The sequence below is a fragment of the Amphiura filiformis genome, chromosome 15 (genome assembly GCF_039555335.1).
Source record: "Amphiura filiformis chromosome 15, Afil_fr2py, whole genome shotgun sequence".
In the NCBI taxonomy this organism is placed as follows: Eukaryota; Metazoa; Echinodermata; class Ophiuroidea; order Amphilepidida; family Amphiuridae; genus Amphiura; species Amphiura filiformis.
Genome location: NC_092642.1, coordinates 57,995,512 through 58,139,690, shown reverse-complemented (window position 1 = coordinate 58,139,690; position 144,179 = coordinate 57,995,512). Strand labels below are relative to the sequence as shown.

The 144,179-nt window shown below is 36.6% G+C and overlaps 2 protein-coding genes across 2 annotated transcripts; one reads left to right on the top strand and one right to left on the bottom strand.

The window, feature by feature from the left end:
* The first annotated feature begins 28,590 nt into the window (after positions 1 to 28,590).
* LOC140171063 (leucine-rich repeat serine/threonine-protein kinase 1-like) lies at positions 28,591 to 66,226 on the top strand. The gene is given in 24 exon segments (XM_072194238.1): positions 28,591 to 28,780; positions 32,985 to 33,109; positions 33,653 to 33,891; positions 34,717 to 34,865; positions 35,245 to 35,411; positions 36,478 to 36,674; positions 37,303 to 37,518; positions 41,926 to 42,145; positions 46,536 to 46,668; positions 48,602 to 48,825; positions 49,806 to 49,881; positions 50,020 to 50,207; positions 50,692 to 50,812; positions 51,446 to 51,575; positions 54,015 to 54,194; positions 55,231 to 55,457; positions 57,011 to 57,258; positions 57,444 to 57,593; positions 58,288 to 58,569; positions 59,258 to 59,482; positions 60,095 to 60,110; positions 60,113 to 60,426; positions 60,511 to 60,688; positions 65,394 to 66,226. Coding segments are annotated over 24 exon segments (4,953 nt in total). The 3' UTR covers positions 66,152 to 66,226.
* Positions 66,227 to 67,354: 1,128 nt separating this feature from the next.
* LOC140171881 (endosomal/lysosomal proton channel TMEM175-like) lies at positions 67,355 to 142,642 on the bottom strand. The gene is made up of 22 exons (XM_072195223.1): positions 141,623 to 142,642; positions 106,339 to 106,383; positions 105,714 to 105,808; positions 105,074 to 105,125; positions 101,029 to 101,064; positions 99,674 to 99,757; positions 91,613 to 91,681; positions 90,554 to 90,646; positions 85,252 to 85,330; positions 84,883 to 84,969; positions 83,790 to 83,844; positions 82,165 to 82,277; positions 81,499 to 81,533; positions 80,534 to 80,578; positions 79,008 to 79,070; positions 76,859 to 76,903; positions 76,352 to 76,455; positions 74,734 to 74,814; positions 72,592 to 72,652; positions 71,598 to 71,660; positions 70,813 to 70,915; positions 67,355 to 69,610 (listed from the first exon to the last, which is right to left on the bottom strand). The coding sequence occupies exons 1-22, from the start codon at positions 142,058 to 142,060 to the stop codon at positions 69,549 to 69,551; spliced, it is 1,908 nt and encodes a 635-aa protein (XP_072051324.1). The 5' UTR covers positions 142,061 to 142,642; the 3' UTR covers positions 67,355 to 69,548.
* Positions 142,643 to 144,179: the final 1,537 nt, after the last annotated feature.

The window sequence follows — 144,179 nt, the reverse complement described above, 5'->3', positions numbered from 1 at the left end:
TAATATGGATCAAAAGTTTGGTATCAAATTAAAGCTTATCACGTGTAGAATATTATTCTTTTAACAGAATATATTGGTGACCATCTACTTTTTTTGCTATTTGGCCGCAAAGAAAAAAGGTGCAAATTTAACCCTAAAAATCACTCAATTTTTGAAACCGGACGTTGTTCAAATTCGCGCCAAAACTTCACCTCCGAAATAAAATATTGGGATTTTTTCAGATTCTTTCATGCAGACACTTGTCGGAAGCAAATGAGCTGAAAACGAGCGAATTTTGACAATATCTATAGAAAATAAAGCCGCAACAAGCTGAAATAAGCGGTGGACTATTTTAACCGAATTTCACTGGTACATAAATCGTGGAGTGATTTGGTGGTGCGCCCTCTAGAGGCCAAAATCCAAAATGGCCGCCACCACCATTTTGAAAATTTAAGTTTTGAACCAGAGCACCTATAATCATGCACAAAGACACTTTTCGGATATGTCGAGTACAAGGATTCCGATTCTGACATTAGTTTGACATTACGGCATCATTTTCACCCAGAAATCCAAGATGGTGGCGGGCACCATCTTGAAAAATTTAGTTTTGAACAAGAGGACCTTAAATCGTGTACAAAGACACTTTTTGGATAAGTCGACCACAAGGATTTCAAATTTGAAATTACTTTGACATTACGAACTCATATTTACCCAGAAATCCAAGATGGTGGCCGCCGGCGCCATCTTGAAAAAAAAAAATAAGTTTTGAATTAGATTACCTAAAAGCGTGTACAAAGACACTTTTTCCGGTAAGTCGACCCCAAGAAATCCGAATCTGACATTAATTTGACGTTACAAAATATTTTTTGCCCTGAAATCCAAGATGCGGTAGAGCGTAAATGTGATTTTTGAATGAAAGCAGAAGCATAAATGTGTCATTTCCGCCTTATCTGGGGTTCATGTCCCTTATATGGGGCTTAAACTGCCTTATCTTGGGTTTACATCCCTTATCTAGGGATAAGGCGCCTTACCTGTGGTTTAGACGGCCTTATCCTGGGTTTACGTTCTTTACCTGTGGCTAAGATGCCTTAACCTTAGCATATCGCAGTCTAAACCCAGATAAGGCATCTAAACCCCAGATAATGCGCCGTAACCCCAGATAAGGGACGTAGACCGTCGATAAAGCAGTCCAACCCCCAAATAAGGCGCTTTAACCCTAAATGAGGAACATAAACCTAAGATAAGGCATCTAAACCCCACATAAGGTGCCAACCTCTAGATACGGGTCGTTAACCCCAGATAAGGGTCGTAAACCTCAGATAAGACATCTAAACCCAAGATAAGGCGCCTTAACCCCAGATAAGAGACGTAAACTCAGATATGACAGTTTAAACCCCGATAAGGCGCCGTAACCCCAGATCAGTGGACGTACACCTCAGATAAACCAGTCCCAACCCCAAATAAGGCGCCTTAACCATAAATAAGGAACATAAACCTAATATAAGAGAAGTAAACCCCAGACGGCGCCTTATCTGGGGTTTAGACTGCCATATCTGAGTTTACGTCTCTTATCTGGGGTTAAGGCGCCTTATCTTGGGTTTAGATGCCTTATCTGAGGTTTACGACCCTTATCTGGGGTTAACAACCCTTATCTAGAGTTAAGGCACCTTATATGGGGTTTAGATGCCTTTTCTGGGGTTTATGTTCCTTATTTAGGGTTAAGGCGCCTTATTTGGGGTTTAGACTGCTTTATCTGGGGTCTACGTCGCTTATCTGGGGTTACGGCGCATTATCTGGGGTTTATATGCCTTATCTGGGTTTAGACTGCGATATGCTAAGGTTAAGGCATCTTAGCCACAGGTAAGGAACGTAAACCCAGGATAAGGCCGTCTAAACCACAGATAAGGCGCCTTATCCCTAGATAAGGGATGTAAACCCAAGATAAGGCAGTTGAAACCCCATATAAGAGACATGAACCCCAGATAAGGCGGAAATGACACACTTATGCTTCTGCTCTCATTCAAAAATCACATTTACGCTCTACCAAATGGTGGCCATCTTGGATTTCAGGGCAAAAATTATTTTGTAACGTCAAATTAATGTCAGATTCGGATTTCTTGGGGTCGACTTACCGGAAAAAGTGTCTTTGTACACGATTTTAGGTAATCTGGTTCAAAACTTATTTTTTTCAAGATGGCGCCGGCGGCCACCATCTTGGATTTCTGGGTAAATATGAGTTCGTAATGTCAAATTTGAAATCCTTGTGGTCGACTTATCCAAAAAAGTGTCTTTGTACACGATTTAAGGTCCTCTTGTTCAAAATAAATTTTTCAAGATGGTGCCGGCCACCATCTTGGATTTCTGGGTGAAAATGATGCCGTAATGTCAAACTAATGTCAGAATCGGAATCCTTGTACTCGACATATCCGAAAAAGTGTCTTTGTGCATGATTATAGGTGCTCTGGTCAAAACTTAAATTTTCAAAATGGTGGTGGCGGCCATTTTGATTTTGGCCTCTAGCGAAAAATGCCGGGATTTTCGCGAGGGACATGGTGGCTATTTTTTTCTAAATGGTCCATAGAAGTCGAATCAATCGTCAAACCTTACTAGCCAGAGAGTGGTCACCAAAGTGAACTTTTTCCCTAACTAATACCCAGAGATGTTTAACTGGTGTTCTTGGAAGCTGGATTTGAACCATGATTCTGATATCACGCCCACATCAATACTTTGCTGTTCAAAGATGATTTTTGCTTCATCAAATTTGTTCATCAATAATTGTGTATTGCTGAGAAAAACTCAACTTCAGCCACACTAATGACCAGGAAATTCCTCCACAAAGTAAGACTGGTCGGGTCAAAAAACTCCTGTGTAAAAAGGTTAATAAAAACGCCCTTTCTCCCCAGTCAGTCGTTGACATTAGTGAACCAAGTGTGTACTTTCATCAAGCTGTTAAAAGTCAATTAAAGGGATTAAAAATGGAAACCTACCCTTCTAAATCATGAAATAACTCTTTTCTGATTAAAATTTTAAACAACAAAATGTTAACTTGACATTAGTGAGCCAGGTGTGTACTTTCACCATGCTCTATCTAAGTGAAAACCTACCCTTCTAAATAACCCTAAGCAATTTATTTTATGATTAAAATTTACAGAGACTGTAATTTTATGAAAGTGTAGGCACCTATGTACAATGTATGCAACTTTTTGTAAACAAGAAACCGATAACTTGACATTTAATAGTGAATTACATGTGTACTTACATTGAGCTGTGGTTAGGTTCAAAAATAACAACAATAATTGAGCCATTTGGATAACACCTTTATTATTTGAAATATTCTTAATCATGTTAAGCGTGTGACCAATCGTGAAAAATATTCATAGATATAACAACAAGTTGTTATTACGCGAACATTTGGACAAATTGTAGATGGTAATATTAAATTGAGTTCATTTTAAAGCTTAAATTTTAGAATACAAGTTTTGGTGTACCCCAAGGTTAAATTCGAGGACCCCTATTATTTATATTAGAAATAAACGATTATATGTTCCAATTTATTCTCTCTGCTATTTACACAACAATATTTTATACTTTGATAAGAATATCTTCTTTTTTTTAAATTTAAATACGTAAAGACAAAAAAGAGGTATTAATTTCCTTGCAACTCTGTATAGGCCTTCATTGTGGCAGTACAGTGTGCATTAAATGGGATTGGTTCAAAGTTCTTCTCTGTTGGAATCTTTGATATAAAATCCTCGACTTCCAAGTTTCAAAATGGACTCGGGCAGCGGGGCACTCAACTCTGACCGAGTCTGGACTTGAGCCGGACTCGAGTCCGGACTCGTGTCTTATCTTTGTTGTACTCGGACTTGGATCAGAATCGGCACCCTCGGGGACATGGACTCGAGTCCGGTCTCGGATACAAAAAGACTCGGCTCGGCTCGGACACTGATGACCTGGAATCGGGTACGAGTCTTCCTAATTATGACCCTAAAGGTTTACATTGAAGAGAAAAACGAAAGATATAATTTTACTGCGCACAAAAAGTATTCGAACACTTAAAACAAAATCTTAAAGATACTAACTCTAATCTGCCAAATGACTTTGTCAATACAAGCAGCATTTTGGTCTGCGTATTTTGATACCTCATTTGAAACGATACGATTTTATTTCCCCAAGTTATACCGAATTGAATGGAAAAGAGAGCATTTCAAAAGTGACAAATTTGTGCTATAGTTCCTCATTCAGGGTGGTTCCTACTGGCTATTCTACCGTGCTCATAAGTGACATAATCAACACTCGGCTCGCTGTGCTCATAATTAGCGTGTTTTGCGAGAAAAGTCCAAGTATATATTATCCAATTGAAAATAATGCTCTCTTTTTTCTGTTCTTTTTATTCAAATTAGTATTAACTTGGCGAAATAAAGTCACATCGTGTCGAAGTAGGTATCGAAACATGTAGAACAAAATTCTCCATCTGTTGACTAATTAATTTGATAAATTAGACTAGGCGTCTTTAAGACATTGTTTTTCTTGTTCGGATGCTTTTGGTGCGCAGTATAGACGAATCCAAGTAGCCAAGTCATGGTCAGGATTTGGTCGGACATCTTTGGGTAGCCGCTAGCACCAACCTGGTGTTTTGAGCGTCCAATTGTGCAAATAAAAGCCGCCTAACACCTAGAAAAGATGCAAGGACGAGGAAGGTTAATAGAATAATAGCTAATAATATATATAATGGAGATAATCCCGTCGCATCTATTCATATACATAGTCCTTTTGTTCGCAAGTACATCAATGCATAGATACCGCGTATAGTTAATCCGATTATTATGTCACTTCAACAACGAATAGACCATGCTGTGTGTTTTGTCGAAGGGAACTGTATTGTGTTATTCTTTTGTCTACCTGTGTTTTCGCGGAAGGTGTAAAACGGGTGATGGAATGCAGTTTAAAATTTCCGCCAAGGCCGAATCATTTCACATTTTGAGTGCATTGTAGCCGACGGCTACCCAACTAAAGGCTGCTAGTCAGGTGTAGGAATGCGTGTATTTGGATTCGTCTGTATTTAGGCATTTAACAAATTCTGATTGCGTCACATGCATTTTGGTGCGCAGTATATTTAGGCATTTAACAAAGTCTGATTGCGTCACATGCATTTTTAATTCTGTGGGTATTTTACATAATATTATGCATACAGCTGTAGGTGGGCGCGGTGCACTGGATATAAAGCATCAGCACGACGTTCCTCTGGACTGATAAGTGATAGGACCAACTTGAACACTTCTACAAAGAAGAAGGCCACCGCCAAAAAAAAATCGAAAATAATGGCTACTGTTAACTTCACTGGTAAATGGATGGAAGATCATGCAGATAATAAAGAAGCAATGCTGAAGAAATTAGGAATGACTGCAGAAAAGGCAGCCGGAATGGCGGCTTTCAAAATGGGTATTGATATCGTGCACGAAGGTGACAATTTGACCATGAAAATGTTGACGCCAGACGGTAAAGAAATGTGTGTTAATAAGTTCAGTATTGGAGTACCAATGACACCAATTGTGCCTGCTGGTGAGCTTCCTATGGGGGAAATGGTGATGTCTTATGTAGAAGGAGGAAAGGTTCTTCGCGCCAAGGCCACGGGAGACAAGGATTACCTTGATGATACATATTTGGAGCCTAATGGAGACCTAAAGGTGGTGCAAAAGGCTGGAGATGTGACATGCACCATATTTTATAAGAAAATGTAGACCGTCACATTGTCACTATTGGCCTATAAATTGACTTGAAACCTCATAAGTGTCCTCAAGCTGTTTTCTATGTACGTGTACATATCCCGGGTACATATCGGAAGATTGAAGATTTCTCTAAATCATATTCGTTGTTCTTCTGTTGAACGCCCAAAAATGTAACTTTTAAAGTATAACCATTTAGATGCTGAACATGCTGATGATCAAACAACTCGAATCAACCGTTAAAGTACGAATTCCGACAGAACGTTCCAGATTCATGTATAAAATACTGACGGATTACGTTGTATCGGGATCCGACCATGACATTTATACGGCGTTGTACGTACTTTGTACGTCGAAACAACGTCATAAATTTGCGTACTAACGACGTCCGTAGATGACGTTGTATCTGGGTCAGTTCAAGACTTTAAAGCCACGTTTTAACCACGTGCTTCATACGTCGAGACAACGTGATTATGACATTATATTAACATCCGGCAACAATGATGCTCAATCCCAAAAAGAGGAGAGCGTATACAAATTTAAAGTTTAGAACTTCAGGAATAGAAGTCGTTACTTTGAGTTTCACGCTAAAGGCGATCGTCAGACGATACGATGGAGACATTTTGGCTGAACAACCATCTCCTTGAAATGGAAGAATTTACATTTCATGGTGTCAACATCCAAACTATTCCATGTCGTTTCAGATACGTATTTGTGTAACGTTTTCTGAACGTATTATTCAAACGTTGTCACCAGGTCTGGTCAAACATTGTTTCAATCAATGTCGAAACAGCGTCATTACAACATCATAATGACGTTATATCAACGTCCAAAAATCAACGTCGAAAATAACGTTGTCACAACACGAATACGAGTTCACAGATTTACGTGTTTACAACGCAAATGACAACCTAATTCCAACGTCAGCGAACGTCGTGAAAACATAGCGTGTTAGCATGGATGTTGGTTGCTTGTACCGACACAATTACCCGCTCAATAGCTCTGATTTCAAGTAAGTTCAAACCCTACTTTTGCTGACCAAAGAGCTGACTAGAACTTCGGATAACTTTTCATGATATTCATTCTTCAATGTTTCATAAACCATCAGTATACGGAAACATCATGTACATTTTTCAGCAAGCACTTATATTTATATCAAGGTCTCGGTGCACCCGTGCAACACAGCGTCATCTCCATTCTTCAGGAAAATGTAATTTTAGTACAAAAAGTTCAACAAATAATAGACATCCAGTGACAGTGAAGACTTCTGTCCATTTCTTACCCCCAATAAAGCCACGGACCATTGAAATAATATACGAAGGCCTTGGGGCATGTTGGAGGAGAATTCTTTGAACGCAGAGTTTCCCATGATCAAAATAGAGATGCGGTAGAGCAGAGTTGCACTGAGCCCTTGACATTAGGCGGAGGCGCCGTATTTAGCGTTAGGTTTGGATATTTAATTATTTTCTTTATTTTCCACCAGCTTATGCGGCAATCAACTTGCGAATTAAAATATTAGAAACTTGATTTATATAATCTTATTTATTTGGATATAAATAATCTTTAAAATTCTACTGAATTTTATTGAACTTTGGGTCTAGGAAATTACGATTAAAAACGGTCTGCATGATAAGATAAGATAAGTTGCATTCAATAAATTTAACAGTCACAAAATGTATATTTTTGTCATTATATTACTTTAAGACCAATTTGTTTATTGTTTCCCTCATACGGTAAACGTTTGTGCAGGTTGTCATTCCTGCGTATAATAAATATTAAATTGGAATCATAAAATTAAAACTTTTATCTGAGAGGCTGTGGTATCGCAATATCCTACTCCATATTCCAGAAAAATACAGCACTTTTTTTTGTTTTTGTTTTGTATTTGTTTTTTGATTCAAAAAATATTATCCTGATTTGCCAAATGAAACGGAGCTAAATCTTAATCTTTTATTTAGTTCTTACTGGCAATGAAAGCTAAATTGTAATATTTGGTCAATTTTTGAAAATAAGGGCCAAAACATGCATTTTTAGGGTGTTTTTCGTATGCTGTGACAATCAAGCCCAAAGACTTGTAAAAAGGCTAATTTCACGTTATGCATTAACTTTTGGAAAACATAGTTTCTAATATTTTTATAACCATTATTATCAAAAAAAACTCACTCTTAGCCTATCAAGATTTTGAATGTTTAGACTTGTGCCAAGTCTTAGAATTTTGTGACTACACTTGTAAGAAAACATGCAATTTTTTTTTTTTTTGCATGTTTCAGGCCCATGTACCCCTCAAATTGCCCATCACTGTTTATCAACAAAGGCGAGGGACTCGTCTATCGATATGCTCGAATGAGCCGCTACACTGTTCAATGGCTTTCCTGTACTATATGAAATGTGGCGGGCGATTTAAAATGCACGGTGCCCTAAGGCCTCGTATCCATAGGCTGTTCCCTTGTGGCGTGTGCCCTTGTTCCGTGTTTACTTTTTCCCATGTGACCTGCCACACAGACAACGAACCGTAGGCTCCATGTAGCGGCCACTAAGCAAAACAAAGGTTCGTTGTCTGTGTGGCAGGTCACATGGGAAAAAGTAAACACGGAACAAGGGCACACGCCACAAACGTGAACCAGAACAAATAAAAACATTTGGGGATCATTTGAGTCACGCGGTAATAATAAATAATAAATATAAATAAATAAATAAATTTCGGAATTTATATTATATATAACATATTAAAAGTTGAAGATATGTATGCACTGGAATTAGGTACATTCATGTACAGGCACTCTATAAATGAGCTGCCCTGTTCATTTGATAATTATTTTACCAAACGTTCTGACATACATAACTACAAGACACGATATGTAAATGACCTAAATCTAACCAAAAATAAGAAAGTCTTTTCTGATCATGCCATACGTACAAGAGGTCCCATTCTTTGGAATTCTTTAGATAAACATCTGAAAGCTTCAAAATCTGTTAAACATTTCCGCAATCAATTCAAAACAAAACTGATCTCTATATATAGTTAATATTTTCCGTGAGCACCCCCCCCTTCCCTTGTCTTTTGGTTATGTTATGTGATGTTGATTTATTTTGTTAATTTCATTTGATTTCAGGGAAAGGCTAACTTTCAGACCTTTTTGGTCTTCCAGCCTTTTCCTCCATATGTACCGTGTTTATAAATCATTTTTTATGTAATGTCTTTGATTTTTATGGAAATAAAATATGAATGAATGAATGAAAAAATGAATGAAAAAAAGGGAACAGCCAATGGATACGAGGCCTTAGCAGACTACGATGCGTACGCACACTGCAGGGCAACGAACAATGGAAATTGCCATAATGCGCGCGCATACTGCCGGGCAATGATGTCACATGCCAAGTGGTTTCAGCCGCACTAATGCCCAGGAAATTCCTCCACCAAGTATAGACTGGTCGCGTCAAAAATTACTGTGCCAAAAGGTTCAGTTTATGGTAATCACATTCATTTAAAACAAATCATGCCGATATTGCCTTGCAACGCCCTTTCTCTCCAATCAGTCGTTGACCAATCAGTTGTTGAACCAAGTGTGTACTTTAACCAAGCTAAAAGTCAATTAAAGGGGTTTAAATGAAAACCTACCCTTCTAAATAACTCTTTTCTGATTAAAATGTTAAACAATAAAATGTTAACTTGACATTAGTGGCAGGTGTGTACTTTCACCATGCTGTATCTAAGTAAAAATAATGACAAGTCAATTAATGGGATTTACATTTTAAATGAAAACCTACCCTTCTTTTTCTGATTAAAATTTTACAGAGATTGTAATTTTATGGAAGTGTAGACACCTACGTGCATTTTAGGCGACTTTACTGAGCTGTGGCTAGGTTCAAAATTAACAACAAGAATCGAGCCGTTTGGATAACACCTTTATTATTTGAAATATTCTTAATCGTGAAAAATATTCATAGAAACAACAACAAGTTGTTATTACGCAAACCTTCGGACAAATTGTAAATGCTAATATTAAATTGAGTTCATTTTAAAGCTTAAATTTTAGAATACAAGTGTGGTGTACCCATGGTTAAATTCGAGAACCCTATTTTTATATTATATATAAACAATAATAAATATCTCTGAATCAAATATCTGCTAATTATACAACAATATTATATCCTTTGATAAGAATATCATTAGTACTGTGTTTTAAAGTAAGAAATGGAATTACATCGTGAACCAGAACAAATAAAAACATTTGGGGATCATTTGAGTCACGCGGTAATAATAAATAATAAATATAAATAAATAAATAAATTTCGGAATTTATATAGCGCTTTTTCCAGAGGATTCAAAGCGCTGTAATTTCGCTGCGTGGTGAATCATCACAATCAGATCGCATCAACTCACACCACTCTTCGCCATACATACATTCTCCCAGCCACATTTCCCTAACATAATATGAAATTTAAAAGAAAGAAGTAAATTTAATTAGGCAGAGGCGGGGCTCGAACCCACGCTGCTCTGCGCCGCTATAACGTATACCATATGACCAGCGCCTTAGACCGCTCGACCACGAAGGACTTGATAGTGTCATCGTGAAAATTTAAACATATAATATTAATAAATCGCAACTTCATTACTACATCATATTTTGGAATTTTATCTGCTTAAAACATTAATGTGTATTATAATAAAGCTACCATTATTTATATTGTTGAATTCTCAAGCGCATATAGACAATTAATACGAGGGTCCTATGAATAGGCCTACATACACAATACATAAAATCGATTTTGATATCGGCCACGTGCTCTGCTGTGCATGTGGTTTCCCGCAGTGGCGGAAGTTGTATTACGAAGAGCATCCGAACTCCATTTTGAAGCAAATGCTTTTGACAAGGCATTGGATTGTTCCAGTTTGCATCCTAAATCCACATTAGACCCCTAATTTTATTTACGAAATCAAAAGATTAGATTATCATAACAACAAAACGGTAATCTTTTGTCGGGTCTAATGTGAAAATTACATTAAAAAAATACAGTTTTTACAAAATTAATTTTCACTTAATTCCAAAAAAAAAATGGCGTATATAAGATTGAAATAAATTCTCTACCTTCTATACTAGATCAATTGTGACGCAAGTTGTTATCAAAAATTGTTGTGATAGATGTACAGTTAATATTCATATATTCCATTACCTATCTGATGGTACAGTTTTTACACAGAAAATATTTATTTGAAAAACCTGCCACTCGGCTTTTTCCGGAAAGGTCACAGGGTCGCCGTGACCTGTGCAATAATTACAATTAAAATTTTTCTTATTCTAACAGCAAGCGTTTCTAAAATGCAGTATGGCGAAATGTGGTGTAGCATCAACTAGGCTAGTTGCAGCCGAACCCGGCACAAACCTATCCTATATTGGACTTGAAGGAGTCAAGTGGGTAGACTCTATTATAAGTGCTAGGCAGGATTATTCGGGGGTTTATTCAAATTGGGAGTGGTTTCCAGGACAAACGTAGACTCTTCTTTTTTTTTTTCTGTATGTGTAAAATAAAAAGGTCCATTAAAAAGAACCCAATTCATTCGCACAAATGCTAATTGAGTAAAATGCATCATTTTCCCTTTGTGCCTGCAAAGCCCCCCTCCCAGATTTTTACAGGATGCTACGCGGAAGCAAACGAAGACAGCTGGTAAAAATATAATCATCATTTCATGTTGGCATGGTTGGTGGATCGCTATAGGCTGAAGAAATTCAAGAAAGTGAAGACAATAATATTGGTAATATTGACAATAAAGTGTCATGTTGAAAGTATTATTGGTCTGAGTATAGTTGAATAAGCTATAACACGTTGGATAACTATGCCAAATTGTTTAAGGGGTTCTGCAGCGTATTTTGCAAAATGACCTTATTCTCTTATACTGGTTTTATTCGTGCAGCATACATGGAGTCGTAAAATACCATGGCTTTATCTATCAAGGGCAGTAGATCATCATCAATTTCATCTCGTGTTGGTGGATCGCTAGGCGGAAAGAAATGAGTACGGCTAAACGCTGTATCATAAAAATCCTCCTTCTTCTAGTTTATTCGCTTGCTCCAAGATGTTGGCTACCTTCCACGTATCAACCACTCCAGCCCCTGCTTCCCATTTCAGAAGATCTTCCGAGTATGGAATACCAACAACTTTACAATATTGGGAAAGAACAGATCCGGGATCTCTTTGGAGGTCGTCTGCGTCTTTGGTGGGTTCAAGTAGGGCGGGGTCTCCTGGAATTGGAAGGAATCATCTTGAAGAAGTTTAACCAATACCTTCTTGGATGACGAGAATGTCTTTCTCGGATCACGAATTAAAAACGTATGGCGGTATCCTTCCGGTATCAAAGTATAGCGCTCTCTCAAGGCAAACGCGAAGTCCTTACAGAAGACAACCTGCCTTCCTGGATAATCTGCTTCCAGCATTGTCTTCACTGAGTCATAGGTCGAGAGACTTACGTCATATCCATTAGAAGGCGTTGTTGAAGCGTTGGCCACCATGGCGTCAAATATGGCTTGGATCTTTGAGCCATCGTCTCGGATTCTTTCTGGCCCACCAAAATTAGCCGCGTTAAAAGGTTCATTTATGATCTGGATACCGTCAACGAAACTGAGACATTTTGTAAAGACTGTGGAGAGACTACGACCTACAGTCCACAGGAGTACCCTGTTGGTTGCTGGGTTTGAGTCAGACATCGTATCAAGTTCTGCATTAGTATAAAATACATTATAGTTATTTTATATAAAATGTTCACAAAGTCGATATCGCATGAGCTTGACCATGAGTTAAGGTCAGGGCCTCCTGCTCGGGGGGGCAAAGCGACACCGCCTTGCGATAGCACAACAATGGGGGAGAGAGAAAGACAGGGTAAAAACTCAGTGTTCAATTGAATCCCGTTAGCAGTATGCTTCGATTATATTTATAAATACGTTTTTATAAATACGTGCATCTTGTAAACAGCAAGTCTAATAATACGCGTGCGATTCATCCTCCCCTGTATCTCGCGCGAGACTTAAAAATAACTTCTCTGACCGAAGACATGGCCGGCCGGGAAATTCATACGGCTTGAAGAACAATTATTCCTCTTTTTTATGGAAAATTTAATTTAATGCTTGGATTTTCGTAAAACGTGCGCAGAAGTTGTATCTTAATTACGACTACGAGCTGCGTGAATTACAGGAATCAAGATTATCACATTTGAAAACAAGGGTTGCTTGATTGCTGTCTACTGCCACTTTTGGTACAAAACAGCGATTTAAAACGTGTTCATTTTCGTGCATGTTTTCAACTTTTTGTGCAAGCTAACAGATTCATTATAGAAAATAAAGGTAAGATTTTGGTCTTATCGTGTACAGCTCCTTTTCCTCTAGGGACTGTTTTTTCATTTTTTTAAATTTCCGTCCAAAAACAAAAATATACACCAGTATTGCCTAAATTAGGCTGAAACTGTCAAATTTCAACCATTTTTATCGAATATTTCTAAAAGATGGTCAAAATTCAAAAAAATAAAAAAACGGATCGTAGATTTTCATACCTAGTTTTTGAAAATCAATAAGAAAAACTTTTTTACTGAAACAATAATTAGTTATGGTGTACATGAATTTTTGGGTCAAAATCACGCTTTTTGATGATTTTCTACAAAAGTAACCATTTTTACATAAATCTGACGTCACCGTTGGATTTGTCAGGTCATTTCCATTCTAAATACGTATACTTTAAATATACTTTAGTTCAACAATTTAGAAGTTACAAGACCAAAACGTTTTTCATAATTCTATGGTTCAGACCAACCTTTTAATAGTTAACAACGAAGGGGTGAAATCACAATTGTGACACTTTTACGAGGGAAAAAGGCTGTACATTGTAAATCAATGATAGCATTAAATACTGTTTTCTTTGTCATTCAAGACATTAAAAGACAAACAAATATTGCACACTTCGTTGTAAAATTAAAGTCATGTCAACGAAATATTGCATATCGTATACGTTTGAAATTTTACTGAACAATTGTTAATACATAAACATTTGTAATTCTACAAATGTATTTGGATATAACATTTTATTAAATTTTCTAAAAAGTGGCACAAAAGGGTTTTCATACATTATTATTAGTAGTAGTATACAGTGTGCTGGTCTATCAGTAATGTATGTTTGCTTAACTAGCCCCCCCCCCCCCTTAAATAATGGCCATTATTCAAAAAGGGCTATTATATTAGAAATCTGTAAAATGCATTGGAACCCAGCAAACACAAAAACGTTTTAAAAACGTTTTAAATAAGTTATATTTTGGCTTTTGGTTTAGGTAAAAACGTTTTAATAACATTAAAATGTCGGGTTATATAAAGGCCATGATAACGTTTTAAAACGTTTTGTATGAAAACACATTACAACAATATTTTTTAATGTTTTCAAAAAATGTTATTGTAAACTATTTTTACATACATTTTGCCAAATATTGTGTCAATACTTAAATAACATTATGTTAAAATGTTTGAACCCAGCAAACACAGAAATGTTCTTAAAATGTTTTTTGCAAAACCTTTTAATAACATTTAAATGTCGGGTTATAAAAGGTCATGAAAACGTTTTTAAAACGTTATTGAAAATATTTTGGGCAAACATTGTTCGCAAAATATTTTTCAACCCCAAAATAATATTCTGTTTAGAATGTTTTGTATCATGTTTTCAAGAATGTTTTTGGAATGTTATTAAAACGTTTTTATACCCTTTATATAACCCGACATTTAAATGTTTTCTGTAAAACATTTTTGTTTGCTGAGCAGTAGATTATAAAAAAACGTTTTATACTCTTAATATAAACTTTATATAACCCGACATTTAAACGTTTTCTGACAACCTTTTATAACCTTTTGCGAATGATGTGGAAAACGTTTTGTGTTTGCTGGGAAGCAGAATTTATTTCTGCGCATTTTGACACCTCATTTGATACGATAGCCCAGAAACCAACAAAACACCGACCAATTTAATGTAGTGAGATCCAGATTTGAAAGTTGAACTTACATACAATTTTTTACAATACAAAAACACTCAGATATCATTACACAGATTTCCTTCCATTACACCGAATACAAAATTAATACAATTTACTGCAACTTTCAAATCTTGGGTTACATACATTGATTGAAATGTACGCTGTGACGTCAATATTAAGTCCATTGCTGCAAATGAGGTGTCAAAATGTGCAGAAATAAATTCTGCTTCCAACGCATTTTACAGATATGTAATACAATCACCCGTTTTTTTAATAATGGTCATTATTTAAGGGGGGTTAGTTACTTTTTTTGAGATGATTACATCACACATTATATAACCAAACGCGTGTCATTTTACTTGAAAGGACGTCACAACCAACTCAACATGCTCAACGACGAACTCATGCATATGCAAACGAAGCCAATCCCTATACAAAAATGACAGTACGCATGCGTAGCTCATTTCTATCACAGCAAAGAGCCCAGTGTGTTGCTAAAAATAAAAAATGCAGACTCTTTTCAAATAGATGATATTAAACCAACGCATAGACAACCAAAATTCTAGAAAAGTCAATCTTCATATTATAATAAAGCTACCAATAAACATGAAATACAAATTAGTATAGAAACATTTATAGCCTACTTCTTCAGTGCCAATTCTGCATTAACGCCGCACTGTGCCATAAACGTATTTGTAAATATAGTCGAAGCTTACTGGTTAGGATGTTCATATAAATAGGACTTATTGGGCCCTACTCTACTGGGCACAATGATGGGTGCATGTAACAGCACCCATCAGAGATGAGCAATATCGGCACCCAGAGGATGATTTAAGCACTTCCCAGCAATCCACTGGGGTCAACTTGCGGTTAGCAGCTGTGTGAGTGAACATGACACCACTTCCCGGGACCACTGCATAAACGTGTATGGTTAAATTTGAATTTGGACTGATATATTTACAACAAAAACACATTCAAAATGTCGGTCGATTTCACATTTTATGTTATCTACAGAAGAAGTGAATTATCCTTCATGCATACATCACTTTAGATCTGAAATCGGCTAAGACACACGGGCAATTCTAAAACAACATCTTTTGCACAGACTTCAATGGGATTTGAGAAGTTAAGTGGCAGTTGAAACTCGCGTGATAACACTTTTACAGTGCATGATGGGGCTTCCTTAAATCATCCTCTGATCGGCACCAGCGGCGCCGGTCTATATTACTGGGGGCAGGGGGAAGCTGCACCCGATTCAAAATACCGCTTAGAAAATTTACAATTATTTTTCTGAATTACCCCATTTTGGCCCATTTTAGCGATAAAATTTCCTCGCACATAACTTCTATGCAAAGGTGTATACCGATTCATCAGACGGCCATGTTGTGTGTGTAATAAAATACTTTTTCGGAGAACAATGATCTAATCAATTTATGCCTTTTTGTCTTTTGCCTCATATTATATTGGCCTCATTTACCTATGACTAAAATATCACTCATTTTGGAAATATAACTTAATGAAAATTTTACCTGCTTTAGGCCTACGACGCACAGAAACTTGTAGCAATCAATGTTCCTTTTCCTCGCTTGGCTGCCAATGTCATACACTATCCTGACTATAATTATAAGCCTGCAGAATACATACGTAGGCCTATAGCATGTTTTGAATGTTATTTCCGCTCCAAAGAATACCACATAACCCGGGCACATGACACCCATGAAACAGTACAAACTAGAGCTACTGTAGCTCAAGAGCCACCAATGTAGGTGATGGCTTCCGATTTTGATGACGTGCATGCAGTGTTCGAAATATGCCTCAAAAAGTTACAGGCCAGCCGGTCTTGACCTTAAAAAGTTACCGGCCAGCCGAGCCGGTAGCTAGATGCCAGTCAGAAAAGTTACCGGCCAGGCCAAAAAGTTACAGGCCAATGGCCGGCTGACCGGCCCTATTTCGAACGCTGCGTGCATGAGACTTGACCCCAACCATTAAAAGCAATTATGTGTCTGTCATGATCTGTATGGTTATAGTTGGGTTTTTAAGCCCAAATGGGGAGATTTTAACATTTGACCCATATATGATCTTCGACCTCAGATGACCTCATTTCCATTTTTATGTTCCACTCATATCAAGGATTATCTTCACAAAGTATAAGCCCATTCGGGCAAGCTTCAAAACTTGACCTCGGTATGACCTTCGACCTCGGTTGACCACAGATTGATTTTTCATGTTTCCCCTCATATCTCGGATGATGTGCACCAAATTTAAGACCGGTCAAAGTTTGAGGTTTGACCCCTATGACATTTGATCTTAGATGACCCCGGAATTAATTATGTATTAATTACCATGAATACAGCTAATCTGGCAAAGTGGTTTTGGTAGTCTTAGTGTTGTTTGGTTACATTATTGCTACTGACCCTTGTGTGACCTTTGATCCCAAGCTGGGCACAACTTATATTAAGCTTTGGCCAGTGGTTCTTCTGACCAAAGTTTGGTTGCCATAGTAAGTAATTTAGAGTAGGAATAGCATTTTAAAGATTTCCACAAAATCACCCTATTTACCCCTATATGTGTACAATTGATATTAAGCTTGGGCTAGTGGTTCTTCTGACCAAGTGTGGTGCACATATAGCATGTAGGTTAGAGTAGGAGTAGCAATTTAAAGTTTTTCACAAAATGGCCCCTAAGCCCTTCATGACCTTTGACCCTTATCCGTGTACAATTATTAAACTTGGGTCAGTGCTTCTTGTGCCCAAGTTTGATATAAAATTGGATCGATTGATCTAGCTATGAGTTTTAAATATCTAAAATTAATAGCGAGACCAATATTGGGCATAAAGCATCCAATGTTATCATTATTATGTTTTAAAGATCCAATATTGTTACACACTTGAATTCAACAAAACATAATAATGGTCGAAATCGTTACAAGCGTGTGGCACTAGTAGCATTTTAAAAGTGGGTTTGACGCAAGAATCGGATGAAGAAGAATCAGAAGATTCGAGGGCTTCACAATATAAAGTCTGCACAAAAAGTAACTCAGCTGTTATAAATACGCCTATAGATTCAGAACTAATAATTGTTTTCACAATATTTCAACATAGCGAGAAGGATGATTTATTTACACGTATTTTGATACCCCATTCGTCAAATGTCGTTCAATATTAACAACACAGTAGTGCTTTTAAAGAAAAATACCCGAATTTAAAAGTTGCAATTTACAGCGATCAATGGTTATAATGCCAGCACTGTAAACACGTAAAGCCCGCCATTAATATCTTCGCGCTTGTACTTCAAATCAATACAAATAACTGCAACTTTTAAATTGGGGTATTTTTCTTTCAAAACACTGCTGTATTGTCAATATTGAACAAAATTGGACAAATGGGGTATCAAAATGCGCCCATCATCCATCTTTTTATGTTGAAATATTGTGAAAACAATTATTAGTTCTGAATCTATAGGCGTATTTATAACAGCTGAGTTTATTTTTGTGCAGACTTTATATGCCTAGGTGGTGCATTGCGCCACCTACATAAAGAGAGCTACATGAATTACGTCACGGTAAATGAAGCTGGTGACCTGTACTACCCACACCACTCCACGCCATACATAAATTCTGCCAGTCACATTTCCCCAATATGAAATTTTTTTAAAGTAAAATTTTAATTTTACTTCATTAAAGTTTGGCGGAGGCGGGGTTCGAACTCACGGCGGCGGACTGCTTTGGACACACCATACTGCAGTTACTGTCCGTTTTCCTATACACAATACACAGTGCTCTCACCATTGACGTGTGACCTCAACAAATGATGCATGTATGTTGGGAGAATGGACACTTGCCTAGTTAACATCACTGTGTGAAAAATAACCAGCCAATATTTTATTTATTCTCCAAAACTTCTAGCAAATATATTTCTCTAACATGACCTAAAATTACAGCTAGGTTAGATGTTCAGAAATGGTCGCACTTTTGTAAAATATGAGTGAGGGCAAGGCATAGCTAGCCAACTCCCCGTGTTAATTGAATGGAGATTTGACCGAAAATATTGGTATCGGACCGCTCACTTCTAAAGGATGCCACAAAAAACGGTAAAAGCTACATTTAAATTATTCTAAATAGGTTCTAGAAAATAAAGTTTTGTAACATGTCCTAAATTTTTAGCTAATTTAGATGTTTGGAGAGGGTCGCACTTTTGTGTTTTAGGAAGGATATGTAAACGACAGATAACACCAAAAATATGAAGAAATTATTTCCAAACTGTGTTAAGTCAACAATCATTATGTTGCTCATTTTGAAGAATGCTGGTTAACAAAAAGCAGGTCTTTGTGTCATTTCGTGAACAATGGTACACATACCATTGTTTCCTTTCGTTTCCTTTATAATCGGTTACCCAACTGAAGCTGTAATACCAGCTTTATTGCGATGTCGCACATTGATAACAGACACTTGTACACAACCAGAGAAGATCTGATTTAATCAGTTGAGCTGCTTCAATGAGTGTTATCTTGGTTTAATAGCTTTTAATGGGGTTTAAGTCCTGCAAAGGTCGAGATGAATTCTACTGTAGACATGACTGCATCATGCTATGAACCCAGCGCCTTAGACCATTCGGCCACTTGTCTTGTTGGAATTCATTTGAAACTTATTTGAAGATATAATCGCAACTTCAACATAGGCCTACCACGTGACAAGCAAAGGCAGAAAACGTACCATATTTTGGAATTTTATTTGCCTAAAAACATTTATGTGTATTATTAGCGCTCAATTATTGTTAACTGCGTGTTTTATACAAAAAAATCCAACGATAAACATGATAACTGGGCATCTATATGGACAATACATTATATCGATTTTGACACGTGCTTGTGTCTCAGTACATTTCCATGGTCAGTAAAATACTACAGAGGAAAACCTATCATTTTCTTGTATAGGCCTACACGTTCGATGTTTTGATCAAGTATGTGAATATTCGACATTAGACCCAAAATGTTTTTCAGGAAATAAAAGATTAGATTACCATAAAAACGAAACAGTAATCTTTGGTTGGGTCTAATGTAATATTCACATAGGATTTTCAACGTTTTTTCTATCCTTATTCTTGCTCAATTAAAAAAATATTTTGGCGTATATAAAATTGAAATAAAATTCTCTGCTTCTTAAACGACATCAAATGTGCCACAATTGGGTATCACGAATCGTTATATATGATGTGCAGTTAATATTCATATTTTCTTTTATACAGAGGATGCTTCAGTTTTGACAGGAAAAATATTTTCTTGAAAACCCTCTCACTCGGTTATTTTAAAAGGTAACCACGCTTCCCTAGAATGTGCAATAGATTAGCATTAAAATTTTTCTTATTCTAACAGCAAGCGTTTCTAGAATGTATTATGGCGAAATGTGGTAAAACCCCGTCTAGAAGCACGTATCGAAGAAACGCCCTCAATAAAGTTTGTTGCTTTTTGTAGTTGGAGTTTGAGCAACTATAATTATACTGGCACCACCGTGTACTGGCAATAGGTGGCTATAATATATTCCATCTATGTATATTATTAATAACGAATGTTTCATATGTCAGGATCATATAGCTCAATTGATAGAGCGTCAGACTTTGGCAGTAAAGAGACCACGGTCTGGGAACTGGTTCCGTTTTATGCTCGTCGCGTTTTAATTAAACTTTTTGACATGTTCTTTTTATCTATCTTCAAATCTACTTTTCTTCTTTTAGGATTTCATTTTAGGTTTTTTTTAATTAATTAATTAATTATTTTTTATTATTTACTCTTTTTTTATTGTTTTTTTTAAAAGAAATTTTGTGGTTTTAAAGAAACTAGTAAAAGCATTTATTCCAAACAATATCGAAACCCACGGTTTGAGCAGCCATAGGCCGTTAGGGGTATATTATTGGGAGCAGGATGTACCCAAATTGGTGTTTTATGAACATTGACATTCTTTTGTGGCGAGTGACATGGTCTTTCAATTCGCGCCGAGTGTTCTTGACAGGCTTGACTATTCTTGAGTGGTCATGAAAGAATTCAAAAGATAACCTCTGCCCCAACAATCCCAAACTATTGTCTGAAATTGCTCCTGTCCATAAGGAAACGCGGAATATTGAATGAAAGACTTGTGATGAAATTTTAAAAAAATAAAATTGTTTTGTTGCCACAATTGCAGTCTTTTCAATAAAAAATAAAATAAATGAGGAATAATAATTATTCCATGTTTGAATCTATTATCCCATCATGAATAGAATGTCTTCAAAAACTTCAATCATTTCATCTTACAAAGGCAACTATTTAGCTCATTCAACTTTGTTTCGCTTTCACCTGTTTTATCACGGACGTTGGCAGAAAAGTCCCACTTCTTTTGTATAGAGTTTGTGCGTGAAATTATTGATTGGCTCAAAAAAAAGATTTGAACCGGTGTCCTTCACCGTTTATTTTTTAAATCAACCTATTGATCATAGTGCATTCGTTATGATTGTGAGACGAACTGTCGCGGTAGACTGATTGCAATCATGCTTTTGCTGAATGCATTTGAGTAGTCCGCCATATTTACGGTGTGATTTACGTCATATGCACAACCTCTATTCACTGAAGTAGGCCCTAGTGATGTAACACTAACAGGATTAATTACCATAACAATGGGCATACACAATTTTTGTTCCACTTGAACCCATACTGCTATGCACAGTTTATCCCTTACATAACCTATGTCTTGAAATTCAATATACGCTGGCGAAGTTATGTAATAATCGGATTTACTACCATAGCAAATTGAAAACAATTTTCGAATAATTATATCGCAAGAAAAAAAAAAAGACAAAGAAAACAAAGAAAAGAAACAATAGAAGAAAAACAATTACTAAAAAATTAAACAAATATGAAAAGAGAGAACACGAAAAGAGTCTTAATAGAAGAATGTAAGAAAATATAAATACAACACCAAAATATAAATGAAAAGTTCGAAAAAAATTTGGTTTATAAAGTTCATGTGACCGTGATGAGGCTCGAACTCACCATCTTTCGATCTATATTCTAAAGCACTCGTGTACCAAAGTCCTATGCCTTACCAAGTGAGCTATGCTCGTGAGATGCGAAATAACGATAAAATAATACATTGTATACCTGCTTGTGTCGGTAATTGATTTGCTCTAATTCCATAATGGTATGATATTGTGGAGGGCGTCAGCATGAATTTGGCTATCATCACAGTCGCTTATAGTGCTTGTAGACGGGTTTATACGGTATTTCTTTACATGGTTTGTTTTCATGAACATTGAACTACGAAATAGACACTATAACCAGTAAAACCCATAATAAACACTGATAAGATTATACAATAAAATTACTAACTAACAGGTATGACGCAAAAGAAACTTGTCTTTCGCTAATCATTTTATTGTATTTACTTCAACTGATTTAGTCAAATTGTGGATATGACAGTATACATGCAGTATAGTCACAATACCGTAAAACCCCGTCTACAAGCATATATAGTGTTTTTTATCAAAGCTTAATTAATTCGAAGCAAGCGTTAATATACCAATACAATTGATCGGTCTTAAAATAATACTTGTTAGTATATGCTTGGATCCGTAATTTATTTGCTCAAACTCCATAATGGCGACTGGATTAATGTAGCTTTCATCAGAAGCACACTAGTAGACGGGGTTTTAAGGTATCTGATACACTAAACAAGACCTGTAGTACAGCTGCTAAGCTCCCAAATTTTCCATGTTGAAGTACAAGGTTCAATGCAATGGTGATTTAAAGATGTGGTGCCATTTTGGATTTGACCCCTGGTGACCGCTAGAGGTCACGAAAGGTCATACATGGGTAAAAAATTTAAATGCTATAAGCTGAGTGAGAGACATATCACGTTACCCTTCAGATCACAAGGAAAACAGTGTATAGTTTGTACTATCTACGACTTATCGTTAAGGTGTTATCGCACAAAAACCACATATTTTAGGTAAAATGTTACTTTTTGGTTGTACATGGGTGAAAATTTCAACTTGATCAAATTTTGAAGAAAAAATAAAATAGTGGTAGATTATTCGTGTGGCTGTCACGAATCAGAAAAAGAAAAGTTTTGCCTACGTACTATGTTTGCCTACTGCGAGTAAAGTAAACAGTTTAGAAGGTAAGTTCTATACCATCTATACCATCTCTTGATTCTTATGTCGAGACGAGCAATTTGACGCCATTTTTGCTCAAAAGAAATTTAAAAATAAAATAAAAATTTAATTAATTTAATTTTTTTTTAAAGATTAATATTTCCATGCCTTTATCAAACGCAAAGTTATTGTAAATTTCTTAATGTTATTGCGAATATTCACAATATCGCAATAATTATTGCGAATATTCACAATATTTCATTCATGTATACATTACATCCGTACTATATGGCAAACATGAATAGGTCTTTCTTTCTGACTACTCTGTGCCTGTCTTTTGGTTCTGCATATTTGTTTGTCGTTCTGTCTGTTCGTCTCCGTCTCTTTCTCTCTCCCTCTCTTTCTCCCCCTCGCTCCCTCTCTCTAGCCCTCTCTTTCTCTCCCTGTGTTTCTTTCTTTCTCTCTCTCTCTCTCTCTCTCTCTTTCTCTCCCTGTCTTTCTTTCTTTCTCATTTTTCCTCCCCTCTTTTCCTCCATCTCTCCCACCCTCCTCTGTACCACTACTTTTCGTATAAATATATATATATATATATATATAATAGTAGAATAACAGCTATATTTTAATCACTGTTTCAAGTATTTTCTAGGGAGAATCCATTTTAATGTTTGTGTGTTAGTCAACAGACCTGGCAAAAAAAAAATTACACCGTTTTGCCACACCCTACATTACATACATTCGGAGTAGGTCTGTCTGGCATTATTGATTAATTAATACCAGTACGGTTAATTGTAAGGTTTAATAATTACATTAATTACATACTGAACCAGTAGTATCAATAATGCTTCGAATCACAACACCTTTAATACAATAACACACGTGCTACTCACAGCTGTTAATTGTATGAAGATATTTCCTTTGTTTTCCATGGTTTAATATTGATCAGTATTGATCCATCATAAAAATGAACGGTATAGTGCCAATTTGAAAAACTGAAGCGTAAAATGTATGATATTAAACCACAGATGCATCATTTACGATTGCGACATTCAATAAGCAACATCAGACTAGCTGTAGGGCCTATTTTATCTGAAGAAGATCATCAAAAATGGCCTCTGTTAAATTCACTGGCAAATGGGTAGAAGATCACAGTGACAATAAAGAAGCAATGCTGAAGAAAATGGGAATTCCTGAAGAAAAAGTAACCGAAATGGCAGCTTTCAAAATGGGTCTGGAAATAATCCACGAAGGCGAGAACTTTACGATGAAAATGTTGACGCCAGACGGTACAGAAATGTGTGTTAATAAATTTACCATTGGTGTACCATTTACGCCCAATGTACCGCCCGGTGCCGGTGAGAATCAGATGGGAGAATTAGTATGTTCCTATGCAGATGAGGGGAAAATTCTTCGTACCAAGTCCACTACGGTAAAGGATTTTATCGATGATACCTCGCTGAAGGCGAATGGCGATATGAAGGTGATGCAGAAATCTGGAGATGTCACGTGTACCACAATGTGGAAGAAAATGTAGACTGAAAATTATCCTGTAAATTTGAAAACTCTCAACTTTCAGCCATGGTCTCTCAGCACTGTTACAGGTGAATCAGGGTTTCTTCAGTTCTTCAGGCTGCTCATGCATGTGTCATTGTCCGTATAATTATTAAAATCTTGAAATCTCAGTCTTTATACCAGACTATAAACAATTTATTTTGTAACAATCTTAACTCTCTTCACGGGATGTCGACTGCAGACGACAAGTTTCAAAAAAAAATTTAAAAAGTCAAAAATGTCAGAAATGTGAATTTTCATGACCATATTTGGAATCAGCATGAAAAATACATTAAAATGAGTACAAACAAGCCTACTATTGGTTCAGTGGTTCTTAAGATAGCTTTTGATATTTTGAGAAAATACCTGAAAACTTGGACTTTTTATATGTTGAAGCCTATGGCTAGCATGTAGAGCATTAAAGTAATTCAACTTGAATGACTGACGATTCATGAGAATATGATAAATGTAATAACATTTTATCAACAACAGTGCGAGTATTGACATCGATTCGTTCTATATGGGAATCCTTGTTACATGAAATTTGGTGGATCGCTTGGTGTTGACATTTTGTGACTCAAAACTCGGAAATATAAAATAAATGTTTTATATTCTTTGGTAACAATAATTGCAAAAACTGTTTGATTTGATATTACGCCCGATGATATAAACTACAACTTTTGCGACTGTGCACGGATTCAAAACGTGTGGTAGCCAAAATAATACTTATAATGGCAACGTTAACTAGGCGGGGGTAGACTGTTTATTTATATGGATCTTTGTGGTGCATGCTACGAACGGAGTCCACTTTCCGATTCTGCATATGTTAATAATATATATATACATAAATCCCGATTTGTATCAACTTGTGTACAATTAATCCACAGCTGATCTTTTCAGTGATGATACTCCCTCTGCCGTCAATGAACTAGACTTCATCGGCTTGGCTTAATCAAAAATACTAAAAATTAATTTTAGTATCTTTGGCTTAATTAATTGATGAATTTATTCATATTTTTACGACGGACGGTGCAGTGCACCACCAAATGAGAGACAAAAATAGAATAATAAATGATGGCGCTATAAACATTTCCCCGGTGACCACTCTGCGCAGGCGGCGGATGACATGATCGAGCCGGCAACTCGTGAAACCGCCCGGCCGTATGGCATTTTCCATATACTCGGTTAGTTTTGTGGGGTTCATTATCGAACCCCAACGGTTTTAGCTTGTATTTATATTATTTATCAACATAGGCCTATTTGTTTGTGATATTTCAAGCGTTTTAAAATTTCAAAATAATCCCATTCAATTACACGGTTGACGATGAAAATTTACTGAATTTAGGGAATGCATGTCATACACCACCTGACTCTGCGGGTCCCCGGGCGAGAACCACGGTCCGCGAAACCGCAGTGAAAAGTCACTTCACTCCGGTTTCGCGGTCCGGGTTTCGCGACTCTCGGACCAGAGCGGTCACAGGAATGGTTAGAGTAAAGATACTCAATACATGTATTGAGTATCTTTGGTTACAGTTTTGTTTCTCAATCGGAGAGGAAGCCGCGTTGTAAGACGAATTTTGTAAAGGCAAATTAAATAAAAGAAAAAGAAATCATGTTAGGGAGGCAGTCTAGTACAAATGAAGCAAAGTCGGAAATGAAACCTGGTGATAAGCTATCAAGCAGCCATTTCCAAGAATATTGCACAATATGATTTATAAATAAATATCGTATCCGGAAACAAGTGACCTTCGTGGAAGAACAAACAAACAACTAAATTTTCTATTAAGTTCCTGCATTAGATAACTTAGTGATTGTCTGACCATGTTGACGGTCTCTGGTATGTATCATTTAGATTTCATTGACAGAGAGCATCATAGTTTGCCTGTAAGTTATACGAATACAAGAAATTATAGGCCGGGACGTGAAAACAACATGCGCAGATCAATCAAATTAGGTTACTGGACCGTGCGCCCACTGCGCATCGCAAGCGTTACACTTTGCGCCGAGTACGTGCTTGGAATGTTTTGTTTTTGAGCTGCAAGGAAATTTGCTAAAAATAACACAAGTCCGCTCTCTCCTATAGCGCTACGTTCATCCTTTTGATATTAAGGCAAATTTTAGATCGAGTGTTGATTCCAAAGTGAGAAAAATATGTGTAAAAAAATCAATATCATATTATTTTTTTTCATTATTTTAATATTATGATATTGAAATAAAGTTGCTTGATCTATCAATATTTTGATTTCAATAATGATTGATCATAATTTCTTTATTCTTTTGTGGTGTTATAATGATAAAAAGAACTGTTTATGTATTGTATAATAATGCGTATTCAATTTTCAGAATTAACTAATTGACGAGATCAAAGTGCACATCCTTATCTTTACTTGATGAACGGGTGACTATCTGGAAAGGCAAGGCGATAATATCTACTTCAGAGTTCGCAGTTCAACACTAAAACAAACTTGAATAACTGATATAGGGAAATTTGTGTTCTTGGAGTATGATAATTGGATTAGTAGTGTCTGTAGAGCTCCGGGGGTACACCCTTACGGTTGTTATTGGGTATGGTAAATTGAACAAAATAAAAGCTAGCTCTAAATGTGATTTTATTGTGTATGTTTTTTTTATTTATTTGTTTGTTTGTTTTCTTATTTTACAAAATAGATATTGACTGCTGCCTTTTTTTACTCGAGATGCAACTAGTGTGGAATCAAAATAAGCTCCTATGATTTCATGCAACAACTTATGAATTAGCAACTAAATAATATCGGTGATCTCATCAAGTAAATGATACATTGGGTTTTATGACAGGCCCATTGCTTTTTTACTTTACCCCAATAGTTCAATAGCATATATAAGGCCGTGTAAAATTAATATTTTGGTTCTCGTCCCTCCTCCTCAATTTCTGGGATTTGTCAGATTTTTTTTTTTTTTTTTAGATTTTTCAATTTTTTAGACTTTGGAATGATTTATGAAATCTTCATACATATAAATAAGTTTATTAGAGAACAAGCATCACTTCCAAGTCTTTTTGTGGTACTCTAGGGGTTTATCCTCAGAATCTCACATTTGAAAAAAAAAGGGCCTCATCGTTTCCTCGAGCACTGTTGGAGAAGACCGAAAACTACTGACAATGCTAATTTTACATTGGAAAAAAAAAAAAAAAAAAACACCTCCCTCCCTCATCAATTCATGAAAATCCTCTGGACGAGAACCAAAACATTAATTTTATACGGCCTAAGCTTAACACGGCGCTGACGGTCATGTCCAATATTACATATTCTTGCCTCAAAACACTGCTCGATGTAGGCTCTCTGAGTATACAATTTATGAAATAAAGGTAATGTTTCTCATTTGATTTTTGTTTCATAATCTCTCAGACTCAGAGCCCCTTTACTAAAGAGGCTACCCAAAATAATCAAAAGTGTCACCCCCGGTTATCTTGCACGCAATGGTAAGGACAAAGGTTGACAATATTTTGATATACCATTGGTATATCTAATATCGTTTGAACATACATCTAATTTGCTTGTCCAAAAATATTGATCATTTAATATGCTGCGATGAACCAAGTTCGAAACTGTCACGGATACCAACATTTGATTTGACGTGAACGTAAGTTTAATTAATTAGGCCTATTATTATACGCAAGAGGACTGTGGTACCAGCTAACTTTCTATATTTTGTTGGCATCGTTAATTCCTTTATTTTTAGCTGCAGTCAGTATCGTAGTGTCATAGGGCACGTGCCCCCCCAATCGATCTGAAATTTTTAAACACCCTGACGTGGGGGGTTTTCGAATATTTTTAATGGGGATGTGCCACACAGACCTTCGGATGCCGACTTTCTCAATAATCCTACCTACTTTTTGCTGTTCTTGCAACCCATCAGTATACCAATTGTTTTCAAAAAGACCCAAAAAGCAACCAAATTTGCCCAAATTGGATATTTCTAATGGCACTTTTGCCGAAATCCCGTATAAAACTATGCCGAGTAACTGCTTTTTCCTTTTTTTTTGTATTGTGCTTCAAAACAATTAAAGAAATAATGTCACCATTTATTACAAAACAATAGTTTTGATATATTAACGATATCTTCCTTACGGAACGTTAATTTAGCTATATGTTACCTCATCGGTCAATGTCGACCATTCTTGGCTTCTACGTTTTCAATTTCGTTTTACTTATTCAGCCGGCAATGGACAAACCAAACAATGAACCCAAATAGCACCCAGAAAAATAACGCCCAGAAAATTTTGAAAAGCGAGTTGATATCGCATTGCTTTGAGGGCAATGAAGAGGGGAGTAAAGATGCACTACAACGACTTGAAAACCTACTGAAGAGGAAAGCCAAACCTGGTGACTTTACCCCGCAGCAAGACCCAACCATTGCGGCATGTTTAGGTAAGAATTAGCAGTGCAAATTTTTGACAGTAGAATGTAATAGCTACCTTATGTAAAACACCTGTTGTTTGTACCAAGACATATCATTTACATGTAGTGGGTGTTCTCCATTTTGTTATTGATCAAAAGTAAATACATTAATGGCAGCTATTAATTAATGGTAAATTATGCCTTACATCAAATCCACTTGATTACTCACGTTTTTAGACGTTTCATCTTCCTACAGAAGACTTCATCAGTAATGTGATGAACTAGCAACACTCCTACTCTCATTTCCAGAGGGTGTAGTTCTTTGTAATAGCTGGTCATATACATGATTGAGTGAGTATGTCCCTTCATCGCGGTTGATAACGTTGCCCCCCCGGTTTCTGATCCACATTGCTTATTTAATCCATCTGGTTTGCTTACATGAATCTTTGTCGATTACTTTGGCTCCATCCCAATCAATGACATGGTTTTGTTGTGAAACATGGTCTGTGATGGCGGACTTGTTAATTTCATCGACCGACTCCTTTCGAACAGCGCGTGTGAATTTCCTCTCCGTTTTCTTTTCAGATTCTTTTAAATGTTCTTTCAGTCTTACCCCGAAAGGTCTGCCGGTTTCCCCAATGTACGACTTCTTGCAACTTTTACATGGTATTTCATAAACACAATCGCAAGTTTTGGTGGCTTCTATTTTGTCTTTGGTTTTGTTTTGTTTCAGCGTATTGTGTGGTCTCATCGTTGTCTGGATGTTATGCTTTTTAAACACACGTTGCAGTCTTTCAGACACACCTTGGACATAGGGTATCACTACCATGCCCTTACTTCTTTCTGTGTTCTTGTCCTTTACTTTCTTCTACGCTTTGGTCTTATCTGATCTGATGTTTTACTTTTTCAATCGTCCAGTTAGGATATCCACATTGATTTAGCGCATGTTTGATGTGTTCCTCCTCCTGTTGTTTATCTTCCTCTTCCGTTACAATCGCGTCTTTCCGATCAAGCAATGTTTGGTGTAAGGGATGTTGCGAAGCAAAGTTTAAATACTGGTCGGTGTGCTTTTTCTTTCTGTACACTGTTGTCTTTACCGAACCGTCTTCTTTCCGATTGATCAGCGTATCGAGGAAAGGTATTTTTCCTTCTGCTTCTTCCTCGTGCGTAAACTTAATGTTGTTGGTTGGATCCGCTTTGTTGAGGTGATCTGTCAGTTCTTGCGTAGTGCCCTTTGGTATAATCTCGAGGATATCGTCGACATATCTTTTCCATAATTTTGGCCGACAAGCGATGGGTGCATTGGCTATGGCTTTTTGTTCCAGCCATTCCATTCCAGCCATTCCATAAAAAAAAAACCTCTGGAGATGAGAGTAGGAGTGTTGCTGGTTCATCACATTACTGATGAAGTCTTCCGTAGGAAGATGAAACGTCTAAAAACGTGAGTAATCAAGTGGATTTGTAAGGCATAACCAATAATTGATATCTAACAATCCTGATGAACTTATTCAAGGAATTAATGGCAGCTATTACATCCTACTATTATACTCATCCTTATATCCTTTTAAATGTGTACTACAATTTGAAAAAATATGAGCCATTGGGCCTTTTCAAATTCAGAGTTTTAGTTTTGGTTTTTGTCACGTTGTTTCTCATTGTCGTAGCTAAGCTTTGGCGAAAGCTTTTATCGTTAGCTTTGTCTCTACCCTTTGTACAAATCGAAAACTTTAAGAATGTATTTTCAATTTCTTACCGCAGATTTTCATGATCAAAGTCAGCTGATCAAAGTAGACAAAAAGAAGTCTTTGAATTTTACAGCGTAATTTGCGCAAGCAGGGGAAGAAAGCTACATTTGAAAATGTGGTGTAGTAAAACATATTTGAATAATCCTATGGATTATTTCACTGTGGTTAATTCAATGATGGATTTCGCATTCAGCATGTACCTAAATTAGGTCTTGTTAGAAAATGCATATTGTGGCACCTTATTTCTATCTAAGTCCTTTTGCAATCATATATCTGGAAATTTCACACATGGTCTAATAATGGGTCACCATACTGTTCGCATTTATCATGTAGTGGCAATGTATATGGTCAATTCCAGCCAAAGCGGGACAAAATTCTCTCTGGGGGCCATTTTGAAAATGTTTTCCTTTTCAATTCTAGACTTATCAAATGAGACGATCATATCTAGTGAATCATCAGGTGGAAGTGCCATCGGATTGAAAAATAACTTTTCTTGCTAGACCAAATAAAGTGTTAAATGCGCATATGCATGTTACCCACGAATTCAAGCCTTTTTCACCTGTTGTACGCCATAAAATTTCACTTTCTTTAATATCTTTCAATATTTTATGCGTGACTCATATACACTAGAAATCGGTGAAGACTTTGAACGTAAAATAGAATTTTATTACATATATCTACAAAGAAATATTTTGGTTATTACAAATTTTAAGAAAGAACCAGGTGTACAGTTAAGATTGTGTCAATTCTTCGAACTCTTTCCAAAGTGGCTGTCATTTAACATTACTGTATTATTTCGAAAGATTAGAATAAATGCTTCATATAAATATAAAGTTAGATTTTGTATCTCGTCGCAGGATGAGGATCTCGGATGGATTCGTGGGTAACAGCGTCTGGAAAATAGCATTTCCTAGTATTTTTTTTAATAAAAATAAAAATACTTTTCCGCATGTGAATAATTCAGGCTGCAATGGCACTAAAATGAATTTTAATCAAAATACAAACTACATGGAATACTTAGAATGGATCATTATGGCATTTTGGGTATAAAAATTTTGAGAATAATGAAGTTGCCCAATTCAAATAGACAGAGCAAACAGTTTTATATTATTATTTTAGTAAAATCATTCCATATTTTCATGCAGCAATATTCTATTAACTTGTGTTTGACAGTTCCTATGACCTAAAACACTATCAATACATTGTTAACTATAATTTAAGTAGGGATTCGTGGGTAACCAAAATGTTCGTGGGTAACACATATTTGAAGGTATGTATTGGTAGGCGGCAAAATAAAAAATATTACAGAAGGTTGGAAACCATCATGCGGTTATTCCTCCATTGTGTTTCAATGATTCCCGTTTCTCTAACCAATTGCATTTACCCAAAAAATGGTAATTTAGGATAATCAATCAAAACCTCATGATACAGCTTCAGTATACCTTCAAGAGGACTCTATTAAACAGGACTGTTTTGGAACCTATTTCGCATGTTTTCAAAATGTTAAGATGCATAAGAAACATATAATTTACGAGTAAATCCTTGGATTCGTGGGTAACGCCGAATTCGTGGGTAAAGCTATAAGTACTATAGTACCGTTTGGGGTTTGCGTTTCTTAGGTGCATAAACTGTAAGTACTGTAAAAATTAGCATACCCATGGCTTGAATATGTGCTGATTTAAACTTAAAATAAACAATCACCTTGTTTTTCAAGGTTAGCATCTATTCGGGATTCGTGGGTAACAAAAGTTTAAACCGTCGTAGATTCTTTTTTAAAGCGTTGAACGTATTTTTACGATTTGCAATTTTAAGCGCTTGTCAAACTAAATTCAGTGTCCAAAGTCATTAAATGTTAATTTAAGTTATGGCAATTATATTTGCTGGACTCGTGGGTAACAGTTGATACGTGGGTAACGTCAGATTTGATTTTATGGAATTTTATGGGTAAAACGTATTTGCATAAAATAATCACTTGGACCTCAGAATTATAGAACAAAACTTCGTTTTATGATATAGTCATTTATGGCATATTCACTTAACATTTTTCAGAACGATCATTTTATTTTTGATTCGCGGATAACAAAATTATTAGCCAAATTGACTTAATGGCCTCTAGAGTCCACAAACTTTGGTGGAATTCAATCGTTTTACATATGATGAGAGATCATGCAAACGTCTTTCTAACGGTAATAATTTCATTTTGATTGAAGGACATTCAATGACATATATGGTGCTTTATCTTTGAATTCGTGGGTAACGCCAATTCATTTAAGCCATTATAACTTGTCCCCTGGTATGACTTGCTAGTAAAGGCCTATATGCACAAAGAGAGCACATTGGACGTGACATGATATGCTCCATCAATAACGTGATTTCCTTTATTAATGACATTTTAAAGTGGAAAGTTAACATAGAGAGAATTTTGTCCCGCTTTCGCTGGAATTGACCATATAGTTTCCAAAGAAATGCTTTATTCCTTTTTTACACAGGCAAACATTTCAACCTCGCTGCATTTTTCATCGACAAGGGTGTGACCGTGGTGAATGAAGCTACGGTGTCTCTAGTAGAGACGGAATTACCTTATCTTATGCGAGTTTGGGAAAGACAAAGGGAGGTAAGATTTAAAAAGGCGCAATTAATTTACCCTACAATTCCTGTAATAATATTTCACAAAAGTACCGCATAAACCTGATCGCACAAACCCTATTAAATCTCCATGATCTCACTAACGTTACATTGCAAAAATGTCCCAAATTCGCCCACTTCACTCACTCTCTTGCGTTACTAATATACCACTAACAAACGTATGGTGAAGGAGATTTTCCAAGCGTGAAATTTGCTCACCTGGGAGCTTTAGGAATGCAGTACTTTTCCTTGTTCACTCGGTTGATGGACTGTTGAATCATCCTTGTTACTGGTAAGAGATTGTCGCATTGGATCGTAACGTGAGTCATGTGACATGCTCTGGCGTACGGTAGTAAGGAGTTGTAGGCTCCGGAAAGTTTATGGTGGCCCTGGTCACTGATGTCATCTTTGTTTGTCGTGATGTGAATAGATTCATTTACGCCCCGACCGAAACCGAACAAAAACGATTAACTAATGTGTTGTATTTCCCTGCATTTTCATCAACAAATAACTTTCTATTGTATATATATAGGATGCCAAAGTTGAAGCTCAATGGAATGATAAACACTTACATGTGTTCCAATCAAGCTGGTTACAATTCCCCGTTTATACATCAAGTCTTGTCAACATCAATGTATCACATAATGATCTCGTCGTAATACCTGAGGTACTACTATGGGGACTACCTGAGTTACAGACGTTAAACCTATCCTACAATAAGTTGCTATGTCTACCTGGACCCATCAATGAGGACAGAAAGGAAAACTCAAGGTAATGCTTCTGAAAACAATGACCACGATTTGGCTCCCCTCCGTCTTGAATGGCCAGAGTGGGGTCAGAGAAGCGTCAAGTCGTCAAGTCCGGACGTCAATTGTTGATAAATTTATGATATTTTTCCAGTGGCGTAGACTTTCACAATCAAAGGGCAGCCAAATGAGGGCCGAAAAACCGATTCGCCATTGAAGCATTCGTTGGGCAGGAAAAACCTCCTATGTGTCATTGGCCCCTGAACATGTTTAAAGCAAAACCTCCTATGTAGCCTCTTGGTAGTTTTGTTTTAAACACTGCATTTACATAGGAAGTTTTTCCTGCTGAACTCATTTGAGGGCCAGCGGGGGAATGGTTTGCCCCGGGGGGGGGGGGTTCTTCCTGGTTGAAGGTATACGGGGATGTGCCACGGTTTTGGGGTACCTTTTCAGCGATTTTGGTATATCGATGGGTGGGTTTTCAGTGGAGACCATTTTGGCAAAAGTGCCCTTAAAGCGCCCAATTATGGCAAATTTGGGTGCTTTTTGGGTGTTTTTTCTAGAAAATTGGTATACTGGTGGGTAGCAAATACAGCAAAAAGTAGGTATAGAGAAAGTCAGCATCCGAAAGTCTGCGTGGCACACCCCGTACAAAAATTTTCAAGAACCCCCCCCGGTGGTTTGCCGGGGGAAATGATTATAATCAGCTCCACACTCCTCCGCTGATAACGCCACTATATTATCCACCCTGATTGTCAAATTAAAATTTACATGTAGATAGATGGACCTACCCTAAATTTAACACCATTTTTGTCCATTGAACAAACTTTTGTCCATGACTTTATTGTAGTCTGAAAGAACTTGTTGCGTCTAACAACAACCTAAGCGGTGTGCCTACGGAAATTTTTCAACTTGGAAATCTTCAAACGCTTGAACTTCATAACAACGATATATGCAGCCTCGACCCTGCAGATTCCGTATCACGATTGGGACATCACGGTAAGCTTGTTTTCATATACCAATGATTATTGAGCACATCATATCTACAGAAGAGGGTTTTTTTTAAAGAAAGATACAGCTGGTATTTCAAATTGATTCCGTGGAAATATCATCCAACAATGAATGTAAAGAAGTAAAGAAATATTTCGCGTTGTTTTGTTTTTGTTTTGTTTTTGTCAAATGTTGTTATTAATTATTGAGAATTCAGCTGGAAGTGACTTTCTGGATTACCAGATATTGTCCCTTTGGTAAAAGATTGCTTTAATGGGCATGTATGGGAAATATTTCTGTGTTTCCGAACTCTCCTATAGCATCAAAATGTCAGTTAGTACTGTGCAATTCTGACTGTACGATTATCTTAATGTCTTTGCCACTGCAGGAACAGAAGAAAAGTGGATATGTCCTAACCTGAAAGAACTAGATTTGAGGAACAATCATCTAGAAACACTACCTTCGACAGCCATTGTAGGGGCGAGTGGTTTGAGGAAACTGAGAATTTCCAAGAACTATCTGACATCGTTGCCACCTTCATGGCGTTGTCCACTGGTAACATTCTGATATGAGTATTAAAGGGGGTCTCCGGCAATCATAACATTATGCCTTCTATGTTAGAAAAATAATTATCGAGTACGAATCACATGGTTTTATTTTAAACAAACAAACAAACAAAAACAAGTCCAATGACGTAATGGTTATTTGTGCTCAATTATTGCCAGCCTTTATTGTATTACTGGGACGTCATTGCACTCGACAATTTCAGCGCCCGGGAATTTTGAATATCGCGTGTTGAGAGACGGATGTTTTTATTCGTTTTAATGATCACTATGAGTTTGTTTTAAATAAAACCACGTAATTCGTGCTAGATAATTATTTTTCTTACATAATGCTGTGATTGCCGGAGACTTCCTTTAATGAAACAAACAACGTTTTTTCTCAAAATGCTTCATTTGTACTTAAAATAAAGCACATTTAACAATCCCACATTTTAAGTGCGTTTTTGCCCACGGCCTTGTAGTTGTCAGCTGGGATGTTCCGCTCAGCTTTCTCTAGAACTTGCAGCTTTGTTTTGGATGCTGTCCTCCCTCTCAGTGTTTTTTGCAACGGATAACGCTGCGGACAATAATACCGCTACATATGTCGCAACGGAAAACACCCTTAAGACGCCAGACTATAAGCCTGATGAGAGTTTTTAAACCCATGCAAGGATTGAATTTTCCGTATTCAAATCGACATATCAATATATCTAAAATATCTTCATACAACAAATTAAGTAACTCGAATAAGTATACTCTTTCTTTTGTGGTATGCCAATTTTATTTCGCTATGCACATCGTATGTATATGACATTGACTCGGAACACTGCAACATATTTCTTAACATTATCTGCCATGTATATGATTAGATGATGTATATAAGGCAGTACGTATAAGGAATTTTGAGTTATTTTCTTGATTATGTATTTGAAAACCCGGTAAATGCAATATTGTGAGAGAAACATGTTTTTACGTAGCGGTCTGTCTTGCCAATATACAAGTTTGTAAGATAGATTAGGGTAAAGCCATTCTGGGGTACACCAATGAAATATGTTCTTTTTTATTTCGTTTAATTGAAGGAAACTCTAGACGTTGCCGAAAATTCTCTCGAAACATTATCCGACCTGCATCAACACTGGAACTTAACACTATCAACCGTGGATCTCAGCAACAATAGACTTGGAGACATCCCTAATACAATATGCCGGCTTACGGCCTTGGATTCGCTGAATATATCAAACAATTGCCTCAAGAAACTCCCGTCACGCAACAAGTGGCAAATATTCAAATTGCACTCTCTCAATTTGTCGACAAATCAACTTAGTTTCAAAAACGAAAGGTAATGTAAATGATAACTGAAGCTGGACAAGTTACAAGACTACTTAAAGGGGCATTTCGTGATCCACAGCCTCATCCCCCCACTTTACAACGCATTGTCTATGGAGCAGTGTAATACACATAATCATGCATAACTCGCAAACGCAAAATCGGAATCAACTGAAATTTTGGGAATAGGCTTTTTCGTGGATATGTACTGAAAAATGTCATAAAAAGAGGATGCTAGGATCACGAAACACTCCTTTAAGCAAATCAAATGTTTTATAGCTGAAATCAGAGTTGATAAGTAGTAGATACACCTGTCACCAACTGTCAACATTTGACAACAGCAGGCAAAGGTCACTTTCTGGAAAGCGGGACTGATACGAACGTGATGTATAACCAGGTCCCAGATCCCATAACTGATTTCCCATGGCCGCATGACGAATTGGCTCAATGGTATACTCAGTCGTAAAGTGACGAATGATTTGAATTTTGACAAAACTATAGACATACAAATTCATACATACATCTATCTGTATGTAATCAACATTGTCATTGAATTTGTACACGATATTTGTTTTCAGCTTTGATGTGAAGGACAAGAGGTCTACCAGGATACGAACATTTTCGTCATCAGTAACACCACCTTCGTCACCAGAGGCGCATCCAGACGGCGAATTTGACTTTCTAAATGCTCTCATAGACAGTCTTAAGCATTTAGATTTGTCCAACAATCACCTGGAAGCTGTACCTCCTTGCGTTTGTCGACTGCATCGGTTATTGGACCTAGATCTTAGTGGGTAAGCTATCGGAGAAATCCCCCTGTTCTAAAAAGCTGTTTTATTTTCAAGAAGCCGTATTTACACAATTTAAAACGGACTCACGGAGTCGTACTGTCTTTTAAAGAGGAAACCCCGCCAGATTTGTTCTTCTGGGGTGAACCAAACCTGCGTGGTTATCAAATTAATCAGTGACAAGGTTATCTCTGAATTTGAGAGGTGCTAATTGATGTTTTAATGTTATTGCGTCAATTACCACCTGTCAAATCCAGAGATAATCTTGTCACTGATTAATTTAATAACCAGGCAGGTTTTGTTCACCCCAGAAGAACTGCTCTGGCGGAGCTTCCTCTTTAAGACACTTAAAAGTGTTTAAAAGGGTTATTTTCCCTGCGATGCAACATTATGCCTAATCCCAATATCCTGTATAAGAAAAAAGGCGTGTAACGTATATTAATTTTGCACTTGCCGTACAATCTGCAGTATGCAATGGAGAACAAAAAAGTGAATAAGAAGACTAGACTTCTAAGATCCATGCAATGTCATGCCAGAGGCTGAACCAAAACGCTCAACACACAACCGCCCGTTTCAAGTCGGGGTAGTTGTAACAGGTTGAGAGAACTGACAACAGTATGGAGATATACGGTAACCTGTGCTTGACATATTCAAAACTTTGCACGTCAAACTGATAAAGAAACATTGATGTAGATCAAGCCAGGCAGCGGCCATCCACACCCGGCCATGGTTTCGATCTCGTTTTATCAAGCAGCTCATAGTAGAGTGTGGTCTTGGCAAACTCAGTTGTGTCTTAATAGTAGGGTTGGGCGAATCTGAACTTTTTTTACAAAAGTGATTTAAAACGAGTTGTTTCTATGGCCAAATTTAGCGTAGAACACAAATCCGTCAAAAATTTTGACCTCCGATGACGTTTGACCCCCCTACTATTCAAAAATTCAAAATGGCTGCCAAAATAGCATATTTTTGCTTGTTTGTGGCATATTTTAGTTGATACATGGCTTCAATGTGTCTTTTCATGTGTTTTGGGGGTTGAGGAACACAAATTTGACACTTTTGAGATGATTATCTGTACCCTGTACAAGTTCAGTCGCCAAAATTTCAAAATGGCCACCATAATGACGTCATTTTGCTTGTAATAGTATATTTTAGTAGATACATGACTTCAAATAAGTCTTTTTTATATGTTTTTGGATTTGGGAGCACAATTTTGACACTTATAAGAAGAATTGGAGTACCATGTATGAGTTATCAGTTGCCAGAAATTCAAAATGGCCGCCAAAATGACGTCATTTTGCTTGTAATAGCATATTTTGACAGATACATGGCTACAAATATGTATTTATCTATGTTTTGATGTAGGGAACACAAATTAGACACTTAGCAATACCATACACGAATTATGAGCTGCCAGCATTAAAATATCATCAAATTTTGCTGAAGAAAACTGCTAAAATCTACTTCTCTAAGGAGTAGAAATATGAACAGGATTAGTTCACGTGTGCTTATATGGTATTTCATTGCATTTCTACTGTGAGCAACCTGCATTTTGTATGTTACACTAGGATATTTTTCAACAAAGCGCCAATATCTGCTGACAAGTTTGATTCTGGATACACAGCATCTTGCATGGATTGTCTCAGTTCTTCGCACAAAAACTTCACCACTTTCTACAATGCGAACGTCAAATTGAGCAAATTCTGCTTCATAATCTAGATGTTTTACTTTTGTCGACATGGCTGTCTCTGTCATCTATTCCCAGGAGATCCATCAATGGGAAAATGAAAGCACCAATCAGCAGAGAATAGTTTTCACTGCAGGAACCAATCGTTCTGTATGTATACGTGGACAAACTAACTTATTTGAGTTGATATCAACGACAACATCAAAGAAGTCTATGATGGACACTGCCGACGACACATGAATTCCTTCACAACCTCAGCAATCCTATCAAATCTATTTGATATGAACCCTTTAAAGCCAGTATGGTCGATACTTTGTGTCTCCATCCATGAAGTTTATTCATTGTAGAGGGATATGGAGTGAGTAGCATGACTTGGAGATAGTAGCTTTGAAATCGCAATAAGGGCCAATGTATGGACACTATGATCCATGTGATGAGGTGAACACTTTCTCTATGGCAGTTATGTTTAGCAGCTTCTGAACTGTTCTATGTTTCTGAGACTTTATCAGCTGCATGATCTGCGCTATTGTGGTGGGTCCACGTCGATCAGTTTAAACCCGTCAGACATTTACAAGTTACAACACTTATTAGCAATGTTGATAAACGCCAAAAATGGAAATGGGCAAGAAGTTCTGACAGTGTTTCAGATGTTAAGGTTATTAATTGTTTTAAACTGTTGTGATTTGGTAGTTCACAGCATCTTACGAATGGTAGTGAGCTTTGGCAAAAATTGCATTGCTCAATTCATAGCGAGCGTATAGAAGAATTAAAATATCACATATATACTTTTATAGGTGCTGCGGTTCTTGAGTTACGTTGTGAAGAGGGCTGAAACAACAACACTTTTGTAAAACGTACATAACTAATTAACAACAATAAATTAAGCAAGTTTGCAGAGTATACGATTTGTAGAATGACCTTTTGCAAAGTATCAAGGTGTTCATTTTCAATAATATACTTTTACAGTATTGATCTAAATAATGAAAATCTATTTTTAGGTTGCTTCGACCAACAGTACCTCGTCTACCCTTAAGGAGGTATAATAGTCCAATTACCCGCAGACAGTTAAAATACCAAAAATGGAAATGGGCAAGAAGTTCTGACAGTGTTTCAGATGTTAAGGTTATTAATTGTTTTAAACTGTTGTGATTTGGTAGTTCACAGCATCTTACGAATGGTAGTGAGCTTTGGCAAAAATTGCATTGCTCAATTCATAGCGAGCGTATAGAAGAATTAAAATATCACATATATACTTTTATAGGTGCTGCGGTTCTTGAGTTACGTTGTGAAGAGGGCTGAAACAACAACACTTTTGTAAAACGTACATAACTAAATAACAACAATAAATTAAGCAAGTTTGCAGAGTATAGGATTTGTAGAATGACCTTTTGCAAAGTATCAAGGTGTTAATTTTCAATAATATATTGATCTAAATAATGAAAATCTATTTTTAGGTTGCTTCGACCAACAGTACCTCGTCTACCCTTAAGGAGGTATAATAGTCCAATTACCCGCAGACAGTTAAAATATCAAAGCCACCAACCCTCGTGAAGAAAACAGAACTGGAAATAAGGAAACTTGCTAGAACCATGAAACTTGCATGTACTGTGACACATGATGCTCCCAATATCCTTGCACACGTAACTGAAAAACAACTACTTAGCAAAATCTCAGGGTTACGGTAGCCCTAGATATTCATCAAATGCGACCAGTGAAAGTCGACAGTGGATTCAAATGGTGAAATTTAATTTTCCTGTGAAGTTCACCGTGACAATCCATTCAAAATGCAATGAAACCAGAATCAAACTTGTCAGCAGATATTGATGCTTTAGGAAAAATATCCTAGTGTAAAAACAAAATGTAGGTTGCTCTCAATTACTAGAAATTACAAATGCAATGATAATGTAAACATATGTACACTAACCCTGCTTATATATTTCAGTAGTTTTCTTCAACAAAATTGGATGATATTCAGTGCTAGCAACTTATTATTCGTATACAAAACTATGTTAAAAGTGTCTAATTTGTGTTCCCTACATCAAAACATAGATAAAGACATATTTGTAGCCATGTATCTGTCAAAATATGCTATCACAAGCAAAATGACGTCATTTTGGCGGCCATTTTGAATTTCTGGCAACTGATAACTCATACATGGTACTCTAATTCTTCTTATAAGTGTCAAAGTTGTGCGCCCAAATCAAAAAACATATAAGAAAGAGTTATTTTAAGCCATGTATCTATTAAAATATGCTATTACAAGCAAAATGACGTCATTTTGGTGGCCATTTTGAATTTTTGGCGACTGAACTTGTACAGGGTACAGTTAATCATCTCAGAAGTATCAAACTTGTGTTCCTCAACCCCAAAAATATAAAACAAGGCACATTGAAGCTATGTATCTATTAAAATATGCCACAAACAAGCAAAAATATGTCATTTTGGCAGCCATTTTGAATTTTTGAATAGTAGGGGGGTCAAACGTTATCGGAGGTCAAAAATTTTGGCGGATTTGTGTTCTACGGCAAATTTGGCCATAGAAACAACTCGTTTCAAAAAAATGATGGTGATTCGCCCAACCCTATTAATAGTAACGCAAAAAAGTACAAAGTAGCTCATCAGCCATATCCATTGAATTGAAGAAATAATATAATTTTAAATTCAAAATGTAAAGAAACTATATGCAGATTCATAAAATTGGTTTAAAACTTTACATGTCATGTTTACAGTAATGAAAGTCTGGAAAAGCTTCCTAATGAGTTGGCAAAACTCAAAAACTTGATCGGACTGAAATGGCCAAAAAATCTCAAAGAACCAGAAGAGGTAGTAGAAATTATCCAGCAAGAAAGATTACCAAGGAAAGCAGACCAAATTCTGTTGGTGCTGAAGAATCTATTATACAAGAGTGAGCCATATCGAGGCATGAAAATGATCATAGTAGGACCAGCGGTAAGTATTATTTCATTCATAAGATTACGTATGCGTGAATCAGTATTTAGGGTTGGTGGTCTTTATTTCCTTGAATGGGCCATTATGTCCCTATTCACAAAGGGTATACAGACATACTTCTGGCTCGAACAGGTGTGCGGCAAACCGAAGATGTCTCGAAACTACCAACCTGCGACTTTATACTCATTTCGTTGTGGCATGTCACGTATGAACTATAAGATGTGCATACCATTTGCCAGAGAATACTCGCTGATGAACATCCTTAAGGGGGTACTACACCCATTGGATTTTTTTGCGGGTTTTCTGCATTTTGTGGAGAAATGAGAAAAAAAAATTGGTCAAAGTGGTATGCAAAATGAAGGGCAAATCTTCTCGTTCTATTGGTGGCATCGGTATCAATGTAGCTTACATGCTTTTAAAGGTAGAAGCTCGGAAGAGGTACATAGACCTCGATTCACAAAATCGAGTTTCTTTAGAATTTCAGAATTGATACCGTTAATCCAATCACTCACACTTGTTAAGCATTTGTGACAGACGCTAAAAGTATAAAAATTATTTTTTGGGAAATTAATTAATTATGCACAGCTTTGAAAACATTAATATGCATCAATTTCATGTTATCAATGAAATTAAACTTATTTCCCCCCTTTTAGTTGACAATGATATGCAAAATTTGTGTTCGCAAGGCAGCATATTTGTTTCAGGTTTGATAAGGTTGAAATTAAAGAACAGTAAATGCCTTGGTTTTCAGTATTAGGTGAATTTTTGCTCAGTTTTCTGAGGAAATACGGGAAGCTTATAAAACATGATTTATAATGCATTTGTAATGTGAATCGGTATGTTCACAATGATAACAGCTAAATGGGACACCCTATAGTTCACGTGTATTAACAGTTTCGTCACTTACCTGTACCGCATGCTGAAATCATTCCACTTTAAGAAAATCCATTATAAATCCAGTATAAATCCATGAAACTCACTGTATTCGCTTGCCGAAAGACTTCCGCATACATTTTGTACAGACGCCATGATTTGGTTTTTCTAGCGGTGGGCGATTCGATACCATTTTGGTATCGGTCAATTTCCGATACAATACTTTTATTTTTATGGAACAAATATTAAATAAAAAATCTTTCATTCTCTATTAGCGACTTCAGGTAGCGAATAAATTGTGTGTGGTAGGCCTATAGGGACCGTCGACCGTTCACAAACACTTGCTGGGGAGGCTGAAGCAAAGAAAATTCATCACAAAAAATTTTCTGGGGCCCCCTTTAGCCTACAGACCTCCTATCATTCACATTTAAAAGTGTATAGAAACTAGTTTACGCTAGGAATCCTCATTTCATACAATTTTTAACAATGTTTCACACACCCGAAGTTTTCGTGTTCTTGAGCATTGTAAAGTTGCAATGTTCGAATCCAATCAAAGTAGGCCTAATTGCAAATCTTTTACAAAATATTTTACAAACACCACGGTTATATGTTATGAAAGATTTGAAACTATAGCCAATGTATTGGTTTTGTTTAATGTTTACAATTAATTTCAACACAAAAATTGTGTTAATAATGTTTTAAACTTAAATTGTCAACAGAAAGAGTCAGCTGATCATCAGGTTTTATGTCTTCTTTTAACATGAGTGGAAACAAAGGAACCCGAAGAATGTGCAAAGTTATTGACTTCGGCTAGCATCTTAAATTTCAACTCTGAGTCAAAAATAAGCTTTGTTTCATTAATTAAAAAGAAAGTTGTAAAGTTGTTGTATCTTGTTGGTAAAGTGAAGTTTGCTACTGGTTTTATTATTACCTGTGTTGCGATTCGAAATCCCACAAAGAGTAAGTAAGTTCGTTATTAAATGTGGTAGGCCTCAGTACCCCCTCCAATCCCCAACATAGGCCTACACATGGACTCAATTAAGGCGCGGATTCAGGTGGCTGACGCCCCCCCCCCCAAATAAATAAATAAAGAGAAGAGAAGGGGAAGAAAGGAGAAAAAGAGAAGAGAAAATGGGAGAAAATGGAGGAAAGGAGGAGAGAAACTAAATTGCACGTAATTGAGTAGGCCCATGTGTAAATAACCGCACAGTCGGGACGATTGGAAGTAGGTCCTATATAGAGGCCTGCGACTAGGCATTGCTTGAAGGCGGGTCCTCAACCTAAAAGCACGTGAAAATTACTGCGGGTCCGCCGATATGCAGGGCCCCTCACATTTTGCCACCAAAGTCAAAAATTAGGACGGACTCCATAACGACTTCATCGATTTATGCATGCTTTAGTAATTGCCAATCTCAAGTTTTGCAAATTGATTTCGGGCCCTTTTTCTGTTTAAAGCAATTGATTCAAATAGTAGTGTAAAAACAATGCACCGAATGGCTTCAATTCGACCTTCATTTTGCAAATTTTTCAAACTTCTCAGGGGGGAACATCCCCCTCAGACTCCCCCTTGCGTATAGTGGATAAACATATGATCATTTTCGCTCTTCTTCCAACATTTGCAAATTTAAGCCCAATTTGCGGTATAGGCTTACAGGGAAAACTTGTCCAAGGAAGGTTTCATGGACCATCATTTTACAAATTTGCGGCTTTTTCAAACTAAAATTTTACACACTAGTACCAAAATGGTCCACCAAATCACTTCAATTTAGTCTTCATTTTACCCTCCCCTGCGTAATCGATATACAAGTGGCCATTTTCGCTTCTGCTTTCGCCGATTTATGTTTAAAACAATTTATAGGCCTACGATAATAGGGAATTCGAAACTTGTCCACGAAAGGCTCTCACAAATTTTCGGCCGCCAAACTAAAATTTTACACTAGTATATAGGCCTTGGCATAATAGTGCCAAAATTGTCCACCAAATCGCTTCAATTAGATCTTCATTTTGCACACGTTTTTTTTTTTTTTTTTTTTTTCTGAGGGGGAACACACCTCCTCAGACAACCCCTGCGTCGCGCAAGCTAACTCCGCAACCATTTTTTTCATTTTGTTTTATTTTTTCTACAAATTCGACCTAAATCCCTGACTGCTCTAGTTCGACAATGGGTACCAAAAGCTGGTATCGCCCATCCCTATGAAGATTGACTACGTACTCTCGCTAAATAAAAAATCCCTTAAAAAGGGATGAATAAGCGTCCTTATCAACCAATCAACTTTTAAGACAAATAGGTGAAAAACGATGTTTTTTCATAATTTTTTTAATTTCACATGATCCGTGCATATATCGCCTAGCTATAAATGAAAAAATATTTGTTTAGACCAATCAAACCAATATATGGGTGTAGTACGCCCTTAAAGGATGTGGAATGAGCGTTTGGACAGTATTTTTGTGGGAGATGAGAGCACACCAGAGATATCGAATTGCATTCTGAATACGAAGAATGTCCTTTTGATATCAAATAATTTTGATTTTTTGAAATTTGCAATGTAATACGCAGTTTATGGTAAATAATTAAAAATTGATGTTATATATCAAACATTTTTAAAATATCAAATTTTTATAATATGTCATAAAATTTGTATTATATTGCGAATTTCACAAAATGAAAATTATTTGATATAAGGACTTTCTTCGTATTCAGAAGCAGTTCGATATGTCTGATGTGCTCTCATGTCTCACAAAAAATACTGTCAAAACGCTCATTCCACATCCTTTAAGGATGTCCACCAACGAGTATTCTCTGGTAAATGGTATGCACATCTTATAGTTCATACGTGACATGCCACAACGAAATGAGTATAAAGTCGCAGGTTGGTAGTTTCGAGACATCTTCGGTTTGCCGCACACCTGTTCGAGCCAGAAGTATGTCTGTATACCCTTTATGAATGGGGACACAATGGCCCATTCACGAAGGAAATAAAGACCACCAACACAGTAGCCAGGACGTTTCTAAACTTCCAATTTGCGACTTTATGCTCATTTTGTGGTGGCAGTTCACATAATACGACACCAATACACCGCAAAATCGTTGCATATATTTTACGATTTTGCACCACTACGCAAAAGTTTATTTTGATGAGTAAACGGTTACCATAAAACTTTACTAAAGTTGGTCCAAGTTTAGCCTATAATAGTACGTATACTTTGCTCAACGTTCGTTAAATTTTGCATTGTTACTAATTGACCCCATATATTGTATACTTTGACCCCATTTTTGCTGTGTACGCAATATCTTTCATGGAACGCATATCGCATCGCATGGCCCTATTCGGTACTTTTGTGTGTAAATGGTTCATCAACTGTTGCTTTACATCAAATATAAGCTTCAAAACTCAATGTTACAGATATGTTCGACTTTACCATACTTTTTACGTTCGTAAGATAAACTTTCTTTAAAAGTTGCACCTGCGCAAATGAAGTAACCTTTATCTATTTTTATCTATCTCAATAATTATAGAGAGGAGGAAAGACTGCGTTAGTTAGTAGTCTCATAGACGATCATCATTGGCCGGTAGAAGATGATCTTGTTAACCACATACCAATGGACCTTGACCAATCCCTCTTTCAAGCCACCTATCATAAAGAAAAGGGTGCGTGTTGTAAAAGTTATTTATTTTTAATGATGATACAACTTTCTACTTTCGAAACGGCTTCTGTTGCTGAGTTGTATGACAATGAATGATCGATACACGTATAGTCAATAGAAGTTGACTGATTTGTCTTTTTTGTGTTTTAAGTAAGGAGTGGCAGTTTCAAAGAGCAATCAGTGAGGTGTTTGAACCCCGGACCTCTTTATGTAGTAGATAAAGGGTGAGAAATAGACCATTACCATGGATAATCGGCGTCTTGTTGAGGTATGGTTCGAAGGCGAGACCCCGAAGGGGTCGAGCCTTCCGAGCGACTAACATGCGAACCATACCTCAACAAGACACCGATTATATGGTAATGGTATGTTTTGAACCGTTTATCTTACATATACGGCGAGCCAAAATAAACGAATTTGTTGTAATAGTGTATTCATTTTCCAAAAGACAAAATGTAAAAAACTGATGTATTATTTTGTAAACGTTGTGGGTTTTTCCCAAAATAAAAACACCCCGAGATAGTGTAGTATTCTTCCCATGTGTCCTGCGTGCGAGTCTACGAGTCTATATTAATGACAAATGCAAATGATTTAATCAAATCAATACAGAATTGATCTCAATTGTAACAACTGTATTTTAAGTGGTTTGGTAGGTTATTCACTTACACAGTTAATCCGCTGGAGTGTATTCACCCCGTGACCATTGTAATTCAAATGATTAATGAATAATGCAAATTGTATAGAGTTGTCAACGTTTGGAATACGATCTGTTTCAACACCATGAAATTTATATCTTAGAAAAATGTGAGTATAAGCAGATATTGGAAAAACCTAGTAACGTTGTGTCCAATGGTGCTCCCCATTATGGATAGGTCACAGTAAGGCTTTGCACCCCAGCCTCTTGACTTGTAATGAGTACCGCAGGTTAGTTTGCGAAGCTCCCCTGGTCGGGTAGTATCCCGGGGGTTCTTGCCTAGTAGCTAATTTGCATGGACCGTTGAGCGTTTTGGGTTTGGTAAGGATAAAGACAGATTCCCTTCTAAAAACCAATGGGAAGTTTATATACATGTACTGAGTATACATTCAACGAAACTGTTAATTTTTTATGAATATTTATATTCGTTAAATGCTAATTAAAACTAATTTGCATAAATTTAACTCGGCTCCAGTGGTGTTATAAATACGGTTAGTATACGGACTTCGGGAGCCTTCTATAATTTTCTCTTGTCATGTGACATTTGCATTTAAATCGAGCTGTAAATGCATTTGTTCCGTAATTCTATCCGGGACTAGTAACCAACTCAGATTCTACATATATGTTGTGATACTTTCCATAGATTTTCTAGAATGTCAATGGTCTTCCTTTTGTTTAGCTCGCTGCCCGAGACCGTTATCTTGAGCTATTATGTTGATGGTCTCTGGGCAGCTAGCTACCTCCATTACTCTAGGTAATGGTCGAGGCAACAAACCTTAAACAAAAGGAATACAATGGATAATCTGTGAATAGAAAAGGGCTAGACGTATATTACTAGAAAACGTTGCCAAGTCTGAGGTTGCTGGGACATGTGTTTTGACGTTGTATGCATTAAAGCCATAATGTACGATCTTAAAATATGAAATGGTTAATTTTTTTCAAACCTAATATTTTTTTGCATATTTGTAATGTTTACACATGTCCCAACTTGCACCTAAATGGAATCGGCCAAATTTGCTGTCTTTGTAGGTCAACAGAGCAAAGTTCGACATATTATCATAATTTAAAAATTATGTATTATGTCCTCCCACAGAACTGCATGTTAAATGGCAAAATAACCAGTGGGGTTTCTTTCACTTTACCATGTTATTTCAAATTAAAATGGACAGCAACCCAGCCCTTCCCGGTAGAATTGGTATTCTTTATTTTAAACATTGGGTTAATATTTTTTTTTTTTTTTTTTAAGAAGAGAGAAACAAAATCGCATTCACCATTTGGGATCTCAAGGGAGGTGATGTATATGATACAATACAGCCATGCTTATACACGGATGGATGTTTGTACTTAGTGGTATGGGATGGCAGCGAGGGAGCGAAGTCGGTAGAAAATCTCAAACACTATGTCGCTGACATCAAGGCAAGTAACTATCTCCGCACCATCTTTATCAATTCTAACATTTATGTGGCCAAGGTAATTTACTATTCTTAGTGGATAAGGGGGTTTCTTTGAACCTCTCGTTCAGAAATCGCCTTTTCTTGTAGTAACTCACACCATGTATCATGTTGTGCCAACACGAAAAGAAACCCTTCGAAAATAAACCCATTGAATACAAATGATAACATTAATAAAAAAACGTTTTACAATAACGCGATGTTCTTCATTAAAAGAAAAAAAATAACGCGTAGGCGAATATTGTAGGCTGTAGTAAATTTGATAGCAAAAAATAATATCAAAGACGTTATCATGATGTTACGAGCCGTAATGACTCAAGGCCAAAATCACCTTTTACCCGAATTCGCACGAATGCACAACAAAAATGCATTGTAAAATCTAAGGCTAAAAGTAAAATATGATTGACACATGTACATAAACAATTAGTGTACAAACAATACAATCACATTTTTTAATTACCACTAATTAACCGGTAGTCTTCTTCTTGGTGATCATAGAGTTCAGTTGTAATGTTTTGGACGGCTGATGTATATCCTGATGTATAACATTGGTTCAAATGTACGTCTTTTGAAGCACGATGACCAACACATAGAGAGCCTCTTCTGCAAAGAGCAGACTCAGTTGCTTTCACCTATATACTCACAATCTGTTAATAGACCATTCTGTCACATTCAGCTTATTTTACAATTTCCAGTAAACATTAACCTTTCTCATTACACCACTTCCTGTGGTTTTCCAAACATGATGTCATATCCACTTTACAATATCGGGGATTCCCTTAATGGTGCAATACACTGCACATTTGTAGATAGCAGGGGATTTTCCAACTATCCAAAATTAGATATGATTTGTTTTCATCAATTTAATGCATGAGAGGGATTTCCCCATGACAAATTAAATTACTCAGGGCACATCGCAATGATCACATTTAGTATCACATGTTCATTCTTTTATCCATTTCTATTTAATTTGATCCATTTTTGTTTATTCTGTTATAGCAAAGAGCGCCAGAGAGCGAAATCCTACTAGTTGCTACACACTCCGATAACATCCGAATGAAAACCACTCACATAGGTAATGGGTAATTGTAATAAAACACCTAACACGGAATAATTAGCCTACTGACTAAAAGACAAAACAAGTACTGCTATCCTGTGATAATAACGAGTCATGTTTTCACCCGTGTGTTTTACTTATTATTCTTAATGGCAGAGGAGCTTCGACAACGAGTATCGAGAGATTTTAAGTTGAACATGCAGCTTGTGAGCTCATCAGGTGCCAAGCGATCATCTGCTGATGGCATACAGACGCTGAAGAATACTATCTACCAATATGCAGCCAGCGCCACGATGAAAACACACAGATCTAGACAAAACTCATCCAATGTTGTTGGCAGGAAGGTATGTACAGGAAGGCCCTGCATTTGCATCTATTCTGGCAACATAAACACGCCACATGATGCGTTTTGAGCCATGTTCATTATGCCGCAGACTCATTAACCAAATCAGTCCTACTTCACCAATGGTTTAGGGTGGTAACAACCATATGGCCAAAGCTTGCTTTCAGTACGGCACCTGGAACCAGGTGTCAACATTTGATAACCAATAGCCACACGAGAATGTCACTTCCTGGAAAGCTGGACTGGACAAATAAACTTCTCAATAAAAGTTTGGAGAGGTTTTTAAGCATCTATATCTCAGATTATTTGTGACATGTCCATATCGTGTTGCATATCAATGGACAGCGACTTTATTCTCCTTTACAATGACACCACATATTGAAACAATAACCTTTTTTACAGCTGAGTACACGTCCTGTGAATGTAGTGGGGTCTCAAACAGAATGTGCCAAATTGACTATTATTCTGTGCTCAAACAACACTAGTCACTAACCTCAATAGCGGGTGGGAAAACCATACGCAGCCTGCAGCCACAACAGCCAGGCACCTCACTGATCACCAGCCTGGTCACAAGTTGCTGTGGGACGGCATTTCATTCTTCAACAAGTAAGAATTCGTCGCAGGACATTCAATGTGGTTGCAATGGCTACTCTGGCACGTACAGCACGAACAAACTGGTCCCGCAAGTGTTCAATCAGGTTGAGGTCTGGGATGATGGCAGGCCGTTCCATTCTCTCTTCTCCCATATTCTGTAGTTGGTTCTGGGGGCGAGCATTGTCATCTTGGAGGATTGCATTAGGTCCCAGATTGTGAACCAGACTGCAGCTTGCTGCACTGAATAATGGTAAATTTGGCATATTCTGTTTAAGACCCCACCCACTAAATTCACAATACGTGTACTCAGCCATTACATATATCCCGAGTTTGATATAATAGAAACTTTTCAAAATGAAATGGATAATCTTGTAAAATAATGAGTCAGAGATCTTGCCAATTCTAATAGTTACATGTTACAACAAAACGAAAACTACTCATTTCGATACGATTATCGGTTCAAAGTATACCTACTTAAAACGAACAATATGGGCCCTATATCATATTTCATCAAAACGATTTGTTACGGGATAAAAAAATAAATGAGTAAATATTCAGAAATATGAATAGTGTTAAATTAGAGTGTATGGTTTATTTTTGTTATGCATGTATTTTCCCTTTTGTCAAAATTAAATAATTTCCTAGGTGCCGAGATCCTTCCTGCAAGTGAAAGCAGAGCTAGAAGAAATGACAACGGCCATTATACAGACCAACATAATAACAAGATCAAGACTTCAGGAAAAGATCCACAGACATGTCATGAAAGATGTAGACAGTGAGATCATACTTAGGGAAGGTACGTTATTTTTTGGGGGTCGCGGCCTCTCCAAAAGGGTCGCGGGACTTGCCGATTTTTAATACATCTCCGAGCATTAAAGTGCAGAGTACCAACGTATTGGTCATGTTATCCCATTAGTGACTATACATGTATGTTGACATTGCGTGTATTATCTGGCAGACTGGCAATTTTCTCGAATATATCTTCCGAATTACATTGATCATGTTGATAAATTATTGACGAAGTAAATGTCAACCCTTTGCCGTTGATGTAGGCATGTGAGATAAGATGGCCGATGTGACGAAGAACATTTTCTTGATCTGAAATAGATGTTATCCGTGTTCTATGAGTTACATAGCCTATCAGCGACTGCTATACCTTGTTTAGGATTTTCAAAAGAAGTACCTACAATGTGCAACCATGACTGTTTCAAAATAGCACGCCAAAGTCATGCAGGTAACTCCTAGGTCTTGCATTGAATTGGTTTGAATGAGGAATACTACAGGAACCAACGCCTTTTGTTAGAAGTCACACATGAGTAACGTGGATAATCTCTATTGACATGATTAAGCCAGATACCTTCTGTTATTCGCTGTCGTAGTGCACGTTAGTAACCATTGGTTACTACTCCAAGCCTGGGCTCATACACCTGTTCCGAATTTTGATATGCCATAAGCTTTGTGTTGTGATCATTTCGATCAGTTGTTCGTAACAAAGAAAGCGTGATCCAGTTGACCTAGCAACGGCCATATTCTAACGTGCACTACGACAGCGAATAGCCTATGTATGGCTTGTACCTCATTGTGACTAGGCAACTCTTCCCAATTAAATTTAAGTGAACGTGTGATTTATGTGTTTCATTGCGTAGAATGAATTTAAATCCTATCTTAGCTCTGGAATTCTTCAGCATTAGCGGGACCGTTCTAGTGGTTAGGATCAGAAGCGGAAGACAGCTGATCATCTTGGACCCTCTTTGGCTCTGTCGGTTCCTTTATAAAGTAACTCAGATCAACGCGAATAAGTTACAAGAAGGTTTATGTAGACGATCAATCCTATCGGATATATGCTCCCAATATGGCTCAAAAGATCTGGAATTTTTCTACCAGCTGATAGAAGGCTTGGAAGTAGCCTTACCAGTAGATAGGAACAGGTATGAAAGTGATGTGTTCTCTATATATGGGAAGAAACTCAAGACGAACGTAAACGCGATACGTACCTAAACGCGGAATGTCACGTGATGTCGCTGTAACCAATCAGCACTCTTGAAGTGCGCCAAATTGACACGCGTTTACATACCGCGTTTACGTTCGTTCATCTATAGTTTTCGACAAGGTTCTTCAGCGGTCTGCCAATTTGGCGCTGTTTATAGCGTAAATACGAAAGAGTGGTTCTGATTGGTTGATTGAATCACGTCATCATCATATCGGCACCTCATTCGCCGATCAAGGAATAATCAGGAAGAGCAGTCGGACACCGCTGAAGGAACTTGGCGAATGCTATAACTTTGCTGTCTCTGCTGACACGTTCACCCCACACGCAGACCTAAACCACACGCAAACGCACCCCACCCTTACGAGCGATGCACGTGTACACAAACGATTAATATTCACACACCCTCAAACACCCAATCCCACACACCCCAAGCCCTCCCCACCACCAATACTACCACCATGCACACACCCTCAAACACCCAATCCCACGCACCCCAAGCCCTCCCCACCACCAATACTACCACCATGCACACACCCTCAAACACCCAATCCCACGCACCCCAAGCCCTCCCCACCACCAATACTACCACCATGCACACACCCTCAAACACCCAATCCCACGCACACCAAGCCCTCCCCACCACCAATACTACCAACATGCACACACCACATAAACACTGAATACAAAAGCACAAATACTAAGGCACCAGAGACAAATTTGTTCGATCTTTGGATCGACCGTCGATGCTGCTTCGATGCTTGTTATTATTAATTTATCAACTAATTAATCAGAATTAACGCTAAATTTATATTGGTCAATATTACTACAGGTGCATATTATTAGTTTATCCCAATTAACCATAGTCAATTTATTGATTTCATAAATAATAAGGATCGACCAAGCATCGATGGTCGATCGAAAGATCGAACTAATTTGTTTCTATCGCCTAAGTAATTGAATATATTCTACTGTAAACTTTCCACTTAAGTGGGTGGGTGTATGGAGGTGAGGTATGCGTGTTTATATTTGTATTCTATCTTCCTCGAAGAAGTAACAAAAGCACAACATATTAAAACAAAACAGTATCGTTTAGAATAATGTCTTAGTTTCAGAATCAATGCATTCTTGATTATACCAATTTTCTCTTAGAAAGTATTTTTGGATACCGGCTAAGTTGCCAAAAGACAAGCCAGCAGCTACATTCCCTAATGACAATCTGCCTAGTCTACGTCGCTTCTACAAGTTGCCGTATACCCCGCCTGGATTTTGGGTTCGCCTTGTCTCAAGACTTGTTGTAAGTCTAAAACAGACCGACGAAAAGACGAAGGCGGCGACAGAGGTAGCAAGAAGTTTCACAGACGATGATACAATTGAGCAATTTCAGCGTCCTAGGACCCTATCCAGGTAGCTATAATTAAAGACAGAGATAAAAAGAATTTATCGCGTCTGATGTCACTGTCAATTACGATCCTTGATTGGTTAACACAGGTTAATCAGCGCGTAAAAGGAAGACCGATCTATCTGGTGCTGATCGGAGAAAAGGAATAGCATCAAATGGCGAAAAAGTCCGTACTTTTACAAGGCAAAAAGCAGCATTTGAGATGGTTTGCATGTCGAAAGGTGCAAAATTAACAATAAGACGCCCGGTTATAAATCCGCGTTCAGGAAGTCATCATCACGACACTTGTAAACAAACCGTGCTCGAGTTTGATTGACAGATGACGTCAGACGCGATAAATTATCTTTATCTTTGTCTTTCATTATATTATAAATTATTTTCAAAGTTAACCAATGATAATAGAGAGATTGCGATGTTACATACGCGCTGCGTGGACCGTGCGTTTTATACGACGTTTACAACGGCGTTCTATATTGCTAGTCTCGGTTCCAAGCTGGATTGTGATCATTGTCACGAAGGAGAACAAGACGGACTGAATAAAGATCTGATCTAGTCAATGGAGGGTGACGCGCTTGAAATGGTCACCGGGTGCTATGCCTACTTCAATACAGCATGCTTTTGATTTTGACTAAAAACCAAATTTAACATTGCTGTTTAAAATAAATTGTATTTCAGTGCTTCCCAAATAGTATGGTTGCCAAATAACATATATTTTGGTAGATTAAGGACCACTACATCCATATATCATGACTTTACTTTCAAAATGAGACTTTTTCGTGGTGAAATTTAGGCCCGTTGCATGAACCACGACATGCTGTAAAAATCAGCATATTTCAACGTAACCCGTGCGTTTTATACGACACGTAGGCCTATAACCATTACTCTAACCCCAACCCTAACCAGGATTTTATTTAAAACACAGGTAGACCAGAATTGTTACTTTATTTTTTTTAATGTAACGGTTTTCATTGAGCATATTCTTAGCCATAATCACGCTTGCAGTGATGCGTGTTTTTGTATATTTCTTTTTTCCTACTAAAGAGATCACCTTGAAGACATCGTCTCCGGACTAAACCTGAAGCTAAAAACCTGGATGTACTGGCAAGAGGGTATCTTAGTTATCCACGAGACTGGTAGAATTCTAGTAGAGAAACACACATTTAGTGACGATATCCATGGCATTAGCATACTGGTCAAATCAGAATGGTTCAAGGAGATGGGCTTCATTGTAGATCATATTGAGAATTTGATCAAGGACTGGTATCCAGGTATTTATATTTTGTAAGAATTTATAGCTCAAATGACACAAAACTAATCTTTACTAAAGTTAAATGTGATATTTTTGTGGAACAAAAAATTCAACATCTGCTTAAATATGAACATTTTTCCACTCAAGGAAATCATGAAGTTTATTTTTTACGAGGCTGATTGCTGTCGTTATTGTCTTCAAATTATACAATACAAAGGGTTTTAGCGCTGGTTCACAAACGGCGCGGAAGTGAGAGTCCGCGTTGACACATATGAAATCATGATAGACAGGCTGGTTTGAGGTTTACGAACCATACCACAGCGGGAATAGTTCAGATCGTTATTCCGAAGGACCGTTATTCCGAAGGGTTGTTATTACGAAGGTTGATTACTCTGAAGGGTCATTACTCCGAATTTACAGCAAGGATCGTTATTCCGAAGAATTAATACTCCAAAGACATGTTACTCTGAAGGGTCATTACTCCAAAATTCGGAGTAATGACCCTTTGGAGTAACAAACCTTGTTCTAAATTCAGAGTATTGACCCTTCGAAATAACGAACCTTCACAGTAATAGCCCTTCAGAATAAAGAACCTTCGGAACAAAGACCCTTCGGAGTAATGATCCTTCGGAATAACGAAGCGTAAAGTAATAGGATTAGCATCAATAACCAGTAGCCTATACCAGCCATTCACCGTCCTCCGCTGAATACCGTTGTGAATGATGTCCCAAAAATATCCTCCACCCCCACCATTATGTCAATTCGCCAGCGAAGTGGTTACATAACTCCTTGGTTACAGGATCACGCACCTTTTGGAATTGGTAATACATGCCATAGACTTTGTGTTGCGATCATTTCGATCGTGGTGCAGAATTCAAAAGCGTGATCCAGTTGACATGGTGATAATCGGATTACACGTAACACTTCGCTTCCGCCGCCACTGCATTTTTATGAAAAACGGATGGGGTTTTGAGAGCCAAATTCAAAACGTACTTTCCGCCATGTTGGCACCTGCAAGGGATGTTTAGATGTTCTAGCAAATATGTATTACAATAACTATATTATTTTAGTGTTCAAAAATGTCATTTAAAAATGGCTGCTTCGGTTGCATTTTAGTTGATGCAAATAATAGTAGAGATTAGAGCTAGAGCATCTTTGACATTCAAGTTTATTCATGATGCACACGTGATTCAGTGATTCCATGAGTTAAATTAAAATCTAAGAATCAGAAGAGAATGGACACTCTGATTCAGTACTCTCTAAATATACACCGAGTGGAAAGAGTGGAAAAAAGAGTGAGAGAGTGAAATGGAAGACAACCCCTTTTTTAGTGGAAAAAAATCACTCTAAAGGGATTTTAAAAAAGTATTCTGTGTACTCTCAAGAGTGAATATTGCCTAGAGAAAATGTACTTTCGTCTATTTTATAGAGTGTTTCCACTCAAAAACGGGTTGTCCTTCGTTCAACTCCTTGAAAGAGTGGAAATTCACTCTTTTACATTTAGAGAGTAATGTGGTATTCCAACCCTGGTGCTGATTAAACAATAATTATTGATTCTTTTGAATACTACAGGCCTATCGCAAAGCATGCAGCAGTCGAGTTATGACGAAGACAATTCTAAAGTGGAGCGTCTTATCCCATGTCCTGCATGTGCCGACACGTCAAGTATCCCCAGGTCGTCAAAAACGCACTACTATAAAGTAGAAGAGCTCACAATAGCAGCTACATACAGCGGACAACACCACATTGTATGTGAATTTACCAAGATAGACATCCCCTTGACGTCATTGGTTCCAGATATTTTCTTGAATGATCTTCAGGTAACTACTATATTTTAATGCAAGCAATCTCAGTTTATGAAATACATGACCTCTACTTGTGAATCGTGCGCATAGAACATGGAAAAGATATACATCGATTACAATTGTATTCATGAACTGTATACCTCATTTGACTCATTTTCAGTTCAGCATTAACCGAATCATCTGTTATTTGTCAGGTCCAGGTTCTCGTAAAAGCTGAGCTTCCACATGTGAAGTTTACCGACGATAATCGCCTCGGCAAAGGTGGTTTTGGTGAAGTATACAGAGCTACACACAAAGGTGACAATGTAGCCGTCAAGACGCTGCTATCTACAGGACAATTCACTGATAAGGTAAAATGCGCAAGACTAAACAAATTGAACCGGTAACTTTTTTGTCTGTTAGGGTGCCCTCTCCAGTGTTCATCATTTACGTTGCTTCTTTTCTTAAAATTTGCCATGTTTTTCCATGTTTCAATGACTATGACATTTTAGTGCTCCCAATGGGATATTTCATCTCCAGTGACATGATGAGATACCCAATTTGCTCTAGCGTAAGGTCCAAATGGCGTAATGAGTCACACAAGAGGAACTCTATCTAATCATCACAGGTGAGAGTCCACTACACGTGTTATGCTAAAGGCATTATTTTAACCCGCGTCTTTCATCAAGGTCACTAATCCATGTATTCCTGGTGCAATATCATACATGATTTATCCACCACCTCACCATGTTACCCGGGGTTTAGGGGTACTGGAAGATCAAACTGATGAGGGCAAGGGGTTGGGGTGAACCCATTGGTATTTAGTTTTGCTCTTACGTACGAGAAGGTGACTTCAAACTGGATCTTAGTAAAGTGTGTGACCAAAAATAACATCAGCAAAGACAAGGGTTAAACTACTACCATTTTTGAAATAAGAGGTAGTGCCGAGAATTAGATTTGGGTTTTGGTCTAAATCTCGAGTAGATCAGCTCGCGGCCAGGAATTATTTGACACCTGAGTACAACTGAGAGTCTACTGAGTATCGTGCTTTGTCTTGTTTTGCAGAGTTCTGCTTTGGACAGATTCGAAGCATTCACACTGATAGAAAACTTTGGCCAATTTCGCAGTGAGGTCGCCATGATGTCCAACTTACAGCATATGCACATAGTTCAAATGAAATGGGCATGTATTCAACACCTGGCGTTTGCAATGGAATTTGCACCAGAAGGTGATCTCAGCTCTGTACTGGAAAAGAAGATGTCTGATTTCAAAAATCGCCATGTTGGATCTACAACAATCCATGACACAGTGCTGGATCGGTTTTTGACGTACAAGATAGTTGTTCAGGTAGATGTGCCAACCGAGAAAGAAACTCGTACATAAGGTTTTTCATCCCATTCTATCTAGGTGTGTGTTCATCCGCATCTGTCCCTTTTGGGCTCACCAATAGGGCCTTTTAATGAAACGTAAAAGCAAAAACAAGGCTAAAACAGAAAAAGAATGAATTGTCATGCAATACGACCAATTTAAAATGAAACAGAAAATCTGAACTTGAAGTAGACTCTGTTAAAATGAGCGATGTATTAACCGACAAAAACGCAAAGCTTACGTATGTTTTAAAATAGATGAAACAGATAATATTCCCCCTCTTTCAGGTTGCGGTTTAACTGGAAATGTAACATCGATATGCAAATAAGCCTTTTAAGGCTCATTTACTTAAAAGTAACTGGACACTTTCCTTTACTAGCAAGTGCTTTACGTAAGGATTATAATAGTTTGCTGTAAACCTTTGACGAGAGCATATTTTAAGTATACATCGCGTATATATTTACTGTGTTGAAACAAAATTGTCTCTGATTGGCTGCTGAGGCGATCTGCTGTTGCCGAGTGGAATTTTATTAAGGAAATTTGCGCCGTACGCGTTGTTAGCTCTGACTTTACAGCATCGCCGTAGTACGCACTCGCCAAAAGGTTTACTGCAAAATATTATATTTTGTAGTTTGTCATCATGTATCATCATCTTTAACCTATCTAGATGGCGTCGGCGGTGTCATATCTCCATAGCAACGAGCTAATCTACTGTGATCTGAAGACCGACAATGCTCTAGTGTTTTCATTAGACTCCAACGATCCAATCAATGTCAAGCTAACGGATTATGGTATTTCCAGACAGCTTATTGGAATAGGAGGATTTGGTGATGCGGGACCGCCAGGATTTTGTGCTCCAGAAATCCTGAAACATGACATTTTTGACAACAAGGTATTGTGAATAATGCGAGAAAATATAACATTTCAAAGCATCAATCCCTAATTGCAATGTAATTTGATATTTTGAGTGACTTTAATAAGGCAGTTGTTCAGATGGCCTACATCAAAGAAGTAGTCCCACTTCTGATTTTCTGGTATATAACCTGCATAGCAGGGCTGGGTGCGCTCTGATCTCGTTCATAATTACCTTAGCCACACAGTGAAGCCCATAATCTATCTGGACTCTGAAACACATTTGGAAACAGATTCATCAGGATTGTAAAGTAAATTAAATCCAAAATTTCTACTCACTTAGACAGTTTCGCTTACAATAAGCATGCTTGCCTGTATGAAGATAAAACCAGAAAGGAACATAATGAAGACGCAACAAATCAATTGTACGCTTTTGCTCTTAGCCCTTGGGTCGAGAAATAAGAAATTGGGAATTCTTATTCAGTGTCCCGATACAAAGGCTGTTGTTTCTGATGGATTAAAATGCATTCGCTTTTTCAGGAAGTAATACGAGGTAAATTTTTTCCTGAGAATAATCACACATATTTTTTTTTAAAATGAGACAGTGCTAGTAGTTTCAATCTTATTTGTTGATTACTTTCCTGCTATCCAGGCTGATTGGTTTTTTTTTTTTTGGTCTTATACCATATACTCTGTGGTAAATGGCCCTACGACGACTTGGAAAGGAGTGAACGAATGACAGCTACAATCAGAGGCATCAGACCAGATTTCAACTTCTGTGGCTACAGGCTGGTTCCATCACTGCCCAGTCTTGAGATCTTAATGGAGGATTGTTGGCAAGACCAACCAAAAGATAGACCTGGTGAGAAACAGGTCATTGCAGCTCTCAATGATGCAAGCATGCTGTGTTTTCGGAAGGTGGTTCCGCTGGAGAAGGACAAGAGGTTTCAGGAAACATCAGTGCTTGGAATGTTTCCGGATAAGGTAAGAATAATGTTGAATAACTCCGGTCGAAAGCGACGAACTAAAGTATCGATTGCTGACAATGGATCATGTTGATTTTTTCAGCACATGCTTCAAATTTGGTCTCGAAGAAGCCGAAAGTTTGTCAGATATCATCAGTTTGATTTTGAGAAAGTATCCACACAGAAGCGAATCATGCCTGTAGAACTGCCCGAGGCCGATACAACTAACGTGATATCGGCTCATGTACACGACAATATTCACGTACTTGAAACTATGGTGAGTACAAATGTACCCTAGTCGCTAAGAAGTAATTTAACAAGAACTAATAGATTAACGTGTGTGTATTATGTGATACAAAGTCATATTTTCAACACTCAATGGACAGCTAATTTATTTCCCGTTACAATGACACCACATTTGAAACAATCACCTTTTTCACGGCTGAGTACACGTCTTGTAAACAACACCAGTCACTAACCTCAATAGTTGGTGGAATCCATACGCAGCCACAACAGCCTGGCACCTCCTCATGCTGCTTACCAACCTGGTCACGCGTTTCAACCAGAATCCGTCACAGGTCATTCAATGTGGTTGCATTGGCAACTCTGGCGCGCACAGCACGACCAAGCTGGTCCCACAAGTGTTCAATCGGATTGAGGTCTGGGCTGATGGCAGTCCATTTCATTCTCTATCCTCCCATATTCTGTAGTCGTTGATTACCTTGGCTCTGTGGGGGCGAGCGTTGTCATTAGGTCCCAGACTGCGAAGATATGGGATTGCAGCTTGCTGCAAAGAATAATGGTCAATTTGGCACATTCTGTTTGAGACCCCACTACATTCACAAGACGTGTACTCAGCCGTGGAAAAGGTGACCGTTTCAAAAATGGTGTCATTGTAAAGGGGAATAAATTAGCTGTTCATTGATAAGCAACACGAACATGTCACAAATAATCTGAGATATAAATTAGATTCTTGAAAAAACTTTAAGTTGAGGAGTTTATTTCAATAAATGCATCGTTGAATTTCCATTTTGTATTTTGAATTTAAATTTCGGGAAATCACGGTAATGTTAAACCATATTTAAAACACTCCATGCTGCAAACTGAATAGTATTGAAATAAGTCAATTTGGGGTACTATAGATATACAATTAGGAAAAAAGACAATTAAATTAAATTTCAAATAGCTTTAAGAAGTTTGCAATGTCTAATCTTCTCTTGAAATGTTTGAGGTACTAACAGCAAATGTCAACTCAGATCTGGCGCGAGATTCGACAAATACATCCTAAGATATATCTTAAGATATACGGTATCAACCTCCCTATACATAGTGGCTGCTGTGCCACGTTGTAAAACCATGGGTCGATAACAAAACGGAGTTTTTTTTTATCGCTGTTTCACCACACAATAGGCGCAAGTTACCATCAAATATCCATCTTCAAATTGATAACAATGTTATCATTCCCTCTGACACTGTTCGCAATCTGGGTGTCCTCTTTGATGGTCAGCTTTCCATGTCAACCCACATTACAAGCTTGTGTAGTAATGTCACTTACCATCTTCGTAACATAACACGTGTACGCCGATTCTTAGACAGAGACACATGCCACCACATCGTTAGGTCGTTAATTCTTTCTCGTCTCGACTATGCAAATGCAGTTCTACTTGGAGCAAACGCAACTGACATCGCGAGACTTCAGAGACTGCAAAATTGGGCGGCAAAACTAATTTTCTGTGCAAAGAAGCGTGATCATGCAACACCGTTCATCAAAGAGCTCCACTGGCGTACTATCAAGAACAGAATAACATTTAAAATCCTTGTCATTGTTTTCAAGTGCCTAAATGGCTTTGCTCAATCATACCTTGCCTGCAACTTGTCTCTGTACTCACCTGCACGAACTGGCTTACGATCTTCAACTGACACTACCAGACTCACTGAACAAACTTACACACCTCGCACTCTTCAATCTGCTGCCGACAGATCGTTCGCATATGTTGCTCCTCGGTTGTGGAACACTTTCCCACCTGCTCTGCGTTCTGTGGCATCACTTCAAATGTTTAAGAAAGGACTCAAAACACACCTTTTCACACAATGATTTTCTTTTGTTCCATATTATTTGCTTGCTTTTATTTTTGTTTTGTTATTTATTATAATAGTGTATCATCACACACGCTGTGATCTCTATGAAACAGTGTGTCATAAATACTTTGTATGTATATGTATGTATGTATGGGTCGTGACCGCAGCCACATGCGCTATGCATTAGCGCCAATCCGGCTTGGGGTGTGTGGGGGCCAATCGGCATGAATTGTATGAAAAGAACAAAAAATGGGTAATTTTACTGAAAAGTGGGGGAGGATTGACGCCCATAGCCAATTGGGATGCGTACGTTTGGCTACACCGTGACTACACTGCCCTGGGTAGCATAATCGGGAACAATTAGGAAGGTATCCTAAACTTCAGATATATTCGCCTTCTGCCTTCGTCGCGGGTGTACGGTATGGTTCCAATAAGCCGCATGCGGTACGTAAGGATGTTAAAGCACACCCTCTAAGAGAAATATAATGTAAATCCACACCATGGTTTTTATTTATCTTACAAGGGTCGGGCACTTCACATTTATGAAAAAATCCGAAATGAAAGAAAAGCTGCGACTCCTGCATTCCATCTTCAAGGGAAGATACCGACAATGGACCCTGTTGAATCCATGTGTTATCAACCTCTGAATCAGGTGAGTCACGTGCGATGATGCGAGTCATGTATTTCAAGATGCCAGCAATTGATATATATACCCCCTATTTTTTTAACCTTTTTATTAGGGCTCAACAGATTATACACTCATAGAAACGACTTGTTGGCGCAATTCAAAAGGAGTAAGTTTGGACAAATCAAAAATAGTGTAAAAGTTGCCAAAACAAAATTCATTTAAGTTATCCGAACTTAAAAATGCTGAAAAAGCTGAAAAGTTCCGTCAACTAATCAACTTTGTTGGCATTACTTAAAAAGTTGATGTAATTCGTTGCGTCAACTTTTTAAGTAATGCCAACTTCTGAATTCAAGTTCAGGAAACTTAGAAAAATAAACAAGGTTCAAAGAACCAATTAGTTGAATTATTGTAACTCAACATGTAAGTGGATGTAACTCGTTCATATTAAGTTACTGGTACTTATTGTTTTGAGTTATTCCAATTTGGTACTTTGTTACTTAATTCACGTAATTGGATCATTTCCTGCACAATTAGCAGTATTCAAATATTTATTTTTGCAATCAGTGCAAAATTGTGTATACTATAGCACACCTCTAGAAAATTATGCTGACCTAGTTTCATTTTCTGAGTTGTAACAACTCAATAAAGTAAGTGCAAATGAGTGCGACCAACATAATGATATCGAGTCAGCGTTTATTACTCAAAATTGTACGCGTTGGCAAGTTGACGCAACGACTTACATCAACTTACTGAGTAATACCAACGAACAATTTCTATGAGTGTAGGGTCGGATAGGTACAAAAATAAATCTTTCTTTTTTCAGAGTTTTCGGCGACTTTGAAGAACCACTGGACCTATTCTGAAGCGCTAGAATTATTCACAGCGAATTTGAAAAACATTTGGAAAAAAATTACAAAAAAAATGCAGTTTGTTATCCTTAATATGGAAACCATTAACTTGTGTTTACCTCTTCATCTATCACATTATAAATGCATGGAAAACCAATGCATCTATAATATTTGATAGATGAATAGGTAAACATTAGTTAATGGTTTACATATTAAGGATAACAAACTGTAATTTTTTCGTATTTTTTCTACATTTCTTTCAAATTAACTGTGAAACTCGTTAAAAAAAACAAATTAGCCCAAAAATTTAAATAAAAAAAAACCTTTTTTTTTCTTAGTGCCGGTCCGTGCCGGTTAGTCCCAGAGGATGTTTAAAGACATTCCCACAACACAATGGGGTTTCTGACCTTGTATGTCTGGCTTTTGTAGACATGTGGTACAGTTGATCATGCCTTGCATTTGAATTGTGTGCAAATATCTGGTGTTTTCATCCTATTATTTAACATTCATAACATCGAGACTTAGGAATAAAATTAATGCAATGGGACAATATGAATGTTTCCTGTAAGAAAATCAAATATCAGTCCTAAGTCTCAACTATTAGCTTGTTGGCTGCAGTTTTAAAATTACCATTTTGTGTGTGTGGCAATGGGGACTTTGCCCTTAAAATTAGGTTATATTGATCAAATTTCCCAATCATAGTGCATTGTAGGAATGCCTTTAAGCCTCCTCTGGGTTAGTCCCGACCGGTGTAGCTATATAACCCTGACGGTAACTGTGACATGAATGTATTATATGGTACTAATCATGAGTTCCACTGTTATCCTGAAGAATGCTTACGTCCTCACATTAGAGCGATTGACGCACAATAAATTCAATAACATCATTGAAGTAGTTTAGTAGATAATTAAATCTGGTCAACCAGAAAAACTCACTTTTTGGTCAGATGGAATCACCGACGTTTCGGCCAAAACCTTTGGCCTTCCGAGGTCAATCGATGAGGAAGTTGCTTGATGACCCGATCCCAACCATGTGACAGATTAACTCTATCGCCCCCGCTCCTGATCGGCTCATCAAGCAACTTCCTCATCGATTGACCTCGGATGACCCTAAATCATCCACCCAGCTGAAGGACAAAGGTTTTGGCCGAAACGTCGGTGATTCCATCTGACCAAAAAGTGAGTTTTTCTGGTTGACCAGATTTAATTATCTACTAATTGGTCAAATCCCAGATGATATACACAGTGTTATCATTGAAGTAGGCTAAAATAAAATATCAATTATTGCCTTTTCAGAATCCCGAACAGCAATCAAGCCGAGGTCGTCTCATCATTGGCTATCCGCGTAATCGGATTCAAATATACGAGCAAGACCACAACGGTAACTGGCAATCCATACTCTACCAAAAGATCACTCTCCATTCTCAACAAGAAGCTCCATGTCGCAATATGCAACTGGTTGCAGACGACACTCAGCTGTGGTTTTCTTGCGGTAACACTATTATCGTATCAAACCTAGGGAAAGAATATGATTTTAAGTCCCAAAATGTTACCCATCAATTCAATGTAGTTGTAAACACAAGCGCGGTTATAACACATATAGCATCTCATTCGGGATTCATGTGGTGCCATGTCATGGATAGTCTGAAAGCAGACTACACAAGTCAGATAGTTCAGATTGATATCGCTAGCAGACGATGTGTCAAACGGTTAGAGTTCAAAGGTCATGAACAGATTGGAGATAGATTAGACGTTGCCGAGGATAAGTTAGAGGCGATGGGTAATCCAAACCAGGGGAGTATAGGGGATGATCTTGAAAAGGATGATGAAGACGTAGTACCATATGTAACTTGCTTGCGAGTGACAGATTCTCTTGTGTGGGTTGGGACAGCCAATGGGAAGATCCTGATCGTTGATGTGAGTGAAAGCAACTATGGACAGGTAGTTGGTGTCTTTTCACTTGGAAACCGAGCATCAAATATCAGGTCACTTGTTGAAGGCGAAACGGAAGGTCCAGTCAGGTATATTGCTCTTATTGGAGATGATAAACTGGTAGCGTGTCAAGAGGTCAAAGGTGATAGTTCAGTGGTGAAGGGCTTTAGTTCAAAGTATAGGTTGGTTGTGTGGGATAGGTGGAGTTTGGAACGTTTCCGTTGGTTTGGTCAAGTGAAGCAGTCATTGATATCTTAAGATATCTTAACCAAGCGTATGTTTGATATTCTAAAACATATTCACAAACATGTATTGTGAGTGACTGTTAACAAAATACCATAAAGATTATGTATACAGTACTTTGGAACTTAGCAATAGCCGTGTATCACGTTTCTCAAGGTTATTATTTTCTTTTGGTCAATATCAATAGACTGCCGTGATAGTTTTCGTAAAATGCCGAATAACAGATTACTATATACCGTCCCTACATAACACGTGAGTACGCGACGGAGCAGTGACTTAGACAAAAACGGCTTGAACTGTAAAAAAAATTGATGTCGCCCTCTGTAGTGAGACAAAATCCAAATCCGCGGACGCGAAGGTTTATAGACCTTTTTCCCTATTTGCCATCATACACTATTCCAGTGGGGTACTTCAGCCTGTCGGGTGTCGCAAAACACATCATCCCTCCTGGGGTGTACAGAGTTCTGTTCATTACAAGCTATTACATTTTGGAATACGGACATTTCGGTTGGTGCCGTCATCGGAAAAAGGAATCACGAATAATGACGCATGGTGGCTTATACCTTTCGGGGGCAAAAAACAACATTTCTATGACATGGGGTCGTCAGGAAAAAAGTTTCCTCTTATTGAAACCTAACCTTCAGCACGTTTTATAGACCTGGAGGTGAAAAACTTAATGACGGGACACGCAGTGATATACGGTCGGCGCCCGTTTCATTTTTTAAGAGATGAAAATAAAACGTAAACAATAATCTCTTACACAGATGTTCTGCGTCGCTCCGTAACTGTCACTCGTGTATTCAATAAATACATAATTAGTAACATAGATGGCCTTTACGAAAATCCACATGGTCAGTATACCCATATTAAGACAATATAATTGTCAAGACCATCCGATGCACAACATCTATGTGGTTGATGGACTACGTCATACCCCCTGGAATAGTGCAGTATGGGAAGAAGGGAAAAGGGTCTATAGTTGAATGCTATTCGCCATTATGCGTTATTACAACGATATTATGTTGTGATCCCAAAGATTTTGAAGAGTAAACACGTCTTTTATTTTTGCTACAGTTGTGTTCGGTACCGCCAGACTGCATCTAATTGGTTTCATATTTGTCGCGTATTTTATATGTTTTTGTTGTTGATGTTGTTTTTGATCACCTTCAAGATCTTAATCTTCAGAAAAGACATCAGGAAGAATTCAAAATAGACCAGTACTATTATATTTCTTAATTTTATTTACACAGAGCTACAAAAGAAATCGTTTTGTTTACAAAATATAATTCGTGGCTCTAAATATGATACAATAATCTAGGTATCATTGTAAAATAGATGGTATGTAATCGTACCTTACATCCCGAGCAGTTTGTGTGAGCTTTTATAAATTCTATCAAAAATACCAACGATAATTTTTATTTGCCTGAGTGTTTCATGTGTTTAACACAGAAGAAACTAATGAAAGAATTAGGGTAAATATTAAACAACTTGCGTACAAATGGAACTCCATATCTTTTAATAAATATATTAACGAAAGTTTTACTGAAGGTATGTAATAATGCTTTACACATGGTAGTAAATATTTAGCATCCTTATTATAAAGTTACTTTAAAATGTCCCGAGTTCCACTATAAATTCCACCCATTGACCCTTACAAAATAACAGCCCTCCCTATTTATATAATATAGAGGTGGATGTTACTAGTTTTGGTATGCCAGAGGTGGGTGTTAGTTTTGGTAAGGTATTCTACAAAATAATAGAAAATAACAACTGTCAACGCAGTAGTAAATTATGTAATCATAGTAACGGAATTCTTGCTTTCACTTAATTAAATACTATTTTCTGCAATTTACAAATATATACATATATCGTGAAAATATAACAGAAACGCACATTACCAATGAATTAGGTAACAAGTATATTATCCTTGTTTATATAAGTCTGAAAAGTTTTCTTCTTGATGAATTGTGTGCTGGTTAACCAACAAACAATGAAAAATATAGTGAATACAATTCATCTAACTAAAAGTATTATATCTTTTGATGGTGGTATGTTATAATGAATATATTAATACTGATAATGAAGCAAACCGTTTTCTAGTTACAAACACATCATCTTTGCTTCTAAATACTAAAATACAGTAAGCCAAAAAATTATGGTACCAGTTGTGTTCACCCCTGTATAGCCTATATAAAGAGAAATGTGTCAAAATTAAAACCAGCAGCCAATACCCGTACTCTTTAGCTCTGATGTATAAGACCTCATTTGTTGAAATTGGTTGAAAATTAAAGAAACGGTGGTCTAAAACCTAGTAAAGAAACGAAATCAAAAGTTGCACTTTTGTGTTCTAATCAATGAAAGCACGACGCTAATTTTAATGTGTTTATCAATGGAAGCACGGCGCTGGTTCTCTTGTTCGTGAACGCATTGTGTGCAAATCAATAGGGCACACAATGTAGCAAACTGCAACTTTTACATTGGCATCTTCCTTGGGTTTTTGGATCGTCATATCTTTATTTCTTGAACAATTTCAAAAAATGAGGTCTTAAATTCGAGCTAAAAGATTCAGCTATTAGCTGCTGGTTCCAATTATGACAAATCTGTCTTTGTTTAGGATACGCAAGGGGTGAACATAACTGGTACCTTAATTTTTTTCCTTACTGTAGATACATCAACTAAAGTGTACAACCAGGGATATGAGACAACAACGGCTTGATGTGTTTATTTCTTACCACAACCTATTCAGCATCGAAGTGGTTACGTAATTCTCTTGGTTACCGGATCACGCTACTTTGGTATGCCTTCGAGTGCCATATACTTTATGTGGTGATCATATCGATCGTGGTTCATTACTCTAGCGCGTGATCCCGTTGACATAGTAACATTACGTAACTTCGATACTGAATAGGAACATATTAGGGATTTTGCGTTAGACACATCATTTTAATGTTGTGTCTAACGCAAAATCCCTAATATGTTCCTTTAAAAAGCGTATCGGAGTATAGTAGTTACCTGTTTAAATTGATCGAATCTTGTGAATATTAATGACCTCTGGTGAAAATTTGCTGAGGTTGATTTGAGGCGGGCTTGACGAAGAATTGAATTATCACAGTTACACTTTTGTAGGTCTTGTGCTTCTTGAGTTATGATGTAAAAAGTGTCTGCACGAAACATCTTCATAAAACGACACATATTTCAAAAAACACAATACATTAATTAATTTTTGAAAGGCCATGTTTTGTGTTCCCGTACCCATTCAAACCTTCAAGGTGTAAGTTTCATCAATCCTCTAATCTAGACAATGAAAATTTATTTTGTTGGAGTTGAACGAGCATGACTGCTCTTCAATACACGCCTTCAGGTTGATGTTGTTTGTTGTTTTTTGCAACATTATTTTGTAGTAGATCTTCTCTCATCCTGTTGTAGTTACAAGTGTTGCCTCGTCTGATACCACCATGTTTTGTTCTAATGGAACTGAAATATAAAGAACAGAAATAAAAAAATAACAAGTGTTATTAACATGACTATTTTGCATTGTGAGCAATTACTACAAGACACGACTGTACATTATAACCATGATAACAGAAACTCATGTAAGTTGGACGTTAGCTAGTTTTGTCCGGCAGATGTTTTAGTCAAAAACACTCCCAGAAAATTATGTTGGCTTTGTTATATGCCATTTATCATATGATCAAGCAACACATCACGTGCGGAAAGGAATTTGTTGACCAAGAACAATAACATTAAGTGTGTTTCAATGATTTCTGCGTCTGTATCAGTAAAACACACCTTAAGCATGTGAAGGCCATAATTCGTCGGCCGTATCACATACTGGCGTATTTGCAAAATACGCATTTCGAGAAAATTGAACTTGAAAATCTAGCGATTTTCATTTGCTGCATAATGTTGATTAAAATATTATTGTCGATTAAAACCAGGTTAACAGTAATGTAAATATACCATATTTTCCTTATAATTCACTTATCAATATCAGAGCATAACTTATTCTGCAAACAAATCAATAATAAATAAAATACGTCATTATGTGAAAAGGACTAATGTCAATTTCGCCGTTCAAATGACAAATACGTCGCGCAAATACGTCAGTATGTGATACAGTTGCACACATACGTCAGTATGTGAAAAGGATATAACAGCAATTTTGCCGTGCAATGACAGAGTCGCGCAAATACGTATGTGAAACGGCAAATTCTTCAAATTGCAGATACGATATACTGGGCTTGCTCAGTATAGGTGATCGGTAAATACGTCGTTATGTGATACAGACATTTCAAGGTTTTATAAATACGACATATTTAAATTAATTAATATCTTACTAATTAAGCGACTTTGAGGCATGGTTTTTGGTGAATATATAGAGTAGAACATAACAAACTAATGTACCAATTTTCTCAAAAATGTTAAAAATGTCGAATACGTCAGTATGTGATACGGCCGACGAATTTACGGGTTTAGCGAAACACGAATTTTGGTCACCACGATACTACTAAACGTTATAATTTTCGCATATTGACGGAGAACTTATCCCATGTATTGTATTGTATTGCATTGTATTGTATTGTATTGTATTGATTACAGAGGGCCACGTAGCATCCACGCAGCGAGCCGTATATGCCCTATTACAGCCCCCTTATCGGGGTCATGGTACTACTTACCCCTTGGAAGTGGTCTAGGTCTGGTAAAGAAGCCACTGTCATCGAACTCAATCACACCATCTTTTGTTTTTTCTTCCTTGGACATTTCTCTTTTATTCTTCCTCTGATTGTATTAAAAGCAATAAAGACAAAATTGAGATTTTCGCAGTTAATGACCTATTTCAACGTAAACACATTATTTAGTATGTCTTTTTAATTTTTCACAATTTGTTCACTGTGTTGTCTTTTATTCAGAACTTGTCACAAAGACATTCAACTCCCCAGTAAACACAAACATGTTCTTTTATTCAAAACGTTTTGATAACATTTAAATGTCGGGGTATATAAAGGTCATGAATACGTTTTTTAAAACGTTATTCTAAAATATTTTGGGCAAACATTTTTGCAAAATATTTTGTCAACACCTAGTTAACATTATGTCAGAATGTTTTGCATCACGTTTTCAAAAATGTTTTTTAAATGTTATTAAAACGTTTTTATACCTATATGTTTCCTGTAAAACATGTGTTTGCTGGTTATTTGTGGACGACATTCCGGGACGACATTTCACTATGACACGACGCATCGAGACTCTTCCATATGATTTTAAACATCAGAATGACGATGGGGCTGGACTTATGATGGGATAAAGGACTCAAAAGACGCGCCGTAATTTCGTAAATGTTAGTAAAGTGCACCCAGCTGCAGATTGTATAAATGACTTTATCCGTGAACAATCGTATCGTGTTCTTTCTTTTATGTTTCTTTTGCTCTAAAGGTACAAGCATATTAACTATAAAACTCACGTGAAATATGACTTCAAAGACAATTTTCAGCGCAACAAATATGCAAGGCACACACAACTCGACCTGTGTAAGAAAATGACAATATAAATATTAATTCAAATAATCCATAGTCATCATTAATAGTATTCAAATAAAATATATATGTTGTTCGACCTGGGAATAGACAACGGTGAAAGTGGATATTCAATTTGCAATCTGACATACCCCTGTACAGTGTACTTCGGTTATTTGCTTTAAAAGTTACCTTTTCAAAGTCTTGGTTAGCAGCGACGACGTAGCTTGCGACACCATCACGGCGTCTTCATTCAGTGTAGTGTTTACAATCCTCCGGTCACATGACCACCTGACTGAGGATTATAAACACTACACTGAATGAAGACGCCGTGATGGTGTCGCAAGCTACGTCGCTGCTAACCAAGACTCTGAAAAAGGTAACTTTTTAAGCAAATGTCAAGAATGACAGAGACCAATATCAGTATCCATGCTGCTACTTCAGTTATATCTATAAATGCGCTTTTATAAATACGCACGTGACACATGGGCACGACATATGTAGTTGTAGTTGTAAGTTGTTGGCTTTACCTAATATCTTCAACAACTGAGTGAGTATTTCAAATGTTAGTCACCCAAATGTCTATTTTATTTTCCATACTACCAAGACTACCTCTGTGGAAGACAAGCTAAATCTTCCACAGGGGAAGTGTAGATCACATGGAATAGCTCTCTGTGTTAGGCCTAGATGTTTCATAAATTTATTTCTGATGTCGAAGCGTAGTGAAATATTGGACGACATTTGACTTCGACCCATGCTCAATATGGTGAACATAAATATTGAAATGATACTCTCTTCATTACTCCATCAAATTATAATGAGAATTCGATTCAGATTTTAAAAAATCAAACTTTGGTCTATTTCAATGTATGAATGTCTCATTATAGAATTCGTCCAAATCAAAATTTCAATAACTATTGAAAGAGCATACGTGTTACTTACGAGTTGAATAGTTAAGGCTTGAACAGGTTTCTCACTGAATGCATAGAAGAATAAGGCCAGGCTGTGAACAAAATGAGAGGCGCTATGTAAATGATTGACCACTGAAAATTACGACTGCTCAGTGCCAGAAGTGGGTAAGTGCAATAGCAGCCCTGTCAACATTTGGTATACACACAGTATATTCTCATATAAACGCATCCCAAAAAGAAAGTATCCAGTTTGATTTTGGTCCCTAAGTCAAAGATGTGGTCTTAAATCAAGACCTACCAAATGTATGTTACAGATCAATTTATTCCGCAGAGTTTGATACCTCATTTGTCCAAATCGATGCAGAATTGATGACACAATGACCTTTTGAATGCAATCACCTCAATTTCAAAAGTTGCAGTAAATTCCTATTGATTTGGTACTGCTACTCAATATCGACAGCGATAGATCAAGACTAGGGCGCATCAGAAGTCTCGCTTAGAGCATGGGCCGCATATGTCTGGCAATCATTGATGCAGCAGGAGGACATACCAGATATGGACTGTGAAGAGTGAACGGGAAAACATTGAGGAAGGAGTAAAAGAGTATTTGTATTGAATAAAACTCATGAAGTGGAGTCAAACAGCCTTAGACCGTCTCTGTTATTGTGCACCTTTTGTGAAGAATCTTGAAAGAAGCAGGAAAACAACATCAATAGGAATTACTGCAACTTTAAAAATTAAAGTGACTACATTAAAAAGATCACTGTGTCATTAATGCTGCATCGATTTGGACAAATGAGGTATCAAACTGTGCGGAATAAATTCATCTGTAACATACTTTTAGTAGGACTTGATTTAAGACCACATCTTTGACTTATGGGCCAAAATCAAACTGGATACTTTCTTTTTGGGATGCGTTTACTTGGGAGCTACACATGACAGCTATTGCACTTACCCACTTCTGGCACTGAGCAGTCAATAAGTATAATGTTCTACCTTTTGAAAATCATAACAATCAATAATGACATTAACATCTATCATGTCTTTGGCAAGTATTATGCACAATGAAACATAGATCTGGTTTATCGATGAAAAACACCGGTTTCCACCTGGTTTGAAACTTGCTTTGTAAGGCCGAGAAACGTTGAAAAGTTTTTCAAAAAATATTCTTTTCAACTCGATAAACTTAGTTTCTTGCTTCGACAAGAAACCTTGTTTCTCACCTATACTAGAAACCACGTTTCTCTCTTATTGTGCATACATGCCATACACCGCGTATTGTGATCTAATATCCGGAATGAGGCGTTATACTTTGGAATCACACATATCAGTTGTAGACACGTCAAATATAGGGTAGCAACGAGTAATAAGGATTGAGGTAATGATAGAATGCTGTGTGATTGGTTAGTATGGAACATGTAACAAGGGTAATTTATAAATTATGTGGTGTCTTTGTAAAGGGGAATAAGACTATTAAGACTTTCACTAGTAAAGAATATATTCTTAGTGAATTCTGTTATAAGTGAGTTTGCAGGTACTCATAACATCTCTGTTGTTCTTGCATTTGCTTCCGCGGACTATCTTTATCGGAGGTACTACTAGTACATACTCAACATGGTCAATATGTTCCTTATGATAATCAGTTTTGCTAAATAAACATCTCAAAAAAAAAAAAAAGTAACTAACCCCCTTATATAATGACCATTATTCAGACACTGGTGATTGTATTACAAATCTGTAAAATGCGTTGGAAGCAGATTTTATTTCTGCACATTTTGACACCTCATTTGCAGCAATTGACTAAATATTGACGTCACAGCGTACATTTATATCAATGTAACCCAAGATTTGAAAGTTGCAGTAAATTGTATTGATTTTGTATTCAGTGTAATGGAAGGAAATCTGTGTAATGATATCAGAGTGTTTTTGTATTGGTAAAATTTTGTATGTAAGTGCAACTTTCAAATCTGGACCTCACTACATTAAATTACATGACCGGTGTTTTAATGTTTCTGGGCAATCGTATCAAATGAGGTGTCAAAATGGGCAGAAATAAATTCTGCTTCCAACGCATTTTACAGATTTGTAATAAAATAGCCCATTTCTGAATAATAGCCAATATTTAAGGAGGGTTAGTTACTTTTTTGAGATGTTTAGATGATAATACACCTACCTGACAGTGGGATACACCATAAGGAGACAGAAAGCTCTGGTGACGTGAAGACCTCGATATCTGAAATTCATGTGTTTATGCCTGCAATGACAAAAAAATATTAAAGTTTAGATTTTGGACATGGTGGAGATCAAATTCCAAATTCTGCCAATTTGGAGTGACACAAACTTACCAGGTAAATCACGTGACCCTATCAATGCAATAAGTGATCAAAACACAAGAGACCCAGCAAACACAAAACGTTTTCAACATTATTCGCAAAAGGTTATAAAATGTTGCCAGAAAGCGTTTAAAAGTCGGGTTAAAAAATATTGTAGTATTATTTCTTAGAAAACGTTTTAAAATGTTTTCATGACCTTTTTAAAAGCCGACATTTAATGTTATTAAAACTTTTTTACCAGAACCCAAAATATATCCTGTTTGAAAACGTTTTATGTTTTCTTGGGACGTAGGAAATCAAGCTTCAATTTAAGAAGCGATGGTTCGGAAAGCTAAATTCGAATGGTCGGCAGCAGGTTACCTCATTATTTTGAGTGTCACATAACACAAGCTATGTAAACTCCTCAACAAAAGTTAGGTAAGTTTTTTCAAGCATCTATATCTCTGATCTCAGATTATTTGTGACATGTTCATATCGTGTTGCATATCAATGAATAGCTACTTTATTCCCCTTTACAATGACACCACGTTTTGAAACCATCAACTTTTTTTCACGTCTGAGTACACGTATTGTCAATGTAGTAGGGTCTCAAACAGAAGGTGCCAAATTGACCATTATTCTGTGCAGCAAGCTGCAATTCCATATTTTCACAATCTGGGACCTAATACAATCCTCCAAGGTGACAAAGTTCGCCCCCACTAGGGTAGTCAACGACTACCTACAGAATATGGGAGTAGAGAGAATGGAATGGCCTGCCATCAAACCAGACCTCAACCCAATTTAACACCAATTTTGAGAGCTGGTGAGCAGCATGAGGAGAAGGTGCCTGGCTGTTGTGGCTGTGTATGGTTTTCTATACCCGATATTGAGGTTAGCGACTAATGTTGTTTGAGCACAGAATAATGGTCAATCTGGCACATTCTGTTTGAAATCCCACTACATTCATAAGATGTGTACTCAGCCGTGAAAATTTGAAAAGGTGATTGTTTCAAATGTGGTGTCATTGTAAAAGGGTATAAAGTAGCTATCCATTGATATGCAACACGATATGAATATGTCACAAATAATTTGAGATAATTATAGACGCTTAAAAAAACTTTCCAACGTTTTTTTAAAGAGTTTAAATTGAAGAGTTTCATTTAGTATGCAGCAAAAATTAACATGATTAATACAGCCTGTACTCAAATGATTGTTCTTCATCTGCTCTCCGCCAGTTTTTGGTATGTTTGATATGCCTGCATCTTCCAAACACACAACTTGAAATGACCAGACATTTAAATATAAAGTCGTGTCAGTTCAAGTGGATCCAATGGCGGGTATGGAAGAGACGCGTTTTTCAAAAGCATCAACAAACTGACGAAGAACAGTCATATTTTGATACAGCCTTATCATCCATTTGCCGTTTGCACTGTCAAGGGAGAAGGAATCGTTACATAATCATAATTATAAGATTCTCACCTCTTCCAGTGTCCTCCTAACCATGCCATGACTTGGCAAAGAGTCGCGCAGAATAAGATGGCACAGTGAATTTGTATCGCCGTGTGTTCATTCCTATTCCACGTCTAAAAGATACAGAGAAATGAACAAGTCAAAACATATGTTTAGTTTTGATTTTTATAGCATGCGTATGTTCAATAAAACAACATGCTGCATGACCATGCTGTGAACTACATTGTTTTGTTGCTGCTTCGACCAACAATACATCGTATACCCTTAACAGCACTTGTGCCTGGATCTCGTATCAGACTCAAAGGATTCAACATACCACATGCAAACTAAATTCACTTGTAGTACCAAGTCTTAGTACAAATGAATTCAGTCTAAGCCATGCATTAAGACTAAACACACCGTGCTGAAAAATCGGGGGAGGAGGAGAATGAATGTTAAAACGTTTTGCTCACATGCCATTTCGTGCTGGGTTAGTGTATTATTTAGTGAGCAAGAATTTTGGTATGTTTATCTTACACTTTTGAAATTTATCAGTGTATGATCTGCCGGCTGCATCTTTATCTGAAATAAGACATTAATAACACATTATAACAAAGTTCACCAACGTTTTAATAACTAACTATGATATGTCTATATATGTGGTGTGATCAAGCAAAATCAGTCTTTAAGTATTAAATTTTCAGTTTCTTATAGGATTGCAAACAGCATTTACAAAGTTACATTTTGCAGAAAATCCCATTGAATTCGGACAACCAGTTCAAAAGATATGAGCAGTAAGAGTTTCAAGTCCGCAGGGTCATTAGTCTGAAGGAGTTAAAATTAGGGTTTGGGGTAATATAGGTTAGGATAAGGGTTAGCATTAGGATCAGGGTTTGTATTCAGGTTAGGTTGGGATTTGGGTCGGGTTAGGATTAGGATTGTGCTTAGGTTATGGGTTAAGTTATTTTGTTATGAGATTAATGACCCTTCGGTCTATCGACCTCGCCTGTAACCAGCCGGCCAGACCCGTCCCTATGAGCTCCTATGTACAGAACTTACATAAGGTGTAAATGACCAAAACTGCTTTACATAATGTTAAAATAGTAATACTATAGCTATACGCCCTCATTGTATAACATACACAATCATTCAAAAGGGGTGGTTTATCCCGCGCCCGGTGTTTGTCACTACGTGGATTATATAGAATCTATAAATCAAGACAATTATCATCATCATGATAATTTTACTTTCAAGATTTAACAGAACCGGTGATCCATGCATGGAATCGGTGATCCGGTCATCCGACCGGTTACTGGAACAGGTTATCCGCTTATCCGGACGGTAACTGGGACCGGTTATACGGTCACTGCCCGGTTGATCAATTCATATTCTTTGATTGAGTATAAAACTTGTAAAGTTTATACAATATTTGTGGACCTTAATCGGAATTGTCAAATGTTGATATAATACAAGAAATATGATATTCCGGAAAATGTCAAAAATACGAACCAGATGTGTTTCCTTATTTCAGCTTAACACATCTTGTTGATGATATATGAGAAAGCAAAGGCTATAGGTCTACAATTTGTAAATTTATGAGTAGTTATTTGGCATATCGTCAGCCTGCTACGCTAAATGCCTAAGTAATTTTTACATGTTTCTCATTTGCAATTTTGATTTTCCGAGTAATAAACCCATATTATTCATCAAATTTCCAGCCGCATTCTTCATAACGTGTGGAATACATCAAAAGAGATGAATTCCACAAGTTCATGACTTAGGCATTTAGCGTAGCAGGCTGACGATATATAGGGGGCTATATTCAAAGAGTAGGATGCGAATTTTGTCTCTACTTTTGACATTTTGTCGTGCATTTTCAAGGCTTGCCTTTTTAATTTCGGTACAATATAATGTTGCATATTGTTGCAAGGCTACAATATATGTTGCATACTGTTGCAAGGCTACAATATATGTTGCATATTGTTGCAAGGCTACAATATATGTTGCATATTGTTTGCAAGGCTACAATATATGTTGCAAGGCTACAATATATGTTGCATATTGTTGCAAGGCTACAATATATGTTGCATATTGTTGCAAGGCTACAATATATGTTGCATATTGTTGCAAGGCTACAATATATGTTGCATATTGTTTGCAAGGCTACAATATATGTTGCATATTGTTGCAAGGCTACAATATATGTTGCATATTGTTTGCAAGGCTACAATATATGTTGCATATTGTTTGCAAGGCTACAATATATGTTGCATATTGTTGCAAGGCTACAACATATGTTGCATATTGTTTGCAAGGCTACAATATATGTTGCATATTGTTGCAAGGCTACAATATATGTTGCATATTGTTTGCAAGGCTACAATATATGTTGCATATTGTTGCAAGGCTACAATATATGTTGCATATTGTTGCAAGGCTACAATATATGTTGCATATTGTTTGCAAGGCTACAATATATGTTGCATATTGTTGCAAGGCTACAATATATGTTGCATATTGTTGGCAACAATCGAAATATGAAATGTCAAAGATTTCATGGCGGTGGAACCTCACTTAGATATCGTGCTTTGTTTTGTTTCTTGTTTGTTTGGTATGTGTAAGTTTTTTTGTTTTTTCATACATAATACCCTACTCGACATTGCAATTTAGTATTAAGAATACTTACATCTATTGTATAGTGTGAAATCAACTCGTATCCAAATGGAATGATCGCTATACATAATAATGCCTGTAAAAAAATAAAATATTAGTTATGGACTGAGTACGGTATGATATCAATATTCGTCTTCGTAAAACATACTACGATGTGAACATGCTGTAGATATGACAGTTTCTTTCAAAAGCATCTCGCCAATGTCAGAATTAATTATTCTGGTCCGCGACGAAAATGCGTTCATGCCTAAAATTGACGGGTATAGCGTCATCTTTTTCCCGTCGTATTCTGGAACATTAAAGAAGCGTGTATTGTGGGCCTTTTTCGCATTTGGACAACGATACTCAACCTGGTCAGAAAACATTGCTATATGTGACGTGTCATGTCAAAAGGAGACACTTTTGGGCAGGATCATAAATGGAGAAATAGCCAAAAATCTGCCCGGGATGATTTTTTCACAATTTCGGTTTGTTGCGAATTTGTGATGTTATTAATGTTTAAAATATTGTCTGATAGTTTCAGACCGGAATATAACTGGCATCTTGTATTTTTTGAGACATTTTTCAAGGTAATTCCTATTCTCAACATTGTCAATGATATTTTTTAAGGCCCGATATCTCAATTTCCAATTTTATAATACCATAACTTACAAACTCAATATCTTTGCTTAGGAATGTCTGATTTCATTGGGGAAAACGGCGTTGTGGAGCAAAATATCTCTATATTTAAGATATGTAAAAACCTCAAAATTGATAACCTGCCCAAAAGTGTCTCCTTTTGACATGACACGTCACATATTATATATAGCCAGGTAATCAAAACTTGACGTCATAACGACCTTTGCTGCTTGATGGTTGAAAACAGAAGAAATAGACCGACCTACCAAAATACGTGTAGGACTATGCAAGAGAAAAAATTGTCATCTTTGCAGTAATTTGTGCAATTTTCTCTGGGAACCAAATAATTTCATACTTTCTCTACATCGTGTGAAAAATGATAATTATTTTTAAAGTATGTCACCCTGTTTATGGAACTTGCTTCTTCTGACCAAGTTTACCGTACTGATGATGACAGTCTGTTGTCAGTTATCTCAGCAATGAACCAACGATATCACTACGGACCACAATGGCTTCATCCCAATGGCATAGTTCAATAACCTCAATTAAACAATCATATTGCAAAATTTGACAAATTTGAAAGTTGTAGAGTATGAGTTTTAGTACCCAAATTTTCAAAGGTCATTCAATGAATGTACAAATGTATTGGGGTTAAAGAACTGTGCCCCTGATAGATGAGCATGTTGTGGATCCTAGTGTATGCCGTCTATCGCTTATTTTATTTTGAGGCGTAACCATTACGAACACATTTTCAAATTCAGATTCAGATTTTCGTGTAGACTGATTAACAAAAATTACATTACGGAACATTAATAATCCGCTTGTCATGCTTGTTGCAAAACATGTCGAAATATTTAATTATCCTAGGTTAAATCATTTATAATAATCATTCATAGTGGTCAGAAATGAATGCGGACTTACCATTTTATTGCACAGTAGCATTATTCTGTTGACTTTGTGAATGTGCTGTAGAGAAACAAAAAAGTATTAATCATAGAAGACAACAATATCACTATAAATGTCACAAAATGACGGTTTTATAGACAACGCGGATGTCAGTCAAAATGCTGACATAAAGAAAAACTACATAACTACTTCCCTTGTCAAAGTAGTATTGATATATTACAGTATTGAAATATTTTTACGAATAACTTGTTCTCTCGTTTCTCTTTCGTATTAATTCTCTTCACGCGGGTGTCGACTGCAGACGACATGTTTCAAATTTTTTTTTTTAATTCAAAAATTTTAGAAATGTAAATTTTCATGATCATATTTGGAATCAGTATGAAAGATGCATTAAAATGAGTACAAACAAGCCTAGTATTGGTTCAGTAGTTCTTAAGAGAGCTCTTGATATTTTGAGAAAATATTTCAAAACTTGAACTTTTTCCGTTGAAGCGCATGGCTAGCACGCAGAGCATTAAGTTAATTAATATTTAATATTTTTGTTTTGATTGTGATGAAATAGCCAAGCTATGAGCGAGATTATATGATCTGCTCATATAACTTTGGAAATACCCATATAACTATAAACAACCATTTTCTATCAAGGAAATCTGTCATAGTATTTAAGAATACAAAGCTTAAAGCCATCATTTGAAAGAAAAAAAAGATGTGGAGGTGAGAGTCTGACTTACCAGTTGTTGTAAGACTATCCATGTGCATTTACACCTAGGGCCTACATGTACTCATGTCACTCATGTCACTCATGAAACGACGATCCTCAATGTGTGGCTTTAATATTGTTATGAGAAATATCTATAGCCACTGTGTAAATGCACATGGATAGTCTTACAACAACTGGTCAGTCAGACTCTCATCTCCACATCCTCAATGTGTGCCTCAATATTGTTATGAGAAATATTAATAGCCACTGTACGACTTACATGGAACACCGAATAGTTGACGTACCACAACATTCCTGCAATGAATCAACAATCAATTGATACTTCTTTGTATTAATATTATCTGTTAAAGTTTAATGAAATTTTGTTGATGTTTGAACAAGTTCATTTGGATTGTTAGATTTCACTGTTGACATATTTCTTTTTATACAAATCCAATAAAAATGAAGATGTTAAACTCACATTTTAGTGACGTTTCACCACTACACTTATAGTGGTTTCATCAGACTGGCAACTCATCACATCTGACTGCTTCCTTTTATAGGCAACAGGAACTGCTATAGAGGGCGTGATGAGTTGGTCAAAGATGTTGTTGAGTGAGTAGGCCCCCTCGTCCTTGTTTAGAGTGTCTTTTCCTCAATTGGGAGGACTCAAAAGTCATCGATAGAGAAGCTGACAAGACCACCAGGTGGCTGAAAGAAGCCATTTGGATACGCCGAAAAGGAAAAGACACTTTGGATTTGTATAAAAACAAATATGTCAACAGTGAAAATGTGTTGATGTTGCTGTTTTGTTGTTGCTGCTATTAATGTTGCTGTTCTTCATTTTATTTTCTTCTTCTTCATTTTAATCTTGATCTTCATGTAACAGTTGATTTCAAAATATAAATTTGAGCAATTTTAAAGAAGAACATGATAAAATACAAACCTATTGTGACAAAGGTAGAAATATATGACAGAAACATCGGTCCTTGTTTTTGAATGACGTCCCAGAATTCTTCTTCGGTGGATGTTTGCTGGAATGGTTTGACAGCTCCTGCCCTATACAGAAAAAGGAACATTCGAAGGTTGAGAACCAGAAAGCCTTAATTTACAATGACCTGCTCCCACAAAATGAGCATAAGGGACCGTTTACAAACACTTGTAAGGGGGGGCCTGATGCAAAAAAATTTTATCACGAAAATTTTTCGGCCCCCCCTTTACAGACCTCGAAAATTAGGGCCCCCCCCTTTTTGACGTGAAAATTATCGGTCAACCCCATAGAAAAGCATATAAACTCAATTTTCCCAGAAAAATTTGTGGCCATTTTTTTCAGCCCCCCCCTTAGGAGGGTCAAACATTTTCAGGCCCCCCCTTTTTTTTGCATCAGGCCCCCCTTACAAGTGTTTGTGAACGGTCCCTAACGACAGGGCACTACAGAAGATACAGTCATTTAACATGACAAAATGGGTATCTCAGAAAGTTGTTTTGTCAAATTTTGTTTCTGGTTTTCAACCCTTGAGATATTGGATTTGGGAACAGTTTCATCATATCATATTATATACGTGTATCTAATTATACAGGGTGCACACACCTTCGGGAACTTGATTTTTTAGGTATTTTAATACTGCAATCAAATAGAACTAAAGAGTTGATGTTCTTGAGGAATAAAACAGAGACACACACATGACACACTATTGATATTTTGACCATTCACTCTTAGAAAAAATCTTTTTTGTGCCGTATATGGAACCCTAGCTCTTGAACCCTCAAAAAAGGTTCCACGAAATCCAGGAACCCTTTGGGGACCCCTTAAAGGTTCTATAGCGTGCACAGAGAATCTACAGAGGTTCTCCAGAGTGCCTTAAGAACCTTTAGTGGTTCCTTTGAGAACTATAAAGGGTTCCATATACGGGACAAGCGAAGAACCCTTTTAGCACCCTGTGTTGACTCCTCCGTTCTTAAATTATGGCAATTTTTATACCATTCCACGGATTCAAACATAAATTGTATGCAACAATATAATAGACCCACAGTGCTTGGTAGCCTGCTCCAGATGCATATCAAATTGATATTTGAATCCTTTGAAACCACATAATTATATTATTATGATATTACTAAAGTCTTCTATGGTGGAACGATAGTGGATTGCTAGTGAGGTTTTTTCATAAAATTCTTAATTTCAAGAACGAAACAGTTAATTTTCAAAATCAAAAAAATTATATGAAAGCGTTTTACTGTGCAAATGCATAAAGTATTCGATCTTTTTTGATCAGGCATTAAAATATTCAAGAATTCAGGTTTCCGACGCGTCGGTATAACCGTTCTTTCAGTGACACCCTGTATCAGGTTATTGTCATCGGAATGTTTTTAACCAATAAAATCTCAAACTATGAGATGAAAGATTTATTTCTCAATATTCAAGGGATATTTAAATCTAGAAGGTTTCAATCTTAATGGGCATAAAGTTTCAATTAGAATGTACATGTAATCTAATGTATATGCTTCAATTTGATTATGTAGTATATGGTGTTAATTTTCAATCTTTTAACGGACAACATGTTTGTAACTTACGTAATGTCCAGGATCAAGATCGTAGCGACTATTGTGAATACACCATCAGTAAAATCTGCAAGAAAAAAATTAAATTTTAAAACATTTTCCGGCAATATATTTTATTCTGTTCAGACTGAGTTTAGACTCATTTACTTGTGTGATACAATCACAATTACCTCCAAGTTTGACATTAGCAACAATGAGTTGTACCATCAACAAGCCATTATTTACCATAACAATGCTGCATAACAATATGCAGACTATTGCTCTCATTTGGGAAACAAAGGCCTCACACAGTATTGTTACTGTGCGTCCATCCACTGTTTGCTTTGTAATGGTGCATGCAACTGAAATTATAATACTTATAGCAGATCACAACCCATTGCATTATTGCACATGTAAATCAGAAACATGGGTTTGTGGACTTAACACGGTTTGGAAATAATCTCTTCATTTCGTGTAAAAACTATGGATTTACCACATCATGAATCAACATAAGGATATTCAACAGAATTTAGTGGACATGGTGGACCAGGCTCAGCAAAATCAGAACGCTATCTAGAAGACGTTTAGAGCTGGTGCATGGGGAAAAGGAGAGGGACTATTTTCTTGCATGGCATCTCAAAAAAAGTGCTTAAAAAATCACTGAAAAATACCAGGCTATGTAGCCAACAAATTGCAAATTTCAGACTCCGAGTAACATGCAGAAATTACATGTTTTCTACCATTATTTTACAGTTTTTGATAAAAAAAAGTTCCCCAAATGAATCCGCTAAAACTATTGGTGCAAACGCACTGCAAAACATTCTAACATAATGTTACCGAAGTATTGATATTTTTACAAACATTTTTATGATTTTTTGGCAAATTACAATTACATCAAGGACAACATTTCCAACATTGTCAAATGTTGCCGACGTGTTTGTATATTTTTATGATCTTCATATGACCCAGACATTTAAATGTTATTAAAAATGTTCTGACCAAAACCAAAACATATTTGTAACATATTTACAACGTTTCAAAAACATTTTCGTGTTAGTTGGGGACTTGGGACTAAAATAGGCATTTGCACATGCAGAGTAAAGTGCTATTCTTTTAATATACTTACTTTCAACTCTAGCTTTGTTGAACCTTTCTGACACCAATCTATGGAAAAGGTATGTTATGAATGTTCGGTGTCTTTCTTGACTTCGACCTGATAATAAGAACATAAAGTAATAATAATTATAATAATAATAATAATAACAACAACAATAATACTAATAATAATAATGATGATAATGATAATATTAACACTAATAATAATAATGATAATACTAATTATAATAATAAACGCAGTTTATAGGGCCTTCCAATGGAAAACCAGCCACAAGACGCTTTACAAAGATAAAATCGGGAAAATCCCGGATGTTAAGGGACAAGTTTTTATATAGTTTCTTTAATTAAACATTGAAAGTTTGATAGCATATGTACTTACTGAAACATTGTCTGTATAAGGCCATAACAATTGCTGACAACCAATCCGATGTTAATGTTGCTAAAACCAAACCCCAAGCCTGAAAACAAACAAAACAAACGTTTACAGAAAATATATATCTGGCTGTATAAAGGGTACAGATCGTAACATAATGTTATCAAGTGTTGACAAAAATATTTTGCGAAAATATTTGTCAACAAATATTTTGCAATAATATTTTGATAAACCGTTTTAAAAGGGCATTTCGTGATCCACAGCCTCATCCCCCCACTTTTCTCAAAAACACATCACTGGAAACCTCTGGCTACATACTGTTTATGTACAAAATATTTCTTGCAGATTAATTCGTTTAGCAAAGATATCGTGAAATTTGAATTTCGTTCTGGTGCACCAGAACGAAATTACAACGCATTGTCTATGGAGCAGTGTAATACACATAATCATGCATAACTCGTGAACGCAAAATCGGAATCAACTGAAATTTTTGGAATAGGTTTTTTGCGTGGATATCTAATGAAAAATGACATAAATAGAGGATGCTAGGATCACGAAATACTCCTTTAAATGTTGCTGCATAGTGTTGTTTTTTTAATATAAAACGTTTTAAAAATACTTCATGCCCTTTATCATATAACATGACATTTATGTTTAAAATGTTTTGACCAAAATCAAAACACGTTTATAACACCTTTATAACATTTAAAAATAAATTGTGTGTGCTGGAGTTTTCTGTCGAATGCCCACCAATAACTGTATTCTTACAACCATTTCAAATTCTATTGTGGATTACATGGTTTTAGAATAATTAATTGTGATAACCATACACTCTTCAAAAAAGATTCCAAAAGGGTTCTGGGAGAATCCTCCTGGGAGAATTCTCCTGGGAGAATCCTCCTGCCAGGAGAATTCTCCTGGGAGAATCCTCCTGCCAGGAGAATTCTCCTGGGAGAATCCTAGAATTTTAAGAATACTTTATTACAGAACCATTGCAGGTTATGTAGTCTCTTTAGAGAACCAAAAAGGTTCCTCAGAGTGATCAAAGGTCCCTTTATGGTTCCTTAGGGTTCTCTTGAGGACAAATAATGAACCCCTTTGGAAGCTTTGTTCCAAGAATGCATGCATTATAAAACATAATCCTAGACAAGAAAGTTACCAATTATTGTCTAATCTTGTATGACGATGACCAGAATGCTATTGTTTTCTATAAATTTCCAACTGACCTAATTTGTCCATATCCCCAGCTCTGACCTGAATTCTAGGCCATGCATCATTTGACCACTCATATCCGCATATATTTTTAGGCCGAAATGTCCATTGTATTCTCAAATAGATTGAACACAGACGGAATTGAAAGCTGAATCAAGTTGAATCTACGGTTCAGTCGCAAGTGATGAGCGGTTGACCAATGACCGCGAGGTTTTCTTTTTGCATACAAGATATTGTGTCATTCTATTGGGCATTCTATTCTTTTTTGATTGAAATCGCCCATCGCCCCCTACAACGCTAACAATTCTTTAATCTACCTAAAGTGATTATGATATTTTGTAAGGGATATGATAGCCTAAAGTAAGGTCATTTATATAATTTATATTCTTCGAGTAGTTGACGAATGGATCTATAATTATCGGAAATATTACAGACATTTCCCGAAAAATCTAGGCTAATTACCCATTACGCGTTAAAAACTGCAGTCGAAATATAATTTGCGTGACAATTGCATTTAAAAGATTATGCCAAGCATCGGCCAAGTTATTCTTTAGATTGATTAAAATATAATTTTTGATTATGAAGATATAAAAGAAACGGAATTTTGGCCGATTTATTTTTAATATAGTGACCTGAAATGTGATATACTGGTGTCTAATATGTCTATTAAATGTGATTGGTGTCTAGACTGATGCCAAATCAAGTGACAGGTATCACTCAAAGTCAATTTACACGCTCAGTTCGTGGCATACACCTTAATGCTCTGCGTGCTAGCCATGCGCCTCAATGGAAAAAGTTCAAGTTTTGAAATATTTTCTCAAAATATCAAGAGCTATCTTAAGAACTACTGAATCAATACTAGGCTTGTTTGTACTCATTTTAATGCATTTTCATGCTGATTCCAAATATGGTCATGAAAATTTACATTTCTGAAATTTTGAATTTCTAAATTGTTTTTGAAACTTGTCGTCTGCAGTCGACACCCGCGTGAAGAGAGTTAAAGTAGGACTCAGTACTTGGTTCGATACAGATTAGAGAGCTTGCGATTTCCAAACGTAGACATCGGACGTACGTTGATCTATTCAAAACCACTCTCCTGTATCGAAGCGAGGTCACGTATTTAGCTATTTTTGAAGATATTCCACGTGCGAAATCGACGTAGATACATCGTTGAAAATGCACAAAATTTGTCCATTTCACAATATTTTAAAGACAGTCAAAGATAATGAACATACGAAGGAAAGTCTAATTATTATTATGATCCTTTCTGTTTGTAACAAATCATTATAATAAAGGTACAGCGATGTGTTAAAAATGGACTAAATTTAAATGCAATATTCATACGCAGAGATTGTCTATTGAAATGTGTGTGATACTTTGCGTATAAAAATTTAGCTTGCGATTTGACATTTTGGACTCAACGTAGCATTAAAACGTACGTTCCACCATGGTTCCACGTGGAAATAGGCTGATTTTACCTCGAGTCTAGGTAAAGGAAACGTAGAGAACGAGTGTTTCTCTACTAATGTTATAGTCAAAATATCATGTGTTTTTGTACAGCTGAGGGGTGGTGCAATAACTTTGTGTATCCCCGAGGTGGTGAAGTATTATAGGGGATGGGGGGGGGGCAAAGATTGGTTGACAGGTCAAAAGGGAAGGGGCAAGCATTTTTTGCAGGTCGAAAGTTGGGTGGGGAGGGCAAGGAAATTTTGGCTCAGATATTTTAGGAACATTAGGAACACGCTCAAATATGCACAATTCCTGATCGGTTATTTATTTATTTATTTATTTATTTATTTATTTATTTATTTATTTATTTATTTATTTATTTATTTATTTATTTATTTATTTACACACAAATTCAAAGCATAGACCTCTGGCAAGGCAACGGTTCACTCGCACCTATAAGATTAGTATTTTTGAAAAGAGCTGTATTGTATTCAATCTATGTTTGCAGACATACACAGGTGATTAGTGCAATCTGCTTATGTTAGCATGGTTGGGCGATCTATTCAAGCATTGTATTCATCTATTGCGATTATTACGTCACTTCTTAACTTATAGAGGCCCTGCATTCTTTTATCGATTGGCTCCAAACAAAGGATCTGAACCGGTGTCCTTCACCGTAGTTATGGCGGAGTGCAGTTCAACAAAAGCATGATTGCAATCTACCACGACATTTCGGCTCACACACATAAAAAATGCACTACCATAAAATAGGTTGATGAAAACAGTGCAACAGAGCATTAATGCCCAAAATTGAAAAGCTGTATAATTTATAAACAATATACACTACACATAAAAAATACTACTACAAGGGATTTTCAACATATAAGAATCCAAACAATCAAGTACCAACATGCACAGTTTTGTCCTTATATCACTTTTGGGTTTATAACAAAATGTTTTCAAGCCTCTATCGTGATTGGCAGCTGCATAAGACATCTCTTTGATAGCTGATAATGCCCATCTATTCACCAAGTGGATATTAACTGATGAGTACTGTCATTATACTAATATGAAATCATTGTTTATCAACAAAGGCGAGGGACTTGTCTGTCGATATGCTCAAACAAACCGCTACACTGTTCAATGGCTTTCTTGTACTATATGAAATATGGTGGGCGATTTGAAATGCACGCGCCCTGAGCAAACTACGATGCGTACGCACACTGCAGGGCAAAGAACAATGGAAATTGCCATAATTCGCGCGCATACTGCCGGGGCAATGACGTCACATGTCAAGTGGTCTATACCCGATCAATGTTGGAGTTGCCTATAGCCTGTATGTTTAAAATTCAATATGGCTACCGAACTGTCATGTGGTCCAGTGGATTAGTGCGCTGGACTTCTGTATTCTGTATGTAGCAGCGGCGTGGGTTCGAGGCCCACCTGTGCCGAACTGAAATTCTATTTTTTTTAATTTAATATTAGGAAAATGAGACTGGGCGAATTTATGTATGACGTAGAGAGGATTAAGATCCCTTTATTGATCCCTGACCCCAACGACTACCCCGGGCTGATTTCATGCAAAACAAATCACCAGATGACTGACTATAGGACATAGCGCCACAACACGAGCGTTGGTAAAGTATGTGGTCTCACTGCAATAAAAAGCTACGTAAAAACGTACGTGTTAACGTACGTAAAAACGTACGTCCTACGTCTACGTTTGGAAAATCGCAATCTCTCTATTGAATATCTGAAAGTGGTTCTATATTACATTTAATACTCGTTCAAACGGAAAAATATAGGGGGTTGATGTGCATTAGTACTGTTGGGCATTATTAAGTAAAAGTTAGTAACCACTCTATTTTTGAGCTTTTTAGTTAATATCAGGATGGTGAATTCAAATTTTCTGCTTATTTGAAGCCCGTCATCCTCAAATATGACCCTAAAAAGTCCCCATGTTACATAGGGAAAACAAATTAAACATACTCCACCAATTCACCAAAAAATGTAACATTTTGTGCACTTACACTAACTCTAAAATATCCAAGGTCAATTTGCATATCTTTGTGATCCATATAGGACAAGACAAATAATTAGACATGTTTGAAAATGTAATTGGAAAGTTGTATTTTTCTTCATGTACGATCCTATGGAGACGTTTTGGGACATCTTTTTAAAAAGGCCACGCTGTCCAAAACTGCTTGACAGACATTTGATTCATTCAGCATTTCCAGGTTATTTTATAGATTTCTCATCGCTCTTTCGAAGTGACTTGGGGCCAGCCCTCCCCCCCATGATTAAAGTTGTTGTAGGGGCACTCCTCTCGCTGTCCTGCACACCGAATCTAATTACATTCCCAGCATAAGCCAGTACCCATTTATACACCTTGATGGAGAGAGACAATAGGAGTTACGGGCCTTGTCTAACGGCACAACACGATAGCCGCCGAGTGTCGAACCCATAACCCTCTTATTATGAAGTCAAAGCCAGACCGCTAGGCCACCGTGCCCCCACCCCCTCCCTCGCATCTTCAATTGTAATCTGTACCAAATTGGTAAGGGATCGTGCTGAAAATTTGTAGACACTGGAAAAATTTACAAATAGTACAAATTTTTTATCCCCCTGACAAAATACGACAACTTACTATGTGAAGGTAGAATTGTGACACCACAGCCGAGGCCGCCGCAAAGGTACCCTGAAATGCTGAGGCCAGAAGCAATTCGGCTAGACGCAAGCGCTGCAAAAATATAACAAAACGAAAAAAAAAAAATACAGAATTATTTCCTAAGATCAAACTGTTATCAAATTGACTTTTTGTTTACATACAAGGTAACCAGAACAAATTAATTCAATTAGTAAGCCTAATAATAATAAAAAAAAGTTCTTCAAAATATTGATCTCTGTTCTTTAAAACAACAATTTGATCAATTTCACTGGATCCGGGTATTGGATAGCCATGTTCATGAGGCGGGAGCCTTTAAAAAGAAAAGTTATTCCAATTCTACTAATTGTTCAGGACGAGCACCAATGTGTTTCAGTGGTCGCAAATATTAACCTGAATAAAATTACCGTCAGATGGTACCGCCGATGATACGACCAAAACCTTTTGACTTCAGCTGGGCGGCAACTGCCTAGTCGGTTGACCTTGGGCAACCCTGGGTTTTCCACCCAGCTAAAGACCGAAGGTTTCGGTCGTGACGTCAGTGGTTGAATCTAACAGAGAGTTTCTGCAAACTTTCTGGTTGACAAGATTTAATTAATCCTTGTTTAGGACTTTCAAAAAGGTACCTGCATGTACATTGTGCAACCATGACTCTTTCAAAATAGCCCGCCAAATCAGGTAACTCCGAGGGCGTGCATTGAATTGGTTTGAATGAGGAATACTACGGGAGTCACACATGAGTAAAGTGTAACCTCTATTTCGTTTCCAGAATGGAATTAAAAGGGATAAAGCGAAATCGAAGTACAAATCAAGTACACTGTCAGTGCCTATAATAACAATAACATAACATGCCTGCTTTGCTCGTTTGCCTTTTCTCTTTTTTATATCACATGACATTTTGTCATATATGTTTCAGTGTTTTCATAGTATATGGTACGGGAAAGCATTTTACTCTGCCACATTTACAGATAGTAAATAAGTATGTTAAATGAATTGTGGTAAACTAAAAACAGACCAATCGTTTTATCGCATATTTCTTACCCTTTGATCTCCTCTCGATTGTTCCTCCAACATCTTCCGTGATCTATACGCAACACAAATCATTGTACCCTGTAAAAGTAAATTGTCCACAAGTTAATAACCAAGATATTATAAAGCAACTTACATTTTCTAATCTTCATTCTACCTAGTTCTTGTCAGTCATGTTTCCTGCTGTCATTGCCACGCGCCCTATAGTAAACGAATATATCTTACATGTTACTTCTTTTTGCCGTAGCTTTGGTCACTTCACATGGTAGAAATAATGTAAAGACAATTATGAGGAAGATCCTTTTTTTGATAAGGTAAGTGAAATACAGTCAATCAACTACCGTATCTGACTATATGGCAAAATACAGCAGACTGTAAAATATTACCATTATTCTACGGCATTTTCCCGTGAACTTTACGGTTATTTACCGTAAATTGAATTACTATTTCACTGATAATAGGCATGTTAGTACCTTTAGATTTTGTTGATTTTGCTTGGGTGTTAAGTGTTGCATCTTCCAATCATTCAAATAGTCGTATTGTCCTGACAGATTGTGTTTAAATGTTATTTCGGGTGTTGATATTATAATGTACAGTGAATAGTACGGCAACAACTGTAAATTTAACTATAGAATGTTGGTAGGTATTTGACCGTAAAACATACGTGCTTTCTACCGTATTTTATACAGGATTGTGGCAATATATTATGCTATTTAGGTGAAAACTTGTTCAAATCGTCGTTTACGGTAGGATGCTGGCAACTTATACCACGTATTCTATAGTAAAAATACGGTCAAATTATTTACAGAGCAACATTGTTTTAATCTATTTGTTACAGCCTTTTTCAAAGTGAATTATATTAGAATATTTAACAATTATAATATGTATATATATAGGGAAAAAAAGTAAATTGTAGTGATGCAACTATAGAAAATACAGAATTAATTCAGGCCGAGCAGTGGCCATTGATTGGTGGTAATGAATGTTTTGATCAAATTGATTAGAACCCGACACACAAAATGCTCTGTTTCGTCTCTTGTTTATAAAACCTCATTTTCTTTATTATTTCATCGAATAACAACATTCAGCAAAGGAAATATCTTGTTTAATACGAAAATAAGGTACGTTTTCTTTATCATTTAAAATCACAAAACAAGTTAAAAACAAAAACTAATACCGGTGTCATTGGTAGCCCCATAGGGCCATCACAGGATGCTCTTTGGTAACTTATATGGATATATCAAATTAAAAATGGTAACAGAGGATAATAAGCATGCTATTATTTTATAATCACCGTATTGACTATTATGTGAACAAGGTATCCGTCTAGTTTGGTTTTATTCGGTTATTATACAGTAAGCCAAAGAATTAAGGTACTAGTTGTGTTCACCCCTGTATATCCTAAATAAAGACAAATATGTATGTCAAAATTAAAACACGCAGCCAATAGATGTACTCTTTAGCTCTGATTTAAGACCTTATTTGTTGAAATTGGTTGAGAATTAGAGAAACAGTGATCTAAAACCTAATGAAGAAACGAAATCAAAGTTTTTGTGTTCTAATCAATCAAAGCACGACGCTAGTATCAATGGACACACGGCGCCAGTTCTCTTGTTCGCGAACGCTTTTTGTACAAATCAATAGGGCGTGCAATAAAGCAAACTTCAACTTTTGAATTTGCATCTTCTTTGGGTTTTTGGATCGCCGTGTCTTTATTTCTTGAACAATTTCAACAAATGAGGTCATAAATTCGAGCTAAAAGATGCAGCTATAGAGTGTATGCAATAAACCCAAGCGGAACGAGAGTTGCTAAGTAACCGCTAACCGAACCATAAACACATGCATGATCAGAGAGCGAGTCTTCAATTTCCCCATAGCTTCCCACGTTGTACACACGTCAGTCGAATTTGGCGGTATTCGTTTGTTTGTCCTCCAAGTTATAGCATTGTTCACTTTGTGTTGAACATTGTAAGTGGGCCTCACTAATGACATAAAGGTTACTGTTATATCATGTCAAGAGGCCACTTTCATGAATAAGCTAAACAGCCTATGTGGAGGAATTGTATGCATGAGCAATCACACCAATGACGTAGTAATGAATACCCTCTATTGGCTGCTGATTCCAATTATGATATATCTGTCTTTTGTTTAGGATATACAGGGAGTGAACATAACTGGTATCTTAACTATTTGGTTTACTGTATATTAAAATACAAACATACAGGTTGCCACAAATGAAGTGATTTTATTATAACAAGGAAGACTGAAAGCATTGGTTGCACTAACGTTTTTATGAGGGTATGGATGTGGTTATAATATACATCATGTACAATCCAAACATTATTTGCATTTGACTTTTTTGTTTTTTATTTTTTTGTCAAGCTGAGGATCTTTGTCATGAAACACCAATAGAGTTGCGGTATTTAGTCATGATACACAGTGGTCGTGATATTAGGGGTCCAGTCTCAGGTATTTAGTCATAATATACAGCAGTGGTCGTGATATTAGGGGCCCAGTCTCAGGTATTTAGTCATGATACACAGTGGTCGTGATATTAGGGGCCCAGTCTCAGGTATTTAGTCATGATACACAGTGGTCGTGATATTAGGGGCCCAGTCTCAGGTATTTAGTCATTATACACAGTGGTCGTGATATTAGGGGCCCAGTCTCAGGTATTTAGTCATGATACACAGTGGTCGTGATATTAGAGACCAAGTCTCACCATAAAACAAATTCTTCTACATTTTTTTCTGGGACCTGTTCAAAACTCCAAAACTGTATGGGTAATATATTACTCTTCAAATGATTATGCAAGTCACCTAGATCAAGAGGATGGCCATATGTCATCTCCGGAATCCGGTATTTATGTAATATTTTTGATACAGATTCAGATAATGGGCTATGTATATTGTGATATAGGAAATTGGGTGACAAATTGATAAATTATACGTGACTTATATAGCAGACTTATATAAAGTGTCACGGTAATACCGATAAAATTCTGTAAAGTAAAGGTGAGAAATCAGGGAACTTTTTTTATTACTTTGAGCCAAATAAAATATTTGAATGTAATAAGGTCTAGTTTAAACGCGTATTTCGCGGAGAAACACTAAACTAAAGTGGGCTTGTTCATACTGAAGTCAGTGCCCATTACTTTGTGCATATTAAACAGCCATCCACCTTTGGACTGCATGGACTGGGGCTATTTATCTTCCGTCTCCTTTCTACTGGTCATTTATTTTTGCTTTTTCATTGCAGATAATCAAGCGATTGTTTCCGCTCCCTGGTTCTTCAAATAAATTTAGCTTGCATGTAACAATAATTGAGTAAGAGGTCCTCCTTTAACATAAGATCTTAAACACATCTTTATAGTATGTTAATCGCAATAATCTCATATTGTTGGTGATAATCCGTTTCATGAATCAGCTTTACAACGCTGTCTATGCAAAAACCATTTGGTTCGCCATAACACTCATTAAAAACAAAATAGGTCACGAGTCATTTGAACCTGGCTATATAACTTGTCAGAAGTCTAGATATAATAAGGGAATAATTAGGTAAAATATTATCTAAAACATCCATTCAAAAATAAGTGAGTAAGTTTAAATGCTGGTGGACAACTTGTAAATCCTAGCAACTGGTCCAATCTGTGCTAACAGGCAAGCAAGTTGAAGTTAAACTGTTTTAGTGCTTAAGCTGATGTGCAGACAGTGCAGTCTATGCCTAGAGGGTACCAAATATGGAACATAGGTATTGCATAATAATAATACCTTCATGGCTGCGGTGGTTAATCTCACAGTCATCTTCCCATGTTGTCAGCTTGGCTGGACCAGGATTTGGAAATCAACAAGTATATGTATCCAGCATATGTTGAGTGTGTTCTATCCTTTACTGTGGCAGCTAACTTTATGTTGGTTTAATTCCAAAATTCTAAATATTTATAACCTAATCCAAGAGGAGATCCAATCTAATCATTTATGATGTGGAACCAAATTATACCATGTATAGACGAATCCAACGAGCCAAGTGATGGTCAGAATTCAGTCGGCCATTACTGGGTCCCGTCTGCACCAATCTGGTGTTGTTACTGCCCAATTGGGTGGATTAAATCCGCTTAAAAATCGATGTTGAATTGTATTGTGTTGTAAACTTTCATCATTCTTTTGTCTACGTTTAACACGGGTGATGGGATGCAGTTTAATATCCCCGCCAAGGCCACATCATTTCACATTTTTGGTGGAATAGACCTAAGGGGGGACCCAGCAATGGCTGCCATTTTTTTATTTTTATGGTATGGTGTCCGTCAAATGACGAACTTTTATTAATCTTTGTCGACCCCTTCCGGGGTATGAAAGATGCATAAACATTACAAAGACAACAGAGGGCGCAATGGCGCCAAATAGTGCAATCAAAAAAGATACATACATGTATTTCTTAGAGGTACAATGTATTATGTAATACAGATTTTACTTGTTAAAGACTAATACTAATTAAGGTTGAGGTGCAGGAATGCCTGAAAATGGATTCGTCTATACTGGTCGTTACAATTCTGATGTAAATGAGATTTCTTGATATTTCAAGGTTCCTATTAGATCACCACATGCTGATGCACAAGGTCATGACGGTCAATATGGTCAAATGTCCAGACTATCCAACGCCAGTTACTAAGAAGACCAGGATTACAGGTCAGACATTTGCAATTGGGACCTATTTTGTTTTGTCTTCACTTTGCGAAAATACTTGAGCAATCATGAATCATGATGTTAAGAATTGAATTATTTGTGACAGTGTCCTGATGAGAAGAGCCATTGGTTTTCAAATTCAGTTTGACAGGAGGATTGAAGTGCTAGCCTAGGTCTCCACCCTATAGACCTGCGAATTAACTGACTGAGTGGGGACTGAGTCAAGTTTGCAATATTATTATTCACATTCTGTAGCTTTTCTACGGTGAGAATAATAATAAAATACCCATGCTAAGGAGATTTCCTTAGTAAATTAAAGTGCATATTACATGATTCTATGCATAGAACATTTAATTTTAAGTATTTTATTATAAAAATGCGAAAAATAGAAACATAAGTTTATATTCCCAGTTGACGTGACAATTGTTGATCATTCAACAGCAGTTGAAAGTATCAAAATTAGTATGGGTGAACTGAAATTTACTAAACCTATTGTTTCCCTTCCTAATGTTACATGTATAGCTTCATCTATTATCTTGTGTAGATCCCGGTGTTCACATGTGCTTCGTTTTTTAGTTATCTTTTATCTAACCGTCCCTTTCATATTCGCTTGTCCCCTCTGTTCTTCCCATACCCTACTTTTCTCCTGGCAATCTGGTTATAGGCAACATGTCTGCTCCACCCACTTTAGCACTTTCTGACTATATACATCCTACCAAATCAAAAACTTTTAAACAAAATTACACTCATAATAGTTGTCTTGCTATCCAGCTTCACCGTGAGGCCAACTGCTAAACATCCTATATAAACCACGCGACATAACTGTCTGGACACTCCGCCGCACCCTGGGCGCCGCGCACGATAGCACCACATTACACAATTTACAATCAAGACAATTGGCAGATTTTAACTCGCAGTGTATTATAGGATCTCAAACATACTCATCTCCGCATTCGCAGTTCGTTAACGTCAATATGGTTGTACATTACAGATATACCTATTGGATATACGTTGGGTACAAAAACTCGTACTCTTCAACTCAAGGTCAGCTTTTGAGCTATGATTGTTGAATGTAGGTTAATGGAATTTGCCATTGGAAATGATGCCTTTGAGCTCATGTTATTTGGCACGTACTCAATGTCATAAATGTGACGTAAACTTAAGACACGACAGAGAGATGTTATGATGCGACTTTGACGTGTTGTAAATGTCGTGTGAAGTGATACAAGATGAAACAAGAATATCTATCAAACTCACAAATAAACGTAATTTCATACACCGTACACGGATATTTCCAGGTGCATCTGCCATAGATCAAGGTTTCGCTTCACACTAATACATAATTATAGACTTTTAACATTGACAATAGGCATACGTGAGCATTCTAAAGATTTTATTGCTACCTTTCGTTACTTTATCTATGAAATTGCATAAAGATACATCTTTGATTAAAGATAGGCATATATAGTCCCCAGTGGAGTAGTAACCATCAATTGAGCTTAATGAACAACTTGTTGACTGTGTTCAATCTCATATTCTTACGCGAAACAGTTTATGGGACTATTAAGAATCTTTATAACTAAGCTTATACAAATACCCCTGTGGTAACTCTTAAGTCAAATGAGAATTTTCTCGGTTATTTATTGTCAGGAAATCAAAATTTAAGCCGCTTTCCTTTATTATAACGTACAATTTCTATGTCTCAGTGTAAATCCTAGGATCATAAAAATAATGCTTTATTGTCCTAATTGAAAACCAATTACCGGTCGAAGTTATAACTTCCGCGTAACTTCAAATCAAATAAGGGCTGAAGTGTTTCGCTAAAACGAATAACACCAGAAATAGTATAGCCACCCCATACTACTAATCCCTAAAGATGCAGTGCGCAGTATAGTTCTGTATCATATTATACTTGCCTATGAACCCGTAATGTGGGTATGAGAAAATATACCAGTGTATACCGCAAATTAGATTGCCGCTTTCAAGATTAAGCCAGTTAGGGGCGCACCATTAGATTTCCAGGGGGGGGAGGCATGGGAGTTGTTTGAAAAAAAACTTTGCCCACTAGTGAGAAAAAAAAAAACTTTGCCCACTAGTGAGAAGAAAAAAAAAATTTTGCCTCACTGATGAGTAAAAAAAAAAATTCCCCACCCAACTGTATAAAATGTACATTAAAATTGAAAAAAATAACTTCGCCGCCGAAGGCGGCGAAAAAAAAAAATTTGGTGCTCTTGGAGGCGAAAAAAAAAAATTCCGCCGCCTTCGGCGGCGAACAAAAAAAATTCTGCCTGACCCAAACTCCCATGCCCCCCTGATAATCTAATGGTGCGTCCCTTAGTAGAGCAAGTGTTTAAACTTTATCCGACTGCTAGCAGTTAATATTAAAAGCAAGGCTCTATTTTGTTGTCTGCCATACAATATTCAACAGGATGAGGGCTTGGGATGAGAACAACATACGAGAGTGAGAAAGGGAAGTATATAGAAATTGAATTTAATGCTTGATTAAGTTATTGTATACAATTACATGCACTGACAACTCTGGTCTGTTATTACTGTCAGGGGATATATAGGTTTGGGATAGGTTTTTGCTGAGACTTTAAGGAAACCTTTGTTTCTCGTAAGAAAGCCAAATATTATGCGGTTTTAATGTGTGTATTAATGTCATAGGAAATGTTTGTTTTTTTGTAAGATTGAATTATATCAACCAAATCTGACCGAATTTGAACTGAACATACTGAACGGTCATTTGATTTGGCTAACCGAATTTGTTATAGGAATTTCTTGTAAACGAATCCCCGAATACACGATATCTTCTTGAAAGGTATAAGTATAGACTAGGCTGAATTGAAGCTCTATATATAATGTTTTCTGCTCCTGCTATATAACATGTTTAGTAAATCATTAGTTCAATTGGTAAGGCACTATACTGATAACTAGAAACCGAAGGTTCCCAGATTAATCCACACATTTCCACAGCTATTTCCATAGCTTAAGCACTACTTATATTTTTTGTACGAAAAATATATCTCAGCGGCAGAAAGACGTATCTCCATCATCAGCTATTGTATGAATGAATATGTTAACAGTACACAGACAATTATACAGAAGTTAGCTAATGAAAATACGTATTTGTGCCAGTGAGTCAAGGATTTCGTGCTAATGCTCTACATGCTGGCCATGATAGGCTTCAACATAAAAAGTCTAAGTTTTGAGATATTGTCTCAAAATATCAAGAGCTATCTCAAGAATCACTGAGCCAATACTTGGCTTGTTTGTACTCATTTTAATGCATTTTTCATGCTGATTTCAAATAATTATGTTCATGGAAATTATGAAACTTGTCGTCTGTAGTCGACACCAGCATGGAGAGAGAGTAGGAACTCCATCTTACCTGAATGATAGAAACGAGCAGGATGCTGCCTCCAAGTATTTGTATTGGTAAGGCAAGGTGGTAATAGTCCGCCATCAAAGCCGCCTGCAAGAAGGAAAATATGTTATGATGGGCAAATAGATTGTATGTTAAGGTGGTACTACACCCCCTGATAAATTTTGTGACTAATTTTGCATTTTTCTCAAAAAATAACTACACGCTGGTAACAAAAGTTATGTATATTATAGGGGCAAGGAATCCATTTACTTCACTGATATTTCAGTGATTCAAGGCAAGCGGTTCATTATATATGTTAAGAAATGAGGTACATTCTTGCGGTACCTATTTTCTTATTATAAATAACGTACCGCTTGTCTTGAGTCACTGAAATTCCAGTGTAGTAACTGGATTCATTGCCCCTATAATAAACATAACTTTTGTTACCAGTGTGTTATTATTTTTTGAGAAAAATGGAAAAATAGTCACAACAAAGTTATCAAGGGGTGTAGTACCACCTTAAATTAGAATATTTTCACTACAGTCTCTTTCAACTTGCTCATGAAATACCGAATTGTTATTTCAACATTATTTTAGCATTATTTATATCTTAAAGAACAATAAAAATCACAATTGTGTACATATGTGACTCCTCGCCACAACTGAGCCCGGATGTCGCCAGTGCCACTATTGAGATATGCTCCATCGAACTTAACAATAAACAATAGGAAAGAAAGGATTTATTGACTGTTTTATTGATTTTCACTACTTAAATGTCAAGTACTATAGACATGATATACATCATTTTAAAGCTAATTTCAAGCAGAATATTTTGGTTGAATATCTCAAAATGATGATTGGCGACATCCGGGCTCAGTTGTGGCGAGGAGTCACATATTTTCCATTAAATAATGCCAGAAGCAATTAACGACTAATTCGTGTCATATAGCAATCTTACGTATGCGGTCTCATAACAACAGTATAATACCATTATCGGTTTAGAGCTAGGATATAGATGACAATTAATGTCATTTGTTAGAAAAACATCTTTTAATTGGAAGCGTGCAAACAATTAGGAAGTTCATGCATTTGAAATGTACGTGTAAGTTTTCTTTCGTACAGAATATATAATTTGGTATATATCTGATAGAATGAATCAAAACAAATTTTGATCGATTTGAACATTTGACAGACTAAAAGACAAAAGGAGTTTCATTCTATTACTAAGTTATTTCATAATTTAGGAATTTGCAAGAAAACCAAAGATGATAACTATATGTATCAGATATAACTAGAAATAGAAAATAGTACAATATTTCAGTAAGAAAGCACTAATAAAGAGTGTCACATTCTTTATACATTATTGTCCTATGACTTACCAAAAATGGAAGTAGCGTTGTAACCAATAGTAAAAGCTGGAAAGAAATTATATATAAATGGTTACCATGGTTACATTAGTATTTAAACATTCATCGGATTATTTTGCCTCACTATTGAAATTTTAAAAACATTTACTTGAGTATCTGTTATAAAGATTACTCCATGTACTACGTGATAAAGATGTGGAACCCACATATTATTTCTGAAGCTTTTTGTTATTGCTCTCGTGGTTTTGATTTTTTTTTTCAAAAGCCTTCCGAAGAATCTTCCAAAAATCAAATGATAAAAAAATTCATATTGTATATTTGATTTTAAAAACTAAAACCTAAAATAAAACTGTTACATTACTTTACATTACTAGTGAAAGTCTAAGGAAGTTAAGAAATCTTATTTTGGGGTTAACTTGATCAGGAAATCGACCTATATCTGTTTCCTTACCGTTAGACTCTTAGAAATCAGACAATCTGTCATAGCGAAAAAAACCGTGACTCTAAAGACAGTACTAATGTATTACATGGAAATAAAATCTTCCTCATTTAACAAGCGGAATACTTTATTTTGGGTGATCTATAAATGTCAGTCATTATTCCAATGCAACTTCTTCACGTCGAGAATGGTAAACATGTAAACATAGTAAACCGACCAAATTATTCACACAGCAACCTAAGAATGTCTCATACGTTGAGTTGTTCCATATATCGTATTGGATAAACATGATACTATTTAACAGGTTTTATTGACATTAAAAAGGCAAATGATGCTGCTTGATTGGTCAATTCTGCTACAAATTCAATACCAATGTATAAGATGTTTTTACATAATATGTTTACACAATGTTTAGAGTCCTTACTCCCCGTAAATTAATGTTATATATCGATTGAAGTTTCTAAAGAGGAGAGTCTCCTCCCCCTCTCTACAATTGCGTCAATTATACCTCAGGTTGAGTGTCGATCCCCAAAGACCTCCTATTAGAAGTTTTGATATATCGAAGTAGACCTTGTTTAGCGTTTTGTGACATGTATTTGTCATCGACTTACCAGTCTCAGATGAAATGAAAATGATTGAATTGCGCCTCAGGTTGAATGTCTGAGACGCACCCAAAAGACACCTTGTTTACGATTTACATATTTATGTCATACAGATGTTCATATCAATGCATATTTTGTGAAAAATAAGTGTCTCTATCGTCTGATAAAATATAGTTGCCGGTTGCCGCGGATTGATAACGTGGGACGTGTCCAACAGACCCCACTTTTCCCTGACTGATTTTTTTGCTGACTTTAAAGACGACCATGTGAGATCCTTGAAGAAATTCATTAGGTTTGTGTGATACAATTAACAGAATGTTCTTCTTGCCAAAACCAAATATATTTTACTGACCTGACAGTTTCGGTCATCTTGGTCGACAGTTTCGGTCATCTTGGTCGAATGCCATCATTGGAGGGATGGCAAAAAAACGCATGGTCAATGTTTGCATGAAGGAAATCGGAAGAAACTGACAAAAAGACAGGTTTTGACAAAATGCATGAAACTTTGCAGTCCTTGGTTTGCAGCCATGCACTTGAAAACATAACAGAGAGTTCCAGATAATCTAAAACTGCCCCGGGAAGCTGGGGCCACTAGTGTTCTTCTAACCTAAAAATCCTCTAAAAAGTCTTAAAAACCTGAAACCTCAGAAAGTTTAAAGGCTATGGACCATAGTATGGTTTCATTATTCACGGACCTTTACATAACCAAAGTTTGTGACGTTGTCTTTTCAGACGTTTTGTGGCTCTTATATCTCAATCATTTGACTTTATGGCTCAATTGGTAAATCTAGATCTCTAGAAAGGGCGCCCAATATGTGTCCTATTTTTCCTTTCAATATATTACAGAAATATCAATCTCGTAATGAACCTACAGAAATGATATTGACAAGCTCTAACTACAGGTATATACTAATTATCTAGGAAATAATGATCATCTTAAAATTTCCCAACTTTTAAACAGATTTCCGATATAAATTATAAAAATTAGAATCCACATTTTGCATTTTGTCGGTTTCCTGATGTTCAACTATCAAGTTGTGTTCACATTGTCGGACGAACGCCCGGTTGCTAGGAGCAGCGGTAGGCGCTGCCAGGAGTAGGTGCAGTGTGAACGACTGACAAAAGTCAGGAGTAGCGAGCTGGGTAACATCTGCCAGGCGTAAGTTGCAATGTGAACGCTGCTACGACTGGCACCCGGTGTAAGTTTGACATTTTGTTGGTCGGAACTAAGAAATTACATGTCGCGTGGTTGAAAAAGGTCACGGAAACACCGGAAGTGGTAGCCGATATTTACGCCGACCAGAGGTGAATGCTTGGTGGAACTGGTCGGCGTATAGTGCTAGGAGTAGACTAGGTGTGGACACGCGGTAGGAGTAGCGAATTTGTGGAATGTTAGCGTAAGTTTACGCCGGGTGTAACTCAAAATGTGAGCACGACTATTATTTGCAAGAGCGGAAAATGAATACATGACCATTGTGATACGTGTGGATTAAAGTATTAGCATTTGTGGCTGGACGCGGCGAATGAGCCGTAAACTCGGCAAACTTCATTTCGAGCTACAGGTGAAAATATATGCAAATCTCGTATTTTGGCGAAGTTAAGATTTTTGCAGATTTGAAATGTTTAAGCTTTCTTCTAAACACATACAAAGTTTTATTTTAAAGAAATAAATGGAAATATGAAATAATCAACATTTTCTGAAGCCCATCTGATGAAAAAAAAATCCAAAATAGATAAAACAAACATACAACAGAGCTCATTAAATGTGCAAAACAATAAAATATCAGTCTCAATCTTGTTGTATTATTGTAATAATACCCATAACGTGTCTGTGTAAAATTTGAAGCAATTAGGATGTAAGAAACATATTGGTTACGATGGAAATATGCTGGTTTTCATTTGAAAAATTGTCATTTTGCTTCCCTAACTTTGAACGCGGTTTTCTTGGTTTCGCGTTTTGATTCATGACAACCTATAACAAGCCATAACTTTGCTTCTGATTGTCATATGAAGTTCATTGAGGTGTCATTTTAATCCCTGAAACATGCTCTTTGCAAATATGTAAAAAGTAAAAATGACCAGAGGGGGACTTTACGGCTTATTCGAGGTGTCCAGGCACATTTTATCACTTACACCCAGGTCGGCATATTGTCGGTCTATTTAGATGCTACTTTTGATAAATTAATGACGAACCGCGCTTAATTAGCGTAATTAATAAACTGTCAACTTAATATCATATCACACATTCATATTTCAGTATTGTTTTATAATACTGTTGACATGTTTGACCTCCTTATGAGTCTGTCTCAACATCTCGTATCGACGGTCTTGTCTTTGAATACACGTGTTGGGGTGTACACGTGTTTGTGTTGTGTTGTTGAGTTGTCCGAGTGTAATAATTAATAGGCATCGTTTTCTTTTCTTTTAAATAATTATTGGTCGTTCATGTCTTGTTGATGTTGTTGTCGTTGTTATAATTTTGTATGTTTGTCTTCTGAAACTAACTTATAAAACTGACCTCTTCACGAAGCTTTTGAAACATGTTTAGAGAATAAAGGTATTGTTATTAGCCGCTGTCGTGCATCTATCGTCACATATTACACGGGCGACATCATTCGACGAGTTGTTTTACGCCAAAAATAATGATATCGCCCGTGCTATATGAGATGATAGATGCACGACAGCGGCTAAAAACAATACCTTTATTCTCATTCTAAAAATGCTTCAATTGAAATAAGAATATCATGCGTATACCAAATTTTAATCAAATTAAATGCTACATTTTACAAGGAATTATAGAGCTTAAAATCGATCAGTCCCGTTGTTGCTATGCGGCTCCGATTGGTTGAAATAGAGAGTGCGCGTATCGTGTCGATGCATACGCGTTGAACCATGTTATATCGTGTCATATCACACGGGCAAGAACCAATAAGATTGTAGGAACGTTCTCAAGTGTTTAAGAATTTGCTATATCAGCTTTGCCTAATAGTTTAATACGTTTTATAATTATACTTACCACATTTAATATTAATGTTGTGTCCCCCACGTGTTTGATAATTTCAAACATCCTGTAACAACAATAACAACACAAAGTCATCAGACTTCTATTCGTCGATAGTTTATGCAATTACAAATTATCGATATTAAACGTAAATATTTTTCTCTCCTATTATTATTATTGTTATTATTATTTCTGAAGTTTTTCCAGAATTTTACAGTTACATCACGATAATAAGACACTTAATATTGTTAGATATAAATTCAAATATTGTACTTAAAGGAGTATTTCGTGATCCTAGCATCCTCTTTGTATGACATTTTTCAGTACATATCCACGAAAAAAGCATATTCCCAAAATTTCAGTTGATTCCGATTTTGCGTTTGCGTCTGCTCCATAGACAATACGTTGTAATTTCGTTCTGGTGCACCAGAACGAAATTCAAATTTCGCGATATCTTTGCTAAACGAATTAATCTGCAAGAAATATTTTGTACATAAACATTATGTAGCCAGAGTATTCCAGTGATATAAAAATCTCAACTTTTTTGAGAAAAGTGGATGTGGCTGTGGATCACGAAATGCCCTTTTAAGCTGAAAATGTCTTCTGATTCTAGATATTAGCCTCATTATACTGCCATCATTTAGGCTATACTCACCATACGTGTTGTTCCCAGATCGAGTGAATCACAAGAAATGAAATAGCATACGCGACAAATCTAAACCAATCTTCCTGAAGTGTGTGCGTCAAATGCTGAAAATTAGAAATATCAGAATACTAATCGTGACAATGGGTCATTTTTTATGTTCAGTAGACATGGTAGAATACGTGTGTGCATTGGACAATTGCAGATGATAAAAGACCCCCTTAAGTTATAATAGAGGGTGACATATTTTCAAGAAAAAAATATGGAATTCCAAATTCATTTTGGGAATTCCACGTCCAACGTTATACAAAATTCTGGAATTCCAGATGCACATCGTCAAAATGATATAGCCAGTTGAAAAAGCCCTGAAATTCCTTTTACTATCTCGAATAGCCACGTTCTCTATTCATTCGAGAAAGCGATGGCAGTACCTCAGCAGCACAAAGACGCATGTCCGTTTATATTAGTAATGATTGTCTGTTAAATGCAAGGGTGCTCTCATGCACAATATTCACGCTCTGCAATATTGGCTTTAATCGTGTTATCAGGACACTAAGTCTTGTTTTAGTATATTTCAAATAATCAAATCACAAAGAATCAGACCAAAAGGACAAATTTAACAATGTACTTGACCTACCTGATTCACGTCATAGTTTGCTACTGCGTGTATAACTGGTACGATCTGAAAAAACAAAACAAGAAATATTGGCATTAATAAGTAATACAATGAAGGCTGGCAACAATTGAGCGCAAACAACCACGACGTCATTGCGACAATTTCGGCGCGGGAAGTTTGAATATCGCGTGTTGAGAGCCGGCTGGTTTTATTCATTTTTATGGTCAAAATGAGTTTGTTTTAAATAAAACCATGTGATTCGTGCTTGATAATTATTTTTCTAACATAAGGCATAATGTTGTGATTGCCGGAGCCGTCCTTTAAAATTGTAGTGCTTTTGGTGGTATGAAATATGCCCTGTTCGTGTTACGTTACCTCTTGTGTATTTCTCAATCCTTCGACGTCATTAGTTAATTAATAGTAAAATTAATTTGCGTGTAATAGTGCTTCTCTGAAAATCATTAAGTCTTATGTTCAAAACGTTTTATTAAAATGCATTATATATAATCTGCACACAGAAATAGTGCAATTACATCGCATCACTTAACTTATCGACAGCATTAAGCTATTAATTGTTGAATTCATTCATTAATAAAATACATAAAATTTCTCTATTAATTATTTAAACTATTCGTTAACGATTAATTGTGCAATTTCGCTTTTGAAATTTTTAGAAAAGAACTTTATTATCCGAGAGTGTTGTAGTGATTATCAAGTTATACATTCAGTTTGTCATTATTAAAAAGTGGGGTCAACAATGTCAAATTTTCTGCCTTTATAATGGCCCTTGCCCTTGCCCACCCCACCCACACAAGGATTTTTACAAAGACCACCCTGAGTTATAATTAGTGATCCCAGTGGTCATATATACTATATAGTATCAAGTTTAGCACGGATTGCGGAAATATGAAAAATAAAAGCAATTTCATTAATATAAGAAGCCAAGTACAGGTATAATGTAATGGCAATAATGAGGTCATCGGTTGACCCCAAAATATAGGATATTGCTTGTTAACGAATTAAATTACTGGTGATGATAAGTAGCTTTATTATTACACACAAATACATGTATTGTAGAATATGATATTGGAGGAACAACACCAGTATTTACAAGGGGGAATATTGTCTTTTTTTTAACTTTTAACTGGCAATTCAAACCTTTGAAAATGCATTAAAATTACCAAACCTAGGCAACTATTATTATTATGACCTATCTTAAGAACCATTGTTCAAAATACTGAACTTGTAAAGCAGTTGCTCCAGAATTTGTTTTTCTTGAACATAATCTCATCGTCACATAAGCGTATTTCCCCACGGTATAAAAGTAGTAAGGTACGTCTAAAGGTAAGGTCAAGTTACAAAGGATTAGTGTAAAATTTGGGCTAAATAGAATATCAATTAAAAAAAAAGGATTTCGACAAACAACAATCTCCCCCACATTGTTTTTTGATCATTGGTGACCTTCCATGCTAAAATATTACCTTTTTTGTATGAAATGACGCAATATTAAGTAAATGCGTTACCGTATCAAATGGCGCCTGTTGCAAGTGGTAATGGTGAACTAATGGGAACGCCCAGGTTATTCACATTCTATTCCATAGTATCTTTCGCTTTGTAAGTGACGAGTTGAAACCTAATGAGCTGAAGTAATCATGGGTATTAGTTTATTGCCCAGTTAATTACAAGCATCATTATCATTGTCGATATACCAGTGGCATTTTCATTTGGCAATTATTACTTATTATAATGAATATTTTAGGGGCATGTCCTTACTATGATGTGATAAGATGTAGCCTAATATAGTTAAAGATGTATATAGTTCAGTTCAAGATGAAGCCAAAATAGGAAGTTAGTAATGTTTTATTTATTTATTTATTTTTTGGTTTTTTTGGGGGGTTGCAGTTTTTAGGATAGTGATTTCAAAATCATTATGTCCAGTGGTAATTTTGTTTTTAAAGTAGCTATATAATTTTTTTTTAAACACCCTACCTTCGTAATTCCTTTTAGTTATAGCTACAATCATTGACGATACTGTAGGACGATCATTGTACAAATCATAACATACCTTGCATATTTTCCTACAAAAGTGATTCTAACTTATCTTGACCATAGACAGCATCACGGTTTGTACTGACCATGCCGATCCCTATATTTCTAGGGTAGGACGAAATTAACAAATACTTTCGGTATTATCAAACAAAATTATCTTTCATACAACTTTCAGGAATTTTTACCTTATACTTTAAATCATTGAACAAACTACTATTGTGCTTAATATTTTCCCCGTTTATTTTAATCAAGAAGGCACAGAACAAAATGGTCTAAAATTATGCAAAAGTTACTTAACTAATGCTTTCGTGTGTGACGGTGTGTTGGTATCTAATGATTTCAATCCGATCACGTATTCAATAATGCAATCAAAAATATCATGTCATTTGATCTCGCTTATTCCGGCATTGCAATAAATATTTGCTTTCTCGTAAAATTGAATATTTCCTGGTAATTAAAAAGATCTGTAATTTCTCATGCAAATCAAAATAATATAAATCTTACAAATGTATTGCACCATAAAGTTAAGATAAGTTTGTTGATATCAAATATGAAGATATAAACGCATAACTAATATATATGTAATATTTTCGAAAGAAGTTGAACAGCACCTTTCTAAACAGATCTTAATAAGAAAATCTAATATTTTACAGGTTAAGTTTTGTATTTTATGTTCACAAATGATATGAGGGTGCAAAATATCAAATAAAAACAAGTTCTACTGATTTATAGGCGAGTATTATTAAAAAACGTGTTTTATATTGCTTAATCAAAGGAAATCTGAATTTCCGTCTGTCGGGGGATGACTCTTAGCAGACTACAATCTACTCTTTGCCAGCTACATAGTATGGCGCGAAATAGTCGATGATTTCTAACCCCAAGATAACTTTTACAATATTTGTGTAGTTTCTATACAAAAGAAATTATCAAACTAATATTTTTGTAATTGTATTTTGGACAAATTGACGATGAAACATAATGGTAATTTTCAATAGTGTTAGTGATTTTGGATGATCTAAAAGATAAAACCTCTATAAAGCGGCTGTTTCCTTGATTCAAAAAGTGCTTCAATAGACCAACATGAACAGAATGTGATGAACATCAACGCGCAAGTATAATAACGCGAAAGTATTTCTAGTTCAGTTGAACAATTGTATATTTTGTCATTCTCCCTTCACCCTCCGTCCCTCTCAATTTTTCTCCCATATATCTCATAAATGTTTGTTGAAAGAACTGTTTAAATCTTTGTTCACCAAGTGCTTCTTTCATCTTCTTTCATTAAGGTGTTCGCTATATATAAAGAGTGGTTGGCTACATTTTCACATACAGTTAGCCCACTTATACTTCTCACATTCATTCTTGCTCAACGATGTTGCAGCCAGGCCCGAACAAGGACATGGTTTCAAAAAGTGCTTGGTCGGTTGATGTTATTTCCACGGCCGCCTCGATGCTTTGCACAGGCGGCATAGGAAGCGCAACACGTGACGTACGAGGCTGGCGAAGATACAGGGCTGACAGCCCGGGCTGACAGCCCCATTCGAAATACACGGTTAGCAATTACAAATGGAAAATTAACATACTTGCAGTGGGGTACTTTGTCGAACCCCGACGGTTTTAGAGTAAGATAATTTTGAACAAATTTAGAATTGTTTGTGAAGATTTCATGATTATGTGTTAATCCAATGGCGACCTCAAAATTGGCGATATCGCTTCCATCACCGCCTGGCTTTGCATTCATTTTGTAAACTCTATGAACAACTTGATATCCCGGATAGATAATCAACTTAAACCTGCATACTTATTTTAGTCTCAGCTTAAACTTAAAAGAGAGTTACTGATGCGTAAGTGTAAGGTTTCAGCAAATACAGATATCGTGATCCAGGTACTTATTTGATGACATACGGCAATATCAAGTTCATTCCCGTTTATTGATGTCAATTATGATATGTATGCTACAAACTATTACTAGAATTTGTAGTTCACATGTTCTTAACACGCTTTCATTATCCATGTAATCACATAGTTATAGTTATTACAGAGTGTTCAAACTGATAAAGCTATTATTTCATATTATAAGGTATGCATTAAACATGTCAAATTAAGGTTTGGTGTATAAATTGTACTTGAAATGTATGTATAGGTAATATCCACGTGTAAAATAGCCACTTTACCATGTTTACGAAATGAACAATACGCTTTTCGCCGCCATCTTGTTTGCTAACCTATTTGACAAGATTGCCAAGTACAATAGTTAGCATTCTATATTGTATTAGAGGGATGCAGCCAAACAAAATTGTTTCGCTTGCCCAAGATCGCAATAGTTGGAGAAAGCTTGTAGTCGCCTGCTCCGCAGCCGACTGATGATTATTATTAGAGTTCGGTTTTTGTCATCGGAAGCAGTTTACGATGACATAACAATGTCTAAATCCAAAATCATTCGCCATGTTTCTGTCAAATTTAGAACGAAGTCAAGATACGAAGTCAAGATACGTTCAAGATAGTGTTCGCCAGCAACGTTGTAGAATATTTCCACGAATCTTTATCATTTTATTTGGACGGATTATAAATTGATCTGGAACCTTTAACTTGTCACATGAATATAGGATATTCAGTCAAAGTCGCCAAGTCCAGAAGAAATCCAGAAGTTCAAAAGTCCAGATAGATCAGAAGAAGGCTGCAAGGACCTACAGTTATGGCCTTCACCCGATTATTACCCATACAAACAACAGATACTTCCTTGACTTTGACTGACAGGTCTTTGACCAACCTGATGTTATTATTCTCGGAAACTCTTAATTGAACAAATCCAGTACTTTGAAGAAATTAAGCTCTCATCATGCTTATTGAATCCGGTATTTGTTTTTTAATCGTATTACAAATTCATTACGAGGATTAAGTACTAATGAAGGCGTTGGATGAAACTAATATAACAAAGTTGCCAAAGACCAGATTGGTCATACGGCTTAGTTCAAGTATTTCACTACAGTAATTTCGTATCTACGCTATTGCGCAAGATTAAAGTACAGGAAAAGTACAGTCCAGTAAAGTACAAGTGGATATAACACAGAAGTGAAGATTTTTTCTATCTCATACGATTTAACTATAATTCAAATGAAGGGGGGAAAATAAAATTTGGCTGTAGCGGGGTTCGAACCGGCGACCTCTGGTTTACGAGCTCTACCATCTGAGCTTTCCATCCCTATGATGAACGGCGATCCCAATCACCAATATTTTATCAAATTCTAATTCTATTATCTTGTGTCAATTTAAGTTTACTTTACAGTCTAAACGCATTTTTTAAATGAAACATTTGCCAAAAACTAAGAAAACAGCAGTATTGACAAAGTTGAGGCCCCATCAAATTACAGATTCATATAGAATGTATTATTTTGTCTAAAGTACACGGCTTTCGGCTAAACCACTAGCATGCTATATGTTAGCATATCTATGACAATGATAAATGTACCAACATCTGAATATTGGTAATTTTTACCTGACTAGCAAATCACTGAGTAGATCTTTAAGGTCATGTCTTCCATAGGGTGTATGTGGATTTCAAGTGGAATAACCCAATACAAAAGATCTTGACCAAGCCACCATAGTGTACTGTTAAGTTGTACTTCAAAGTGTTCACACTTGAAGCCGGATAAGAGAGAGGCGCCAGATCCAGCATACACCGATAAGTAGGATGGAGGTCCAGATGAAGGTACGGTAAACAGACCGGATGGGAACGTCAATGAACACTGAAATTAACAAATTACTGATAACATCATCATTTGAGATGACATTAACACAGACGCTATCAATATTAATCAAGTCGATATGCAATGGAAATTACTGAGATAATACTACGCTGACCTCAGGCAGACAAATCTGGCATATTCAAACTATTCAAGTGTGTTCCTTATCATGCTTATTGACTCAATTCTTGAGATTATGCTCAACATACCACGAGATGAACATTGCAGCCAGTGGTGTAGCGAGAGTTATTCGATGGGGAGGAGCCGAGCGTGATTGAGGGTGCACCGCAAGTTTTTTGGTCATTTTTCAATGGGTGTTTTTTTTTTCAAACAAATTACAAATTAAGGGGCGCGTATCCCTTGTCCTTATCACGCTACGACACTTTTTGCTGCTGTTATACAATGTTGGGGCTTTAAATGAATTCACAAGCAGGCCTGTGAATGAGACATTATACGTTATTGACTTTTTTGTAGTTAGCTCCTAACGGAGCTCCTAAGGCCTATGGCAATCTTGAATTGTGATAGATAAATTTCATACTGGTTTATTAGGAGCTCCTAAGGCCTATGGCAATCTTGCATTGTGATAGATACATTTCATACTGGTTTATTAGGTCAGCCATCCAGCCTGCAAACGAGACATGATGATGTTGTCTTCTGGTAACCTCTGAGTGAATTGATTACGGCATTCCTACGGGAGGAAATATCGGGACTGAAGTGAGACTGATAGCCTCGATGTGAAGTTATCTGGCAAAAGATACTCAGTGACAGGACTCCCTGGGAGACTTGGGTTAACAATGTAGAACCTAGCAAGTCTAAAATATAAAATAAATGAGATGCGCTTGACAAGTTGTTATTTCTTATTCTCAGATTAATTTACATGATTTAAAATGATTTCTGCTTAATTAAAGCTCATTTCAATTGAATTGGTAATTTTTGCGTGACAAAACCAGTAAGTGTTTACTTACATAATATTTCGTCGATCTCGTCGGATGACTTCATCAGATGTGATCCACTTTCCCTGGAAACTGACTTACACACAACCGGAAGTTAGTTTATCGGAAAAGTGGATCAGATGCTCACATCTGAGGAAGTCCTCCGACGAGATGGACAAATATTAGAGTAAGTAAAATTTACTGTTTTGTCAAGCAAAAAATACCAATTGATTTGAAGGATAAACTTGATGAATCTATTCACTGAAGTCATTTCAATTGTTTTATATTTCAGTTTCAACTTTATTTAACACGACAATAAAACACCAGGTCCACATTTAGGACTAGTATTCCCTGTGCCGTGTCTTACAAACATAATAGAATCACACAATGTCAGGAAAATACCCCAAACAATATGATAAAATAAATACTAGTATATGATATGAAATCAGAAATATGAATCAAGCTTTAAAATTAGACTAGATTCAAATCATAATCTTTTTGGTTAACTGCTCAAATTCCATAGAATTAATCTAATAGCATTGGTCTCTGTTGCGTCTGCTTCAATAGACGCGCTAAGGTTTCTTAACATTATCATGATTATCATCAAAGAAGATTTTGCTGTAAAACAAGTATATAGTATAATTGGTCAAATATTTCAATACTAATGGCAAGATGGAACATTAAAGAGAGGAAAAAGCTAATAAAAAAGATCAACCTGTAAACCTTGTTTGCACCTGAAGAACATCTTGAAACTTCAACAGCTCTTACATAATCATGGAAATATAGTAGGATATCTGGCCTTAAAATGACCCATATATTATTTGAACCTATCATATCTAATTAGCACTCTGTATTTTGTGTTCCTGAAGCCAGAGTGAGTAGATTAAAACTCAATGGTCCGTAGGGGCTGACATATTATCGGGGGAACCCTATGTGAGATCCGTTACGAGTCACTTGAGCACGTGGTCACGCAACCTCCTTCAGACGGTAACCGTCCGGGGTAACCGAATACTTACTAAATATTCTTCCCAGTAATTAAAGATCTACATCAGTAACGACCTGGAGAATTCTAGCCAAGATCTTTTTTTTTTTTAAATTGTACATTTTACTCTCTCGTTTTTTATACAAGCCAAGTAATGAAGGTACCAGTTACGTTCATCCCCTGTATATCCTAAACAAAGGCAGATATGTCATAATTGACACCAACAGCCAATAGCTGCATCTTTTAGCTCGAATTTAAGACCTCATTCGTTGAAATTGTTCAAGAAATAAAGACATGACGATCCAAAAACTCAAGGAAGATGCAAATGTAAAAGATGCAGTTTGCTGATTGCACGCCTTATTGATTTGTACACAAAGCGTTCGCGAACAAGAGAACTAGCACGGTGCTTTCATTGATTAGCACGAAACACATGCGTCGTGCTTTCATTGATTAGGACACAAAAGTGCTCTTTGTATCTTCATTAGGTTTTGGACCACCGTTTCTTTAATTCTCAACCAATTTCAACAAATAAGGTCTTAAATCAGAGCTAAAGTACAGGCGTCGACTGCTTTTTGACACATTTATCTTTATTTAGAATATACAGGGGTTAACACAACTGGTACCTTAATTCTTTTGCTTACTGTAGGTCTATCCAATGTAGCTACAGTCTGCTTTAGATTTCATCAGTGTAAGGGGTATCTGTCGATCTCCATACAGGTACATCCAGGATGTATGTCTGTTGAATGTACACATCTGCCTTTTCTTGTCTGTGTTATAATCAACTTTGGCAACGATCATGGCGATGATACTCTGCAGTTGACTGATGGGTACAAGACTTCCGTTGGGTACAGTGTAGACTATTGAGGTACACGCATATAATGCAATAGGTGACTGACCATGCTGACGAGCATCTAAATGAAACAATGCTGTTCACACAACCAGAGAAGATGATCTTCTCATCTTCTCTACACTAACGTGTTCCTACACGCCGCTATAGACGAATACAACGAGCCAAGTCATGGTCAGGATTTGGTCGGCCATATTTGGTTCCCCGCATGCACCAAACAGGTGTTGTGAGTGCCCAATTTGGGTGGATTAAACCCGCTTAAAATTCGATGTTAGATTCTTTTGTGTTGTAAACTGTCATCATTCTTTTGTCTACGTGTAACACAGGTAATGCAGTTTAAAATACCCTTCAAGGCCGCATCATTTCACATTTTAGGTGAGATAGCTGGGTCCCCGTCGCGGCCATGGCTGCCATTGAGGAGTAGGAATGCGTGAAATTGGATTCGTCTATAGAAAGGGTTCCCGCAGTTACATTTATTGTCTTTGTATTAATATTATTATATTTTTCCAGTTGATCATTAATATTTGAATTATATTGCCATTGCATAAGCCAACAACACTCTGTTTGCATCTGCCTCGTCCTGTTTGTCTGCACTTTGTCCTGTCCACTGTTTGCAGCAAGTTCTCATGTTTAAATTATTTACTTTGCATACTTAAAACTTATTATATATTTATGAAATCCGAAGGTGGCCAATTTTAACGAACTTTGCTCTCTTTTGGTTTTCCTACCAATGAATTGTTTCTTCGGTGAAATAAATTGAACATTGAACAGAGGCGATGGAATCGTCTCAGACAGTGTTCAAGATCAAAGTATGTGACATGTCTGTAATCAGATGTTTTGTAGATGTAGATTTCAAATACGTGCACTTCAGTAAATTCAGTGTACACAAATAAGACAGTGCAGTGAAATGTGCTTGTTCTCGACAATGATAAAGTTCCTCGAAAAGCTTTTATACTTCCCTCTAGAAGCGATGGCCGACACTGTTGAGAATTAATATCGTACCTTCAGCTGTGGTACAAATGTACGCTTAATGAAATAATACATATCCTGATATCTACGTAGGATCCTTTGTGCAAGAGCTATCAGCAACATTTGAAATCCGACCCTTTACCATTCCAAATGCTTGAAACTTTTTTCAGCGAAGTGATTGCTGGTGAGGTGTCAAACTTCGCAGTATAAGATAGGGCATCCATTGAGTTTATTAATTAGCTCAATACTCTTTTCGTTTTTTAAACATGGCGATATTTTAAAGTGTAACGATAATTTTTGTGAGCTGTTTATTAAGCTGAAGGTACGCTAGTATTAACTCTCACCAGTGTCGGCCATCACCGCTTCTAGAAAAGATCTGACTACAGGCATGTCACATACTTTGAACACTGTCTGAGACGATTCCTCAACGCCTCTATAGCGTGTAGGAACTGTTAGTGTAAACTGCATCATTTCATTAAATGTTGCTCCAAGTCGCTATATGTTTCCTTGAAATGCCTTCAAAATGCCATCCCCTAATTTGTTTGTTCCCTTAATAAAATAAAACATACTTGAAAGTAGAACAACATAAACTTAGCACATTTAATGACCCATTTTATAACAAAACGCAAGCAATAGGCTAATTGTTAACCTGGTACTATACCTAGCGCAAACAAACCCACAATCACCTCCCTTAGAGGGCACGGTGGCTCAGTGGTTGCGGCCTTGGATTCATAATCTGAGAGCTTGTTCGACGTGCGTGGGTTCGATTCCCCGTCCCACCACCGTGTTGCGCCCTTGGGCAAGGCGCTTTGCCTCGCTTGCCTCACCCCACCCAGGTGCAATGGGAAGCTGTTAGGGGTAGTCACAGTCGTTGTACTGATGGACCCTGCGCCACTTGTAGGCTGCAAACGTGGTTCCGACATATTCTAATGACGGCGGAATAAATGTAAAGCGCTTTGAGGCTGTTTACGGCATAAAGCGCTATATAAATATCTACATTTATTTATTTATTTCTAAAATCAGCCTACATTTGACAATACAGTGTGTCTCTGAAAGAAATGACGTCAGAAAATTAAATTTTTGATTTTATTGCCACAACGAAAGAGAACAGAATAATGTATGTTATTACGTGATAAATCAGCTACCATAATTTGCTTGAATTTTAAAAAATGGACCCCTCCGTTCACACCTCATTTTAAAATTCAGTCCACGAGCCATAAATAATAAATAAATACCGAGTGCTTGATACTTCAGGTACAGCTCATTGTCTGCTGTAATGAATCCGAGGACAGGATTCAAACTTTACTTCCACCGTACAAGTCTTACAATTTATTTCAAAAATGAATGTTCAAAAAGATGTATTCTTATATTGCATAAATGTGACGAGTCACAACGAAAAGTGCTTCTTGTCGGTTGCATCTCTTTGTCCACATTGCAAGGAACAAAATCAATAGACATCAGACAGTCAGTTCAAATCATCCCCAAGTCAACTAGAGTTCAGGAATGTCCTCCTATTGTTAACGGTTGGATAATATGTGCATCTGTACAAATTGCAATGCTTTGTTGTCCACCACTTGAACAGGGTTTATCCAAAGCAAAAATTTGAGCTATATAACAATTGTATAGACATCCTATGCTATTATCCTTTCCAACAATAGAATTATAGAAAGGTTAGTACATAGTTATAGAAAGGTGTTGACTGGTACTACCAAAATGATTAGTTGTGACTCGTCACAAATTATTCAATCTTTGGGGGTTCAGGAAGTAAACTACTAAAAAAATACAATTTCCACGGTACAGGTCTTTCAGAGACACCATGTAGCAACAACAGCTAGGCAAGAACCGGAATGACAAGAAAAAACAATATCACTCTTGAATTTAATGTATATAGATAGATGTCGAGGCTATCTTAATCAAAAAGCTTTTTCACGCTCCCAAATCCTACTTAACGATATGGAATAACAGGAACCATATTTTCCTGTTTTGTTTGAAGGTCTATTATGGTTTTTGCAATTTAAGTAAAAACTGTAGTGTATTTTTTAATATTAACATTGTTCTTATTAGAAATGAGCCAAGGGAGCCAATAATCGTCTTGCTGTTTTTGATTTAAGGCCATAATATATCAAAACGAAAGTATTAGGCGTTTCCCCCTCACAAGAAAAATAATCCATAGGGGCAAAAATGACACCCTTATATCAAGCATTGGAATTTCCTTTTTATAACCCATATCTTGTGTGTCAGCTTTATTTGTCTCAACATTTATCTTATACACCCTCCGATCCGCCGCCGTAAGTCTAGAAAACTGTTCAATTTGACGCTGTTATCATCCAATAAAAGGACACACTGCACAGTAAACTAGGCCAAATAGAGCAGATTCGACTGTGGTTAACGTCTAATCTCAGTAATTTCCATTGGATATCTGCTTGATTAATACTCATAACTACTGTGTTAATTTCATCTCAATTCATGATGTTATCAGTAACTTGTCACTTTCCGTGTTCATTGACGACACCTTCCGCGGAACTCTACTATAACATGTATACCTGTGTGTATAAATCCTACCGCAGGTAGATGAACCATGCAGATAATTTTATTCGTATTCTAAATTGCACAATTATAGTATAACCGTAAAACAAAAGCCTGCCGCTATTTATACAACGTGATGAACCCAGACATAACTCTGAACACTATAACCAATTTTAAGGAGTATTGAAGATACGTTAGCTATTTCAAAGTAAAGCATATATTCAAGGTCATACATGTACAGTGGTATTTAAGCATAAGTATTTGAGGTTTGTACTATTGAATTAAAATCATGTTTATAGTATGCTTTAGGCACGGTGTACTAAGTCTAGAATGATGGTTGGTTCTAATAGATTAATAGTGTAAATAATGACAAATAATCATACGTTTTGTAAAAACGACCTTTATTAGAATCAACCTTTTCCGGGATCAATTTGATATGGATGTGCAATGATTGACACAATATAACACATTTGTATGTTATGCATGCTATGCCGCAATTGTTACCATGGTTTGGAGGCTAAACATTTGGGCTAAAGAATAATTACTAGTATAGTTTTGGTTGGATCCAGCTCGGATGTTCGTAAAGTTGTGAGTTGAAATAAGATTTGGTACTTCACCCTATACTGATATGTAGCATCACGTGACAATCCCGGGGTGACAATAAATCCGGGTTACTAATTATTCTGTCCCCTGGAGTACATCTGGAGTACTGTTCAAGTTAACACTGTTAGTTAAGATGATTCCAAACATCGAATGCTGTAGATAATACATAAAATGGAATGATAGTTGCATGATTTCGTTTTTAAACAAAATGGCTGTCTGCCTCCGGGGTCTGCCTAAACTAGAGGCGATCACTTCCAAAACAGCAAAGGCAATTTACATATCTGGACTCGCCCTATAGCGGGGAGTTTTTATAGTTCAAGCGATATGGTCAAGAACTTGTTTTGCACTGCATATCATCAAAGTTGAGGTGGTCTGCTCACTTTATAAATGCAGTGTAGCTTTGAAAAGTACCGAGCTAATTACAAGAACGACTTCCTTTTTCTCATTTAACAAAAATTGTATTTACAAATATTGAAGAACTTGGTTCCAAACCATGTTCAGTCCACAAACACATGTTTCTGATTTACCTGTGTGATATTGCAATGGGTTGTGATGCTATAGGTATAGTGATTTCAGTTGGATGTTCCATTACCATGATTACAAAGCAAACAGTGGAAATGTGTGGGGCCTTTGGTTCCCAAATGAGAACAATAGTCTGCATATTGTCAAGCAGCATTGTTGTGGTAAATAGTGGCTTGTTGATGGTACAACTCATTGTTGCTAATGTCAAACTTGTCAAAGTAATTGTGATTGTATCACGCAAGTAAATGAGAAACATGTGGTTGTGGACTTAACATGGTTTGGAAACAAGCTCTTCAAAAAACGATTTTATAAAGCAGAGATTTTTAGTAATTCAAACCAAATTTGTGTACGACCTTGAAAAAATAGGGTGGAAGGTACTTGACGTGTGTTTACACAAATTATCTTTTAAAGATAAAACAGATTTTACTTCCCAAATGTGCTATCAAGATACTTCGGAAATATGTGGAACACAAACTCTTTCATTTACGCATCTCCATAACATATGACAGCTTGATCCCTCACTTCCTTTGGTTTGGATAAAGTGACAGTACGGAACTCTCCAAGTTCCTCTACTTCGATGTACAAAACTGCGTACATTCCTTTCAAGTGCCGTATGTGCTCATTAAGTTTGACTTTGTTTCTTGGGAGGGAATGTTTGAATATATTGTTTTTAAACACCTCTATTTTTATATAACTCTTTCAATGTCTGTATTTGATATCAGTTGAACAAGTAGGACAGATGCTGTTATTGAAGTTAAAACCAGACAAAAATATATAAATCGGAACAATCGCAATAATGTTGATATATTTAAGGGTATTATACTTTCTAGAAACACTAATTATATGTCAGAAATGCAGACATCTTACATCAAGGACTGGGGCACCTGTTGAGAATTCTGCCAGAAACAGAATATTAATTACAATGTCAACGATTGAAGAAAAAGGTAAATGGTTCAGTCTAGCTTTTACATTCATGACCCGGATTCACCACAGGGCCCAGGGGGCACATGACCCAAGGATCTAGGGTGGGGGTAAAATTTGAGAGGAAAAAAATTAAAATTAAATACTCAAGTAACTTGGAGGAAGATTTCTCGTACAAAACTTGGGGGTCAATCATGTTAAAGTTCCGAGGGGTCAGCAAAAGGTAAATCCGGCCCTGGGAATGTTTTCCGGAAATGTGTTATTTCTGTCTTTATAGAAAACACCGATACAACTAAAGGGCTCATATTACGAGTTCCACTCTACGGCTCTAAGCCTTGAGCATATCTGCAAGGGTTTGCAAATAAGTTCATCAGGATTGTCAATGAAATATTAAGTTCATAATTCTTAGAGCAAATCCAATTTTGATGTTACATACCTCGATCAATGACAGTTTCGTGCTAACACTTAGCAGTTTCGTGCTAACACTTAGCACTTTCTCAAATTGAATGACCAATCCCTGCACCTCGATGGCTGCTACCGGTTATGGAAGACATACGTTCAGGCGGCGAATGGCATGATCGTATGAATGGCCAAGTGGTCCAAAAAACGCGTAAGATAAACGTGTAAGGTTACACGTGTAAGATTGCATCTTATACGCGTAAGATTGCATCTTATACGTGTAAGAATGAAGCGGGATTTTTAAATTGACGAATCACAGAGTAAGAAATCACAAACAACCAATCATCTCATGCGTAGCAAACTTCAACCAATAATATGTAATACGTTTTGTAATTTGTAACTTCCACGACTTCTTATACGTGTAAGATTTGGATTTCAGTGATGGGCGATACGTGATATTATTGGCGACGTAACGAGGATAAGGAGAGCTCGTCACCAAAATCGTATTTTATGACGAATCTATGTCAGGAATTATTCCGATTGTTGGTCCGTCATGGCCACATCACGATTTATTTCACTTTTGGCTACGTTTTTCAGTTATCTGGAGTCAATTGATACTCATATCAATTAAATTTCAAGAGGTGATGGTAAAATAATCACGTTTGCGAAAACTACCGCGGTGCAGATCGATATCGAGGTTGAGATTATTCGACACTCGTCGTACTAGTCAAATCGGAATACCGTCCATCCCTAATAGGCAATTCTTACGCGTATAAGAAATGCTATGGCGAGATTTCATTGGTCGACGATGAATACGCGTAAGATGATAGGTTGTTTGGGGTTTAAATATGGATTCTTCATATATGATTCGTCAATTTAAGCATCCCGCTAGATTCTAAGACGTATAAGATGCGATCTTACACGCATAAGATGCAATCTTACACGTGTAAGATGCCATCTTACACGTGTAAGGTTACACGTATAATCTTACACGTTTTTTGGTCCACTTGGCCATTCATATGATCGAGCCGGCAACTTGTGAAACCGCCCGGCCGTATGGCATTTTCCATATACTTGGTTAGTTTTGTGGGGTTCATTATCGAACCCCAACGGTTTTAGCTTGTATTTATATTAATTATTAACATAGGCCTATTCGTTTGTGATATTTCAAGCGTTTTAAAATTTCAAAATAATCCCATTCAATTACACGGTTGACGATGAAAATTTACTGAATTTAGAGAATGCAATGCGACCACCACCTGACATACGTTGATGATGTGCTCGAAATTATAGAGAAAGGATGAGACAAATCAGAAATTAAAGACAGAGAACAGAACAGAAAGAAGAGAATTATCAAAGAAGCCATTTGGATAAGGAAGAGGGGCCAAAAACACTCAACATATATGACCAAGTCCTAAAACCAACAGCGCCACCAACGTCAGCTTCAGCAGGTAGCAGCCGTCGAGGTGCAGAGATTGGTCATTCAATTTGAGAAAGTGCTAAGTGTTAGCACGAAACTGTCATTGATCGAGGTATGTAACATCAAAATTGGATTTGCTCTAAGAATTTTGAACTTAATATCTGCAAGGGTTTATTTAAGAAAATCATTAGTTGCAAATTATTGGTTGCACATTTTGTTTGATACATGCAAGAAAAGATGTAGTTTTGAAAGTTGGACTGTGGTCCATTTAAAAATGCCTTTACAAAAAGGAATGGAGGGCCCAATGGAAGCTTCGCTGTGATGTGCCAACCATAGACGTGTCAGCCAGTAATACGCGATGCTCCTTTGAAGGAGGGAATTAAATATCAACAATAACAATGGCATTTTGCGTATTTCTAGTATGGTAAAAGTCGTTTTCTTTAATTTCATATTTCAAGCGTGTATTCCTGTTTTAACTACTTGACTTGCATCGAGTGTATGTTAGTAAACAGTAATAAAATCAAAACCAGGTCAGTTGTGTTATTTATTCTATGTACTTTTAAACAAAGAAGTAAATATAGCCAAAAAACCAAAAAAAATAAAGAAATGCAGTATATGCTTGACCTATCCACAAGTTTGCATGTATTGCGAGAGTTGAATGGCCCATAGTGTCATCGCCGCGATATCTTCATGGCAGAAATCGCCATGGTAGGTTGAATCCACAGCCACGCATGGCCATTTTGTTCCGACCTTTGAGACGCATAATGAGCCGAGGGACATCTGACTAAGGCTACTGACAATAGCCTGGTAATTGACCTCTCTAGCCTACGCTGCACTATAATTCGGCACATATAAAATCAGAATATTTTTGTCAGTTTTTGAGTTCAAGACGCACGCTTCTTTCTCAAGACGCTAGCTAACGACTATCATATCCATTGAACACGTATATTCAAGTGCAAGGAACCAAATCTGGCTTCTTTAGACTAAATCAATTACGAGTATTCATCATTTTCTACCCCGGTATCCTAAGATTTATCGTCTAATATCAAATCGTGCATATCACATTCACGTGTATCAATCCCGGGTATTCATTTCAGTGTCTCTGTTGTATAATGTAATTATTAACCGGGTGATGTCGGTGTGTTGCCCAAGGTTCAACTGTCAAAATGCACCTTGTCTTACGCAATGAGGCATTGTGTCATTGTAAATTAGACCAGTACGTGTGTAAAACAAATAGGCTACTAATGACTTTCATATTTCTTTAACTTCGTATGAAACTTTTTGATTTTTTTGTAAGTCTTAGAGGGAAAACTTGATTAAAACCACTCGCGATATTTGTTTTACAATGCAACTGATGAACACACTATTATTCGTACAAACTCAAACTGTTATTATGTTCCCAATTATGATATCTGTAAGAACATTTAAATCAACTATCCAACTATCGCTGCTGTTGGAGAGTATTCGTACCTGTAACATCGCAGAATTGTAATTTATTTTCCAAAATTCTATTTTTAATCTAAGGGTTTGCCATTCTATTAATTTTGGTTAAAAATAGAATTCGATGTTAATTACACGCCTTTTTATCTGTCATCTACTGCATATGAACCCTTCATTGCAAATCAACCCAGAAACTTGTCAAACCTATTGCCTTCTACTTCCTTTGAGTAGTCTATGTAGTGTAGAAGCGTGCACAGCTATTCCCACTTGAAAAAATCATTACTATTTTCCCACAATGCCTTGCAATATGCAGCTTTATGTTCTGAAACATTCCAATCTGTCGGGGCGCAGTTCTTTAAGCTAACATGTTGGTCCCATATTACCAACTTCAGAATGAATGTGTTGGGTACACAAACTCATACCTGAGTTCAACATATGGGCACATCGGCTATGATTGTTCAATACTTTGGTACAATGGAGCAAACATTGAACGGTACCAATACAAATGAGACCTTTTTGCCTTGACAGTTTGAGCTAACACTATGATTCCTTTATTTGTAATTGGGGTGACCGATTGTCAGATTCTCATAAAGCCACAAATCCAGGGGTAGTATGTGACCTTGATGGGGAATGACTTATTGAGATGATCATGTTCAGTTCATGATTATATTATTATTCTTACTACCAGAAAGTGGCCATTCCTCTAGAATTTTGTTTGCAGTGTATATCTTTAGAAGATCTCCATACCTACCAGTCGTTGTCCGTTGAGTCCACCCACGGAATGCCTCTCCGGCAAAACTGGCGCCGCCCCTTCAACCGCCATGAAATTTGATAAAATTCTGCACGATATACGTTAACTCTATAAATCTCGCAGGTGTTAATGATTACAAAAAACAATAAGCGGCATTTGTTTATTTTGCAACGGTGAGGTTAGCTCGTGGCGCGGTGTGAGATAAGCCGACCATGTCTGTTGCATTCAAAGCATAAATTGCGTGGCATGGTTCAGCTATGATATCCCGCGCACCGGATGGACGTGGACATGCTAATATACACGTCAGGTCAACTGGACATCCACATACCTCTTTGGACTACAAGCTGTCTCTATAATTAAACTCATTGCATATCCTGGTATTAGGATCACCATATCGGTGTGGGGAAAAGTGGCTACTTCAAATAGCTTCAAATGTCATAGTGGTTAAGTGCCTAGAAATGTGTGTTTACTTAGCCGGTTTCATCTGGACTTGCAGGTCAACTGGACATCACAGTTATAATTAAACCTCCTGTATATTTCCTGGCATTAGTGACAAATATAATCACGATAATCGTACCACTGTTTTAATATCACAAATGCTTTTATTTAAATGGAGGCTAACGACGGGAATTAACAACCTAAAGTAGGTTTCATTAGTTTCGGCATCGTAAAATTTTATATGAATACTACGGCGCAAAGGTTGATACCTCCTTTGATTTTTTTTATAATTAATTATTTTTTGCGTCGAATATTCGATGCAACAAACATTCGTTATTTAATCTGCTTCAAGTAATTTTTATCTTCTGACAAATGTTTGTTGATCAAAAAAGTATTCGCCATTAAATTTTCAAAGTCAAGTCCTGAAAAATTGAAGTCGAAGGTTTTTGTTCGTCAACAAATATTCGTTACAATATTCGTATGAATCGAACAGATTTAATAACGAATAATTGCATGGAATATTCAGTATCCTTATGGAGTCGGGGTTGATTGACTTTATGTCATATTTGTTTTATGTAAAAAAATGTCAAAGTGATTTATCTTGAATTCAAATATTGGCAACACCATTCCCGTTACGGGGATCCTTAAACCCTTCCTGTGTCATGTTATATAATCCTTAGGCATATTTTCGTTTGTGGCACTTTTTTATGCTTTGCATTATCTAAACAAATATTTTCATTGTTACTGAAGCAGATAGCCTTCTAGCAGTTGATATTTAGTATAGAATGGACTCTCTCAGGATGCAATCTGAGACCATTCTTTACTGCAGAGTTTCATTTTCCTGTATTCCCTTAAGAGTCTATATAATGGCGACAGTCAGACACGACTAAAGGCAAAAACACGACGACGTCCACGCTGTAATAATTACACTAGCCAGATGTAACCTAAAGTAGGTTTCATTAGTTTCGGCATCGTAAAATTTTATATGAATACTACGGCGCAAAGGTTGATACCTCCTTTGATTTTTTTATAATTAATTATTTTTGCGTCGAATATTCGATGCAACAAACATTCGTTATTTAATCTGCTTCAAGTAATTTTTATCTTCTGACAAATGTTTGTTGATCAAAAAAGTATTCGCCATTAAATTTTCAAAGTCAAGTCCTGAAAAATTGAAGTCGAAGGTTTTTGTTCGTCAACAAATATTCGTTACAATATTCGTATGAATCGAACAGATTTAATAACGAATAATTGCATGGAATATTCAGTATCCTTATGGAGTCGGGGTTGATTGACTTTATGTCATATTTGTTTTATGTAAAAAAATGTCAAAGTGATTTATCTTGAATTCAAATATTGGCAACACCATTCCCGTTACGGGGATCCTTAAACCCCTTCCTGTGTCATGTTATATAATCCTTAGGCATATTTTCGTTTGTGGCACTTTTTTATGCTTTGCATTATCTAAACAAATATTTTCATTGTTACTGAAGCAGATAGCCTTCTAGCAGTTGATATTTAGTATAGAATGGACTCTCTCAGGATGCAATCTGAGACCATTCTTTACTGCAGAGTTTCATTTTTCCTGTATTCCCTTAAGAGTCTATATAATGGCGACAGTCAGACACGACTAAAGGCAAAAACACGACGACGTCCACGCTGTAATAATTACACTAGCCAGATTAGATGGTCACTTACCCAGGTAAATTTACTTAAGACGAACAACCTGTAAACAGTATGATCTTTTTAACAACGACGCCCGTCGACAGAGTAATTACCGTTGACCATCTGCCCCGTCATCAGCCCATTTTACATGCGTGTGACTTTACACCGACGGTCATAGGTAAGTGCTACTAAACGTGAAATCTTGTGGGTGAAGTGTTGGCCTATAAGCTTGAAGGAGCCTTGAAGTATAACCTTATTTAGAAGTTACCAACGATGATTGTCATTGCATTTGAAGACCAATTGACAGCGTGAGTGGATCACAGATCGATATTCCGAAGGGTCGTTATCGATCTTATAACCCTAATCATATGCTTAACTCTAACCCTAATGCTAACCTTAACCATAACTCTGGCATAATCCTAACTTAAATGCCCCAAACCCTAACCCATTTCGGGTTAATGACCTTCAACTGCTTCCAGTTTAAATCTTTGACCTTTGGAGGACAAACACAGGCATAGACAGTGCCCGGGAGACAGTAGCTTCGTTTATGGACAAAGTTAAAACACATGTTCAAGTATTGTCGGCGGCAATTTATGAGTGACACTGAAAACAATGCAATGGCTCCCTGGAATTGCCAAGGTTTCAAGGACAGACAATCTATGAAACCAACGTGAACAATATCGAATCTTAACTTTTAGTTGCAGAAAACTTTTACAATTTTATGACAACCCCGATTGTCGTCAGTAGTCTATGTAAACAGATATCATGGACATTGACACTGACGCTAGCGCAGCTGTGCTGCAGTGGGTAGACCGGCAACTGATGACACCAACATTAATGATGTCACAGCCTTCATAAGGAGTTAATATTATGGGTGAATCCACGCAAGATTACCGGTATAAACAGGTTTATTGTGAACACATTACCAATACTGAATAATAAAGGTCGTTTTGAAGACTATGATTTAAAGAGTAGCGTGTGTTCCCGCGTGTGTTAGTAACAATTTGTTTACTTTTAGCAGAGAAAATAAAGGTAGAGAAGCGACACTCCGTACAATTAACGTGCAGACGGCCTATACCGATGTGAGGACAGAAAATGTGACTCTCCTGCTGGTCTCGGGCGCGGGCCAGACTGTATGCGGTATGAACAAAAACATAATTAACTGGTTGTGTAGGAGACTAGCAGGAGAGTCACATTTTTCTGTCCTCTGCTGTCCTCCGGAGTGTCGCGGTCCTGCTTTTAGTGGATCATGTGTATTGCCTGAAATGGTCAGTGCCCACTTAGCGGGGGAGGTTTCAGGCCTCCCATGTCAGCTCCAGGAAAGGCCTATCAGCAGATAATTCAAGTGACTAAAAGTTTATCCTAAAGTGACCATTATACGAAATGATTGAATTCGTTTAAATCCGAAATGTTAGAGGCTTACTTACTGTTATTAAAAGCCTCAATATATTGTGAAAGAAAATATCTCGTTTCCGTCTGTACTTTTTACGCAATACTCTACGGAAAGTGGGTGGTATATTAAACAAAATGGACAAGAAATTGCTACACTATCCGTTGAACATACTTTGCAAATATTCTAATTCTATTAAATTGTTAAAGAATGCTTATTTGAATTCAAATGGTCCTCTCTCAGATGTATTAAACAATAGAGAAATGCGAAAATGAGATGATTAACATCTCTTTGTCAAGTAAGCTATAGTTGTGTTCAGACGTTCATTGGTAGCAAGCAGGTAAGTTCGTAAATCATGGCTACCTTCAAAGGTAAATTCAAAGGTGCAGACGCACTTGTTGTTATCTTCCTACGACTTACCTTCGACGATTTACCTACAAGTTCGCGCTCAACTACGACAGACTGTGCAAGGACGGTGACATTGTGACATTGACCAATGGTCGACGGTATAATTACCGTGCGGACGTTGTTAAAGAAAAAAATCATCGTCATATTGAGTAAATTCAGAGAAATTACCGTCAACTCTAAACACAGCTAATGCCCTGGCTCATGTAAAGTTGCATTTGGATGGAAATTGTATTTAGAAGAATTAGTGGGTTTTCTTGTCCGACCCGCTAAAAAAACCACTAATTGTTATGAATTCCCGTCGTAAAAGCCTATCCCACAATTTGTATTTAGAAGGTTTAACAACAACCTTCCGCTAAAATATGCCAATCTATGCAATCGGATTCAATATCCAGAAAGCAAATTGTGTTAAAGTTAAAACAATGAATAGTCAAGGTCATTTGATTGATAAAGGTTCTTTTATCAAACAACGAATAGTCAAGGTCATTCAGTGATTCCCAAATTGCTGCTAATTTTGTTTAAGGGGGAATAATACCCTGATTTTCATCAGTACCCCTCTTCTTTTTTTTCTTGCAAATTTATGAACTACATAAATATGTTCATCATCTCATGTCCTAAACTTATAAAATATCTCTACCTACAAAGTGATTTTAAACCATTTTAGAAAATCATTTTAGCCCTATATATTTTTTTTTTTTACTGTACCCTAGTGACTGAGATGTGTGTTTCATAACAAACCATAATTTATTCTATTGAACATGTCCAAGTAGAATACATGAATAGAATACATTAAATCCTTTGTTATACTATCTATAGAAATGTACTCACTGATTATAACACTGAATAAATTAAATAGGCCTAATCTCTTCCACATAGACAATTTAATACTACACCATGTATGTATCTTCCATAATGTGTCGTTAGGAAAAGAGATTAAAAAAGGCTATAAGGTCATCAAAGGTCAGGTTATAGGTCAATTGGTTCAGGTCAAATTCAGGCATCAATTCTGAATACATGTGATAGTCTGTGATATCATACATGTCATAATGAGGCATCAATTTTGATATTTTGTCTGTTACTGGATATATAATGGAAATGTGTGAGCTGGATATACTAAAATACCTTGGGATGTAAATGGTGAGTACAATTTAGATTGCCTAGTTGAGATGGATTGGGCAAATAAATATAAAATAGTTACCAAAATCACAAAAATGAAGCTTACGGAAAACTACCTAATATGGTGGTATAGGTGACAAAAAATACAATCTTTTTCAACATTGCTGTAATGTGGTTGTGATAACCTGTTACCTATGGCTTAATTAAGTTTCAGTGAAATAGTGTCGCAAGTTCAAAATACAAAATATAGCTCAACATTGAAAATAGAAGCATTTTAACCGGTTCGTTTTTTGATAGTTGTGGAGCACCAAGTTCATGAAGTCATAAAAGAAATCAGAGACCACTTATTCCCATTTTACATATCAACATTATTTCCCTAATGTGTTAGCAACACATATTCAAAATTTTAACGAAATCCGTTGATAGTAAGCTTTCCAAAATGAAGTGAATTTAAAACATCAGTGATGTACCACTTTTTGGCTTATACCATTAGAAGCATGTACGCGTCATTGATACTGATGCCACCAATTGAACGAGAAGATTTGCCCCTTCATTTTGCATACCACTTTGTTCAATTTCTTTTTCTCATTTCTTCACAAAATGCAAAAAAATGCAATGGGTGTAGTACCCCCTTAAGCAAGGAAGATGGAGATTCTGGTGCACGCTGATACATATAGTCGTCTTTTATAGAATATAATGCACCAAAACAAACCCATTGAACACAGATTTACGAAAACGCTCTGCTCTGTTGACACGTTTGACACTGTTCACGCTCTTTTATAATCTTGCCTTAGACAGTTTGGACTTTCTGCGAATATCTGCAACATGATAGGCAATGCTTCATGCACACCACAATATCGCTCAACATACACATTACAAACTGATGACACACAAATACAGCAATTAGGGATTCACCCAAACAGAACCCCGGTTATTCTGAGGGGTTTGAGGCGACTTAATAGCTAAGAACCACGGAGCAAACACTTTGCTTGTTTGTACTCATTCGAACACAGATCTACAATTTTAAAATATCTTAAAAATATATACATTATACAAATAAATTAAAGGATCACATTGTTAGATTTGCAAAAACAGCATTAACCTTGTAAATCAGATGAGTGTCATTTTATTGATGTTTAGGCAACAAAACACTTGCACTACCAAGTACTGATGTCCCGAGACACTGACAAACACTTTGATTTTTGAATAGTGTACTTAATCACTTAATCTGTATACGGCTTATATCTCTGCCCTACAAAATAAAGGCACATACGGTAATCTCCTTACAAACAGATACGACGTTTACTTTGGTAGCACACTGGTTTAACCATGGTCTCATACTTCCATGCTTTAACATATATGCCTCGTGTATTTACTTTGCTGTTTACTTGCATTTTTACTTTGAAAGCAGGCTCATTCAAAAAGACAGAAGGCATTTCGGTAGTGCAGCATTATGGTGGCACATCTGCAAGGAATATGATTGCACTTCAACCCTCTGATACAATACCACCCAGGACATATTTTACTTTCCTTTTACTTTCTTGGATCTTGTCCAAATGTCAAGTGACCACCCTATAAGCTGTTGAAATGAATGGCTGAATGAAAGCAATATTAAGGTGGTTTCTTATTTTTCTCACAACGGTTGGGTGAACTTCCTGCAGCCTTTCCTGCTCTTGTGGGTTTCAAAGGAAGATATATGTGTTATCAGTGGCGAAACCTTTAATTGGTTGGAGACTGCGGTATACATGGTATTAGAGGGATATGGGATCAATATTGAAAAGATGTAAACAAGTAAACAAAATATTAATAAGCAACCATTGTAGCGTCTCCTGACTAATCTTAATATATCAATACTCAAACCAGAGGTATACTTGCATGTTGCTCACCCCGAGATTGTGTAAAATGAAGAGACGGTTCAGTTTTTATCATTCAATATTGTCTGCGTACAATATTGTAAATCTAATGTTTAAACTCTCAACCATTTGTATTAAAGACAGAGTATGTGGAATAGAATTTGATATGACATGATGGTAAAAGCGCTTACATTTCACCTTAGAGCACCACTTTAATGGTAAACTTCCGAAAGTGTGTCTTTTGATAGCAATCAGGTCCCGTTCCAGGCTATCCACCCTATATCGCGTTATATAATATACATATTGCATAGTTAAACAAATGATTTTGTATTACCATTTTAAATTGGGTTTGTGGGATGTGTGTGGGGTGGCTGTGTGTGTGTATCAATATACCTTTATTTTTGGAATTTTTTTCAACAGTATACATGGTACAACGAAACGTTATGACAAGATTTAACTTTACTGACGCTGAACTTCTACGAGTACTAGTATATCGTGAATCACATGTTACAATGGTTAAAAGTTCAAAAAGCTTATAATTGTCACGTGTCTTTTTAATTTGTTTAGACGATCGTCTGCGAAATTCAACTTGACAGAAATGACACGATAAGTCACGTGTTACATGTACTGAGAATATGTTCGGCACCAATGCCAATGACCGGGCTGCTTGTCAAATGTGACCGGTATTTATCTTGTCGTATCATTCGCAAAATAGTATATTGCAAAAGGTTATCTGTGCATCAGTGGCCGAAGTGGGTTCTATAATTTAAGTTGGCAGAAATTACCAGACAAGATTAGTCCCTAGAGTGGACAAGATGTTGTGTCATGTTACTAAGACTATTGATAACAACACTGAATAAAAATGATAAAAAATTACTCCGTTACTTTTCATATTAAAAACCGAATAGTATGAGAATTTTAAGTCAACGATTTTCAAACTTCAAAAGAAGCTGCTAATAGAAGAAGATTCGTAATCTAATAGAAATATCTAGGAATCGTTTTTTTATTTATTTTTTTGAATTTTGACCAACTTCACCAAAAATATTTGACATTTGGGCGAAAATCAGACTTTTTTATGATTTCTTTTTCAATTGAGCATTTTGACCATTTTTTATGCAAATTTCTCAAAGTTGGTCAAAATTCAAAAAAATTAAAAACGTTTCCTGGATATTTTTATCTAGTTTTTAAAAATTAATAAAAAGAAAATATTTAGCCCAAGAATATTTTTGTTACGTTGACCGAAAAAAATTGGGCCAAAATGAGCATTTTGGCCCAAATTTGACCTCACAGATGAATTCATAAAGTCTTTGCCATTCTAAAATGTATACTTTAAATTCTTTAGACCAACAATTTAGCAATTATCAGGCCCGAAAGTTTCCACAATTCCAAGGTTAAGACCACGCTTAAAGGGGGGTAACCCTATTGGTTTTGGATATGGATTGTCTTTAAAACTACATAATGATATCAAATATCGTCCCCTTTATGTTGCTTCGTGAAAAAACGAGAGCATTTTCAGCGTAAATGTAAATAAATAGCAAAATTCGCAATCCAATACCTTGGTATGCGTGAATTGCATTCTGGGCGTAATTCCCTTCGTCATGTGCCGTGCGTGCGTGGTGCACTGACATGACAATCAAGCTCCACTAGTCACGTTCCGATACTAAGTAGCTGTTGAGGAGACTGATTATTCGTTCATAATTCCCTACCCAGAAATCCGACGTACTTTTTAGTTTTTAGAAATTGGTAGCCTGTAAAGGCCGATGTTTTTCATGATTTCTCCGGAAATACATCGACTTGGGTGCACTGACATGACAATCAAGCTCCACTAGTCACGTTCCGATACTAAGTAGCTGTTGAGGAGACTGATTATTCGTTCATAATTCCCTACCCAGAAATCCGACGTACTTTTTAGTTTTTAGAAATTGGTAGCCTGTAAAGGCCGATGTTTTTCATGATTTCTCTGGAAATACATCGACTTGGGGCGTCAAATTTCAGGATAGTAATGAGAAAAATAGTATCTATTATGTGATACCAAAACCTCATCAACAATGAAAAATATCGGGGGTATGATGTTGTCGATCGGGTTACGGACCTTTAAGAAAAGAACTGTCGTAAATGATGTGCTCAACTTAGTATATTTACTATAAATACGCTTAGTGACCCGGGTTAGTGTATTCGCTTCAACGAGTTCTCTACCACACCTTTGCTTAGCTTGAAATTTGTAGATTGCTAGATGTCATTTCATATTGGAAAATGTGATGACAGAAAAGGCCATTTATAGGGACTAAATAGAAAGAATGACTAACAATAATATGGACAAATGGCTGTCACCATGGTTACTATTGAATAAAAAACGTACTGTATATAGAAACGTTTAAAGGAGAAGGTAGGTGTATATCTTCGCTTCAACGAGTTTCACCACACCTATCCTTAGCTTGGAGATAATAGATTGCTATATGTCATTTCATATTGGACATTGTGATGACAGAATACCGGGTGTGACTAAATTTGGCGTTGGTACCTTGCGCTATTGTGCTTCACCACGCCGCATAGTTCCTTACCTTATATTTATAAATGATGAGACACCAAAATGTACTGTAAACCAGCGTTTAATAGATTTGGCGCGCATTTGTAATATGAAAAGTTAAAAATAGTTTGTGATTGTCGTCTTTTAAAAACAAGTTATGGGAAAGCGTCCAAGATTCGGTATCAACATTTTGAATGACGGGTAAAAGTAACATAATGCAAAGTTAAAAACATGTATTATATAGTTATGTTTGGCAGCCTGTTAGTCCTAAGGTTCACTAGTCCTAAGGTTCACTAGTCCTAAGGTTCGCTAGTCCTAAGGTTCGCTAGTTCTAAGACCAACTATTACACTTGGCATTTAATCAGTTTTGAGATTCAGCAAAAGTGAATGCGGAAATGTGTTTTAGCATCAAAATGTAGCTATTTATCTTTCGTTTGTAACCACTTATTCGCTCGCTTCTCTGTATGCCAGAAGTTATATAGCTGTGGTACCAGAGTACGTGCTCGCCGACTTTTTGTAATTGTAAATGGTATCGTATTACCATGGGCATGATAATTACACTTTTAATTAGTTCAAATGTCTGTGATTCATGTACCCATTTTATTACCACATTTTGCAACAATCTGTCCCAGTAAATCCAACAAATCATTTGTTACAAAAGTGTTGAATAAATTACTAGTATAAGCTGAGTTGATGTGGTTAAAATGACTAATTTTATTCTATCTTTGATAAACTCCCTGTATGAAATATAGTCTTAAATGTAAATCTATGTCATAATAATGAGTAGCTAAAACATTACAAGACCGTCAGAATGGCGCGTATTTTTCCGTTACAAATAGTGTTCAACTTTAAACGATCGAGCCATGCAGTGCCGGCAATGTCATAGCCATGAACTAGCGACATTAAATCAGGCCGAATCTTAATTAATCATCATAAACCATTCATAATTGTTGATGATTTCCTAAGAGATTCATCTGAGCTTGTTTTCGGTTTGAGTTTTACATGAACGTAATTTCGATTTAGGTCACACAATCAAAAAGATTACAGGAAGTCTCCGGCAATCACAACATTATGCCTTATATGTTAGGAAAACTATTATTAAGCACGAATCACATGGTTTTTTATTTTATGGTATCATATTGACCATAGAAACGAATAAAAACAGCCGTGTCTCAACACGCGATATTCAAAAATTCCCGGGAGCCGAGTGCAATGACGTCCCAGTAATAGCCTACAAAGAAGGCTGGCGATAGTTGAGCACAAATAAACCATGACGTCATTGCACTGTCAATTTCGGCGCGGGAATTTTGAATATCGCGTATTGAGAGACGACTGTTTTTATTCGTTTTTTGGTAAATATGAGTTTGTTTCAAATAAAACCATGTGATTCGTGCTTGATAATTATTTTTCTAAATTGATCATATAAGGCACAATGTCTTGATTGCCGGAGACTTCCTTTTAAAACAAAAGAACCAATAAAAATAAAGTAAGAGTACACAGAAAGATTTGAAACCAAAATATACGGCTTCAATAAAGATTGACTGATTAGTATGTGTTTTGTCTTTTTGCTGCGCTTGTTGGAATCTGTTCCCTTTGTATAGGTCAGTTTGTTCAGTCTTTTCCCATTGAAATTGCTTATAATTTAGCTGGTAGATGTCAAATTACCCAAACAATTTTCGCCAGAGGTCATTCACAGAATTCGACGATTCGACTAATTCACAACAGCTTACTAGCCTTAAAAACACAGTCTAAACTTAAATATATTTTCGTGCGCAAATTATTATCAAATCATTATTTTCATAACTGTTGAGTTTTATCACCGCTAGTGACTTCAAATTGATCATGTCATCGTACATCTTCGTATAAAAGTAGACTATCACCCATGATGCGTATCCAGAACGCCCCAGCATACTTGTAGTACTCGGCAAGTTTTCTTAGTATTACGCTGACCTAAAAGTATGCACTTTTCTCACATCTAAGCAAATTGGCTCTGTTTACGATTTCCAAAAATAAAGTATGGTTTGCGTAATTAGGCCTACGACACTTGGCACAAAAAAATATTCGAAATGTCAAATCTGTCATTCAAAATGAACTAACCACAAACGTAGTAGGCCGATATCTAAATATGGTTCAAACAATATCAATTAATTTACGGGTTAGAGCTTCCATGTTGATATTCATGATGTTCAAAATATCAGGAATTTTCAGATCCGGGGTTCCAAGAACAAAACTTTTTTTAAATCGTATACTAAAAAGTACATGTTTTCAGATTATTTTGGTATCATTATTTGACCTTGAAAATTAACCGACAGTAGGTCTAGACTTCACAGCAAAGTTACAGCAGTGTTACAGGCATAACTATATTCTTCATATGATATATCGATCGCAAACAATTAAGAGATTTGCTGTCCGAAAGCGGTTTTTAGTAAGAACAATATCGAGAATCACTCAATATCAAAACAAAGGAAACGCATAGAGCTGTCTGATGTATTTTAAAAGCTCTAAAATTGTCAACAGGAATTAAAATGCCTTAGAGATATCGGCTATGTAATACCGTGTTATGTTTTTTCAAATACTGAAATTTCCCAGACCCGGTGTTCCCTTCCAGCACATAAACTTTCCTAAGTCGTATACATGTAACACTTTACCAGATATAAAAGTTACTAGACTAAGCTGTGGTCTAACCCACGAACACAGCCGTGTTGTTACCCCTAATGACCTTTGACCCCAAAATATATGAAAACGGCCATAGACATTGGCTAATGTCAATGCATGGGTGCATGTGGCACCACTTTGCTATGTTACTTGTGGCAGAAGGGGCATTTTGAAGGTTTTTCGTCTCAGACCGGAAGTGACCCCTTAATGACATTTGACCCCAAATAAAAAAATACCACATATGAATTGGGTACCCACAATTCATGTGTGAACATACCGTTACTGTCCTATGTTTTTCTTAGCAAATACAAATTTTTGACGGTTTTTCGTTTTATACCGGAAGTGACCCCCTTAATGACATTTGACCCCAAATAAAAAAAATACCACATATGAATTGGGTACCCACGATTCATGTGTGAACATACCGTTACTGTCCTATGTTTTTCTTAGCAAATAAAAAACATTGAAGGTTTTTCGTTTTATACCGGAAGTGACCCCTTAATGACCTTTGACCTCAAATCTGTGAGGACCCCATAGACACTGGGTAATAACAATGCATGTATGTAAGTGGTGTTACTGTCCTACGTAATTTGTGGGAGAAGAAGCATTTTAAAGGTATTTCGTTTTGTACCGGAAGTGGCCCCTTAATGACCTTTGACCCGTAATAAAAAAATACCACATATACACAGGGTAACTACAATTCAAGTGTGAACATACCGTTACTGTTCTATGTTTTTCTTAGCAAATAAAAATTTTTGAAGGTTTTTCGTTTTATACCGGAAGTGACCCCTTAATGACCTTTGACCCCAAATCTGTGAGGACCCCATAGACACTGGGTAATAACAATGCATGTGTGCAAGTGGGGTCACCGTCATACGTAATCTGTAGGAGAAGAAGCATTTTGAGTTGAAATCACGTTTTTGACCCCTATGACCCCAGCGTGACCTTTGACCCCACGAGTTTCATGTGACATGTAGGGGCATGGTCAATGATGGTTGTGACCAAGTTAGGTCCAAATCGGTGTAAGCATGTGAGTGCTAGAGCAAATGTAATGGTCGGCAGAAAGAACCTGTAAGAAAAAAGACACAGCCGTGACTAACGTCACGTTAGTTGTCTGGGTTTATGTGCGCTGGCTACTCTGGCGAAAGATTAAAATTTGTTCTCTACCAGATATGTTAGAATAATTGTTTGACCTTGAACATTAACAGACGGTACATGAAGGTGCACATTCACACTACCAGGAAAGGTACGACCATAAAGGTTCTTTTTCGGTGGCAAGGAATTGCAGATCAAATTGCAGCTGCCACCGAAAGCGTATACAAAATTGAGAAGTCAATATAAATAACAAAGCAATTGGAACATATCGAGCTGTCTGATGTGTCTAAAATATCTAGAATTGTCTACAGGAATATTGTAATGCCTTGGAGAGATGATGTAATACTTTTTTCTTTCTTTCTTTTTTGTATTAAAATACCGCTAATCCTTAATCCTGAACATTTAACAAAACCTGACATTGTCATTAACCAGAATCACAACGACCAAATTTTTTTCAGCTCTCGGGAAGGACACATTTCTGGTCACCAAATCCAAACCAGGTAGCATTTCGTGTGTGTAAAGATATCATTGTAAAAACCGGACAATATAATTCATTGATGTCTGTATGGTTGTCACAATGTATTTCACGTGAATAAATATTAGCCATTTCCGATAATATAAGCCCTGGATTCATTCAGACATCCTATATGGGACTCGACGCGTCACTTACACCTGTAAGCTATGTGGCTTTGTAAGAGAATGAGTTTAATGACTTCCAATAATACACAGAGCATAACATTTCAATACGGAAGATTTGAAATAGACTTATCCGTCTGTGTACACGGTGCTTGTATACGTGTAACGTCAATCCGTCTGTGTACACGGTGCTTGTATACGTGTAACGTCAATCCGTCTGTGTACACGGTGCTTGTATACGTGTAACGTCAATCCGTCTGTGTACACGGTGCTTGTATACGTGTAACGTCAATCCGTCTGTGTACACGGTGCTTGTATACATGTAACGTCAATCCGTCTGTGTACACGGTGCTTGTATACGCCTAACGTCAATTCGAAGGTTGTCACAAACGGGTAAGTGACATATGACGTCATGAGTAAAAACACCACGTACACAGATTTGCATTATTTTTTGCACATCACTTGAAAAACATCCAACGTTATACAATTGCGGCAGAAGTACAAGCAAAATGTTGGTCCTATATTATCTTGTTTATAGGCCGTGGCCTTGGCCTATAACGACCTAATTTAGCCATCGACCAGGGTGCATAACGACCTAAATTCCCATTCAAATCATCTATCCATAGACCAAATTACTAAAGGCATCATATGTACTACAATCATCCCGCTCAACCATCGCATGTGTTTGATATTGGATGGACAATTTTGACTCATTTTGAAATATTCTGTAAACCTGTGGGGGCATGCCGTCTATGTGCTCTACAACATCCGTATGCATTTGACAAACTTCCAGGCTACGTATATATTAGCAAAAAAGCAAACTAAAACAGTAGCAACTGACCAGCAGGGAAACTTTGAATGGATCTTAAAAAGATTCAAATAGTGTACACAACCAAGGAAAATAAATGTTAAAAACTGTTTAATATGTACAACAACATCCAAAATTTAGGGTTAAAAAGACAAAACAACCGACGTTTCGGGAGCATAAAAACACTCCCTTTTACAAGGTAAAAACAAGTTGCGCTAGTAACTAGCACTGCCAGAGATTAAATGAGAAAGACAGCAAAAGAAAGTGACAAGCATAGAATGAAAAGAAATTAGAATAATGATAAAAAACATAGAAGGGATAATCAATTAGGTGAGAAAAACAGACATGTGCAAGTATAAAAGGCCAATAATATAATGATAATGAATAAATATAAGGATAACACTTGTCACAAACGTCAACATGAAAGTGAACTGTCTTCAGGACTTCTAAAAATATTGAGTCCTTGATGATATTGTTTACCATTTTCAAATCATTTAAAACTAAGCATGCATTGTCTATGTACGTAGACAAAACCGCAATGTGCGTCTAATACAATGTACTGTGTATTAGTACCTCGAAGGTATGCAATTAAAGTCTATTATGACAAAATAATAATTGTGTTGATATTGTGCTTTAGGATTGTCATTGAAATAAACCACAGTAATAATTTGGTGTTTAGATTATTCCTGATACTTATTTATTTCGCACTAGTTGCATGACGCACATATTACATGCTATTACAAACAAGTTCAAGAACGACATAAAAAACAGGTCATTGACAGCTCATTGATCTACCGCATTATGTATGGCTTCAGGTGGTTGGTTCGAATCCCCATAGAATGCATTTACGTAGCTGGTTTCAGAACAGGTCATTTATATCAAAAGTTGACCCCCCCTCCCCCATTTTTAAATTGAACATGTTGTTCTAAAGATAGCTGGTTCAAATCTCACATTGTTATTCCTTTGCTGTCTTACAAGCTCTTTCCCTAAATATTTACTCTGATTAAAAGTGCCGTTTGAAAAGTTTTAATTAAAGGAGTATTTCGTGATCCTAGCATCCTCTATTTATGTAATTTTTCATTAGATATCCACGAAAAAACCTATTCCCAAAATTTCAGTTGATTCCGATTTTGCGTTCGCGAGTTATGCATGATTATGTGTATTACACTGCTCCATAGACAATGCATTGTAATTTCGTTCTGGTGCACCAGAACGAAATTCAAATTTCACGATATCTTTGCTAAACGAATTAATCTGCAAGAAATATTTTGTACATAAACATTTAGCCAGAGGTTTCCAGTGATATAAAAATCTCAACTTTTTTTGAGAAAAGTAGGGGGATGAGGCTGTGGATCACGAAATGCCCTTTTAAATTTAATGGTCTCTTCATAAGACATTTCACCACAAATTATCATTCCAATTTACTAATGTAATGTATTCAGTTTGTTAATATCATTGCCTTGTACTTCAGGCAGACAAGTTGGCTTAAGCATTTTCCTTTAGCTTTCCTTTCCCATCATGCTCAAACGTGTGGCCGTCCGGACCGACTGGATTGAATAATTTCTAAACTGATTTTTAAAAGTTGTTTAATACTCTTAATATGCAGCAAAAGTCATAAATCATAATTTTCCGTTGTCAGTTAAACCGTGTTCTTCAGTCCTTCCTGACTACTTCCTAACTTCGTCCTGTTCTGAACCTCAGGAAAACAAAAACGACCAGGTTTTCCTTTTGAGTCATTAAGAAAATTTATCACCAGTTTTTTTGGCTACTGTTTTAGCGATGTCTCTCCTGATGGCACGCACAGAATACATCAAGGTAGTGAACGTTTATTACGACCCAGTTACATCATTAAGACAGTTCAATAATTATTTAATTCTTTCAGATGTAATTATTTGTTTGTTTGTTTCTTGTAAGCTTATCCCTTCCAGCTCATACCTAATTCCCGAGCCAAATTGTCCAACATGTACTTTGATTTATTAAAGCTGCACTGTCCGATACATAATGTTCTTAAACGGGTTGAACTACGTGTAAACGCAAACATTCTGGTTCTTTCGTTATTAGTCCTAATAATATGTTGTGCAATACCATTTGGAATACTGGTCTTAAACGGGTTGAACTACATGTAAACGCAGACATTCTGGTTATTTGGTTATTAGTTCTAATAATATGTTATGCAATATACCATTTGGAATAACTAAATAAAAACACGCTTCCATATCATGATTATAAATGGATACAAATGAACAAAATTGGATTGCCTTGTAAGTATTTGTAACGTCCTTGACAATCGTTTTTTGACCAAAAAAGTGCCAGCTTTTATTAGTTCAAATGTTCTTTTAAGAACATTAAAAGTAACAAAGTTCTCTTAAAAGTAACAAAATTTGTAAACTTAAGTACCTTAATTTTTTGATTTCCCACGTGAACATACCTAATTGTTTAATAAGATAGATACAAAATGATTTCCCATGTGAAAAACTGAACATAGACTCTACTGATCAAAACTAAGACTGTGACAAAACCATGGCAATTTGCAGATTAGAAACTGGCGTCCTCGAATAAGTACTTTCCTTACAGATATATTAAGTAGACATGCGATGGTTTATAAACAAAACATACCATGAATGTCGTCACCGTGGCAAACACCGCATCACTGAAAGCATCCAGCCTCTGCGATGACATAAATCTATGTTTCTTTCTATCGTCCACGTCTTCGTCGGCGAACACATGTTCCGTTTCCATAGAATCGTCCATATTAATCTTACAAATCTCCGTCATAACACTTACAGTTGTATTAGCCCTCTGTTTCACAGTTCGTACTTCACCGCAAGAACAGTTATAATCAGATTTGGGCGAACATACACAAGGGGAGATCATGTTGAAATCTTTGTCATGATCTTGATGATAAGCCGTTTGGTGATGATAGTTTGTTTTATCCATCATGCCCGCGTTAATACCATTCATTGCATTATTCTGGACACTGACCGTCACATTATTATGATTGTTCTGTCCACCTTGTCTCGTATCCATCCCGAAAGGCCCATCTGTCGACAACATTTTGAAGGTTTACTATAACAGAGCAGAAAACCAAACGCTCCCTTTCAACTCTCAACAAATCCACGCCGCACTACAGCAGGACACCAAAAGAATCCTCTTTGCGGGTTTAATTGGGAATGTAAATACCCAGCAGGCTCGTTTACGACGTTGCAGACGTTACATCAGAAGAAAAGGTTATCTCAGGTGATATGGGTTTGTCAAGCACCACCTGTATGAGTGCAGGACACAAACGATTACCGCAGGACCTGGCAGTGGACAATACGATGACAAATCAAATTAAAATTTGATTTCCCGCCTCTTCTTCTTCTCTGTCTTCTACTAAGTATGTGTCCATTCAGTCTTCGTGCCCAATGCAGCTCTTGTGACTTTTGTGGCGTGAGAGAAGTTTCGAAGGCGATATACTGGGAACATTAACTTCGTGTCAACTAATTATATAATATGTCAAAGCAGTTTATGATATTTTCCAAAATTGTATTATGTATAGTAAGTCCGATGACACGGTTCACTTCTTATGACCAGACAAAACGACTTCCTTCTTACATGGCTGCACGTTGTACAAATCCCAACCTTCCAGCGCGAAAGGCAAGCGCTGTCTGATTTATAAATCAATGTAGCTGCTGCTCTTACAAAATTGATGACGTATTGTGTGTAAGCTGTTGCATTGCTCACTACTATTAAGTGGCGTTGTCAGTAATATCACGTGACTTAAGCAGACTAAGAGAGCTTGTGCTGATTCCTAAGGGGTGACTTTTGTGATGTTTGACTAAACATTGTCAAAATGAGGTTACTGGCTAGTTATAGGGTTATAGTTTTAAAAAGCTTAATTACAACAATATTCATATTACGATGTTTTTGTTATTCCAAATTTATTTTATTTATATTGCGTTCGAAGATATTCCGTTCATGATAAGATTCTTAGTTGCAAATTTATGTGACTAATCCAATAAAATTCCACTTAGGCCTATTTGCAGGCGTTTCGAAAACGTTTCTTTTTTGATGCTATTGTTGCAGAGCTCGTGTTAATCTGTAAGCAGGTCGTCATTGCAACAATAGCGTCAACATGGTCAAGAAAAAAACCTGTTTTCGAAATATCTGCAAGAATTAGTCGTACTAATCGTATGAATTTGCATCTAAGAACATTTGCACAAATATTGTTCATAACTCCTTTGGCAGGCAATATATTGTTTTTCTATTATAAATAGAATATTGTTTTTATGTATGGACAAGGCTGACACATCAGCATGCAACATATAAGTATGCGTAGCTTAAATTCTGGTCATTTCAAGTCAAGAGGATCCAATGTTGCATTTGAAAGAAGTAGACGTCCTTGAAATATCATATCTTTAGAAAACCAATTATTTTGATACAGACTATATTATGTTTCTGAATTACATGAATGCGGCATATTTTGCATGTAATGGATTCCACACTATTCCATGCAGATATGTGTTCACATTTTGAGAATAATGGCCAAAAGTAACCCAAACACCTATGCTCAACTAATACCTGTACTATAGCAGTGCATATATTTTGTACTTTTACAAAGTATCATTGAGATGGATTATTCACTGTGAGATGAAAGCTTGGCAAGTCCAAGGCGGGCAGAAGCAATCCTCCGGATATCTAAGACTGGATAATAGAAGTAATTACTGAATACCGGACTATATCACTCATTCTGTTACGATGGCATTCATCAATCTTAGCACTTGTTGTCAGCCAAGGTCATCTTGTAAGTCTTCAACTTGGAGTATGGAAGTATATGTAACTCTCCTCTAAATCGGATGTTCAATTCATTTTATGACATCATATAATTCAATACAATGAATATTGAGCTACGAATGCATTTAATGGTTGTGATCGTGTGTATCTTGTAGCTTGTAGTTAAGTTAGTAAGTAGCTACCTTCAGCTGTACCTTCGAAGCTTCGAAGCTCGTAGGTAATACCCGGGTAGACGCACTCGTTGTATAACTTAAGGTCCCTACGTTAAATGCCTACGACGATTTCAGACTTCATGTAGCAAGCGCTTCTAGGACCGACGGTGTGAGGTCGATAGTATGGTAAATTACCATCTAAACATGTACAATGTATTGTTAGATTTTAAGTGCTTTTCACCTGGATT

Bases quoted from the DNA above. Each gene is read 5' to 3' on its own strand.
- LOC140171881 (XM_072195223.1), bottom strand. From the start codon at position 142,060: ATGTTGTCGACAGATGGGCCTTTCGGGATGGATACGAGACAAGGTGGA. The intron at 84,970-85,251 runs GTAAGTACATAT...TCTTATTATCAG, and splicing joins CTTATACAGACAATGTTTCA to GTCGAAGTCAAGAAAGACAC. The intron at 69,611-70,812 runs GTAAGTAGTACC...TTTATATTTCAG, and splicing joins ACCTAGACCACTTCCAAGGG to TTCCATTAGAACAAAACATG.